The sequence below is a fragment of the Brachionichthys hirsutus genome, chromosome 4, assembly GCF_040956055.1.
Source record: "Brachionichthys hirsutus isolate HB-005 chromosome 4, CSIRO-AGI_Bhir_v1, whole genome shotgun sequence".
Lineage (NCBI taxonomy): Eukaryota > Metazoa > Chordata > Actinopteri > Lophiiformes > Brachionichthyidae > Brachionichthys > Brachionichthys hirsutus.
The window spans coordinates 15,493,249-15,629,171 of NC_090900.1; the positions used below are offsets into that span (position 1 = coordinate 15,493,249).

The following is a 135,923-nucleotide window of genomic DNA, read 5'->3' on the forward strand; positions in this document are numbered from 1 at the left end:
ATCCCGATGAGAGGAGGAGGAGGACGAAGAAAGCATCTGTTGTTCTGGTAATCTGTTTTCCTGCTCTGTCACTCACACCTCCTCCTCCTCCTCCTCCTCCTCCTCCCCCTCCTCCTCCTCCCCCTCCTCCTCCTCCTCCTCCTCCTCCTCCTCCCCCTTCTCCTCCGCTCACATTCCACTGCTGAACATTTGACTTTAGATCGCTTTAATACAAAATAAATAACATTTATTATGTTTAACTTTATCCAATCAGATTCCAGATCAGCCTTTTAGGATGCTGAAGGTTCATTTGAGCAGAACCACGAACAGGTTCTGGATCAGGCTGTTTGGTTCTGGTGCTGCAGGTTCGGTATTTTCAGGTCCAGGTACGGTTGATGATGTCACTCAGTTAAATGTTCTCGTCAGAAAAATGTACTATTGATCAGCTATTGATAGATCAGTGCAAGTCGTCAGTGTTCCCCCCAAATAGAACCCAAACAGGTCGAACCAGATTACTTCAACAGCTGACCCAGTACCGGTTCTGTCTGATTTACGTTTACTTACTTGTGTATTTCTACTGCAGCGCAGAATTGAGACGCAACAGAAAGACGAGTTTCTGAGAAGTGACCCCGAAAATGGATGCAAATCAGTGATCGTGTCTCTAACTGCTGATCCGAGGTCTGTTGTCTCATTTAGTCCTAATTGAGTGTCTCTGCTGTAAACGGAGCCAACAGCGCGTGCAGGACGCGCGCACGCACGCACGCACGCACGCACACACACACACACACACACACACACACACACACGCACACACCCCTTCCCACAGAGATGTTGGAGGAGGTGATAAATAGAGCCACTCCGACCAGAAGACAGTTCCCCATATTCGCTGTCAAGACCTCAAACCTTTATTTAAATCGTCGCAGACAGAACCCGCGGCCACATTTAACGTGTCTTTAACTTCCTTATTTATTGGACACCCCAGCCGGTGAAGTTTTCATTCCGGGTTTCGTCTCACCTGGTGACCCGCTGCAGCTCCGTCCCCCCCCCCGCTATGGGCTCCGTCCTGCCCGGCTCCTCTCTGGGCCTGAAGCCGGGCTTCAAGCCGCAGCAGCCGCTCTCCCTGGCGGACATCATCACGTCGGACATCCTGCACAGCTTCCTGTACGGCCGCTGGAGGCACGTGCTGGGCGAGCAGCACCACCTGCACGCGCATCAGCATCACCTGCAGCACGAGGACCGCGCCGCGCCGAGCGCGAGCCCGAAGACGGCGTTCACCGCCGAGGTGCTCGCGCAGTCCTTCTCCGGAGGTTCGTGACGACATTTTCATTCAGCAATTACACTGATAAAAACGGATTCTTAAATCTGATCAATAATCAATAATAAAGCACTTTTACTGAGCTACTACTACACTGTAGTATTTTAAGTGCGCTTAAAACTTCTACACATTTAACAGACATGTGTCCCCTATACTTTTACAGATTTTACTGCCTAAACATAAGTGTTTTTACGTAAATTAACATTATTGATCAAATTGAGCCGATGAAATATTACATATTATAATTGGCTTATTGTATTCATTGTCGGATGACTACACACTAAAGTTCTGAAGAAAGAACACGCGGTTACTTTTAAATCCTACGATCGCGTTTTATTGACAATACTTCTCATTTAAATGCCATATTTTGACGTGAAGTGTCGTTAAAATATGTATTTGTTTATTTAAACATCACTGAAGGAGAATTCATCTTTAATTTTGCCCTTTAAAATCTTATATTCACTCCATTCCTTTACTCATGTTCCAACAATGAATTTTAATTAATAGATTAATTGATCCTGCTCATCTCCAGACTATCAATGCATTGAGGTAATATTTAGGAATAACATTTATTTAGAAAAACTCATTCTGTCCGTCATAAAATAAAACTGATTTTATTTAGCAATGTGAAGATAAAATGTGTTTAATTATTGTCATCAATTATCCTAATAATTAGGTTTATGCTTTGGGTAACTGATCAAAGTGAACTCGTAAACGCAAAATAAATCGGGACGTGATTGGAGTCCACCTGAGCGCCGACGGGAAAAGCAGATTTAAAATAAATCAATAATCAATTTATTATCCAGTTACATTTTGATCGTTATTAATCTTTGACAATATATCAGCGTGTTTTAATCGTAATTGTAATCGATAAATTATAGCTTTCAAAGATCACATTTTCACAGAAAATAAAACGAAGCCTTATCGCTCCAGGCCGTTTTTTTAATTGCTTACTTTAATTCTAATTCAATTTTGTCGTGTGATTCGTTTCCGTTCTCGATGGAATTCGTTAGAAACAGATCGAGAGAATCGGAGAGAGCTCGAAACGACTCTTCTCACCCCAATTCTTAACGGATTATTTCGGTTTTATTTCGCTCTGCGGGATTTGAAATCCGTTTTTCCGTCGTGTGAACTGAATCCGCTGAACTTCTTCTGATGAGGTTTTTCTTTTCTTCTGTTCAGGGGTTTAATTCCGGTAATCTTCCAGCACTTTTATCGCCATTTAAATCTCTTTTCTCCTTTACGTCGCAACGCGTTTCACGCTCCGTCCTGAGCGTGAAACGCGTTGCGACATTTCACTTTCACTTTATTTGTCGTCTTTCTATTCTCCTCTTTTCTACTCCCGTTGTCCACAAAATCTCTGTTTGAATTAAAAAAGTTGTCATGAATTGGATTTCTCCTTCTCATGCTGGTTTTGAAGAAGTAAAAGGATTATTTCACCTTTTAAAGTCTCAACTCTTGCTCTTTTCACTGTTCTTGGTAAATCCGATCTTTAAAGCACCAATAAAACTCGGATCATAACCAAGATTCTACCGGATTAAACCGGTATGATAAACTGTTTATAATCTAAACGTTCATCTTGAATGCTTCTGAATTGCATTTAAAAACGGAATAATAATTTTTTCCACTGTTTTATTTGTGTTCAGAAGTGCAGAAATTGTCCAGTCTGGTTTTACCCAGTGAGGTAATCATCGCGCAGAGTTCAGTCCCAGGTAAATATTGCTGTTTTATTGCTAACAATTGTTTTAACCCTTTAACAATCAAATTATGAATTAGTTAAAGGGTCAATAATTTCCCTTTGGTGTTTGTATACAATAAATATTAACAATAAATAATACTTGTTGGCGGTTCCAGCCGACATTACAAATATATCCGTAGATGGAACTAAATAGAAAACATTTGAACCTGACTGTGACGTTACGCGTGTTTTAGTGTCTGCTGTGAAGCTGAGGCGTTTCCCTCTTATTTCAGGTGAAGGTTTGGGGATCTTCTCTAAAACGTGGATTAAAGCAGGCACGGAGATGGGCCCGTTCACCGGACGCCTCATCTCACCGGAACACATCGACCTGTACAAGAACAACAACCTGATGTGGGAGGTAAACAAACACGTTTTATTGAACTTCGGGTCAACAAGCGAGGTCACGACTTCTTCTGTGGTTTACCTCGAGCTTGCTGTAGTTTTAACAGCAGTAGCTACTACTAGCCAGGTAGCTGACCAAGCTAACTTCCCGATTAAACAACTTGCTTCCACACTAAGTGACAATCTTGTCGCAGAGTAGTAGCATATTAGCAAATTACCTAGCAATTGCTAACTCAGTTAACATTTTAATTAACTACCAAACATGCCATCCAGCTAAGAGCGCAACTAGCACAGTGACTATCGCGCCATCTCAGTAGCTAACCTAGCAACTTGCTGATTTATAGCTAGCATCACTGAGGACTAATTGGCTAAATAGCTAGCTTAATGTTTAATAGTCACCAAATTACAAAAAGTAACCAATTGCCAGTCAGTTACCAACCCATAAACTTTTCCCCCATAGCTAACTATTACTGATTGTTAGCCATCTAATTAAATAACCAAGCTACATGATGAATTATAGCCATCTGACTCACTGATGCTAACTAGCAACAGTAGCATCAACTGGATTTGTCCCTTCTCTCCTCCCCTACAGGTGTTTAACGAGGATGGCAGCGTTCGATATTTCATTGACGCCAGCCAGGAGGATCAGAGGAGCTGGATGACGTACATTAAGTGCGCACGGAACGAGCAGGAGCAAAACTTGGAGGTGGTGCAAATCGGCAGCAGCATCTTCTACAAGGCCGTGGAGGTCAGTGAACGCACCACGCCGTCCAACACCTGGGTGTCACCAAACGCATCATGACGTCCTAAAATACAGCGGTACAGAAGAACCAACAGCTTCTTGACTTTGCAACTAGAATACTTTTATACTCTTAAACTTCTCAGAAGGTGAAAATTCTGTTCAGAATTTATTATTTCATACAAAGTCACAGTAGCAAAAAACAAAATATCGTCCACTTTAAAAGCTCGTCAAATGTGCAAAGTTTAGATAAAAAAGAAAAAAGAACATCACCCAAAGCAAAGAAAACGAGTTAACATTGATTTATTGTCAGAAGTTAATTAAAGACACAGTTCAAGTAACCCTCAGAAAAATATTTGAATGGTCGGATCAACCAAATCTAACCTCTCCAGACTGAAGTGCGGATCCATCAAGGTGAAAGAAAACAATACGAGCCGTAAAAGAAAAGATTTATCTGTTTGTTCTGCAGCGGGTTTGGGTCGCCCTCTGGTGGCTGTCCTGCGTTTCTGCACCTAACCCGAACTCCCTATTTCTGCCTCTGGCGCTCGGAACGTTTAACCATCCATCCTCGCTCTGCTTTTTTGCACTTTGCGGGTCACTTTTGATTTTGTATAATTGAGAATAACATTTCTGTTTTCCCCCCCAGACCATCCCTCCTGACCAGGAGCTTTTGGTCTGGTATGGAAACTCCCACAACACATTTCTGGGAATTCCTGGAATTCCTGGAGGAGATGAAGAACAGAGCAAGAACAAGAAGAATGGTAATTATAATAATAATAATTATTATTATTAATTATTTATCCAAACATATACAAATCAACAGAAATTCTGTGCTTCAGACGACAACGAGGGAAGCTCAGGCTTCTGCTGCTCTCTGCTCTGATTGGCCAACGCAGAATCATATAGTTTTGGCAGCTAAGACTTTATGACGAGTACTACTACTAACACCACTATTACTACTACTAGTAGTACCACTGCTATGTAGACCATGGACCTCAATTATACTGCTATTAGTAGTATGGTATTAGTAATAGTACTGAGATACATCAAAGGCCTCAGACTTTCTCAAAACTCAATTTGACTTCAAAGTTTCTCGCTTTCCTTCCAGATGACTTCCACAGCTGTGAAGGCTCCTCCTCTTCTTCCTCCTCTTCCTCCTCCTCCTGTTCCTCTTCCTCCTCAGCCTCAGCCAGTCTGAGTCGAATGCGCTGCGTCATCTGCCACCGCGGCTTCAACTCCCGCAGCAACCTGCGCTCCCACATGCGCATCCACACGCTGGACAAGCCGTTCGTCTGCCGCTTCTGCAACCGCCGCTTCAGCCAGTCGTCCACGCTGAGGAACCACGTCCGGCTGCACACCGGCGAGCGCCCCTACAAGTGTCACGTCTGCCAGTCGGCGTATTCGCAGCTGGCCGGCCTGCGGGCGCACCAGAAGAGCGCCAGGCACCGGCCCAACGGAAACAAAGGCGCTGCGGGTGGAAACCTGGCGGCGCACGCCGCTCGCTCACCACCCCCGCCACATCCACCGCAGCTGGCCGCCATGCCTCACCCGGCGTCACTGGTTCACCATATAACCACCATGGTGCTGTGATGGGGGGGGGGGGGGGCGGGGTCAAACACACATCAGAACACGCAGGTCATCTCCGGGTGAAACGCTGCCGCATCCGATGCTTCCTGACCGCCGGCGTGCGTCTCGCATCTCCAATCCTCTCAACAAATCAAACAGACGATGGTTTGAAAGATGTTGACGGAGAAATCTTTGGGCCAAAAAAGCAGAACCTCAAATCGTTTTTACTGATTTAAATAAATCCGTTTTTTCCAGATCCGAGCGGTTCGTGTTGAAGCTTCATGGTTCGCACTGAGTAAAGTTTGTTGAAGTTCGATTAGTCGATACTCGGACCTGGGACTTTTGCCAAACCCTTAATTTCGCCACGTCTGAGGAGTGTGATATTTCTTGTCATTCAGCCACGCCTGCCCGCTGACAATAACCTCTAGCTTCATTAACCCTCAGCTTTGCATTTCCCATCTTTGGTGCTCTTTTGGACTTGAATCAGAGCTTCTTGGGTAATAATTAACGGAGATCTTCTCCTAGGACTAGTGCGCTGCTGCCTGTAGTTCGCTGGGTGACATTTATAAATGTCAAATCAATCAGACTGATCAGAAATGAACAGGATGTGTTTGTTTTTACATCATATGCATGCACATATATTAGAAAACACAGGCACACAAAGATTGGATTGCTAACTCTCATAATGTTTGAATGATGGAACCGCGTTAGCAGCTAAGCTTATAGTGTCAGTATGTAACGTGTATCTTTGAGTCGATGACGTTGTGCTTCGGTCTGCATGCTAATGGTGCTCTGTTGTAATGGTGTGTTTGAGCGCAGTGAGTTTCTGGTAGGCCATCCTGTTGGCTAAGAGCTCACAGATTAGCATAGAGGATGCCGAGTCATAGTAGACCTCCTGCTAAAGAGGTTAGCATACAGAATGCTGGATCACTGTTAAATCATAGTAGATCATATCAACAGATTTGTATACAAGATGCTGGGCTAGGCCCTTTGCTAACAGGTTAGCTTGCATGATAAACCATGTGTGGAGTAATACGTAGAAATTATTCAAGGCCCTAGCTTAAGCGTATTTCATGCTTATCAAAGCACAGAAGTCATGAAAGATATTTTGAAATCGTTTTGTGAATGTAATTGATAGTATTTATTAGGCCTAAAAGTGCCTTGCTTAATGTTAGCTACATGCTAGCATGTTAGCAGGAGTGAACAGTGATTCGGTAACTCTAGTAAAACCTCAAAATTTAAAAATAAAATAAATAAAAAGTTGATAAGTTGAAATATATAATAATTGAAATGTCTGTTCTATGAATCGAGACTCAAGTTGGGTCTCAGGCAAGTTCAACTAAAATCTTTTAGACATTATTAGAATCTCATCGTGTAATCTTCGTAAATGTTTCTGTGATTTTCCCCCTGATCTGTATAAATATGATGTAAAAATAATCAAAATGAGAAGAGCGACACAGAAGCTGACATCTGTCGGTCGTTTCGTGTAACGTAAGATTTAGACTGTCAAAGAATGAGCGTGAGATCTGCTTTAATGTCCAGATATAACTGTCACTTTATCTCTATAGTTCTATGTACAGTGTCATACATCACATATGTATTGGTATAAGAAGTATTGATATTGGTATGCTATTCTATTATGGACATTGTATTTGTTCTATATACGCCTAATAAAGTATTACTTAACGTTTAACCTCTCCTCTGCTTTTTGCCAGTGTCACACTTAAATTTACTTTTATGATTTACACCACAAAAATGCCTTAAAGAAAATCTCATATATTTCTTTTCATGATAACTCTAAGTTTTAATGAGCTTCTGTTCCATGTTTTGTTGTTGTTGTTGTTTTTTTTGGGGGGGGGGGGGTTCACCTGCATTCACATGAGGAGGTCAGTGTTGTTAAAAATGTAGCTGTCATGGCCAATGCAGCCTCTAGGGGACGCTAACACAGCTCTACACTCTGGTTTCAAAGGGCTGTGCTGATTGTGACCCAAAAATGTTCCTGGATGTGAAGCAGGACTGATGAAACCTCAGAGTCAACACGGTTTGGTAAGATCAGAAAGCACACTGAGTAAACTCACCTTTTGGACACGAACACACACACACACACACACACGCACACACACCTCCACACACCCCCACACGAGTCAGTCCAGACATTCGTCAACAGTTGAGTTGATCAATAACTAATCAATCTAAAAGTCTTTGCTCCTCAGTTTTGTTGGTCAGTTGTGTGTTTTCTCCCCACCATCATGACGAAGGCCCTCCTGATGTGTGTGTTTTTCATCAGTTGGAGGGCAGAGGCCGATCCCAGATCGTAAGTCAACTTTTTTATGTCGTCGATTATTAGCTGCTCGATTCTCTTCTGACATTTGTAGAGGTTGGGTATCCACGACGACATTAAACTCAATGTGACGGCTTCAGGACTGTGATTGGCTGTTGGATTTCCTTTTGTCATAACAAAGATGATTCAAATGTCCGCGGTCTTGCTACCCATTCACCCCGTCCCTCAGTCGAGTGCGCAGGAAACACAAGGCAGAGTTCAGCTGGTGAAAACCGTCAGGACTTTGAGTTGTGTTTGTGTCCTACATACGTCCAACTGTGTCGGCCAGGTACAAGAAATGTACCAGAAAGGTACAAGAAAGGTACAAGAAAGTCCGTCAAAAGAGTAAAAAGGCTGAGGAGCCCAGAGTCCAACGCTATCTTTGTATATATATATATATATATGTTTGTTGGTGTGTTTGCCGACCCCTGAGGCCTCTTTAGTCAGCAGCCGTTAGCAGTTAGCTTTCAGTAAAGTCAGATGCTCAACAGGAAGCTAAGTCAGAGCTAATTTGCTCATCTTTTCCACCACTTCCTGTTTCATCTCCTCCTGCCTCAGGTATCTGATCACAGCGCCTCTGTCTCTACGCCTGGACGCCGAGGAGAACGTGGTGGTGCAGCTTTTCGGTTTCACGGATCAGGTGGACGTCTACGTGTTCTTAAGAACCTCCATGGCGCCGAATCATGTGGTTCTGGCTAAGAAGATGGTGACCCTCAACCCCCAGAACCACTACCAGGCCGCCGCCAAAGTCCGGGTCAGATCCAACTCGGAAGGAGATTGATCGGGAGCTGCCACAGGCTGAACTTTGGATCATTCATTCTCCGTTTCTCTCTGTAGCTGTACACAGGTCAGCTGCATCAGAGTGTGGATCATGTGATCCTCCACGTTCAATCACGGGAGATCAACCAGCACCTGTCTGTCCCCGTCAGCCGCGCCAACGGTTACCTGTTCATCCAAACCGACAAGCCACTGTACACGCCACATCAGAGCGGTGAGAGCGCGCCATTCCTAAACACGCATCCTCAATGACCCACGACACAAACCAATGGTGTTCAGGTGATCGTCAGTGATTTATCAATCCATAATCTCAGGTTGGAATGGAGCATATCTTTGTGGGAGATGATCAAGGCTTTTAAAAACTGAAACTTTGATACCTAAATTTACAATAATTACACACACTCATTCACCCTTTAATTTGGATCCACTTCCCAAATGTACTCGAGGCCTTTGTGGCTTCAACCAAGTTTCATGGCTACCTAATCCAGGTCATCCTGTTGATGAAGGTCGAAACATGACCTTCATCATGGCTGTAATGACCAGAAAAGGAGGAAGTGAACCTGAAGGCATCATTAGTTCTGGTTTATATGAAATCTGCAATATATAGACAAATACTTTGTCTTCTTAACATGTGCATTTACTCGTGTGTGTGTGTGTGCATGTGTGTGTGTGTGTGTGTGTGTGTGTGTGTGTGTGTGTGCGTGTGTCCAGTCAAAGTGAGGGCATTTTCTCTCAACCAGGAGCTGAGGCCGGCTAATCGCAGCGTCTTCCTGACCTTCAAGGTAAGTGTAAAGACCAGTGCCACCAGCAGAGGGCCAAAACTGGTTCCACCATGTCTCAGCTGTTGAATTCTCTGACGTCACAGAGATCTTAGATCAGTGATTTTGTCACTGACAGGACCCGGATCATACGACGGTGGACAGTGTTGAGATGATCGACGTCAACAATGGAATTCCTTCAATGCAGAATCCCTTCAGGATTCCCCTTAATCCAAAGTAAGATATTAAAGAAGCTCCTGGATTAATCTGTGTTTACGCAGTCTGCTTCCAGCCTGTCATCAATGTGATCCCAGGCTGTGTAATGTGATTCCAGGCTGTGTGTAATGTGATTCCAGGCTTTGCAATGTGATTCCAGGCTGTGTGTAATGTAATTACAGGCTGTGTAATGTGATTCCAGGCTGTGTAATGTGATTCCAGGCTGTGTAATGTGATTCCAGGCTGTGTAATGTAATTCCAGGCTGTGTGTAATGTGATTCCAGGCTGTGTAATGTGATTCTAGGCTGTGTAATGTGATTCCAGGCTGTGTAATGTGATTCCAGGCTGTGTAATATGATCCCAGGCTGTGTAATGTGATTCCAGGCTGTGTAATGTGATTCCAGGCTGTGTAATATGATTCCAGGCTGTGTAATGTAATTCCAGGCTGTGTAATGTGATTCCAGGCTGTGTAATGTGATTCCAGGCTGTGTGTAATGTGATTCCAGGCTGTGTAATATGATTCCAGGCTGTGTAATGTGATTCCAGGTTGTGTAATGTGATTCCAGGCTGTGTAATGTGATTCCAGGCTGTGTAATGTGATTCCAGGTTGTGTAATGTGATTCCAGGCTGTGTAATATGATCCCAGGCTGTGTAATGTGATTCCAGGTTGTGTAATGTGATTCCAGGCTGTGTAATGTGATTCCAGGCTGTGTGTAATCTGATTCCAGGCTGTGTAATGTAATTCCAGGTTGGGTATTTGGTTCATTGAAGCCTCCTACTCTGATGAGTTCACCACAACAGCGAGAACAGACTTTGAAGTTAGAGAATATGGTAACAATATTCACATCGACTATCTGATAACATTTCAACTATAATGGTGGTTTTAGCCGGACTTCGTGTTAAATAAATGAATTGCTTCGTGTCAGTTCTTCCCAGCTTTTCCATTCAAGTGGAACCGCAGGCGTCCTTCATCGCCGACAGCAGCTTCACCGGTTTCAACTTTAAGGTTTCTGCAAGGTGAGCGACCGCCGGCGAGGACTCCGCCGTTGCTCAGCTGTGAATGAGACTCGCTGTGTTCCTGTCAGGTACCTTCACGGAGCTCCGCTGGCTAATGGCGTGGTGTTCCTGCGCTACGGCTATGTTAGCGGGACGGACCCTCCAGTCCTCATCACCAGTTCTGTTGTCAGAGATCGAGTAAGAGAACAAAGAAATACAAGCAACACACAGTGAAAAAAGCAATGCTGACACTATCAGATCATTAGTGAGTCTTTACTAACCCGGTCATGATGGCGGCTGGACGAGGACTCACAACAACATGTTCTGATGTAAACACCTGAGCGCTTGTGGCCCCTCCCGTTCATGTGTCCACACACGTGGTTTTGCTTGCTGTTAGTATCTTGTGTAACTTCCAGTTGTCACCGGACGGTAAAATTGCCGTGACTGTTGACATGCGGAGCGTCCTGTCTCGACACAACGGACCCAGAGACTTGAGCAGTCTGGTGGGGAAGTACCTGGTCATCGCTGTCCTTGTACAGGAGGATACAGGTACGTGCTACGTAACCCTTCGTCCAACATGACCCCCCCCCCAGGTATCCTCACCCCCCCTCTCTGTCTCTCAGGGGGTATCACTCAAGAGCTGGTGTTTGACTCTGTGAAGTTTGTTAAATCACCGTACAGGCTGAGCCTGGTTTCAACGCCCCCCTTCATTAAACCTGGACTTCCTTTTAACATCCAGGTGAGCATAAGAGCCGTCGTATTTTACAACAGTTGTGTAAAAAAACAACAACAACGTGACTGAGGAAAGGTCACGATCCCACTGCAGGTGTTGGTGAAGGATCACCTGGACAAACCTGTGCAAGGTGTTCAAGTTCGTCTGGTGGAGCGACAAGTGTCCAAGAAGGGGAGAGACGATGAGGTACTTCCATGTCCTGGGAGCTCAACCAGCCAATCAGATGGCCTCGCCGTGTTCATCTGCAACACGCCGAAGGAGGCAGTCAAGGCGGTGCTGAAGGTGAGAAGTGGGAGGAGCTTGTAAAGCTCATGATGTTTACCTGTGAATCATCTCACCTGGAACGTTTTCTTGATCCCACCCAGTTTGTGACGGCGGACCCCGCCCTGCCACCAACCAGTCAGGCCAGTCTAAATCTGAACGCGGTGGCCTATTACTCTCCAAACCAGCGTTACCTTTACATTGACCCTCCAATGCCTGGAAATAGTCTGGTGGTGGGGAGCCACTCCCAAGTCAGCGTGTACTCGGCCACTCCCTCCTACGTGCCCGTCAGAGCCCTCAGCTACCTGGTGAGGAAAACACAGTTCTGTAATGTGCGGCGTCCTCGCCGTTTCCATGGTTACTGATGACACCTCTGCTGCCCCAGGTGCTGTCTAAAGGGAAGTTGGTGCACTTTGGCAGTCAGACGTTTGTTTCCCGTGCTGATAACAGACAGGTAGTGAGGTTCCAGGTGTTGCCCTCCATGGTCCCGTCCGTCAGGCTGCTGGTCTACTACATCCTGTTTGGAGAGGGGACGTCTGAGCTGGTCGCTGACTCCGTCTGGCTGGACGTCAGACACAAGTGTGTCAATGGACTCCTGGTAGGACGGCCGGCGGTTCACTTATTCATTCGCTGATGACTCTAACGGGACCCGACGCCGACACAGTAGAGGGGATTCTGCCACGCTCCCATGCCGGTGGATGACGGGATGAGTGGAAGCTGAAGTCAGCTGCAGCTTCTTCTAAAATATCATTGCTGTTTGAGCGTTTTTCAAGTTAAGGAGCTTTTGTTTACAGAAAAGTAGGGAAAAAACAACATTTAAAGAAGAGATATGGTGAGAAGCGCAAAAGCTGCATGACCAAAATTGTTATATTCAACCATGTAGCGGAGGATGTTTATTATTTTGATAATATCTTGATACATAGTTTCCCTAAAAACTGGTTTAATCTAGTGTGCAATGTGTGTGTGTGTGTGTGCGTCTGTGCGTGTGTGCGTGTGTCAGACTCATCTGTCACGTCAGAGGCGAGATTACAAACCGAAGGAGAACCTCCGTCTGGACGTCCGGACCAATCACGCGGGCCTGGTGGCTCTGTCTGCTGTGGACTCCACCATCTTTGCTCTACGACCCAACTACGTGGATCCCGTTTCCACGGTAACACTCCCCAAACATCACATCTGTTGGTGTGAATGAGTTTCGTTTAAAGAGTTTCGTTAATCATTTGATATGTAAAGCCAATCAAATTGTCTGTATTATAGGATAGGCTTCAAAAAGCTTTGCTTCTGCCTATTCCTTTTTTGGTTGTAATGTATGTTTAGTTTTGTTAAAGTTGTATTTATTAATTTTTTTGTCTCAATCTGACAACCAAAATAAAAATCACCATCATCATCATCAAAAGTGCTGTTAAATGGCGGTAACAGGGTAACTACGGTGGCCTGCAGGTTCTGCGCCACATTGAGAAGAGCGACCAGGGCTGCGGTGGGGGCGGGGGCAAAGACGCCGCTGATGTTTTCCACCTGGCCGGCCTGACTTTCATCACCAACGCCAACGCCCGGCCGTCAAGCGGCAGTGCGTCAATCAGGCGATCAACCGGATCCATCAGCTAATCAATCAGTTCCTCAAACTGTTGTCTGTGCAGGTAAAGCCTGCTCGGCGGCGGTTCGCGCGAAGCGAGCGCTGTCTGACGATGACATCGAAAAGAAAGGTGAGACTCACCTCCCATGATGCAACGCGTCTGCTGCGTTGTCCACCGCGAATATAAAACGACTGCTTCATATTCCTACGTGTTATTTCAGTATAAAGCAGATAACAGTTGGCGTTTCTGTCCAGCGGCGAGTTACCGTGGTTACCTGAGGCCGTGCTGTGAAGAGGGCATGGACTTCATCCCGAGGGGGTTGACCTGTCTTCAGTTAGCCACGCAGAGAAAGAGAAACTTTCACTGCAGACGGGCCTTCAGAGAATGCTGCGAGTTCCTCCAGGAGCAACTGGATCAGAACCACAAGCTGGCCCGCCAGGGTCAGTCTGGACTCCTCGCATGACGTCAGAACAAATCAACATGGAACACAATGCGGATAAACCGGTTTAACTGTGTGTCTGGACAGCGATGGGCGCCAACTATGAACTGATGCCGTCTCTGGTGCGGAGCTACTTTCCAGAGAGCTGGATGTGGGAGGTGCAGCGGACCAGGTGACACACATCAAACGCACCCAACAGTTTCTATCTGTTTCGTTTGGACACAAACAGGAAGGTGTCTCAGGACCCGCCTTGAAGGCGCGGGTCTCAACCTTCCTCTCTGTGGCCCGACACCACAGAACGTTTTACCGATGGTTGTCCTTCGTCCTCAGTGGCGGCCTGATGCCGATCCATCGGACCCTCCCAGACTCTCTCACCACCTGGGAGTTCAAAGCTGTCGGGATGTTCGGGGATGGTGAGATTTTGTAACTTTCTTTTTCTGATTTGTTTGTTTTCATCCATTGTCTTTTCTTTACATCTTTCCCTTGATCTGAACACCTCTCAGTTCTCTTTTCCTGCCTCTCAGATCCTTCAATTAAAGCTTGTTTGGCTCAATTTCTCCCAGATGTAGAGATTTTAAATCCGTCAAATCTTTTGAATTTGTTAAATATGGATGCGATCAAAAGATTTATTTTGAAGATACTCAGTGAACGCTTTCCCTTTCGCTCAGGTCTTCTTTTATTCATGGCAAAGCTCTGATGCTAATGTGTGATGCAAGCTATCAACACTATTGCATTCAATTTGCATTGGCATCTGGTTTGTCAACATCTCATCTTGTATATATGAGCTATGAATATTAAAATCATGACCAATCATGACCGATTAAGGTAAAGATGATCACAAGCGTCAGATGTCGCACACTTCCTGTGCAGACAGGAAGTCGCCGTGTGCTCTTTCACGCAGCGCGGATGACTCTCGAGCCGTCTTCTCTCCTCCAGGTATTTGTGTCTCAGACCCGGTTCGGGTGTTTGTCGGCCTGCCGCTGAGTTTGGACGTCCCACTGCCGTATCAGGCGGTCAGGGGAGAGCAGCTGGTGCTGAATGGCTCGGTGTACAACCAGCAGCACCACGACATCACGGTGCCAGCCACAACTACATATCCCATGATCCTTTGTCCGCACCAACGCTACATGTCAACGCCTGTCTCCGTTTCCTCCCCAGTATTGTGTGACGCTGGAGGTCGGCCCGGGGGTGTGTCTGCTGCAGTCGCAGCCGTCCAATGCCGGGGCGGGGCTGCGCTCCACTGCCTGCACCTGGAAGCACCTCCCTGCAGGTGAGGTGGGGAAGGTGGACCTCACTATCCTGGGCCTGGAGCCTGGAGAGCACAAGCTGATCTTTACTCTGAAGACACGAAGGGGACAAAAAGACATCCTGGAGAAGAAGCTACGAGTGGTGGTGCGTTCACGGACGCCGGAATATTGATAGTCCTACCTGACAAGGGGGTTGAACTGATTATAGTAACAGGAAATCACCTGTTCCTCATTTCTCTCTCTCTGGAACCTGCGATCGCTTTTGACTGCTCAGCCCGAAGGCATAAGGAAGGAGCAGTTTTCTGGAGGGAGGCTCGACCCACAGGGACTCCATGGTACATGAACCGATGATGAGGAGGGCCGTGTGTCTGAGGAAGCTCAGCTGAAGCCTCTGTTCTGTGTTTCTGTGCTGCCGTAGGTTCAGAAGAGAGAATTGTGGAGCTGAAGAATAAAATGCCAGCGAACGTCGTTCCCAACACAATCGTAGAGAGGATGCTGACCATCCAGGGTGAGACCTGCTGGTGCTAAGCTAAAAGCTAGCCCTGGTGAACATGCGGCAGTTTAAGTTTGTCTCCGTACAAGTAAACGCCTCGACGGGTGACCATATTTGGGCATTACAGAGCAGACGCATCTTATGAATCCCACTGAGAAAAGAACTGCCTGGAAATAAACATGACAACAATATTGCAGAATGGTGGACAACCGGCAAACACAAAAACACACACCGGACTGTCCCCCCGGTGGTTATTCAGTGCAACTACACGTGGTGTCTGTTTGATGTCCCAGGTGAGGTTCTCGGTGACTTCCTGTCAGTGACAAGCAACCCTGAAGTTCTCCGACAGCTCGTCAATCTGCCAGGCGGGTCAGCAGAGTCAGAGCTCAGTGGACTCCTCCCCCTGGTCCAGGTGTATCACTACCTGGAAACGATGAGCCGCTGGGACATCCTGGGAGAGGACATAGAGAAGACCTCAGCAAATATGAAGCAGACGATCAGGGAGGGTAAAAGGCCGTTGTTGAGACCCTGACGGAAGCCCGGGGAGGATTACTGACGGTGTGTGTGTGTGTGTGTGTGTGTGTGTGTGCGCGTGTGCGTGCGCGTCTAGGCCTGATCGGGATCAGTTCCTTCAGACATGGAGACTGCAGCTACAGCATGTGGATGAAGAGAGAATCCAGCACCTGGTCAGAACTCACACAGAACTTTAAATGAATAGTCGAGTGAAGCACCGCCGGAGCTGCCGCTGATCTAGAGGGACCTCTGACCCCCCCCCCCCCCCCCGGCCTCCCGTCTCTCTGGCAGGATAACGGCTCTGGTGGTGAAGACCCTGTCCATGACGGACCCGGTTGTCTCCGTGAACCGCCAGCAGCTGTCGGAGTCTGTGGCCTGGTTGATCCGTAGTGCTCAGCAGCAGGACGGGTCCTTCATGGAGAAGTCCTCCTTCAGACCCAACAGAGCCATGGTCGGCGTCTCCGTCCATCAGCCGTCCTCTCCTCTCTGCAGTCCGACGCTGACACTTCTCTGATTGGCTGCAGGTTGCAGGGATGGATACCCTCGACCAATCTGTGTATCTGACGTCGTTCACGTTGATCGCGTTGCACAAAGCGACGAGAATCAACGATCCAATCCTGCAGCTGAGAGTGAGTCGTCCTCCTCTTTCTCTTCCTCTTCCTCTTCGTCCTGCCATCCTATGAGTCCTGATCAATTTGAAATGGCTTTCCTTTAAATCTTCTCCCTCACAGTCCCAATATGACAGCATGCGGTCGGCAGCAAACTACATTTCCCAGCATGCCTCAAGTTTGAAGAGCGTGTATGTGCGTGCAGTGGCGGCCTACGCGCTGACCCTTCATGACCCCGACAGCTTCGCGGCGTTCTCGCTGATTGACACCCTGGAGCGTCAGGCTCGACAGAAAGGTGTTTGTCCTCCTGTCCTCAGTTTTGTCCTTGGGGACAAACTGTCCCCAAGGAAGTAATGTTTACAAGACCAGAGGTCGAACCCGCCCCACTTTGGGGCCATGTAGCTTCGCAGTAACTTGGCATACTTGATTTCAAGTTTAAACAATGTGTGTGTGTGTGTGTGTGTGTGTGTGTGTCTTTTATGTAGGAAACCCTGCCAAGCTTAGGTACTGGCAGGAGACATTTGTTACAGCTGATTGGCTGAAACCCGACCAATCCAGTAGTCTGACGGTGGAGACGACGGCCTATGTGCTGCTGTCCGTGCTGATCAAGGTTTGTTTTGCCACATTCACTCGTCTTTTGTCTTTCAGCCCAAAGAATTGTGACAAGATAATGAGGAAATAGTTCATTCACATCTTTTTAATCTTATTGTTTTCAATCAATCTATAGGCTAATGATAACAGATTTTATATGTTAATTATTCCATTTGATGCAAATAAAATTAACAATGAAATACATTTTCATTGGCGGTAAGTCTCTGATGAACCGTTTGTTCTGGGAACTATTTCCTGGTTGGTCTGGTTGTCATGACGACAGGGTTGGCGGAGGAATACCATTTTCAACTTTTGATAAAGTATTGAAACTGCCGCATGTGTTTTATTGCAACTTTCCTCTAAGCCTCATTGAAAGCTGTGTGGTTTGTTTTTGTTTATTCCATAAACTAATATATTGACTATTGATGACATGAGATGTGTTGTTTTGTCTGAAAGGGGAGAATTCCTTATGCTAACCCCATCCTGACCTGGCTGACCCAGGATCAGCACTACGGCGAGGGCTTCTTCTCTCTACAGGTAAACACACCCTGAAAAACGCGCTGCACTGGCCGTGATTGTCAGAGAGCATCACGAACCGGAACCGTTACCGTTACCGGAATCAAACGGTTAGTGGAACGGAAGAAGATGATTGGTCCAGATTTTGTGGGGCTGTCCTAAGGCCTGTTGTGGGTCGAGGTGATGAACCTTAGGGCCTCTGTGTTCTCCCGTTAACCGTCTGTTGATATTATGTGTCATCTAATACAAGAATGTATCGACCCGGCTGTCTCTCTACCCGGCTGTCTCTCTACCTGTCTCTCTCTCTACCTGTCTCTCTCTCTACCCGTCTCTATCCAAGGAGACAGTATTGACTCTGGAGGCGGTGACTGAGTACAGCAAAATTGCCCCTCAAGCCGTCCTCAATCAGGACATCAACATCATCTACAGAAAATTGGGGCTGCTGGGACGCGTGGAGCTCCGCCGGAACCGACCTGTGGCCACGCCCATCCAGGTGAGCGTGAGACAAGTCGCCGCTCTGCTCTGTTGTTATCTACCTCTGCTGCCACGTGTCTTTCTCTTTGCAGGTGACAAAGAATGACGACATCATTGTGTCGACAGGTTATGGAAGGGGCGTGTCCACCGTGAAGGTGGGTCTGCGTTTTAAATTGCTTTCTTGAATGTTTTTGTGCATTTCCCAGAATGCTCCTTGATTTTAGCGATGTTGCATTTCAGATGAAAACGGTTTACTATGAGACGGTGGCGTCCGCGGAGACGTGTCACTTTGACCTCACCATAGATGTGAACAGCGGCGATAACCCCAACAGTCAGTATGCATTCTACCTGTCTGTCTACCTGTCTGTCTACCTGTTGTCTACCTGTCTGTCTACCACAGAATCTTTTCTTCTTGTCCTCAGATGCGAACATAAAGCCTCCTTATCTGGTCGCTTGTGCAAAGTAAGAAAACTGAAATCTGTTTTATCTTAGATATAAAATATTATTATTATTATTATTATGATGATGATGATTATTATTATTGTTATCACTATTATCCAAGACATTTAAGCCCAGCTCACTCCTCGGCTGCCTCTCCTCATCAGAGACGAGTCAAATGCAGAGAATAAATTTGATGACATTGTACGATATGATTGTTTTGACAACACGACTTCTTATCTAAGTTTAAATATGTTCACGGAAGACCGTTAATAATCTAAATAACACAAACAATGCGCGCTCCAGGTTTAAACCTCCTCCCAACGAGGGGCTGACAGAGTCCGCTCGGACAGTGATGAATATCCAGCTGGCCACAGGTGTAGAGGCTTACCTGGAGGACCTGAGACAGGTGAACTTGTTTCCTTTAGGTTTGTAGTAGTATTCTTTAGTAGATGGATATTTTTGTCCTATCTTTTTTCACCACGTTGATTTGATCTGTTCATGTGTAATAGCGTCATCATGGAAAAAGGTCATAAACGAAACGTTTTTCATCTCACAGTTGTTTTTGCTAACGAGAGGTTTGTTGTGAGGATTGCAGCATTAATCTAATTACATTAAATCAGTACAAGCATTAATGTCACATCCAAATGTTTGTATATGCACGTCTTGCTCATAAAGTAAACCTGAGTGGAAACAGTTTATCTGACTTGTTGTTTTGCAGTTCAAAGACGGAGACGAGCCGATTGTCTCCCACTATTCGATCCAGGGAAACACTGTGGTCATTCAGATGGACGCTGTGAGTGATGCCATTCTGGACCTGGACTGACATCATACTTACTTATATGTGATCACAAAAATCAGCTAAAAACTAATTGCATAGTTTGGAAAATAGAATATTAGAAATGTGTTGAAGTCTGATTTGTGATATCATAATTAGAAAATTATTTTTGAAACCTCGCTTTAATGATTCATAAATTCCCATTTAGTTACAAGGTTCTTCATGATAACTTCCTGTTTGTTTGCTGTGTTCTTTGTGATAACTTCCTGTTTGGTTGCTCGGTTGTTTGCGACAACTTCCTGTTTGGTTGCTGTGTTCCTTATGATGACTTCCTGTCTGGTTGCTGGGTTTCTTATGATAACTTCCTGTCTGGTTGCTGGGTTCTTTGTGATAACTTCCTGTTTTGTTGCTGCGTTGTTTGTGATAACTTCCTGTTTTGTTGCTGGTTGTTTGCGAAGACCTCCTGTTTTGTTGCTGGGTTCCTTATGATGACTTCCTGTCTGTTTGCTGGGTTCTTTGTGATAACTTCCTGTTTGGTTGGTTGTTTGTGATAACTTCCTGTTTGGTTGCTGGGTTGTTATTGATGACTTCCTGTCTGTTTGCTGGGTTCTTTATAATAACTGCCTGTTTGGTTGCTGGGTTCTTTGTGATAACTTCCTGTCTGTTTGCTGGGTTCCTTATGATGACTTCCTGTCTGGTTGCTGGGTTCTTTGTGATAACTTCCTGTTTTGTTGCTGCGTTGTTTGTGATAACTTCCTGTTTTGTTGCTGGGTTCCTTATGATGACTTCCTGTCTAGTTGCTGGGTTCTTTGTGATAACTTCCTGTTTGGTTGGTGGGTTGTTTGTGATAACTTCTTGTTTGGTTGCTGTGTTCCTTATGATGACTTCCTGTCTGTTTGCTGGGTTTTTTGTGATAACTTCCTGTTTTGTTGCTGCGTTGTTTGTGATAACTTCCTGTTTTGTTGCTGGGTTCCTTATGATGACTTCCTGTCTGGTTGCTGGGTTCTTTGTGATAACTTCCTGTTTGGTTGGTGGGTTGTTTGTGATGACTTCCTGTCTGTTTGCTGGGTTCTTTGTGATAACTTCCTGTTTTGTTGCTGCGTTGTTTGTGATAACTTCCTGTTTTGTTGCTGGGTTCCTTATGATGACTTCCTGTCTGGTTGCTGGGTTCTTTGTGATAACTTCCTGTTTTGTTGCTGCGTTGTTTGTGATAACTTCCTGTTTTGTTGCTGGGTTCCTTATGATGACTTCCTGTCTAGTTGCTGGGTTCTTTGTGATAACTTCCTGTTTGGTTGGTGGGTTGTTTGTGATAACTTCTTGTTTGGTTGCTGTGTTCCTTATGATGACTTCCTGTCTGTTTGCTGGGTTTTTTGTGATAACTTCCTGTTTTGTTGCTGCGTTGTTTGTGATAACTTCCTGTTTTGTTGCTGGGTTCCTTATGATGACTTCCTGTCTGGTTGCTGGGTTCTTTGTGATAACTTCCTGTTTGGTTGGTGGGTTGTTTGTGATGACTTCCTGTCTGTTTGCTGGGTTCTTTGTGATAACTTCCTGTTTTGTTGCTGCGTTGTTTGTGATAACTTCCTGTTTTGTTGCTGGGTTCCTTATGATGACTTCCTGTCTGGTTGCTGGGTTCTTTGTGATAACTTCCTGTTTGGTTGGTGGGTTGTTTGTGATAACTTCCTGTCTGTTTGCTGGGTTCTTTGTGATTACTTCCTGTTTGGTTGCTGTGTTCCTTATGATGACTTCCTGTCTGTTTGCTGGGTTCTTTGTGATTACTTCCTGTTTGGTTGCTGTGTTCCTTATGATGACTTCCTGTCTGTTTGCTGGGTTCTTTGTGATGATTTCCTGTCTCATTGATAGATTCCCTCAGATTACTTCCTATGTGTTGATTTTCGGATCAGGACCAGATTCAGTGTGACAGGATCCAGCAAGTCGCTGTTTACTGTCTATGAGCCACAGGATAGAGGTGAGTCATGACCTGCTGTGCATCCTGGGATTTGTAGTCTTTTGTATGTTTGGTGAAATTCAGGCAAAAATCTGCATCTGTAAACAGTGATGAAATGTTTGCAATGCTTGTTTTAAAATAATACGAAAACGCTTATTTGATATGGATGCTAAAATGTTGACTTTTTAGACCTGGTAGGTCTAGTTTTTTATTTATTTATTTATTTATTGTCATCAATAAATGTCAGTAAATCCCATCAGGCTTTTAGCTGTTCTTATATTTTTTATTTCCAGCATTTCTTTGTCTTTCCCTACAGAGTGAGAGTAGACGTGTCAAATACAAAGTAATTCATCCACACTGCTAAATGTTGAAGGGGTCCTTTAAATCTTTCAGGCAGTATGTGCACCAAACAGTTCTCTTACCAGGAGCAGGTTCTGCAGCGCCTCTGTGTGGCTGAACAGTGCCAGTGCATGACAGGTAACGCCTGAAGCCAGACGTTGCATGCTGGCGTGTGTGCTTCCCGTGCTGTATTTGACGTTTTAGCTGACACATGTGACACGTTGTTGTTTAGCTGCGTGCGCCACCTACAGAGGAAACGACACGACTCTGACGGCATCAACACGCACAGATGAAGCCTGCAAGCCGCACATCAAATACGGTCAGAGTTGCTTTTGATGACAATTTTACCTTCAGGCTCAAAAATGACAGTGTCTGAGTTTTCTGTCTGCGCCACGTGATACAAACTTGACATCAGGTCACGCAGGACGTTGTCCTTGTTTGTCCCCCTCAGCCTATCAAGTGTCGGTGAAGTCTTCAGCAGCAGAAGGAGACTTTATGATCTACACGGCCACCATAGATAAAGTCCTGAAAAACTCAGATAAAGGTGAGTCTCTCATTTTTCACATCGTGGTGAGTTCACTGGAAAAGAAAAAAAACACACAAATCTTCCAAAAAAATCCACTCTCACTGTGTTCAAGGTTTCCTTAAAAGGAACAGTTCCAAGAGAGATCAATATTCGTTCATTCTGCTAGCTAGACATCGCGGGGCCTCGTTTCTCTGTGACATCGCTCTGTTGTTGGTTTTTTTCTTGAAGACTTCGAAGCGGTGCGTTCAGGTACAGAAGTGGAGCTGGTAAAAAAGGCCACCTGCAGCGCTGTCGATATCCAGAACAAAAACCAGTACATGGTGATGGGAGCCAGTGGGTCGGCGGTCACACTCGACCACGGCTTCAAGTCAGTGTCTCTCCGCTTCTCTCTCACCTGTGGCTCTTTGCATGGCGTGATGTCCCTCTGACCCGCTGGGTTGTCTTTTCTCGTAGGTATCGTCTCCCTCTGGACTCGGAGGCTGTGGTGGAGCTCTGGCCTTCTGGCTGTCGTCCTCCGGGGTGTTTGAAACACGGTGAAGAGCTGGAGATCTTTGCTCTGGACATGCAGTTAGACGGCTGCCCCGATCCGTTACCAACAACCGTCACACGGCAGAACTGAAAAGTACTATGAAATTTAGTAGTAAGGGGAGATTAAGAAGTGCTACTGGGTGTTTTATTTCTCTATATCCAAATTGTGTCATCATTTTGTAATAATAATCATAAGATAAAATAAAGTCACTGCCTTGTCTCTGCGTGTAACTGATATATTGATCTTGTTCGTTACATCCTGGAATATAGAACAAAAGTTGTCACGGTTTTAACAAGTCACCTGATCTCCATCGGCATACAATTGAATTTACCGCGAGTCAAAGCGCTTCCTGGGTTACCATGGTGACGCTCACAAAGCTAAAGGTAAACGCGGTGGTTCATTAACGCGAGCTGAAACCAGCTCACAACCAGGACAGCGGAGCTTTCTCCTCCTTTCCTTTACTGGTCCAGCGATGGAGGCGCGGGGGGAGCCAGGAGGAGGCGCAGACCCTCAGGAGGAGAACAGTGCAGGTAAGAGAAGCTACGCGTGTCGTCGAGGCCTTGATTCTTCATCAATAGTGCTCTGATTCCTCCTCCTCCTCCTCCCAGGCATCACACGCATCACAGAGGAGCTGCTGCTGAAGCTGACCGGATGTCCGTCTCTGGTTCTGATCCGATCCCTCAATCTGTCTTCTGTAACCGGAGACAAGCGAATCAAGGTCGGAGCAGGTCCAGAGCGCTTCGGCTGCTGCTGCTGCTGCTAGTAATACTACTCTAGTGGTAGTAATACTACCGGTACTCTATTGTGTTCCGGCTCATAGAGAACCTCCACGGCTGCCGGCGTCTGGAGGTTCTAAAGCTCGACCACAACGCGATCGGGAGGACGGAGGGGCTGAACGCGCTGACGCAGCTCAGAGAGCTGCAGCTGGCCCGCAACAGCATCCAGTGAGACTCGCCTCGCACGCCAAACACAGACGCGCGCATTTAGCCCCCGGTAGCTTCCGCTGCGATGTCTCTGCGTGCGTGTGTCCGCAGGCAGATCGAGGGGCTGGAGCTCATGTCCCGCCTCCAGCATCTGGACTTGTCCCACAACAGGATTGAACGCGTCCCCTCGTGGTTCGGGAACAAACTGCAGTCGCTGCACACGCTGCACCTGCAGCACAACCTCGTCGCGTCTGTGAGTGTGTGTGTGTGTGTGTGTGTGTGTGCGTGCGTGCGTGTGGCGAGGACAAAGCGTGCACGTTTCAGCTCAGCTCATAAAGGAGCGGCGCTTCTCTGTCGATTGTTTTGTTCCGTTTGTGAAATGTCTCAAACTTATCCTATTAATTTGGTTTAAAACAAAGAATGTTAGTTTTTGACGACTCAATCCGTGAACCAATCAGGTAACGGGGCGTGTCTGTGTGCAGCTATATGAAGTGTCCGGACTCAGGTCTCTCAGCAGCCTATCAGAGCTCACTGTGTCAGGAAACCCCGCCTGCTTACTCCAGCACGCCCGCCTCTTCCTGCTGTACCGCCTGAGAACTCTGGATAGGCTGGACGACCTGCCAGTCACACAGCAGGAGCGAAGCCACGCCCACCACCGCTTCGACGGCCTGACATCCTTTCGTGTGATTCGAAAGCGCGAGGCGACGTCTGACGACAGGAAGGTGGACAGCAGCCAATCAGAGCCGAGCGGGCTGCAGGTCGCGGTGACTCGACCCGCCCAGCAGGGGGAGGCAAACCGAGCGCCGTCGGAGGCTCTGGAGCATCAGCTGCACAAAAAGAGTCGCCTGGTAGGACAGCTAGCTGGAGTTTCACGATTGTGAGCGCGCTCGTCTTTAACGATACGTAACCCGTAATATTTCCGTGTGTTCGTGCCGCTCGGGCAGGCCGCACACTTCCTGTGGCCCTTTCACAATAATAGACTTGGTCTGTGCGGTCTGTGTCTCCAGTTGAAGATGACGGCTGCCTTTCATTGGCTGAAGGATCTGGAGAAGGAGTGGCTTGTCTGTAAGGTCGACGCAAAGCTCCCCCCTCTGACCGCCCCAAGTGTCCGGGTAACCGTGAAGAATCATAATCACGAAAAGTTCCCAAACACGAAGCTGAAATATCACGTTTTACATCCAGGAGGTCGACGCTGAGGCGGAGAGTTTGCACAGCAGCGAGGCTCTACACGCCATCGCCTCCATTCGAAGCTCCTCCTCCTCCTCCTCGTCCTCCTCCTCGTCCCCACGGAGCCAGATGTCCCCAGATGTTCAGGCTGACACGCAGACACAACGCACCCTGCTGGAGGACGACGCTACAGAGAGTAAAGCTTTGCTCCCTGTTGACATAAACTATCTTAAAGTCTGACGGCGTAGTGAACTGTGATTCAAGATTTCCGTATTGTCCCTGAAAGCAGCACGTCCAAAATGGTTCAGAAGAGTCACCCCGTGCGAGGCTCGAGCTCACGACCTTCAGATTATGAGACTGACGCGCCGCCCACTGCGCCAACGAGGCTCGGCGCGGCTTAGAGCGCGAGTGAGAGAAAAAGAATGTCTTAAAATAATCAATGTTGTGTTTTTGTGTGTGTGTGTGTGTGTGTGTGTAGCTCGCTGTCAGCCGCTGGATCATCAGGAACCCGATGCAAACACCGCATGCAAATACTGTGTACCGGTAGGTCAAATACTGTGTACCGGTAGGTCAAATACTGTATACCGGTAGGTCAAGTAGTAGAACAAGCACAAGTAGAAACCCGCTGGTGAACGTCCGATCGGACCGCAGACGACCGACGCCCGTGTTGTTCTCAGTAAGACGAGGACTCTCTCCATGTTGTTGACGCAGCAGGTATCTGTGGAGCGTCTCCTCAGCAAGCTGTCCTTCCTGGAGCAGCTGGAGGAGGAGGCCGAGGAGACGCAGCAGCAGATGCGACTCCTGACCCCGGAGCCCACAGACCCACAACACGTGAGCTATCGCGTTCTCTCGGAGCTGGAGGAAGCCGGGTCTCTCCCCGGGATCGTCCATTTGATTCACATGCAAAATGACTCCGTGGAGAACGCGGGTATCGATCCCGCTACCTCTCGTATGCTAAGCGAGCGCGCTACCGCTTGCTAACTCCCCTTGATGATGATAATAGAGCTTTTTATTAAGCAGCTAATACTCAATAAAAGTAGTATTGAATCTGTTGTTTTGTTTTTTTTACAAATTAGTACTGAAGCCATAAATAAATAGAACACATTACAAAGTGTTCTGGGAGTTGTTGTTCCAATGACAATATAATATAAATACATCATATTTTAAAGGATAGTAAAAAAGAACAAATATATTATAAGAGTTATGAGGCTCTTCTCAAGCAACATGTTGGCGTGTCGTCTCTTTAAGAACCCGTGACCCCTCCCCCTGGTCTTATTAGGGGGCGGGACCTTGTGTTTCTCCTGCATTCCCATTGGTGTGTCACTTTGCTGCTGTCGCTCTGATTGGCTGATGGCAGGGATTTCCTGTGTTGATTCAAAGAAAGGGGAGAGAGAGAAGGAGAAGTTTGTAACGGAAAGAAGGGAAGATTATAACGAAGATTCGAATTTGATTTAGAAGGAGAGGAGGAGGAGGAGGAGGAGGAGGCGCCATGATGTTTAAGGAGCTCCAGATTAAGAGGAGGAGGAGGAGGAGATGAACGTTGCGTAATCTCCATGTGGAGGGCGGTTAGTCTGTGAGTACAGAAACGTTTCAGATGAGGCGCCTTCATTTACAGATTTAACGCTCAACTCTTCTCGTGTTTGTTTTTCTGCAGGATGTCGAAAAGTAAAGATTCTGATGAATGTTATTGTTGGGCTGATGACGAGGAAGTCATTACGTATGTGGAACCTGTTTGATGATGATGAATATATTTATTAGATAGAATGTTAGAGTACAAGTACAGTCAAACAGTAGCATGTATTACAGTACAAGTACAGTCAAACATCCTGTCTAAGAGGAGCATTTCACAAAAGCCCTTGCGGTCTTGTTTCCGTTGAAAGTCCTTCGTACATAAATCATCGACATTTAACAATACAAATAAAATTACTATTAAATTACTCAATTGACGCAAAAAAAAAAAAAAAAAAAAAAAATTACACCACAGATGCAAAATGACAATAAATTAAAAAGACACTTAATATCTTAATACTAGAACATAGAATAAAATAAACTACTAAGAAACAAAATCTAGGTTTTTAAATGTGAATCTCAAAGTAGTTGATGAATAAATGAACGGATCAATCGCCTGTATCTCGGAGTGTCAATCGGAGGCTGAACATTTCATGCTCCCCTCAGAATGAATTTTGGGTAGGCCCAAACTTCCATATCCTGGACGCCTCCCTGGGGAGGTGTTCTGGGCATGTCCTGCCCCGAGGAGGAGACCCCGGGATAAGGTGGACGATTGATTGATTGATTGATCGATGGATGAATGGCCGCTTGTGTCAGAAACTTTCTGGGGAAAAGGGGAGATGCCGGTACTGGGTCCAGATGCCGGACCCAGTACCAGCAGACCGGTCCAGATGCTGGAGGGGGAATTAGCTCAAGTGGGAGAGCGCTTGCTTAGCGTGCCGGAGGCAGTGGGATCAATGCCCACGTTCCCCGCTGGGGGCTGTTTTGTCTCACAACCTGATGAGAGACAAGATTGACTCGACTATAAATACCCCCCCCCCCCACACACACACACATCGGGCGGTGATGAATGGAAACCATCGTGCTTTTGCTCTGATTGGCTGATGTCTCTCTCTCTCTCAGGCCCATGTGACCTCCCGGTCGTCCAGTCGCAGACAGCTGTTTGGAAAGATGAGCGGGAAGAAGAGCGCGCTGGAGGATCGTCTCGGCGACATGCTGTCACGCATCGCCGTGGAGACGCAGGAGATCAAAGAGCTGGAGCAGCAGCTAACCGATGGTGGGGCGACCACTGACCAATCACAGGCTTCCCTGTCAAGCTGTCCTTTGATTGGGTGTTTTCCTTCATCTACTGTCTTGTCCTCTCCTCCTCGTTCTCCTCTTCTTCCTTCTCGTCTTTCTCTACTCCTGTTTGCTCCTTTTTTTCCATTTTTATTTTACCCCTCCTCCTCTTCTCCTCCTCCCATTCTGTCCTTCGACTCTTCCTTTTCCCTTCTTTTTTCTCCTCTTTTCTCCTTCTCCAGGTCAGATTTTGGCTAATGAAGCTCTTCAGAGGGATCTGGAGGGAATCATCTCTGGACTGCAGAAGTATCTCAGAGCGCTGAGAGAGAAGGTACGCACTGGTGTTACTGGTGTTACTGGTGAGACTGGGCACAAGTGTGTGTGGGATATCTGTGACCTGCGTTTTGTCTTTCAGGCTCATCGAGCTGAGCAGAAGGTCCTCAGTCTGCAGGCTGAAAACCAGAATCTACAGCTCCACCTGGTGGACACCCAGAGGCACTGCAGACAGCTGGAGGAGAGTGCCAGCACCTACAGACAGGTGTGTGTGTGTGCGTGTGTGTGTGTGTGTGTGTGTGTCGAGTTAATCAGGTGTCTTCATGTCTGTCCAGCAGGAGGAGCTGTCTGTGTTGTGGACAGAGAGGGAACAACGGGTGGGGCTAGAGGCGGAGCTCCTGCAGCTGAAGGAGGGGCTAAAGAGGAAGGCCACAGAAGCACAGGTAACACTGTTCAGATATTTATTAGGCTACGTTCAGACAGCAGCGGTTAATGCTCAATTCAGATTTTTCTGCAAGTTTATTCACATTTCCAATTAAATGCGACCCAAAAGTGTCCCGCGTGCGCAGAAGAGGACGCGACGGACGTCCTTCAGGACATCAGAATCACAACACAAGCATGGCTCTGATCCCTGTCCTCACGTCTGGGTCTGTCCTCCTTCAGGATGAGAAATCGTCTCTTCAGCGGGTGATCCGGACTCTCCAGGACCAGCTGGCTCAGACCAAGTCCCAGTTTCACCAGGACAGGGGCCGGGACGAAGACACCAGAACCCACCTGGACCGGAGCATGCTGGAGCCGAGGGGGGTTCGGACCGGAGAGGGAGACCGGCACAGGTACCAGAACCGACGGGAGGAACACAGAGTGGGAGACGAAAAGGCACCTGGGAATGGGATTGATTTACAGTTCAGGAATTGTTATTGATCGGCAGTAAAGAGAGGCTGTCGACGAGGATGGGACTCGAACCCACGCGTGCAGAGCACAATGGATTAGCAGTCCATCGCCTTAACCACTCGGCCACCCCGCCCACCTGTTGGCTAGCACCTGGATGCCAGGCTGGATGGTTCTAGCGGTTCTGCTCTATTGATTAGTCCGGCGTTGGTTCGATTCCCTGCAGGGCCGCATAAAAGCTTTGTGAACGTCCGCCTGAGAACCTTCTGTGTGAGGAACTGTTGACCAATGTTTGGGGGTCATCTTGATCACATGATGTCGAGATGTGAACGGTTTAAACACCAATTCTGATTGAACCAGGGAACGTATTGGTTTAGAGGTCATATCAAGGTCACCTCGAAAGGTGGATCCAGGACCTTCTTGCGTCGCAGAGGTTTTAACGGTTGGCTCCATCTCATGTCACAAAAAACATGCGACGAGGATGGGATTCGAACCCACGCGTGCAGAGCACAATGGATTAGCAATCCATCGCCTTAACCACTCGGCCACCTCGTCCTCTGTCTCTGGACCGACTTTCAGTTTCATCACAGAGACCAGACTCCTGATCGACCCGGGTCTCATGGACCGACTTCAGAACCTCGTGCTGTGTGTTTCCTGTTGTCCAGCAGTTCGGCCCAGCAGACCAGAACCAGCAGGGAGCAGCTCCAGCCAGACCCCAACCGCAGCACGGAACAGATAGCCGAACTCCAGGCCCAGCTAGCCCACGGTCAAAACCACATCACAGAGCTGGAAGCTCAGGCGGTCCAGAGTCTCGACCGGATTGTCCAGCTGGAAACACGGGCGATCCAGGATCAGGACCGGCTGACCCAGCTGGAGGCCCAAGTGGGCCCGGACCAGGAGGCGGAGCTGCAGAGACTGAGACTCAGCCTGCAGACATCTCAGAGCAGGGGCAGACGCGTGCAGCAGAAACTGGTGAGACCAGAGCGTTCTGTGACTGTCGCCGTGGCGACGTAAAGTCAGGTGAGTCCACAGAGAGCTCTGGAGCTTAACGCCAGTGTACGGATCTACGTGTGGTTCAGGAGGCGGCGTTGGAACAGAGTCGGACGCAACTGCAGGACGTCCAGCAAGAGAGAGACGCGCTGCTGCAGCAGGTCAGAGACGCGGAGTAGAAACGTCCCTTCTGGCGTGGAGTGGAGGCTCCTCCCCTGCAGCGGGGAGTCTAAGCAGCACAAATAGGGACGCTTGCGATGACGCTGCGGGGAAGCAGTGCATGCTGGGACTGACCGCCTCCGTCGTGCGGTTCAGCTGCGTTCACAGAGCGACGGTTACCGGCGGCGCCTCGGCCAGCTGAACAGGAAGCTACGGAAGCTCAGCAGGTCCGTGTGCGACACCGATCAGCTGACGACGGAGCAGCTGAAGTCCACGACGGAGCAGCTGAGAGGCCTGAAGGACACGGTGGAGCTGCTGCACTCGCAGACACAGCAGGTGGTGGAGGACGCGTCCCACGGGTGTCCCACTCGCGTCCCACGGGCGTCCCAATCCCAGTTAACCATAACTCTCTCTCTCAGGCTCCCAGTCTGGCCTCTCAGGGGACTCAGGACTCTGGCCTGGGCCTGCCGTACCTCGGGTCTCCCGAGCGGGGGCGACCGCAGGACGGGCCGCCTGCCCCCGTTAGTGCCGGAGGGCGCTGGGTTTACGTCCCAGACGCAGGTACCGACTCACACGTGAGACACACACGCCCCGATGAGGCTGCAGACGTCTGCTGAGCTGTGAACTGTCTCCAGCAGCAGACGGCTCGGCCGGACCGGCGTGGCTGCTCTGTGGTTCTCCTGCAGCCGTCGTCTACAGTCCTCCACCAGGAGGCGCTGCACTGCTCTGCAACGTGCCAGAACACCAGCAGCAGGTCCGTGTCCCGGCGGCAGTCACATATTTAATATTTAAAATAGAATAAATGTATGAAAGGACATTTTGTGATTTTGTTTCACTAAACTATGTTTCATGGATAAATCAATTCACTAAATCAGAAGCAGCAGCGCTGTGCTACATGCTAACGGCTAAAGGCGTCGTTAGGTGTCCGGTTGGTTGGCTGTTTTTATGTCACCGAAAGGGCAGTATGCATTTGAGCGCAGGGGGAATTAGCTCAAGTGGTAGAGCGCTTGCTTTGCATGCGAGAGGTAGCGGGATCGATGCCCGCGTTCTCCATGGGTTTCTGTCTCACGGCTCCTTTTGATCTTCACAGGAAAACGGCGTTTTTTTTTGTCTCGGTGTCATCGTCTCCTCTGGGTTTATAATTTCCTTTTTATTTTCATTCGGGGTTTTACATTCTTCATGGCTCTCCATTATGACAAGTAGGCGTCGGGTGTGTGGGTGTGTGTGGGTGTGTGTGTGTGTGTGTGTGTGTGTCAGGTTGGCAGGTGTGTGTGTGAAGAAACGGAGAGACTGGAGGAAGAGAAGAAGAAAAAACTACAACTGGAAATTAAACAACTACGACGCACACTTAGAAGACGCAGGTAAGACACACACACACATTTATAATTTATAATTTATAACGTCTGTGAGTAAATGTTGTTGATGTTGCGTTAACATCGAACCGGAAGTCGACTGGTCGTGTGTCTGTGTGCGTCCAGGGGGGCGATGCAGGTGTGTGAGGAGGTGGAGTGTGTGTCTGTGTGTGTCCAGGGGGGCGATGCAGGTGTGTGAGGAGGTGGAGTGTGTGTCTGTGTGTGTCCAGGGGGGCGATGCAGGTGTGTGAGGAGGTGGAGTGTGTGTCTGTGTGTGTCCAGGGGGGCGATGCAGGTGTGTGAGGAGGTGGAGTGTGTGTCTGTGTGTGTCCAGGGGGGCGATGCAGGTGTGTGAGGAGGTGGAGTGTGTGTCTGTGTGTGTCCAGGGGGGCGATGCAGGTGTGTGAGGAGGTGGAGTGTGTGTCTGTGTGTGTCCAGGGGGGCGATGCAGGTGTGTGAGGAGGTGGAGTGTGTGTCTGTGTGTGTCCAGGGGGGCGATACAGGTGTGTGAGGAGGTGGAGTGTGTGTCTGTGTGTGTCCAGGGGGGCGATGCAGGTGTGTGAGGAGGTGGAGTGTGTGTCTGTGTGTGTCCAGGGGGGCGATGCAGGTGTGTGAGGAGGTGGAGTGTGTGTCTGTGTGTGTCCAGGGGGGCGATGCAGGTGTGTGAGGAGGTGGAGTGTGTGGAGACGACGCTCCTGAAGAGGCGAGCTGAACTCCGTCAGGCTGACAGGCTGCTGCTGGAGGCCCAGAGCTGCATCGACACCACCAGAGACCAGGTACACCCCGCACCAGTCACCTTGTCCTGCACTGGGAACACTGGGAACACTGGAAGCACTGGGAACACTGGAAGCACTGGGAACACTGGGAACACTGGAAGCACTGGGAACACTGGGAACACTGGTTCTGTCCCTCCTTCAGGCCAGTTCGGCTCGGCAGGAGGCCGACGTGCTGCAGCGTACGGCGGAGGACGGCGCCACCTGCCTGCTGGAGGCCTTCAGGTAAAATCGACTCGCGTCTCCTTCTTCATCACCATCCTCATCCTCACGCGAGCTCATCTCCAGAGAGCTGCAGGAGGAGGTGGAGGAGCTGTTCAGGAACAGACAGGAGGAGGAGCAGACTCTGAGGGAGGTGGAGGAGGAGCTGAGGAGCAGCGGTCAGGAGCTACAACGAGTCAAAAGACACACACACTCTGCTGCAGACAGGTAGACACACCTGTGAATGGTCTCTCTCTCCCTCCCTCTCTCTCTCAATTCATTCAAATTCACACAAAAACACCGAATCATAAAGTAGCAAAGTAACTGATTACTTTCAAATGACAGTAACTACTGCTAATCAAAACCAGAAACTGATGTGTGTTTGTGTAGATTATCTGAAGCTGATGTGTGTTTGTGTATCTGAAGCTGATGTGTGTTTGTGTATCTGAAGCTGATGTGTGTTTGTGTAGATTATCTGAAGCTGACGTGTGTTTGTGTATCTGAAGCTGATGTGTGTTTGTGTAGATTATCTGAAGCTGACGTGTGTTTGTGTAGATTATCTGAAGCTGACGTGTGTTTGTGTAGATTATCTGAAGCTGACGTGTGTTTGTGTACATTATCTGAAGCTGATGTGTGTTTGTGTAGATTATCTGAAGCTGACGTGTGTTTGTGTAGATTATCTGAAGCTGATGTGTGTTTGTGTAGATTATCTGAAGCTGATGTGTGTTTGTGTAGATTATCTGAAGCTGACGTGTGTTTGTGTAGATTATCTGAAGCTGATGTGTGTTTGTGTAGATTATCTGAAGCTGATGTGTGTTTGTGTAGATTAGCTGAAGCTGATGCGTGTTTGTGTAGATTATCTGAAGCTGATGTGTGTTTGTGTAGATTATCTGAAGCTGATGTGTGTTTGTGTAGATTATCTGAAGCTGATGTGTGTTTGTGTAGATTATCTGAAGCTGATGTGTGTTTGTGTACATTATCTGAAGCTGATGTGTGTTTGTGTAGATTATCTGAAGCTGACGTGTGTTTGTGTACATTATCTGAAGCTGATGTGTGTTTGTGTACATTATCTGAAGCTGATGTGTGTTTGTGTACATTATCTGAAGCTGATGTGTGTTTGTGTAGATTATCTGAAGCTGATGCGTGTTTGTGTAGATTATCTGAAGCTGATGTGTGTTTGTGTAGATTATCTGAAGCTGATGCGTGTTTGTGTAGATTATCTGAAGCTGATGTGTGTTTGTGTAGATTATCTGAAGCTGACGTGTGTTTGTGTAGATTATCTGAAGCTGACGTGTGTTTGTGTAGATTATCTGAAGCTGACGTGTGTTTGTGTAGATTATCTGAAGCTGATGCGTGTTTGTGTAGATTATCTGAAGCTGATGCGTGTTTGTGTAGATTATCTGAAGCTGATGTGTGTTTGTGTAGATTATCTGAAGCTGATGTGTGTTTGTGTAGATTATCTGAAGCTGATGTGTGTTTGTGTAGATTATCTGAAGCTGATGCGTGTTTGTGTAGATTATCTGAAGCTGATGTGTGTTTGTGTAGATTATCTGAAGCTGATGTGTGTTTGTGTAGATTATCTGAAGCTGATGTGTGTTTGTGTAGATTAGCTGCTGTGCTCTCAGACTGTGAGGACTCCCAGAAGCGTCTCGACTCTCTCGTCGTTCAGGTAAACGTCCACGGCGTGCAGAAGCAGAAATAAACCGACGCATGAAACTGAAGCCTCCTGAAACGTACACACAAACAAAGAGCAGAAAAGAGACGCGCCGAGCGTAACAGACGTCCGGCGGTACTCCCTGCAGGAGCAGCAGCAGGAGCAGAGCGTCGCCCAGAGGAGGGGAGAGCTTCAAACCGTAGCGGGCAGAGTGGAGGAGGTCAGAGAGGAGGAGCGGCGGCTGCATGTCAGAGTCAAGGTGAGGAGGAGGAGGAGGAGTTAAAGATGGAGGAGCGTGTTAATCACTGATGATGTTTAAGACGTCACCGTCATGAACGAGGCTTGTAGACGATCGTTCTGTAGGTGATCAATCACAGATTCATCCGATCAGTCTGTGTCGGTGCAGGAGCTGCTGGAGCAGCAGGAGGCGCTGCTGAGAGAGAAGAGTTCCACGGCCTCCGATCTGAGAGGCGATGAGCAGAAGCTGATCCTGGTTCAGTCTGAACTCCACACACACAGAGCAGGTAAGACCTCACCCTGTCGTCCAATCAGCTGCTCCGCTGCTCACTGCAGGGAAATCAGAGGCTAAAGAGGCGTGGCTTAGCGGCGGAGGATAAAGCAGTGTCTCTCAGGAAAAGACAGGAGGCGGAGCTGGACGTGGGCGGAGATGAAGATGCTGAGGTTCTCCTTGGGAGGGACCAGGTTGGACAGGATTAGAAATGAGACAATAAGAGGGACGGTGAAGGTTAGACGTTTTGGAGAGAGACCAGACTTGGATGGTTTGGACATGTCCAGAGGAGAGACAGAGACGTAGTGAGGGAGGACATGAGAGTGGCTGATGTTGGGGAGGACGATGCAAAGGACAGGGTGAAGTAGAGGAGGTTGATCCAATTTAAGGACGACCCCTCAGGGGACAAGCTGAAAGTACAGCAGTAGATTAGTGGAAGACGGCCTCTCATATTAGTCTCGTCAGAGAAAGGACGAGATGCAGAACGTGTCCTCAAGCTGTCTGACGCAGGCGTTGATGACGAGCCTACGGCTCAACATGTGTCTGTGTCCAGACCTAAAACAGCTCCTTCAGGACGTGCTGCTGGAGCAGGAGACATTGGACGACGTGAAAAGCAAACAGTCCCACAGTCTCCAGCAGCTCCACAGCAAACAAGACCAGCTGGACAGAAGGCTGGAAGACCTGGACAGGACGAAGGATGAGCTGGACAGGACGAGGGATGAGCTGGACGGAATGACAGACCAGCTGGACAGGACGAAGGAGGAACTGGACGGGACGAAGGCCGAAATGGACAGAATGAAGGGCGAGCTGGACGGAGAGCGGGACGAACTGGAGAAGACAAAGCGTGAACTGAGCGGAACCAAAGACAAACTGGAAGCAACAACCTTTGAAGTCGATGGGATGAAGGGTGAACTAGATCAAATGCAGGAGGACATGGACGGGAAAAGGGCGGAGCTGGCTGAGCTACAGCGAGACGTCGTGTCTCACAGGAAGGAGGCGCAACGGCGACAGGCGGAGCTACAGGTCGATGGAAAATCAGAGTTTAAAGGATCATAATAATGTCGTGTAATCGACCTGTCGGACATATTGATACATATTCAACCAGTCAAAAGGGGTGGATGTTCACGGTGTACAGCAGGAGGAGGAGGAGGAGGAGGAGGAGCTGGGAAGGAGGAGGGAAGAGAAGAGCAGCCTGCAAGAGCAGTGCAAACACCTGGAGGCAAGACGCAGGCATGCTAACAGGTACATCCCTGCTACATATTGATCATTGATAAGAAAGACCGGTCAATGTCGACTGAGAGAAATACGTGTGTGTGTGTGTGTGTGTGTGATGGTTTGTGTGTCTCAGGTGTTTGTCAGCGGGAGACGAGGAGCTTGTAAAACAGAGGGAGGAGCTCAGGCGCGTCCAACGTCTCAAACAGGAAGTGCTGGGAGACGTAAACGCCGCTCAGGAGCAGCTTAACGGTGCGACATCGTTGTTTACGTCACACACAAAGTAAACTACGAGCAATAAAAAAAAATACTTCACATTCAAATCCAGATGTGTCTCAGCTGGAGCTTCATTAGACTTCATTGAGGGGCAGGTAACGTCCAACAAACACATTCTTTGGACACTGCGGGCATCGATCCCACCACCTCTTGAGCTAATCTGTGGTTTGAGCTCACGCCCCCCGACACAACAGAGGTTTGTTGTTTCTGTTCCAGAGAACGCAGAGCTGCTGTTTCTGCTCGGTGAACGAGTAGAGGAGAGGAAAAAACAGCTCCGGACTCTGGAACAGGTGAAAAGATCCAAACACACGTTCATCTGTGTGAAGCGGTTTCATTGATGCTCAGTGTGTTTGTGACCCGAAGGAGCCGAGAGCGTCCGGTCAGCAGCAGCAGCAGCGAACGCAGCACCTGAATGAGGTACACAGACAGGTACACAGACAGGTACACAGACAGGTGAAACACAGACAGGTGCTACACAGACAGGTGCTACACAGACAGGTACACAGACAGGTACACAGACAGGTACACAGACAAGTACACAGACAAGTACACAGACAGGTACACAGACAGGTACACAGACAGGTGCTACACAGACAGGTGCTACACAGACAGGTACACAGACAGGTACACAGACAGGTGAAACACAGACAGGTGCAACACAGACAGGTACGCCATTTTTGATGAGACGCTTATCACTTCACTTGTAATTGTCTCTCTCAGAACATTAATACTGCAGGACAGCAGCTGGACGACAGGGGGCGCTGTTTGACCCAACAGGAGCTCCAGCTGAACCAGATCAGTACGTCACTCGTCCACCGACACGCTCACTCGTGTTATTTTAAATGCATTTTTTTATTGAACCTTAAAAACAAACATTTCTGTTCAGTAAACTCAGAGGAGGAGCAGCTGAGGGAGAGAGAGAAAGACCTTCACAAGGAGGAGGCCCTTAGCCAAAAGAGGGAGGAGCTGCAGCTGAAAGAAGCTTAAACAGCAGGAGAAGAAGCTACACATGGAATGGGAGGAGCAAGATAAGAAAGAGGAGGAGCTTAAACAGCAGGAGAAGAAGCTACACATGAAATGGGAGGAGCAAGATAAGAAAGAGGAGGAGCTTAAACAGCAGGAGAAGAAGCTACACATGAAATGGGAGGAGCTTCCTGAGAAAGGAGAAAATCCACCCCAGACTGAAGAGGTGAATAATCAATAAATACATGTGTAGCAGGACAGATGAGAAGTACAGCTCGGACGTACGGACATCACAGCAGAGGTTTAAGCTCTGATCCAATGAAAGCAGAGAAGAAGCGCGTTTGCTTTGATGCTTTGATCCTTTTCTACCGACGGTCTCATCTGTGTGTCCTTCAGGAGAGGTGGGAGGTGGAGATGCAGAGAGAGGAACTCAGACAAAAGGAGGACAGATTAAAGGTAAACGACCCCCCCCCCCCCCCCCCCAAATCACCCCCCCCAAATCACCCCCCCCCCCGAAAGAGTAAAAGCTGCTGTTCTTCCTCGAGGCTCGTCTGCGCTGCAGTTTGTGGAATCAGCAGGAGAGGCTGGAGGTGAGACGGGCGGAGACTGAGGACGGTTTGCTGGGACTGAAACACAGACTGGACCGGATGGACGCGACCTCAGAGACCCGGACGCTCAGGTGTGACCGCGTCAGTTTGGAGCAGGCGGAGGCGGGGCAGCCTTCGACCGCCATTTCCTGCTCATCGCGGAGGTGAGCAGGAAATGGCGCTTCAGCTGTGGCGGACCGTTCCTTTAATGGCTCCTAACGTCGGGTTCCTGATCCGGTGTCTGAAACCCGAAGGACCGTCTGCAGAGTTCAGTGCGTGACGCACGACAATCACGTTAATCCTGAGTACCGAGCATTCCTCAGGTCTGTGAAGGCAGCATTCGTACACTTCAAAGTCGCGGTGCCTTTAATTACACACGTAAAAAACAGTTTTACAGATCTCCTCCGTAAACGTGGGAAATAAAGTCTGTGTATTTAAACTCATGTCAGCGCCGACTTCGCCCTCAGTTCCGTCTCACAGGCTCCGGGCCTCTTACGGTCTTGACGTGGAGACGTTGCACGTCGCCCGTCTGTCCCCGCCTCTGCTGTCGCTAGGCAACGGAGCACCTCAGGGCTACAACAGCTGCCGTCGACCTGCCGGAGGAGAGGCTGAAAGACAGAGAAGTTGATGCGCTTGATTTAGTCTCGGTGTCAGGATGTCTCCGCCCGGTGTTTGTGGAGTCATACAAACACACCTGGAGGTAACCACGGCAACAGCCGTCCAGCAGCTTCAGGCAGACGACAGTCTGATCCATCAGCTCCCGCTTGACCGGGTCGCCGAGGCCGGAGTCCGAAGACACGTCGAGCAGCAACTTCAGGAGGCAACGCAGCAACACGTCGACGCGCCGCGCCATCCTGAGGGAGACGACACGACGGTGAGCAAAGGACGGCGCGAGGACGGCGCGAGGACGGCGCGCGGACGGCGGCGCCCGGCGTCTCTCTGACCGTGGCCAGGCCGCGCTGATGGCTTTCTGCAACGCCTCCAGGATCTTCAGGCGACTCGTCTCTTCGGGGGGGTCTCTGATCTCCAGGTAGCCCAGCGCCACCCGCTCCAGCCGCCGCAGGTGTCTGCACACGGCCACGCCCATCCTGACGCCGCGTGCGCCACAAACACGACTTCAGTCACCCGCCGCAGGTCGCAACGGGCCGCGCGTCAAGCGCTCCTACCTGTCTATGTACGGAGGCAGAGCAGAGGCATAGGCGCGCCGCAGCGCCACCTTGTGCTCCGCCTCCATGTGCGTCAGCACCAGACGCAGCACGTCGTCGTGGCGACCGGGCTTCCTGCGGGAGGAGGACGGGGCAAGCGAGGAGGCGGGCTTCTCAAAGACCAGCAGCAGGTCCAACAGACAGGACAGAACCGGCTGCGCAGAGGAAGAGATCAATTCAGATCCCGGCCCCGCCCACGTCTGACCTGGGGTCAGTCGTACCTGTATGACAGCCGCCTCCGTGGTGTACAGGTGTCTGAACAAGGCCTGGTAGAGAACCTCGGATCGGTTGAACTGACGAAGGTCAGCGGCAGCCTGCACGCATCATCATCATCGTCATCATCATCATCGTCATCATTGTCGTCATCATCGTCGTCATCATCATCGTCGTCATCATCATCATCATCATCATCATCATCGTCATCATCATCGTCGTCATCATCATCGTCGTCATCATCGTCATCATCATCATCATCATCATCATCATCATCGTCATCATCATCATCATCATCATCATCATCGTCGTCATCAGGTCTTCATTCTGTGCGTGGCTCACCGTGTTGAGCACGATGTGGTGAAGGCATCGAACTCCCAGGATGCAGTTCTCCGGTCGGTAGTGATCATTGAGGAGGAGGGAGGGGGGGAGGACGCGGGGCAGGTGGGGGTAAAGGGAGGGGCGAGTAACCTGTAAAAGAACACACCTGCACTCAGTAAGCTGACGCCCGAGTGTGGCTCACGCTTGTGTAGGACCGTTACCATGGAGATGGTCTGTAGCATTTTAAATGATGACATCATCACAGGACCAAACTGACCTGCAGGAGAGTCCAAGCAAACACCGACTTCACCGCTTCACACCGGTGCCACGAGGCCCTGCCACGCGCACGCACGCACACGCACACGCACACGCACACGCACACACACGCACGCACGCACACACACACACACACGCATACGCTTCATTTCATCATCTCCTTTTTGAGGACCCCCCCCCCCCAATATGACATTCACTGATTCTCACTTGGTCATCTGAGGCAGAAGGACATCAAAGACTCCTCTAAGAACTCCTCCGTTGTCTCCTTCCTGCCCCGACTCCCGACTCCCATCCCCTATCAGGAGGTGGGCGGAGCCTCTCCAGCCCCCCGCCCTCAGCAGTGCCTCCTGCAGCCTCTGAGCCGCTGCCTTGGAGGCGGAGTTGGTCCACGCCTGATCCTGAACACAGACGGCAAAACACAAGTTATGTTTTTATTTACCGAATGTTCATGTTTGTCTGTCTTTAAAAAATAAATTATTTGTCTGAGACTGAGACTCAACATCAGCGTTTGATTCTTCCTCTTGACCCACCTGGAAGTGTGTGACGGCGAATACACAGATGGGTGGAGCTACAGTCAACAGCAGATGAGTTTGACCGCCTCCATTACCCAACATGCCCAGCAGAACTGTGAGGGCGGAGCATACTGATATCGCTCGGCTCGGGATGCTCTGATAGGCTACGGTGGGTAGAGAGCCGCAGTCATCCTCGCAGAGCGGCAGAGCGGCACAGCCAATCAGAGCATCAACGACAGAGACGTACTCTGCCTTAAGCTCCGCCCAGCCATCACCCTGATTGGTGGAGACAGGGGAGAACAGCCAATCCGGATCTGCTGTTTGTAAGAAGCACTCCACGTAACCAATCAGAGAAATAGCTTCGGCGTCAGAGGAAGCACCAATCAGCTTCTTCTGCAGGCGAGGCAGAACCTCTGTGATTGGAGGAAGACTAGACGAGGGGAGGGGCTTCTCTGAGGATGATGAAGAGGAGAGATGAAGATCTTGAAGAAAAGATGAAAGCTCCATGCTAAAGTGGAGGGGCGGGGGAGGAGTCAGAAAAAAAGACAATGTTAATGATCGGTGATTGATTCTGGTTATTCAAACATCAGTCTGAGTTTTTCTGTTCAAAGGAGACAATAAAATATCAGTAATCACTGTTATCTGATCAGATGGTCAGAATGAAAATTATACTTCATTACTTTACAGTATAATAACAGTGAATGGTCCTGTTTACATCAGAAATAAGAAAACAACCCAAAGTTGATTCAAACCAAACTTAATCAGTGATCAATAAACTGAAGATTCTTGATTAGTTTCTGATCACATATATATAAATAAATGTATCCTTTCAGATATCATCATCATTTTACCAAATGTATTTTTTAAGTATATCTACGTTTCTCAAATACTGCTCTTCTAGGACTGTCAGAGATAATCAAACATTTGATCCTGGAAAACACAAGCTTGGTTTACTTTATAGACCAAACAAATAATCAATAGCATCCAAAACCCGGAAGCAGAATCTAATTCATATTAGAATTCATATTAAAACATTTCCTCGAACGAAGATCTTTGTACAGCAGCAAAGCCGTAGAACCAGCGCCAGGACTGCAGCTAGGCTAGGCTTGGGCCTACAGACGGAAGCTAACTGTTGTTAGCCTAGCCGCTAGGCTAACAACAGTTAGCTTCCATCTGTGCCTAACAGGAGACTGGAGGCTTCGTGTTTTTCTTCACCGACCTCAAAACAGCCGCTTCGTTCGCATCATCATCAGCTACTCGTGTTCTTATTCTTCCATCGACGCGAAAAAAAGAGGTTTTCTTGACTGCAAGAGTTTATTTCACGCACGGCGAAAGCTACGGACGATTTAGAGAGACGGGCGCGTGTTCGGGAAAAATGCCTCCGGTTGGAAACAAAGGTTCGAACTATACTGTTCCAGGAAGAACAACGATTTTAAGAAACACGTAACTAAATAGTTGTATTAAATATACAGACACATACAGAGAGTTAGTAGAATAAGTACTCGGTTACTGTTTTACTTAAAACTGGAAAACCACTCCGAGAGCGCAGACTTCCGGTAATTAGCTTATTGTTTCAACTTATGAAAAGTCAAAGTGAATCAGAGTTGTGTGTTTTAACTAATCTTTGAATCCATGAATGGATCTGCTTCAGCTTTACCTGCCCTTCATGGAACCCCAGCAGTGTTCTTTATTCAGGTGTTTAACGATAATCACACTTATTATTGGAGCAGAAGCAGGTGAGCTGCGACAAAACAGAAATATCAAACGGAGCTTGTTTTTCAGCAACAAGATAGTCTGAAAGGGAAAATATAATTATGAACACAAAAGAGTGGTGAGCGCAAAAAAAAAAAAAACCTTCAATAATAAGTTTGGAAATACAATCCAGAGCTAAGATGTGTGATGTGGTTCAAGCCTTCATCGTTTGTTGGCTCAAAGCAAATTCTGTGGTTCTTCAAGTCTTCTAGAGACAAAAGAAGCAGCTCACACTATTTATTTAAACCAGGATTTAAAATGCAACAACGTAGAATAATTGTGAAGAACACAACTGCTTCATCAAAACTATGGAAAATAAAAAAACACGATGGCCTCAGGGCTACGGGGCGGCCTGCTCGCACATGTTGAACAGATCAGAGAGCTCAATCAAAAGGGCAAATGTGACCGACAAACATCAGACAGACTGTCGCGGTGGCTGCGGTGAGATTAGCGGCAGATTAAACGTTGATATTCACATTTTAAAATGTTCCATAAAACTCCATCAGAGTGAAAGAGCGATCCGTTTCCAACCTGTTTACACGGATATGACCACATCAGAGCAGCGACCTGAAGGGTTAAACACCTGCAGTGGCGCGCGCGCACACACACGTGCACAATGAGAAGTGTTTATTCATATTTCAAAGAAAGAGGAAATGTTTTGAAGCAGTTGGTGTGTGTGGGCTAAAGCCGCTGTCAGAGGATATAATTAACACCCAGTTATGTTAAGCACACACACACGCACACGCACACACACACGCACACACGCACACACAGACATCTCAATAATTTTCCGACAAGATTTAAGTCGATTAACTTTAGTTTTCTTTTATTTATTATCCTAATTTCTCTGGTTTCTGTTATTAGCATCAATACAGATGGTAGCTGCAGGCTAACGTGCATTTTTGGAGTTCTGTATGGAAGTCTTGATTCGTAGGTTAGGTTAGCACACAGCTTTTATGTGTTTAGCAATGACACTTAGGTTAGCTTATGTCTTGGTACTTTGAACATTCAGGCTAACTTGCTAGCATTCATGATCATATAGCTCAGACCATATGTATGTTTCGTGTTTTAGTTGAGCTAAGGGCTAAGGTTAGCTCGGCCTTTTTGATAGCCTGGAGCTACAAAGCCTGATGCTAAGATATATTTTTACTTTCAACAGAACTCATTACGACGCATGTTGTCACGTTGAGCCTCCTCCTGCCCCGAAGAATGTTGTCATGACTCATTTGTTTTGTGTTCTGAATGTTCTATCTGAGCTAATGCTAATGATAATGACAACCGTGTTTGTGGTTACAGTGAAACGATGCTTTAATAAAGAAAAGTGAGCTATTCAGCCACTTCCTGTTTACTTTTCCATCTGGCAGAGCTTCGGCTTCTCCTGTCGTCATTTTCTCTGATGAAGAAACGAGACATGGCAGGAAATTAAAGAGTAGATAAGAAGCATGTGAACACGCGCGCAAACACGCACGCACACGCACGTATGCTGATTTCCATCTGTCAGTCTCTCACTCCTTCGTTTAACGTGAGAGTCCTGGTTACAACAAACACACAGGTAAACAGGCGTTGCCCGGGTTACAGCAGGTTTTAATGGCGACACAGGTCAGATACAGATGACAACATCTCAACACAACAGTCAAACGAAGCTTCACGTGAGTGAAGTGTTCTTTAAAATTAAAGGTAAAGTTGACTTTATAACAAACCGTCCCTTTAAGCTGGACTAACCGTCGCCCCAAAGGCTGTCGTTTAACATTTTTCACAGAGGCATAACTCTAACTTTATAAACGGAAATAAACTGTACTATTTTACAGATAGATAATCAATCGCCTTTATCAATGTGACCCTTTAAGGAGGAATTTAATTGAATTTGTTCTGACCGTGTGAAAACAGGAAGTCGTGTGATGAAGCTAAAGCGTGTTTGGGGGCGACGTCACGGCCCACGGGGGCATCTTCATCTTCAGGTGGGCGGCGGCGTCACTCCTCCTCCTCCTCCTCCTCTTCTTCACTGTAGTCGCTCAGAGGAAACTCACGACTCTCCTTCTGTGTGTTGTAGCTCTTCCTGTGCATCACACACTCCTGGTCGATGATCGCCTGCACACACACACACACACACGCACGCACACACACACACGCGGTGAATCAATAAACCGACCTGTAGGTCTGTGTAATCGGTGTGTAATTGAGCGTTTATTAAGTAGAAACGTTTCCTCAGCAACTTTGAAGCAGGCAGCTTCTGATCTGTGATCAGTCTAATCACGGTGTAATGACCTCACGCACACTCACACACACACACACACTCACACACACACACACTTTGGCTTCGACATCACACGGTTCCTGTGGATCTGCCCCGGCCTGCCGCCACGCTGCGTGTGTGATTTTAATAACCAGTGAACATGACAGATTATGTTCTGCCGAGTGTTTTTGGGATTTGTTCAGGAAGCAGCGATGTTAACCCTCGCAGGTCCGAGGAGGGGCCCCGTTTCACCCCATCATGTGGTCCGAACCCTGATTGGTTTGAACCCATATTTTTATGTTTATTTCGTCTGACTGGTCACCGGGGAGTTTAAACTGGTGAGCTCGGGTGTCTCATTTACCATCTTCTCTTCTCTGACTGCAGGGTTGCGTAGCAGGATGCAGAGCGGAGCGTACAGGATGTTGATCACACCAATAAACACCATGAGACACGGGAAACCCACCGCCTGGACCAGAGCGCCCCCTGTGGACGGTCCTGGAACAACAGACAGGTTTTAACGCGTTATTACCCATCCATTCGTCTTCTTGTAAAAAAGACGACCGTCTGCAGCCGGTTATCCGCCTTGCGGGTCGCTGTGGGCAAGAGGGCGGTGGGGCACACCCCGGACGCGTCGCCAGCTCTTCGTGGCGTCACACAAAAGACAAACAAAAACCTTCTTGAAACAGCACCACCCACTGCGCCACCCACATATTATTATTATTATCACAAAACACAGACTTCCTAATGGTTCATTTTTAAACGTGTCTCATTCTGGATAACCTTTCTGCTTCATACGTGTGTGTGTGTGTGTGTGTGTGTGTGCGCGTTACCGATAGCGAACCCCAGACACAGCGCTACGTCAGCGATGGCATAGACGCTTCCGTAGACGGAGGCGTGGCGGATGTCGACCAGGTAACCCATGATGGCCATCATGGAGGAGTCGACCATACCTGAAGGGAAACCACAGGCGTGTCACCGCGGCTCAGAGCGGCTCAGAGCGGCACAAACCGCCGCGGCGTTCAGTCCACAGGCCGATAGTCACCTATAGCAAAACCAAGACCTCCGTTTGGGCCAATCAGACCGTAGATGCTGGTGGCGAAGGGAACCTGACACACACACACACACACATCTGACATCACTTCCTGTAACACCGATCACCACAGTAATGGAGGGACGATATTTGGATGGAGGGATGATGCACTTACACACAGCAGGCTGACGCCGACAATAAACATCCCTAGCATGGAGCAAAGCCACCTAAAACACAGAAATACCAACCAATCAATCAACCAATCGATCAATCAGCTCCTATGAACTGTGCACCGCTACACACACACACATAAACTCACCGTCCCATCTTATTGGCCAGAATACCAAACAGGTTTGTTCCTATCAGGTAGGAGACACTGGCAGGAAGGAAGGCCACACCTGTAACCAACAAAAACACCTGTTAGAGAGGAAGAGGAGGGACAGCAGGAAGGAGGGAGGGACCCAGTACCAGAAGGAGGAAGGAGAGAATGCTTGATGTCGGCTCGCTGCTCTTTGGTCATGTGTTGTTGGACGTCTCCTTTCTGGTCGGGGGGACTTGCTAAGGAGTCTCTATCTGAGACCGTCTCTGGGTCTTAATCACAAGCTGAGAGGAGTACCGGTACTCTGCTCTAAACACAAGTAAGTTGTTTTTTCTGTGTACCCGTATTTGTACGAGTCCACAATAATGACTTACATTCTTTAAACAGCCAGATAATCAATGAGGGAAGCAGAACATACCAAGCTGCCATCGGGGCGAACACATGGTCTGCAACATCCAGATAGGGAGCGTGGGTTCCAGGATGGCAACACCCATGTTTGCAAAACAGAGAGAACCTGTAGGTAGATAGATAGATAGATAGATAGATTATAGATGGGTAGATAGATAGATAGAGATTATAGATGGGTAGATAGATAGATAGATAGAGATTATAAATGAGTAGATAGATAGATAGATAGATAGATAGATAGATCGAGAGAGAGAGATTATAGATGGGTAGATAGATAGATAGAGAGATTATAAATGGGTAGATAGATAGATAGATAGATAGATAGATAGATAGATAGATAGATAGATCGAGAGAGAGAGAGATTATAGATGGGTAGATAGATAGATAGAGAGATTATAAATGGGTAGATAGATAGATAGATAGATAGATAGATAGAGAGAGAGATTATAAATGGGTAGATAGATAGATTATAGATAGATGGGTAGATAGATAGATAGATAGATAGAGAGAGAGAGAGAGAGATTATAGATAGATAGATAGATAGATAGATAGATAGATAGATAGATTCTCATGTTCTTTTTGGACAGGTGAGTCCGACTCTTCTTACCTGCGCTGATGAGGATGTACGGATCTTTTAGCAGCGTCAGTAATGGCGTCCCCTCCACACTCTGAAACACGAACACACAACCTGAAGCCGGTCATGCTGGTCTAGAACAAACTGGCTCCAACCAGACTGGGTCACACCAGACCAGTCGTGGTCCTGAAATGGACTCACCCCAGGAGAGATCTTTGAAGGCTGCAGGATGCAAAGCTGCAAAGCTGCAACACACAAACAAACACACAACAGCCTGAAGACAGGTGGTCACAGGTTCAAGCCCGTCGGCAGGAACATCGGGGAACGGTTTTGATTTCACCTCCATCAAACAGAGCCAGGAGCGCCAGGATCAGGAATGGAGCGCTCTTCCCCACAAACTCGTACATCACACTGCCGAACGGCGCTCCGACTGGGACATCGGATTCAAACAAAGAACATTTAAATGAGATAAAACGTAGAAACAAAACCCGCTACGCGCTACTCTTCAGCTTACGAGGCAGTTGGTTGGACGCCTCCCCGAGTCACCGGGGACCAGTTTAAACTTGTGATTCTGTTTATCAGTTAAGGTAAAGTGAAGCAACAAGACATGAAAGAAGTGTGGAACAAAGTACAAGTACCTGTACTGGAGTAAATGTACTTCATGCTTTGTCATAGAAGTGTGTGTTTGTGTGTCTCACTCAGGACTCCCATAGCCAGTCCTCCCAGAGCGATTCCCATGGCGACGCCTCTCTCCTCATCATCAGTGTACACACTGGCCAACATACCCAGACCTGCACACACACACACACACACACACACACACACACACACACACAACCATTGCTCACAAGTCTTCTTCTGTGGTGTTGAACAACCTCAGACGACCGAAAACAGGAATGTTTCCTGAATGAAGCGCCGACCTGCGACCGAGGAGAAGGAAGAACCGATTCCCTGCAGAGAACGAGCGAAGAACAGCAGAGCGTAGGTCCCTGAGAACGCAAACACTGACACACACACACACACACACACACACACATTAGACATGTAGTCATGAAAACACATTATTACTGTGCGTGTGAGACTTACTGATGGTTGACACAAACATGATGATGAAGCCAGCAAACATGGGGATGTGATACCCGATCCTGCAGACGGGGGAACGATCGTCAGTGGACAGTAACGGTTTCAGGTGATTATGAATAATGTCTTTTAGTCTTCAGGGCACCAAAAGCGGCACACAACACAGTGAAACAGCTTCAAGCCTGTTCCCCTTGGTGTCCCACAAGGCTCTATTCTTAGTCCCCACGAATTCACATTGTACATAAATTATACAAATTAGAACAACTTCTTTCCCAAAATGTTTACCGTGGTATTTGTGTTTGACAAAACAACATCAGACAAAGACGCAGGACGGTGTCGGCGCCCTGAAATCGGTCACTGGGATACCTGTTGGTGAGCGGGCCGACGAAAGGGTTGATGAGCAGCTGGACAAGAGCTTTAGAAGCAAACAACAAGCCAACGAGGACATTTTCCTCTCCCAGAAACAAACTGTCCTGGAGACAGGAGGAGTTCTGCCGGAGGAGAAAGAGGAATAAATCACCTGCAAGCGCTCGTCTTGTCGTGTCGGCGTCCTCCTCCACCTACCGTGTCAGTAGTCGCGTTCGCCAGCAGGTCTGGGATCAGGCTGGTCTGCCCGCTCAGCTTGCCGTTGGGGCTCGATTCGGTCTGGCTCTCCTGCAGACTGAAGGTCGTGTTGTCGAACAGGGACAGCAGAGGAGGGTAGGTGGGGACGGGGGACGGTGCGTCCTGGGCCGGTGCACCGGCCTGGAGGTTGGAGCTTTCAGAGGGGGACTGCGTGGACACTGTGGGTGGGCGTGGTGCGCCGAGGCCGAGCCGAGGGGGCGGGGACGGCCGGGCCGTCGGGGGCTCTGGACTCGGATGGTTCATGGCGTAGAGGAACGTTGGGATGATCGGCACTGATGGAGGAAGACCGATTTAAAGACTTTTCTCAAACCATAAACGTACTGCAGCAAAGTGCTCAGTGCTGCCACCGGTGGCTGTGGCATATATTACAGCGATAATACTGAGGCCACTTTTCTTGACGGCTTCGACATACTTTCAGCATTAAGAAACGGGAGTGTAAAATGTCTGTCTGTTATGCGTGACCTCTTCTGGAGTTTTGTTTTAATGCTATTAATCAGTTCATTCCTCTTATTATTTCCTCCGTGACTTTACATGACAGACATGATTTTGTACAATTGGCTTCCAAATCTGCTTTTGCAGAGTCGGCTGCACAGCCACAAATCTCAGCCTACATTTAGACATGGTTTTTGCACATTTACTGATAAGGCCTAGAGTCAGACACATTTGAGAAGCAGATACGAAAATCTACAGAACGATCTGCAGGTAAAACTTATTTTTAGCAACAGTGACCTTGTACACTTTAAACCGGTCGGAGGAGAAGCGAGCGAAGGCGACAACTGTGAACTGTGACTGCGTGATTTAAAGTTCAGGGTCAGGGGGGGGGTCGCGCGCGCGTCCTCTGCAGCCTTTGCATCCAGCTCTGAGCCTAACTGCTGACGACAACTTTGATCTGTGGATTTTGCGTTTGCAGCAGCTGCAACTTCCTCGAGGAACCGTTATTACACAATCTGGTTCCTGAACACATCACACGACTCCACACCATAACAAACAATGAAGCAACAACTGTGGTGAACCACACATCTGACATCACAGTAAATATTCAGTGTGTGTGTGTGTGTGTGTGCGTGCGTGCGTGCGTGTGTGCGTGTGTGCGTGTGTGCGTGTGTGCGTGCGTGCGTGTTCTTACCGACCACAGTCAGCAGCATGTTGTCGAGCAGCAGAGCGACACACACCACAACCAGGACGAGCCTTGGAGAACCTCGACTCTGATGGAACCACGCCATGTCTACACACACAGACACACACACACGCACACACACACACATGCACACAAAAAGATAATTAATATTACTATTACAATACTATAATTTCATGCAATTTAAGCATTTAATTATCCGATATCAAATCATGTATTCATTACTAATTAAAGGTACACTGTAAAACATTTTAAGATCTTGAAGGTTTCAAAATGTTTCATGGAGAAACGAACATGAAAACAGATTCAGACATTTCTACAATAAACACCTCCTCTCTGTGCGACATGTTAGTTTTCCGTGTTTTAATAAAGAAACAGTGAAGACAACGGATCTTTATTAAAACAACCTGCTATCAGACGCTCCAGATATTAGACGGAGCCGACAGTGCTTTCGAGAGCCGAGGTCCAATCTGGAGTCTGTTGAGAGGAACTGGGGAGTTTCTGGACTGAGGCGGGAGCCACGTTGGCCACTCCCCCCCTGTTTCAAGTCTTTATAATAAGATAAGCATAATTCATAAGACATAAAGCCAGTATAAAATTAACATAGCATCAAAATATTCCGTTTATACCTCTCCCTCTAAGATTAGTTTAGAGGCTCTCTCATCCATCACTAACAGGGTTACCGCTCACACACACACCTATTAGTCTCTCTCTCTCTCTCTCTCTCTCTCTCTCTCTCTCTCTCTCTCTCTCTCTCAAAAATTGATCTGAAATGTGATTTTAGTTTGATCCTGCAGAGAAACAAACCTGTAAAAATCTATGTACTAAGGACTTTCAACGGAAACACGACCGCAAGGACTTTTTTGAATTGCTCCTCTTAGACAGGATGTTTGACTGTACTTGTACTGTAACATTCTATCTAATAAATATATTCATCATCATCAAACACGCTGCTCGATCCAGTCAAGAGTGGAAACATGACACAGCAACATGTGATCATCAATAACCGAACAAATACACTCGTCATCCACGAAAGTGTATGAAAACCTGAGACCGAACAAATAAAGGTTTCAACAATATATATACCGTATATGAGATACAAACTGAGCTCAGCATATTATTATTATTATTATATATACCCATAAAATAAAATCTAATGGGAAAGAATTATCACGGCTGAACTTAAACTTTAAATAAAAAAGATATATAATTTTCAAAACAAAAGCTCATGAATGTGGTCGATGAAATTTGAAGGACTGGATTGTTTTAAGATGACAATGTGAAATAAAAGGTCCGATGGACAGACATCTGGCGTGCAGACGAGACAGGCGGGTCCTACCTGGACGACTGGACGCTCGTCTTCTTCTCTGAGCTGCTGATGGACCGACCGCAGCCTCTATCCGACCCGAGGAGGGAGGGATGGACAGAGGAAGGAGGAGAGGAAGGAGGAGAGGAGGAGGTGAACGTTTCCTCGCTGCTCTTCTGATAAAACCAGACAATATGGACACACACTCATCTACACACCAGCAAACAACACATCCTCTGACCTGTGTGTGTGTGTGTGTGTGTGTGTGTGTGTGATAAGGTCTCCAGCCTGGAGGTTGTTCCAGGACTTCAATAAAAGGATAGCAGATGCTCACGATTACTGAACACACACACACACACACACACGCACACACACACACACACACACACACACACACACACACACACACACGCACACACACACACGCACACACACACACACACACACACACACACACACACACACGCACACACACACACGCACACACCCAGGTCTGTTTGCAGTGCTGTTTTCTCTTTGTGACATGTTTCCTGTCAGCTCATACGTGTGAGCAGCAATGGATGAAGCAGCTTCCACTAAAAGTGATGAAGTAGTAAAACCAACGTTTGCAAACTCGCTCTCTCTCTCTCTCTCTATATATATATAATATATATATATACACACACATATATAGTGGAACCTCGGTTATCGAACATAAGTCTTTCAATAATACTGTTTGAAAACCGATTTGTTTGAACACCGAAACTGTTCCTACTCTCCAGATAAATGGCCCAAAGGTAGCGGCCATTTATCTGGAGAGTAGGAACAGTTTCGGGTTGGGTTTCTGTTGGGTTCATGCTCCACTTTCAAACTCGACCCCGAGGGACCAGATCCCAGCAAGGTGGAAGGGGCCATGTGATCGCTCAGTTTGTTTGTTTGTTTGTTTGTAAGCAGGATATGGATTTCAGTGAAAGGTGGTCGTTTGGGCCCTGGGGGGGGGGGGTTCAGGCTCCTCACATGTCACCTCTCTTTACCTAAAATCGATTGTGCCGTGTCCAGAGAGCTGAGATCAGCGTTCACCTGCCGGTGTCGTCATCAAACGGGTTCCCTTCTGTCTCGTAATCGCCTTTAATCAGCCGTAAACATCCGCCCGCTTCACAGAGACGGCTTCAACTCTAATGAGTCTTTATCGCCACATTTCAGACCACATGAAGCGAAGCCACAGACACACACACGCCGCTGCCCCTGCGCCTGTCTCCAGGTGTGTTTTAATCTCTCTGCGGTGTCACGTATCAAACGTCCCCTCTCACCTGAGGCTGCCAGGCTTCCAGGAAGGAAGCAGAGGCGGCGCTCTCGCATGTCGACTGATGCGGTCGAGCATCAAACGCCACATGAAGACTTCTGAAGGCAAAGGCAGCTGAAAGAGGACGGATCAGAGGGGAGGGAGAGCTATAAAAACCAAGCGCACCTGAAGGCAGCACAAACAGAGCGCAGAGGAGCGCTCAAGAGAAATACCTGGAGAAGTTATTCACCTTTTCGGGGCTGAAACACTGAAACCTTCTAGAAAACAAATTGATTCTTCTTTTTCCACTTAAAAAAAAAAAAAGATTTTGGAAAGATTTCAATAACGAGAGAAATCATTTTGAGCCAGAATTAAAGTTGTGGCTCTGCAGCAGGATTTCCTCCGAGTGAAAGAAGGACGTGATTGATCGTTGATCGGAGGATGTGGATGTGGCGGAGCTTCCTGTGCGTGTCCTTGGTTTGTGGTCTGGCTCTGGACTCCAACACCATCAGATCCTCGAAGGAGTCGGAGCTCAGCTCCGAGCAGACGGTAAGAGGAGCTCGACTTGTTTTTGTACTTTTACTTGTACTTTTACTTTCTGGAGATTCTCTTCACCGATGCCTCTGAGGTCCGTCTGCCGGTCAGTCTGTGTGTCAACCTCAGGGAATGGATCCGGTTCTGTGGGGAGCAGATCCGGCTCAGGGCGGAGATCCGGGAATATTCTTCTAAAGACACAGATTTAGTTGATTAGTAAACATTTCAAACAACACAATCGATACATTTACTTCAGTTGAACTCAAGTGTTTAATAAAAACAGACATTAATATCATCTCCCAGTCAGGAGGTTGTGGGTTCAGATCCCACCTGTTCACCTGCAGGGAGATGTTAGCCTGTTGCTACCTATTCGTCTAATGCTAGCCTCTTCTCTGCGTCTCATTTGTCCATCAGGATCGCTCTAACGGCGAGCAGGCGGAGCGTCCAACGCGACCCCGCGTGGGGAAGGATTTCAACGCCCGTCGCGACCCCACGCCTTCGTGTTCCACGCCCGACTGTGAGGCGCCTCAGGTTAGTCTCAGAGAGCGCACAGCGAGCGTGAGCCTGAGGAATATAAAGTGCTACTCGAGCTAACGCTCCAAGGCGGCGAGGAGAAAGTCCATCAGCGGCAAGAGTCACATTTGAAGAAACTGTTCAAACAGTATCGGTTGTCATGGAGATGGTGACGGTGACGCAGGTGATAGATTCTCACCTGCCTGTCCGTCTGTCACTCAGAAGGGAAGCTGCACCAACAGAGCTCAGAGGAGACCGTCCTCCCAGGACCGACGGCGAGAACCAGAGGCGGAGCCGCAGAGCGGCGTGGACGGCTTCAACAGGACCAAAGGTGAGTCAGACACAAAGGTCGGAGGTCGCCGCATTGGGAAAAGACCGGCGATAACGTCCACCTGTCCTCCAGCTCCAGAGATGGCGAGCTGCGTCCGGTCAGGCGACTGCGCGGCCGGCCTCTGCTGCGTCCGGTACCTGACCGGTAAACGGTGCCAGAGGATCCCGGTGGAGGGCGAGGCCTGCCTGCTGCAGGGCTCCACCAAGATGAGGAGGAAGCTGGGCCGCTGCGAGTGCGCCGCGGGGCTGGCGTGCACCGCCGTCGGCCGGCCGGCCTCAGGGAAGAGCAAGGGCCAAGGCGTGTGCCGGCGGCGCCAGAGACAGGGCAAGAGGAAAACGAGGCATTCTGGGAAGAAGAGGACGGCAGCAGAGAGAGGCTGCTAAAGGACGCGTCACAAACTCTGTAGTATTTGTACACATTTAATTTAAACCTTTTGTTCTGTTGGTAGAAAAGTGTTTTCAGAGCGCGATCGTGGTGGGGGGTTCAGCGCTGGCGGCCATGTTGGAGGTCAAAGGGCGGGTGCCACCAAACGCAGAGTGAAAACGACGGCATCCGTGTGAGAAACAGTTTGGGAAAATTCACTTTGTGTCGGGTGTGAAACGGAACTGGCTTCCCTCCGATGGGATGCTGGTTGCCTTGGCGATGCCGACACCACGCTGTCTCAGCATTAAGCGGCATTAGCGTTCTTAATTTTGAAGAGAAATGTTGCGTGGACGTGGACGCAGTATCGGTACAAACTCAATAGTTGGATACGACGTCCCGGCTGTTTTACTTTACTTTACTTTACTTTAAACTGTAGATAAACTAATGACAACTACAGAGATGTAATAAAGTTGAACATTTTTCAATAGCTTGTGAGTGTGCCTGATTCATGGTGGGAACTGAAACCCGATGCTGGAGACCCGGAGCCGTCGGTACCTGTTGAGGCTCTCGGCTGCTATGAAGGGATAGACCAATCAGAGCAGGACAGTGAGATTAGATTAGCCAATCAGCATCAGCTGTCTGTAACTGCATCTGATTGGATATTTAATCATCAATTAGCATCAGCTGTGACTGAAAACGCCTCACTCACCTGAAGGCTCGGGGTTCCGTGTATGTAGTGACATCTAGTGGTGACCACTACAGACTGCATGGCGCTCGTCTCAACCTACGTAGCACATGCTGATGAAAAAAAATCGTTTTAGGCTGGACTACCGCACGCGCACGCGCACACACACGGTTTGCTCATTAAATATGTTTAAAGAAATCTACTTCCGGTACCGGTGTAATCCCGCAGAGGTTTCCTATTGTTGGATTATTTCGTTCCATTTCCAGCAATTTTAAGCATAAACAAAGATAACTTAAAAAAGGATCCGCATCTGTCTGTCTGCTCACCTTTTTACCTAGTCAAGAGTAAGCCACGCCTACAAACCACCTCAGCCCATCAGGGCTCAGATCGTGTGATCAGCATAATTCACATAGAATGATTCAATATAAGTTTAAATGTAAAGTAATTAAGTGAAAACGTTGTCTTTCCATCATGTTTATTAATTTACAAAGGTTATCGGTTTATTAGCGTCACTACATGTGATCAGCTTCTCCCATTCACTTTACAACATACAGGATGAAGAGGAGGAGGAGGATGAAGACAGACCCTCTGCCGGTCGGACGGGACAGCCGCAGCTTTCTGAGCAACCGATTTATCTTTTTCTTTCACAGTTTGTGACGAAGCGCTGAAAAACCGTCCGTCCAACGCGCTTCTACGTCGGATAAAATGCTTGAATTATTAAACGCTTGTTTACACTCAGCCACGGCACCAAAAGTAAACCCAGCATGTTGCCATGGAGACACATCCGCGCTAAAAAAAGGTTTTGGTTTTTGAAAGAACCGTCTTAAAGCACAAACTAGTGTTCATCAAACAAACGGTCCATGTTAACCCATCCGACTGTTCGGTTGTTCGATCCGTTTGCCGAACAGGAAACTGACTTCAGTTAGCGGCGTGCTCGCAGCGGATTGGCCGAAGCGCTCAACGTCTTATTTTAGGTGAGATTAAAACGGTCTTTTTCCAGCCTCCAGAAGTTCTCTGGCCTCTTTTTGGATCATCCATCCGGCGTCATTTTGGACGAGGTCACGCGCGTCTTCGACCCGCAGAGCGGCCCGGACCGGTTCAGAACCAGTTGGGTTGGTCTGGATTCTAATGGCTTCAGGGAACACTCTGGTCTGGGACCAAATCACATTTTAATAAAATCCTTGAAACAACATGGTCACATTCAAACATTGAGCTATAAAATAAGACCCCCCCCCCCCAGGGTCCCCACATTAAAGGCAGAATGGACACCCAAACGAGGGACCGGGGCCGTCTGGAGACGCTTGTTGGACATCAGACCGTGGCGTTTGTTTCAAAGTCGCTTTTAAGGGCAATTATTGATCGACTAGAACATGAATCCCCAGAGATTAGAACGATAAACGGGAATAGTGGAACGATCAGGAGACAGCGGCTGAGTGCAAGCAACAAGCGTCGGCTTATCTAGAGCGGGCTGCCCCTTTAAAGCTCCTCTTTTCACCCCCCCCCCCCCGGCTGAAGGACGGAGCTTCAGTTTAGAGAATAAAAAAAACAAACACTAAAAGTTACGACGGAGTTCATCGCCGCACGTAAAAGACTCGTTGAGAAGCCGAGCGCCGTCCCGGCCAAGCCGCCCGCCCGACGGGTTCGTGGACGAGGAGACGACGTTCGTATTTTACAGTAAAATCGGTTCTGGTTCTGGTCCAGGTCCAGGTCCAGGTCCGGAGGAGTTCAGTTGTTCTCAAACAGGGACAGCAGGTCGTCGTTGTTGTTGTTGGGCAGGTCCGGAGGTCCGAGGTAGGACAGCAGCTCGTCCGGGTTCGTCAACTCGGGAAGCAGCTGAGGAAACACAACGGAGCGAAACCGTCACAGTCCGGAAAAGGACCGCCGCCGCATCGTTGTCATGACGACGACGGAACTGTCCCGACGGCCGGTTCAAGGAGGGACCGACGCCCCTGCTGTTCCGTACAGAGGCTACGAAGGCGCGACGGTCGGGGGGGTAGTAACCGTGGAAACAGGGAGGCAGGACAGGAAGTGGTGAAACACACAACCAGAAGATTTACAGCGAGCCGGTGGTGAAAACCCGCCTCTAATGACATCACCGCGTTCTGATTGGTTCTCACTCACATCCAAAGTCGGCTCCGGAACGTCCGCCGACGCCCCAAGCCCAAAGGAGCCGTCGCCTTGGAGACGAGGATTCTGGTTGCTACGCTGCATCATCTGATTCCCAATCGGTGAACCGGCGTGGAGGCCCTGCGACTGATGCTGGGAAAGAGGGGCACCATGGGAAGTGGAGTCCAGTCGGCCCGACATCTGAGAGAGGGAGCGGAGGAGGTGAGAACTTTGGGGGAAAAGCAACACGACGGAGGAAACCGACACGACGACACGTTACCTGTCCAGCCAGCGGGTGGGGGGGGGGCTTGTCGGGGGCGAGGAGGGCACTGGAGAGCTCCGACTGGTAGGAGAGGGGGGGGGGGCCGGGGGAAGAGAAGTCCCCCCCGACGCCCGGAGTCCCAGGACCGGTGAATTCTGAGAAACCAGCAGACTGGCTGGGATAGGACGGCGCTGAGGAGGAGCCACAGAACCCGATCAATAACTTCATCGATCTCCGATCCGATCAGAGCGAAAAGACGAGTCCCTCTTACCCGGACCCGGGTAGTCGGGCGTGTGGGAGGTGTAGGGCATCGGCGAGGAGGCGGCTGCAGAGGAAGGGGCGGGGCCTAGCGACACGATCATCTCCATGACGCTGGGGAGGACCATGTGACTCGGGCTGATTGTCCGGCAGCGCTTCAGCATCGGACCGTCGGACTCCTCCTTCACGTGCACGTCCGGCTTCACCGGAACCGGTTTCCAGCTGCACACGGGGTCGATGGTGATCTCCTCGTACTCCGAACTGAGGGGGAGGAAGGGGAGGAGCTTCTCTCGGTGACTGATGCTTTGACCCGGACTAATGGCGGGACTTCGGAGGTCGGCCGACTCACTTCTGGACGTAGATGAGGATTCCCAGCATGTACTGGTCCACCTCCAGTCCCTCCAGCAGAGCCGTTTTACTGGCCACACGATGAAATACAATCAGAACCGTTCTCAGATCAACCTCTAATCATCATCATCATCATCATCATCATCGAACGCGGCGGCGGAGGGGTCGGTCTCGGGTTACCGCGGAAACCTGGAGCCGGTCTGGACAGAGACCCGGGTCCAGGACTCGGCCCACATTATCATTGGACTTTCATTACAGGTCTGTCTCTTCACTTCTTCTTTGGATGCTGCAGAGGCGCTCTGCTGCCCCCTGCTGGTTTTAAACAATCCTCCCGACCTAGTTTTATTTTAACAACACTCAGGAAACGCTGATCCCAGATCTGTGAACAGATCGGAGACTAAACTCCTGCGACTATAAACTGTTCGTGTTTGATGATGTCATCGCATCGAGAACAGAAGCTTTTAACTCTAGCCCATCAGCGCGTTTCCTCGGCGACAGTCTGACATCATGACAACAGTAACCGGTTCTTGTCCCAACGAGCTGGAATCTTATCAGTCAGTGGGCACATCCCATAATATGCGATGGGGACCTACTTGCACACGGGGCATCGCCACGTCCCTCTCTCACAGTTGAGCTGCAGGTACGACTCCAGATCAAAGCACTGCACACAGACGAGAGAACCGATGAGCCAATCGCTTTCAGTTTGCGTTGCCGCGGCGTCGCAGGGCGGCCTGAACCGGTTCTGACCTGTATGTGTCTGCAGTCGTGACCTCTGGCGGGGAGTTGGATGCGGCGGAAAGTGATGGGACATTTTAACGAGACCCTGATGGCGGTCTGCTCCACGCCGTCCTCGCCGTTGAGCCCGGGCGTCCCGGGAATCGACCCGCTGCTGAAGTTCCTCTTTACTGAGACACACAGATCAGCTCAGATCAAGAGGCAGCGCGGGCGAGCCCGTCGCCGTCGGTAACGGGGGACGACCTACTCTTGGTGACGCAGTGCTCTGCGGGCAGCAGCCTCTTCTTCATCAGACCCTGCAGCACGGAGCGGACCGACGGACGGTGAACCAGCTGGAGGACGAACAGGTGCGACTGTGAGGAGAAACGCACTCGGGTTACGCCCCGCCCGGCTCCGTGTGCGTGCGTGTGTGTGTGTGTGTGCGTGTGCGTGGGCGCGCTCGTACGCAGCAGCAGGCGGTGACGGTGATCTGGATGGTGTTCCTGCCTTGCTGACAGACTTGCTTCAGGTACAAAGGCTTGTGGGAAGTCTTGTTGTCACCTCGCTCGATGGTGAGAGGAGTCGCATTCACGCTCACCTGAGGAGGAAGAGGAGGAGGAGGAAGAGGGAGGATAAGATAAACAGAACAGAGCCTCTGTGACCAGTGGGTAACTACTGAGCCCAGTAGGGGGCAGCAGCAGACAGGAGAGCAACCCTTCCAAAGAATCTGATCCATTGTCTGATGTAAGCTCCGCCCACCAACACTCAAATAACGCTGGTCCTCTGTCGTTAGCATATTAGCATGACGCTAAGCGTTACGTTTAAGATTCCCGCCCAGATCAAAGGAGGAAGACGAAGGTCTGACCTGGACGGAGGCCGGCCAGTTGGTGTTCATCTGCCGATCCTCGTGGTGGTAACATTTAAACTGGAGCTCCAGATCCGGCCTGACACACACACGCAAACATTAGCCACCTTTGCTCACTCACTCGGGGCGTGTGTGTGCGTGTGCGTGTGTGCGTGCGCCCCCCCCCCACCTCAGAATGAGCGTTTTGTAGACGGAGTCTCTCAGCTGGAAGACGTGGTTACTGACGGCCAGGTTGTGCTCTAGTCTGAAGGGCTCCAGGACAACGCCGTCACGCACCGGGAAGGTCAGCCGCAGGTCGTCGCTAGGGTTACCTGGAGACACCGAGGGCACACAGTCCCATCTGTGACATCACAATCTGGACGCCGTTGCTGTTTTACTTCAAATTCAATTACGTTGCCTCGAGGATTCGTTTACATTAAATGTTAAAGCATTAACCTTTGAAAAATATTCTGAGACACTTTCATGTATTTTTAATACGTTTACGCAATTAATCAAAAAATTAAATAGTCTGATCACGTAAAGTTTAAACTTGAATGAAACTAATTAAATCATTGATATTTAGAAGATACGCACATTCTTATTTAAATGATAAGGTGATTATCAAAGTCTATCTGTGTGTGTGTGCGTGCGTGTGTGCGTGTGTGCGTGCGTGCGTGCATGTGTGCGTGTGCGCGCGTGTACCCGTAGCGGGAGGGGGCGGGAGGCCGGCCATGTTCGGTTTAATGTCAGGCAGGAAGGACGAGGGCGGCGGTTTGACGTCGCTGTTGCCAGGTGACATGTAGGGCGGAGCCATTGAGCTGCTTGGGGTGATGGGAGGGGTGGGGTTCCCAGGAACTGGGGAGGAGGGGTAACCCGGCAACCCTCGCCCAGGCTGAGAGAGAGGGAGAGAGAGAGGGATGAGTGACAGCGGTACAGAACGGTTCTCCAACTACAGAGTAACTGGACCTCCAGGGAACGTTCTAATAAACGTTCTGCGATGTCCGTCAAAGAACAAGAACCGTATCGGGGTAGAAACGTACCCCCGACGGCTGGTTGAAGGAGTTGTAGACCCCAGCAGCGCCCCCAGTGGTCAGACCCCCTCCCTGACCGTTGAACTGTTCCTGCTGCAAACACAGAAACAGAACCATGATCCACTCAGTGTTGCTTCTACCCCCCCCCCCCCCCCCCCCCGCGTTAACTGTCCTCACCTTGTAGTACTGCGAGTTGGGCGGTCCAGAGGGGCTGTACTGTGGAAGGGGCATCTTATGGCTCTGATAGGCGGGGGAGGAGCCAGAGCGCTGAGGGGTGGGGCCTGGACCACCAGGAGCTGCAGGCACAGCAAAGACATCATGCATCACAGAGAACACGATCTTCGTGCTAAGCTAGGCTAACCGCGTGGACGTTCAGAGAAGACCCCCCCCAGCCTCACCTGGATGGTACAGCATGCTGGGGCCGGAGTAGTGCCCGGGTCCGGCATGGCCGCCTGCACCTGAACCCGGAATTGCACCGGCGGCACCGCCAGGCCCGGACATGACGTTCACATTGGAGCCGGCCGGGACGCCGTACTGCTGAGACATCCCGGGAAACGACTGAGGATGACGAAGAGAGAGGAAGAGGAAGAACACATGAAACGTCACAGCTTTGGTTCATGATGCTGGTTTTAAACATGAACAGATTATCCAGAACCAAACCCAGACCCGGACCAAACCCAGACCGGATCAACCCAGACCCGGACCAACCCAGACCGGACCATTCATTAGTGAAGAGCTTCATACGGACTCACTTCGGAGCTGTAGGGCCGTTTCAGGCTCTGTGGGGGCCTCAGGTGGCCCTGCTGTGGTCCAGAACTGTAGTTTGGGTGCTGAGGGACCCTCTGGGGGCCACCTCCAGAAACGTACATTGGACCCATTGAGGGCGGTCCCCTGTTAGGCCCTGGACCAAGACCTCCAGGAGCCATGCTAGGGGGGCCGCGGGGGCCCGAGTGGGCCATGAACTGGTTGTTATAGGCTGGACCTCCCATCTGAAGAACAGAGCAGATCAATTATTGATATTTATTTATACACACGACCAGGAAGTGGCACAAAGAGACTTTTGTTTTGGTGCCGTCACACCAAAGGTTTCAGGTTTAACTAGTTTAACTAGTTTAACTAGCTTAACTCATCCTGACCGACATCAACCATAAACAGACTTTAACGTCTCCAAACATCAGGAATAAATCATGAGCCTGAATGAACTACAATAACCCCGAGGGATGCCTCTCGTCTCCAGTAGAGGGCGCACCAACTGCTCTACCTGGCCGTAGCTCATTTCCTGGTTCTGCTTCTCCTGAATGGCGGCGACGGTCGCCGTGGCGGTGGCTGTGGCCGTGGCGGCGGCGGCGGCGGCGACGGCAGCAGCAGCGGCTGCCTGAGTGAACTCAGCTGACCCTCTGGAGCCCCCGGCGTTCGACGGGTAACTGAGGACGGACGGGGTCAAAGGTCAAACTGAGACAAAGGCTTCCAGGAATAAAACAAGGCGTTGAAAAGCGAAACAATTCCATCGTCTCCGTCAGTGGCGAGGACACACCCACCTCCCCCCGTAGCCCCCCGGTCCTCCGGGGTAGCCCCCCGTGGTCCGGCCGTACATGCCCTGGCTCATGTAGCCTTTGCTCGGCTCTCCGTAGCCCTGCTGTCCCATGTAGCCTCCGGGGCCGCCGGCCATGCTCGGCCCCCCGGGCCCCTGCATCATGGGCCCGGCTCCCGGGTTAGTCCCGGGCCCCATCACGCCCCCACCCAGACCCTGGTTGACAGAGACACACATCCTCTTCCTCAGTTGCTAGATACACTCGACGGGGCTTCCGTAAACGTGGCGTCGTACCTGGCTGGCCGAGGGATTGGTCACGCCCCACACGGTCGTTACCACGGAGAGCGATCCTGTGGGCTGATTGGTGGGCTGCTGCCAGCTGGAGGGGTCGTAGGGGTACGAGCCTTCACTGCACACAGCGAATCACGTTAAAGTTCGTCTTCGGCTGCACCCGACTCGACCGGACGAGTTTAAATGCATTTGAAGGATTTACGTCTTTAACCAACAACCTTTCAGAGAAATGAGAAATAACTGAGGGGGATTAAAACACAGCTCGTTTGGATCTGATCTCAGATCTGTGGACAGCGACGCCCCGATTGACCTTTCCGTAAAACACACCCACATGACTTTGTAGTCCAATCATAACGCGACCTCGTCTAAAAAGCATAAAGAGGGATTGGGATGAGATTTCGTTGAAATATTCGAACCCCAATCAAAGTTTGTCTGAGTCCGCCGTCTGCGGTAGGAAGGGGGCGTGTCACAGAAAGGTTAATCACCCCCCCCCCCCAACAGCCACTGTACACCTGGTTTCCGTGGTTTCCACATTCCTGTACTGTCTCGTCACAGGTGGGCGTGGCCACAGGTGCATCACCTCTGACTGAGTCAAAAAGACGTACCTGTGCGGGTTGTTGGCCAGTCCAGCCTTCATCTGGTTTAAAGGGTTCATGGTGGGCGGAGTCAGCTCTGCGGCATCCAATCAGATGAACTCCTGGAGATACAGAGAGTGATATAATTACCAGCAGACAAGCAGAACTACATTACCCAGCGGCCTCGTCAGGTAACGAACTGAAGCTCTGCACCCGATGTTCAACCCGACGAGACAAACGGCCAGAAATCCGACGGAACCAAAATGTTCTGTGCTCGGTCCCGACGGGCTCAACGAATGAACAGGAAATGGTTTTCCACAATCAAAACACTCGAGCACAGATTGTGGCGTTTATTTTCATCCGTGACTAAACGATCCAATGACGAGCGACGTGGTCGGGTGCACCGTCGCCAGGACGACGAGGCGACACGCTGCAGTGACTCACGAGTGAACTTTCCAGGATCGCACCGAGTCAGTAAACGCAGCATCACTCTCACCGTCATCTGGATTTCCTCAGAAGGAAATCTACAAATGAACACGAGCAGTTTGATAAAACCCGATTAACGAGGATTCAGACATTTGTGATTGATTAATTAATCCTGGAATTATTATATTTTCACATACATGATTAAAAAATTAATTTAACATCTGATCTAAATTGTTTAATGTTTAACTCATCCGTCCTCTAATAAATCACCTTTGGCTGAAGTGACATTAACCACAAATTAACAAAATTGATTAGAAACATCTGATCAACTGAATGAAGTCACTAAGGATGAAAAGATGGAGTGACTTTTACTGGGTGATAAAGTTCACTTTTCATTGGCTGGTGGACTTTGATCCGAGACATTAAGACAGGTAACACGAACCATCCAGGGAGCTTCTTAGTAGGATCCGACTGACTAGCAGAATACTGAAGTCCCGCCTACTAAGATATTAACAGGGTTGTGTCATATGACATCCCTGACCCCAGAATTACGCTAGCTAACCCGGCAGGATGCATGTAGGACGCTAGCTAACCCGGTAGAATGCATGTAGGACGCTAGCTAACCCAGTAGGATGCATGTAGGACGCTAGCTAACCCGGCAGGATGCACGTAGGACGCTAGCTAACCCGGTAGGATGCATGTAGGACGCTAGCCAAACCGGTAGGATGCATGTAGGACGCTAGCTAACCCGGTAGGATGCATGTAGGACGCTAGCTAACCCGGTAGGATGCATGTAGGACGCTAGCTAACCCGGTAGGATGCATGTAGGACGCTAGCTAACCCGGCAGGATGCACGTAGGACGCTAGGTAACCTGGTAGGATGCATGTAGGACGCTAGGCAACCTGGTAGGATGCATGTAGGACGCTAGGTAACCCGGTAGGATGCATGTAGGACGCTAGGTAACCTGGTAGGATGCATGTAGGACGCTAGGTAACCCGGTAGGATGCATGTAGGACGCTAGGTAACCCGGTAGGATGCATGTAGGACGCTAGGTAACCCGGTAGGATGCATGTAGGACGCTAGGTAACCCGGTAGGATGCATGTAGGACGCTAGGTAACCCGGTAGGATGCATGTAGGACGCTAGGTAGCCCGGTTAAGCATTGAACAACTGCAAAACCAAAAACCCGGAGAAGGTAAATCTCATTCGTGCGGAGAACTCTCAGAACAATCAAACAGGTAAAACAACTAAATCAAGCCAGTAAGGCGCTCCCGAACCAGCAGCCACGCCCAGCTGATCACACCTGAGTCACACGACTCACCTGAGCTGCACCTGCCAGCGTCAGAGAGACGCCGCAGTCTAAACTCTAGAAACATTCTGAACCGCCAAGAGATCAACCGATAAATACTTGAAATAGATCCAAACGAATGATCCCAAATAGCCAGAGAAGCTGACAAAATACAAAATACTAATATTATGTAAAACATTTAGCCAGTCGTTTCATGGAAGAGTAAATTCTGGTTCCATTCTAACAGCGTTGCTAACTCACCGGCTCGAGGGACGAAACGGGACAAAGCGCCGTCAGTCCGATGGGCTGCACCCGTCAAAGGTGACTTTTATGACGTCCCACTGATCCTGCATGCAAAGCTTCATAATAGCAGCCGGCTAATGAGACGAAAACCTCGGGGCGACCGGTCTGACAACATATTTCTGTTTGCCTTTAACACTGGAGTTCCTTCACACGTACCGCTGGAAGCACGTGCGACTACAGGTAGAGCAGGCGCGTGACCGGCACCTTTTAATAATGGTATTCACCCCGAGTGAAGGCGTGCACGACATGCAGCACTGCCGTTTCCTTCTATTTGTAAAAGCAAAATACTGCTGTGCACTAAACAGGTGCATAAAACAGGTCTGCAGGGTAACCTTTTGCACAAGTTATCTGATAAAATAAGATTGGAAATTTGAAAGCTGCAGTAAAGAAGTCTGACAGTGTCAACAATTACATTACAGAAACATCAGCCACTAGTTTTTCAGGATTTTATTAAAATGTCAGTCGTTTTCTCACGCAACACGCCGCGACTGAGAGTGTCGTCGTTTAGCCGCCTGCTTATGAAATATATGGCAGATAACAAAGCTGGTAAATTTAGCCGCTTGGGCCGCCTCGGGTTGGAGGCATGCGTTCTCCCGTTTCAGGTTGCCCTGAGCTCACATAGCGCAGATTCCTAAAAGCAGTTGGGATTTGTCAGATGAGCACTAAATAACAAGAGACAGTCCGTGTTGGAAATAGAAATAGTTCGATCCAGATCAACAGCTAGTCTCATCTTCACACTCACAGCTGGAAACGAAGCGATTAGCATCCACTTAGCAGACGTGACCTCCTGAGCATCATCATCATCATCATCATCATCACCATCACCAGCTCAGGTGTAGTTACTGCCGCTGACCCAGAAAAGGCTCCATCAGACCCGGAATGTTTGTGGTGCCGTTCTGAGGAACCACCATTAATGATGTGGGATTTAACGCTTTGTGTTTTAACTGAATTCGCAGCGCACGAAAACGTCCCCTTTGATCGTCTCACGCTTGTGGGCGTTGTCAAAGACTTCCACGCAAATATGAATGAATAACAGCTCAATCAACCGCCGTGAAAAATAACGAAAAACTGGTTTCGAACTCTGAAGGGCTGCTTCCTCCAGCCGCGTGCACGTCAGACGTGAACGCGCCTAATATTATCAATTGCGGATATTGTCGTTAAATAAACGAGCTGCACCGGCCGGTGTTGCGTCGTTAAACGGTCGTAACGTCTCAGACGAGCAGTGAAAGCACAAAATGACAGTTAGCGGAGACATTTTGAGATTCCTTGCAGTGTTGCAATCAGGTAGAAGCTAACGCTAACACGCTAACAGAGAGAGCTCCCGGCGCTTACAAGCTAAATTTAGAAGCGTACTATAGTGAAGGTATGTCCCGCCCTTCAATGCCACTGATTGGCTAAACCGTGTTAACCGGAAGTTAATGTTCGACTTTGTCGAATGACGATTGGTTGGAATATGTGCAAAAATAAATAACTATGAACCAATCAGAGGCGGAGAACGGCAGGTCACGGCATCGTCATAGTAGAATTCGCCACACTCGCGCTGATCCTAGCATTATCATGCTAAAGAGACGGTTACTTTCGAGCGGCGTTTTATGGTTTTTTCCCCCTCTCCAACACCGTTTAGCGTTTATAATGTCACGAAAGAAGGTTTGAAACCTCCGTTGATCTGTCAAATGCACAAGTTTTATTACAATTCTATTATACATTTACAGAAGATACAAAGCTAGTTTAGCTAACCCATCGGTTTTGACAATGGAATGCTACAAAGCTAACCGTTAGCTACCAGATAGCTTCTTCCTCAAACACAAAACACTCACCTTATTTTAGCTAACATGTGGATTCATAGTAAACAGCCCACTTTGTATTTTAACGACCGACAGCCCGCGTTAACTCAGACACACACGCCGATTATCTCCGCTGGACAGAAAGGGCAGAAATATGTCTCTCAATGCAGCGTTACCTCCTCGACTTAGCCGGTGTCCAAGCGCTGCTCCGGGTCTCCGCGGTCCGAGCTCAACGGGCCTCCGGGGCATCTAGAACCGAACGCACCCAAAGCCACAGAGAGTCCGGGAATACCGGGTCAAACACGGGCCCCGAATCCAGAAGAACGGCCGGGAAAACGCTGCACAGGCACCGCGATTCACCCAAGCGCTCCGGCGTTAACTGTCCCCGCTGGCCGGCTCTGTGTCTGATTATCCGGCTTCAAGGGGGCGGCAGCATCGCCCCAGCCGGACGGGAGGAAATACAAAAAAATGTGGCTTCGACCTACGGAGAGTCTGACGTGAGAGCCGCTTCAGCGTGGTCGTGAAAGGCAGCGGTTTGAAGACAAGACAGCAGGGGAGAGAGAGAGAGAGAGGGAGAGAGAGAGAGAGAGAGAGAGAGCGAGAGAGAGAGAGAGAGAGAGAGCGAGAGAGAGAGAGAGAGAGAGAGAGAGAGAGAGAGAGAGAGAGAGCGAGCGAGCATCCTCCACGGTCCCTGGTGTAACTGTAGTCATTTCCGCTCGGCCGCCTCCGTCAGACTTCTGAGGACACCAGTTACAAACAAACCCCCATTCCTGCCATGGGACAGGGTTTATGAAGAAGAGGGTCCGACTGGCTGAACCGGACCCTGTTCGTTGGTTCGTTTAAATAAAGCTTTTAATAAGTTATAATTATTTATTAGCACCACAAACTCTGTTCTCATACTTGGTTATATAATACTTAATGATTTATTAACCACCGACATTAACTCCCTACATGTTTATCAATCTGTAGTTGAGACGTTCAACTGGAGTCCTACATTTCCCATGGTGCACCTGGTCAAACTTGCCTTTCATTCCTGCTTCTCTGCCAGAGAGAAATTCTTCTTCTTCTACCAACTCCGATTTGTGACCGTGTGAAACAGCCCGGTGACATCTGAAATATTTTCTAGGGATCCGATGAAGTGATCGGCAGCCAGTCTCCATGGCAACGGATGCCCCTTCTCACATCTGTGACAGCGATTTGATTTGACGTCTGACAGACCGTGGGAACGTGAGGTCAGAGGGAAGATGAGTGAAGAGCCACGAGGGAGAAGAGGAGGAACGTAATGCTAGAAGAATGAGAACAAAGGAACACAATAGACCAGAAGAAAGGGACGACGTCTGAAGTTTCAGCCTGACGGTTCAGATCGTGTGATTTAAACTGTTTTATAAAAGCAAAAAGTTCAGAAGCACACGCAGACAGTGAATTCCTCAGTGAATACGGGATTCTTTATTGAATGAAGCAAAAATAATGAAGAGAACCTCCATCCCCGATTATGAAAATAAATAAATCATCCTCTTTGTTTCACCGAAGCCCCAAAACGCCTGCAGCCGATTTCATCTTCTGCTGTCGTTTTGTTTTTCCTGCCGACAAGAGTTCACTCAGCTGCTCGACGCACGCAGAAAGAACGAAACAAACGGCGATCCATTTTGGCACGGGTTGAGAGAGAGCGAGCGAGCGAGAGAGAGAGAGATCAGATTATGATCAGCATGACATTTGGTTCTGGTCGGGATGCCTGGGCGAGAGCGTCATCCATTGTATTCCCCAAAATCCCTTCAGAGTAAAGACCGATTGAATGTCCCAGTAAAGCGTTGCCATGGTGACCGACTACAAACTTTCTTTAAAGAGCTACGACACCCCGAGGGGTGTAAAAAAAAACAACCTCCACCCACCTCTGCGACGCTCAAATATTACACTCAGCCCAGCGAGTTGAACTCGCATTACGTTTTGATGGGGTGCGCTAACGAAGCTAATGTTGCTAAGGAAACACACACACAAAAAATGACGAGCCGAGGTGAGACTGATGGATAGTGGCGATGATGTCATAAGCGCTGCGTGCGGACGGAGAAAGACGCGCGTTTCTGACCGTTAGCGTCAGGCTTCCCTCCGACAGATCGAGCGACTCCTCTTTCACGGAGGGGGTCTCGCCGCCCGCGGGGGTCTCGCCGCCTGCGGGGGTCTCGCCGCCTGCGGGGGTCTCGCCACTAAAAACCTTTCAGCGGTCGGCCCACCAGGACCTGCCCCCGCGTCAGGGACAAAAAACGAGACAAAGTATTTGATAAAACTTCACAGGTTTCTGCGGCGGAGCTCAGCCTGATGCCGACGACAGTAAACACATACTGAGGGTTCTGTACTGCGGGAAGTACCACTTCTAGTAATACTACATACGCCAGTAAGCACACAGTTCCGCACACATGAATGAAGTATTTGGACAGCTTTTCAGAGGACTCCTCACATGTTGATTTTTACTTTTTTTTTATTGATCATATTGGAGGCTTTGATGCCGTTCAGGTTTTAGAACCCAAAGAACTTTCATCGAGAAAGAGAAATTCCAAATCCAAGTTTCACGTTTTTTAATCTGAAGCTGATGATACTGGAGTATGCAGTATTTTGTACTACTTATTCAGACAGTACAGACTTCAGTGTGTAGTATTACTGTATGTGTGCGCGTTAAGGATGTCACGACTGAATCTGGGCGGGGTCAAAGGTCAGGCAGGTGAGGGTTTATTCCAGATCTACTGTTGATCTTTGAAAGCGTCCAGGTCGAAGCTCGTGTCGATGAAACGCTGCAGCTCCATCAGGTGAGTGTTTTTGTTGCCAGTTGCCGGAGCCGCTGCCGGATCTCGACCAGCGTACCTGGAACGCGCGCGCACACGCACACGCACGCACACACACACACACACACACACACACACACACACACACACACAGCAAAGGTCAAATCACCGAACAGCGACGGAGGCGCGATACGCAGACGGTGGAGGCGGTTACCAGACGGGCTTGGCTCTCTGGATGGTGGTCCTGATGCGAGGCTTCACGTAGTCATAGTAACCCTGGTTCTTGTGCTCCTCCTGACACCAAACCAGGTCGGCGTTGGGGAAACGGTCCGACTCCGCCTTCACCTGGTCGAACGGGAACGGCGACAGCTGGAGGAGAGGAGGGAGGAGGCCATTGTTTCAGTGTTCGGGTGCATCACCCAGGTGGGTTCGGTGCAGAGTTCGGTTCTCGCCCGTTCACCTGCTCTATGCGAGCGATGGCCACGGCTCCCTCCATCTCTCTGTTCTTCCTCTCCTTGGTGAGCTCATAGTAAACCTTCCCCGTGCAGAAGATGATCCTCTTCACCTCGTCAGGACGCTGCGACGCCAAACCGGCTTCTGGGATCAGCCTCTGGAAGTGAGTTCCTGTGAGGAGGAGGAGGAGGAGGAAGAGTGATGCTGATGCTCCCCAGATCAATACTACTGATTATACTCTATTATAGTACCAGGCAGCATCTCGTCGAAGTTGGCTCTGGCCTCTGGGTGACGCAGCAGAGATTTGGGAGTGAAGACAATCAGCTGGAGGGACAAAGAGGAAGTTCATGGATTATAACTTTAAACGACACTGTGTGTGTGTGTGTGTGTGTGTGCGTGCGTGTGCGCGTGCGCGTGCGCTTCTCACAGGCTTCCTGAATGGGAGGAGGATCTGTCGTCGCAGAACGTGGAAGTAGTTTCCAGGACAGGAACAGTTGACAACGATCCAGTTACAGTCATAGAGCTGTCGCACCGCAAAGTCCTCCGTGATTCTCTTAGAAGTGGACAGGAGGACGAAGAGGAGGAAGAGGAGGAGAGGAGAGAACGTTTCAAGCTGACATTGTGTCCCTTCAAGGTAAAAGTCGTAGATCTTTTCCAACCAGCAGATGGAGACAGAGAGCAGAACCCCCGAAAACAGCTGTTCAGAATTCATGTGGCGTGTGTGTGTGTGTGTGTGTGTGTGTGTGTGTGTCAGTGTGTGTGTGTTACCGGCATGACGTCAGGGTCATCGTTGCACATCTGGAGGAATCTCTCTGGCCGAGCTGAGGAGTGTTCTGGACCCTGCAGAGACAGGTTGGAGCTAATGCAGTGCTTTTAAATGTCCACCAGGAGGAGCTGTGGAAACTTCACCTGACGTGACCCGTCAAACGAGACCAAATCGGACACGAAGAATCGATTGAACCAAATGAAGTTGGTATTAATCTTTCATCCGTTGGCACTAAAACTAAAGCTAAACTCAAATGATTTTGTTTTATTCCATCCCATAATACGCATAACGCAGCACGATGGCCGCCGCCTCCTCACCATGCCCTCCATGCCGTGCGGCAGCAGCAGCACGATGCCGTTCTGCCGGACCCACTTGGCCTGACCCGGACAGATGAACTGGTCGATGATGCACTGGGCCGTGTTGTGGAAATCCCCGAACTGCGCCTCCCACAGGATCAGGGCGTTCGGGCTCGCCATGGCGAAGCCCAGCTCGAACCCTGCAGACGGGAGGTCGGCCGTTTAGCGGGCGGACCGGGTCGGTTCGGACGAACGGCCCGACCGGGACTGACCCAGGACTCCGTACTCGGACAGGGAGCTGTTGCAGACGGTGTACGGCGCCTGGTCGGCAGACAGGTGGTTCATGGGAATGCAGATCCTCTTGTCCACGTTCTGGTCGTGGAGGACGTGATGACGGTGGCTGAAAGGGGACAAACGTCACCCGTCTGCGGAACCTTCCAAGCAGTTCTGCGAGCGGTCCGTTTACCTGAACGTCCCCCGCTCCACATCCTGTCCCGACAGCCGGATGTGGGTTCCTTCCTGCAGCAGGGACCCGAAGGCCATGTATTCTCCCAGAGCCCAGTCCACCGTCCGGTTCCGAACCATCTCGGCCCGCCCCTTCAGGACCCGACTCAGACCTGAAACGACAAAACCAACGACCCAGAACCAATCAGCTCCTTTCACACGCTCCAATGAACGACAGCAGGCTCACTGCTTTAGCATCGGGCTAACGGATGACGTCGCCGACGTTCCCGACGCCAGAGTTTACTTCCGGCGTGTCCGGACTACCGGGCCGCCGAGCCGCACGCGTTCGGTTTTGGTTTGCTTCGGGTGCATGTCGGACCTCCGTGGATGGTGAAGTCCTCCACGGGGACGGAGGACGCCACCGTCCCGATGTGGTTCAGGTTCTCCTCAGTCAGGCCGGTCGAGGGGCAGCTCATCGACTTCGGTTGTCCATCCAGAGTAAAAAAACCTGCAGACGACGACAACAAACACGTCAACAGGGTCAGGGGGAACGGGCCCAGAACCCAGCGCCTCCTCACCGGGCCAGGGCGAGTCCAGCCAGTGCTTGATGTGTTGGATCTTCTCGTCTTTGGAGCGGGCGTGCGCCTCCTCGCAGATCTTATCGTATTTGGCGATTTCCTCCTGCGAACCGGAAGAACACAAACAGTCAGTGCAGCGGGGCATCCTGGGAAGCGTAGTCACCGACCGGGCCCCCGTACCTCGTACTCCTGCCTGCTGACGGCGCCCTCCGTGATCAGCTTCTCTGCGTATTTCTGCAGAACCGGCTTCTGCTTCTTGATCTGTTTGTACATCAGCGGCTGCGTGAACATCGGCTCGTCCATCTCGTTGTGGCCCATCCGCCTGTAACACACCTGCGCACGCGCGCACGCACGCACACGCACGCACACGTCAGCGCAGCAGGACACCCCCCCCCCCCCCCGTCTCGTAGCATGTGAACGTCGGAGGATTCGCTGACCAGGTCGACGACCACGTCTTTGTGGAAGGTGGCCCTCCACTCGGCGGCGACCTTGCAGACGTAGGTCACGGCCTCGGGGTCGTCGGCGTTGACGTGGAAGATCGGAGCGTTGACGACCCGGGCGACGTCGGTCGGATACGGAGACGAGCGAGCCACGCGAGGATCCGTGGTGAACCCGATCTGGAGACAGGGCAGCACGCCGTCACGCCGGCCGTCGCAGCGCGCTTTATGTTCCGCCCCCCCGTTTAATTACCTGGTTGTTGACGACCACGTGCACGGTGCCGTGCGTGGTGTAAGACGGCAGGTCGGCCAGATGGAAGGTCTCGTAGACGATGCCCTGTCCGGCAAACGCCGCGTCTCCGTGGAGCAGGATGGACATCACCTGGAAACGGACGGAGAAGCCTGGGCGGGTCAAAAAAACGGCGCCGGACCGGACGCGGGTGTTCTGACAGATCCCAGCCGTAGGCGGCGAGGAGACGGCGAGGACACGCCCACCCACCCTGTTCCCATCGTTGTCCCCGCAGTAGAACTGCTCCGCCTTGGTCTTCCCCTGCACCACGGGGTCCACGGCCTCCAGGTGAGACGGGTTCGCCATGAGGGACAGGGTGATGTTTCGCTCCGTCACCCGGTTGATTCTACGATGGTACATTCCCAGATGGTACTTCACGTCGCCAGAACCCTGAGGGGGGGAGGGGGGGGGGGAAGTCACCGGCTGCGGCTGGCCGGCGCCGGCGCCGCTGCGAGCAGGCGACGTACCTCGTCGGCCGCTTCCAGCTTGGAGTCGAACTGACAGAAGATCTGCTCCAGCTCTTTGCGGATCACGTTGGCCAGAACGTTCAGACGACCCCTGGGAGGACGGAGACGTTCAGAGCGCGCGCTGGCGCCGCACGCAGCGGGCAAACGGCGTGCTACCTGTGAGGCATGCCCATGATGACGTTCTCCACGCCCTTTTCAGAAGACACGTCGATGAGGGTCTTCAGAGCCGGGATCAGCGACTCGCACCCCTCCAGGCCGAAGCGCTTCTCTGCGGACCACTTCTTCTGCAGGAACTCCTCAAACCTGCACGCACGCCGCCGGTTAGACACGCCCCAACGCCGCAGGCGGGCTCCAGAGGGGGCGTGACCTGTACCTGGTGGAGCGGACCATGCGGGCCAGCAGCGTCCGCTTCTCCTCCAGGTCGAACTGCATCACGCCGGGAGTCTCGAACTTCTGTCGGATCCACTGGCACTGCTCCAGGTCGTTGATGAACATGAACTCCACGCCGATGTGCTGGCAGTACGACATCTGAACGACAGAGGGCGCCGGTGAGCCTCGCGTCGCACGTTCGCCCGCGGCTTTCATCCAATCGCACGACAGAGAAGAGCGTTGGTCTCTCGGCGGCTCGTTTAGCGAGCGGCCGGATCAAACCCGACCGAACGCCTCGCTTTCCGTCGTCATAAACATGATCAATGATGGATTCGCTTTTCACCGCCGTAGCAAACTAATCGCTCGTCCATCGAAACACTCGCGTGTGCGTTCATTGACCTCCAGCCGGCGAATGATCTCCTTCAGCGGCAGGGCGCTCTCCGAGGCGCCGATGAAGGTGGTGGTGGGAAGCCGGAACACCTTGTCCAGGTCGGACTCGTCCAGTCCGTAGAAGCCTGCGTGTCCCACGATGCACCACGGGACGGGACGGGAAGGGCGTTCAAGGAGAAATAAACACGGAGGTGAGAAACGTTGACGAGCAGAGGAAGCGGACCGACTCACGGACGGGACAGGGGAGGACATGCACGGAGGACGAGGAGGACAGAGGAAGAGAGGACAGCAGCATCGTCATCGTCATTCATCTCAGCCAATCAGGCGGCGGCGCTCAGACCAGTCTGGTGACGTTTGTCACGAAAGCGTCACCGCCTGGAACGCAATGAGGGGCGGGGCTGGAAATGACATCTAAATATTTAAAGCGGTTGGGATGAATATCGTTTCCCCGAGAAGAAGACGTCTCTTCACTCGCCGCACAATTATTCATACGACTAAAAACGAGCCAGGTTGATTCACGCCGTCCCGTTAGACGCCGCTCTGACATCACGCCGTCCCGTTAGACGCCGCTCTGACATCACGCCGTCTGACACCACGCCGTCCTGTTAGACGCCGCTCTGACATCACGCCGTCCCGTTAGACGCCGCTCTGACATCACGCCGTCCTGTTAGACGCCGCTCTGACATCACGCAACGGCCAAGCATTTGCGTTCAATCAAGAAATTTAAGGCGTTTATGTCAAAAATGCTAAACATAAATGAATCAAAGTGATGTCATCCGGTTATGACATCATCGATCTACATTTAGGAGCCACGTTGCGACCGCTCGACCTCCGAGGACCCAATTATATCAGCTCCTGGAAGACGAGACGGAGGGCAAAGAGCCCACAAGCCGGGAGTTAAAATGAGAGCAGAGTTTGAGATCAAACCGAAATAAAATCACTTCAACGCAGACGGAACACAGGAACACGAATGTCGGAGGCGGGGTTAAGGGCATGGCACCACTCCACTGTGGTTATGGGACGTTAGAGGAGGTTGTGTTACGGAGGAGAGAGGAAAGATGGAGAGAGAGAAAGAAGGAGTGTCGGGTCTTTTACAGCAGAAATGGTCGTCTGAGCCGAGTCAGCGTGACGTCCAATCAGAAAACCGGTACGGGTCAAACAATCAATCACATGACTGACAGCCAGACTGGCCAATCATGAAGTCTCTGCAGACGGCAGACCGATGAATCACGACTCAGCCGCTCCCTTTCCTCTTCGTTGCCATGGTTACCGTCCCTTTAAATAAACAGGCCGATGTTTACAAATGCGTGTCGCCACCGAACACGAGCACACACATCTCCCGTCCTCTCATTATAAAAAGAGAGAAAGAGAGAGAGAGAGAGAGAGAGAGACCATGGCAAGAGAACAAAGAAAGAAATTCACAAAAACATTCTGCTTGAAGCTAACAAAGCCTAGCGCCACCTGAAAGAAGCTAGCTAGCCGCCGCCGCTAAACAGCGCAGGCTGAACGGTTGCTCGTCAAAAAAAACACCAAAGAAAACCCAAATGGCGTCTTCTAAAACACACAAAACTGCAAAGACAGCCGGTCTTAAGTTGAAACTTTTTGGAAAACCTTTTCTTTCCTTCTCTTTGAGTCACTTTGGGATCACGGAGGTTCGTCACTGAGACGCTAACGGGGACGTTTCAGCTCCTGTTGCAGGTCAAACTCTCAGCGGGACATTATTTATTCTACACGCTGGCTTGGATGTGAGCATTTCCTGGAAATACCGGTAAGCACCTTTTTTTTGTTGTCTCTGATAGAATGCAAATATTAAATGATTATCTCTTGCTGCAGAGAGGGAGGAATCTAATCCCAGATCTGGGATCAGATGGACTTTCAATCAAACAGTCTTCTGAAAACGGCTACACTAATAAGGTTCGTGTTAAAAGTTCTTAAAACCTCCTGATGTGAACCGAGAGAAAACAACTATGACAGCTCTGCCAACAGTTCACCAAACAGAGCAGGGTGCTAGCAGGAGCTAGAAGCTAACGGAGCTAACCGTGGCGACCAGAACACTCAGGAGACGATCAGAACCGGCAGCTCCACCAAAGTGCCTCCGGGGTTCATCAGAACGTCTCCTGTGTGCCGAGGTCCTCCAGGCGGACGTCCTCTGGTTCAGTGTCTCGCTCCACTTCATAAAACTAAATCTTTCGAGTCAGGAAAACCTTCAGCCGCCGACCACGACAGGAAGGAAGCAGCAAAGAGCTTTTCTTCCTGAGAAAAAGAAAGGACGAGCGCGTTGGCGTGAGACCAGGGCGACTTTAATGGCCGCTCCAGGTTTCTGTTGACTCGATTTATATTTAGCGATTAGATTTGCAACCAACAAACCCAAGTCCGGCTGCCGCGTTTACGGGACGCCATCACCAACGCAGGCGTCGTTCCGAAGCCCCGATTCACACGGATCTTCTCTCCGCCTGTAGAAAACGGTGCCGATCGTCCAAAACCAGACTTGCATTGACAGGATATTTCAAATTCCCATCATCTCCCAGGTGAATCAGGAGGAGTAAGACCAGATCTGGAAACGCCCCACAATGCCAGAGCCAACATCAGGACTACAAACAGACCCAGATCAAACGTCTCCTCTGAATGAGTCTGGCTTCAGGCGATCAGATGGGAGTTAACGTAGAAAGGAGCGCGTCAACGAAGAACACTCGTATCCTCGAGCGTCGCTTTAGCGTCTAGCTTAGCTTTAATAAATGCTAAAACTAGCTTCTTGCTGGCGACTGAACGTTCGTGAACTCCTGTGGAAACATTTCGATGGGAGCAAAGACACTGAACCAAAAGGAGAGAATCCTCCCTGCCCCGCCCCCGACAGCAGGGGGCGCTACAGCACTCGGAGAAACACACAACAGCAACTACTGGCTTTACAGCGCAGCGACACACCAGCATGGCGTTTGTCGTACCTCCAACCGACAGGGTTCTCAGTCTTCCCTCGCACACCGCCACGTCTGGAAGGGTCGTCACCAGGGGGGGGGGGGGGGGGGAGAGACACCCGGATACCATTAGTGACCTACAATCCCGTTAAACCCAACACCCGAGACAGCCACAACCGTCCACAGCCAACACAGAGCACAACAACATGTGACTGTCCTCCACCGAGAGATCGATGGAGGACAGTCACGCCACAACCGACCCGCAGGCCAGGGACGGAACCGGCGCCCGAGCAGCCAGGCAACACTCCAACTCCGTCGTTGTCGCGACAACAGTCTCGCAAGGCATCGTCACGCGGCCGGGCGTGAGGGACTGGAAGAAGATGAACCGGGACTTTCACTTCAGTAAAAGCAGAACCCACCGATGCAAAGCAGAAGCTATTTAGCAGCTAGCAGCTAGCAGAGACAGGCCAGGTCCTGATGCGTGGACTTACACTCCAGGTCACTCAGCCCTCAAAGTCTTAGAAGCAATCAGCCAACAGAAATACACCCGGAGCTAAAGTAGCCACAGCTGGAAGCTAACACGTTAGCGCTGAAGCCAAACCACGCCTACAGACACACGTCGCTGCCGGCCGACCAAACGGCGCTGCGGAGTCCAGGCGTGGAGCTCGTCCACAGCGCTTCAGGTTTTCAGCACATTTTATTGGGCTAAAAGAGAAGCTTTTGTGTCATTAAATATTAAAAAAAATGATTTTAGTTCAATAAAGTTTTCTTCATATAAGAGAAAGCTAAAAGGAAAGTTTCAGGAGTGTTTTTTTGGGCTTCTTTTCTGAAACATTCTCCACACACTAGAATGTTCAACAAGTTCCCAGTTCAGTACTGGATTACGGAAACACGAGGAGGAACTGAGACAGAAACACTCCCAGGACAGAGACGAGAGGTGTATCGAGGAGACGGTCGGACGACCAGGACAGGAAGTAAAGACGTTCCAAGGGGTCAGCTCCTCACCCAGCTTGTCCGAGGAGGTGATAATGTCAGTGGGGACACACGAGTCCAGATCGGCGTCCATGATGCCGAGGGGGTCCAACTGGGCCACATGGTGCCCTCGAATCTACAGGGAGGGACAACAAGACAGAGCCCACCCGGGACAGGAGGGACAGAGGAGAGACAGCGAAATGAAGGAGACGAAAGATAAAGATGAGGAGCGGAGTGGACGAGAAGCAGGACGGGGAGAGCGACAGACATTTAGAGGAGGAATGATGAAAAGTAAGAATTCAAAAACAAAAGAGCAGGGTGAGAGTGTTAGAGAAACCCAAAGGGAGGAGGGGGGGGAGGGGAGGGGTGGGGGGGGGGGGAGAGCAACATTAACACCACAGGCTGGAGGCAGTTTGCTTTTAGCTCAGGCGTTCTCACCGACGTCCTGGAAGCCGGTACTGACCGGAGCATCATCAAAATTCACACAGCTGATTCCCAGAGGATCCAACCGGGCATTATGATGCCCGATCACCTACACACACACACACAGCCGTTATCACAGCAGCAGCAGCACGGACAGGCGGCTGATTACCGCGAGAACGACCTTCATTTTCCTCCCGCTGCGGCCTCAGAGCGAGCCGGTACGCGTTAGCTTAGCACCGGAAGCCTCCTTAAACGTCAGCTTCGCATCCATCCGGAGGAAGAGGCAACCTAAATGTAACAAACCCGAGTCCAGTCGTCTCCTCACCGGGTCGGTTCTGGTTTCCACTCGGCCGGTGAAGACCGATCAGTAATCACGGTTTCTCAACCTTTTCTCAGCGGATTCCTGATTTATTTATTTTACAAAGATTCCTCACATTTGTGAGGCCACGAGTCCAAGGTTGAGAACCCGAACTCCTTCGTACTCGATAATACAGAATATTAACAACCAATACACGATTTATGTAAAACATTACAACTTGTAACGCGTTCCTTTAATATCCACCTTGACTAATAACGGTTAATGTCATTTAAAGAACAATAAAGTGATTAAAAACAGTCATTAATGACTGTTTGCCCCGCTGATCTGGCATTCAGAGATTCTGTGGGAGGAAAATGTAAAATAAAGATCCCAACAGAGCAGCGCGGACGGTCCGAGAGGGTCCGAGAGGAAACGGCGTGCTTTCATTCAACCCGTCAGCGCTCGCAGCTAGCTCAGCACACTTTTAAAATTACATTTAAAGACAATTTCAATCAAAGGAAAGACACAAAGTGGAAAAAATTAGGCTCCAGTTGTAGCCCAGAGCCACAGACGCCATGGCAACAGTACACTTCCTGTTTACCGCCCACACATTGCTCTATTTTAACCCTCAGATCAATATTTACGAAGCCCACCTCCGTGTGTGTGTGCGTGTGTGTGCGTGTGTGTGCGCGTACCTGATAGGCCCTGATGAGCGATTGGACGGCCAGGTGATCCTCCACCAGCTTCTCCACGTTGGGCTGAGCTCCGACCAGCGAGGACAGAGGAGCAGCGGCGAGGCTTGATGCTGCCGATAACCCCAGAGGAGACCGGTAGGCGGCCCCCGGAGGAGCGCCGGCATTAGCGTTCCGGAAAAATACATCCCACGACTGGAGGAGACCGGGAAGAAGGGAAGAGACGGAATAAAATGAGTAAAATGACAGCAGTATATTATTTCTGTCTTAATGGGTAAAAAAGAAAATCACATCAAACTCGTATCATGACATCTTCAAGGTAGTCTGCAAATATTTACGATGTGATACGAATGTATTTACAGATAGCACCGCCCCCCGTTACATTTTATTGGTCACGTCAAATGCTTATATTTTCCTCCACATCTTGCCGAGGGAAAATAAAATTGTGACCATTTCATTGCAAGAGAAAGTCTGAATCTGCCTGCGATCCTCAAACCTTCCAGTGAAACAGACTTAGAATGGTAAAAGTGCTAAGCTAACATGCCACAATTCATTCAAGTTGGAAAAGCTCAACGTAGGCTCAAACTCTGTGGCGCCTGAAGCTGTTCTCATGTACGATAGCGTAGAAGCAGACAGTAGGATGAGAAAACAACACAAACGCTAAATGAGGACCCGAGTAGAGGAAATGTTCCGGCTGCATCCCAGCCGCCCGTTTCACGAGTCACAACGTGTTCACGAAGCAACTTCATGCAGACTCATCACTTCCTGCAGCCGTTTGTGTGTCACATGACCAGAAACTAGGAGGTGGTGTCCTGAACATTCTGCATAACGTTTACCAGTTTGCATTTTGGACAAATCCTCCACGGCCGCCCTGCGAGGAGGAAACCTCCGTCCGCCGCCCGACCTCTCTCACCTTCACGCCGGACGTCCAAACAGCGGCGTCACGTGACCGAGCTCCCGGAAGCTATTATTAGCCTGCTTGTCCTTTAAGAACCTTATATGCTGTCAAAATGTCATACCCCCATTCCGTCGTCCCGCCTCATCGGCTCGCTCTCTAACTTACATTCAATCATTGATCCCAGGTCAGAAACGTGGTGCCGATCAGTCGAGCATAAATCAATACGCGGCGCGAGGCGCAGCGCCGTACCTTATGAACACTCTTGGGATTCTCCAACCAAGCGTAGTACATCTCCTCCACGTAATTGGAGCTCGTCCCATTCAGGAAGGGCTCCGATGCCACAGGTGCGGTGTAGCACCTGATTGGCTGAAACGTCCTCGCGCCTCCTGTGGAGGCGACTGTGATTGGCCGCTGCTGGCCGGCAGTCTGAGCCGCCTGCGAGGCGGTCAGCGGACGCAATCTCGCCGCACATGTCCTTAAACGATGCATGAGGAGTCCTTAAAGTGTCTCTCACACGCCGGGTGGCGTTCAATCCAACAAGAGGGATGTCCTCGACCTCGGGACAAGAACGGAATCCAAGCTCCACGAGAGGTCGGCCTCAGAACAGAGAGGGGTGAATGAGATGTCCACTGTCCACCGGTGTCTCCGTCCACTGAGGGAGACGGGGAAAGAGTGTCACTGTTAGGCAGGGAGAGAACAGCAACAATCCTCAACATAAAGCCCATTTAAATCCTGCAGGGGGGGGGGGTTACAGCTGGAATCAACTCGGATGGTGGAAACACGACTTACTAACGCTGTATGATGGGTTTGTTCTTGAACGTAAACATGCCTTCATTGAAGTAGCTTAAGCTGTTAGATAAATATATTTAAAGTAAAAGTGAAACTTTTCTCGCAGTAATGGAGAAGACTCGTTTCACGGAAACAAAATTTAGCTCCTGCTCCGTGTCGCTTCCTCTGTTTTGACCTTGTTGGGCCGACTCCCTGTCTTTCTCCTTCCACCGCCCGGGCCACCGCCTGGACACGCCCATTGTACTCCAAGATTTTGTGATTGGCTGATTGTAAGACGGAAATACGAGTAAGAAACCTTGCTATTGGCTAGATCAATTGTCCGTCATTTTGTCCTTTCCCGAGTGTTGAGCTCCCGGAAATTTCCGAGCGCTTTAGCAAAACAAGGCAAAAAAAGAAAAAAAAGAGGCTCCAATCAGAATGGTACTAACATTCAAATGACTAAACACACACAGCTGCAGCTATCCCTCTACACAGACTACGTCATTAAATTGTTAGCCAGCGTGCTAAGGCTTTGTAATTAGCAAGTTAACTTCCGTTAACGCTTGTATTAGTCAGAACCAAAGCTAGTAATTAAAAGAACGTAATTACGTTTAGTTGAATTTGAGTTACGAGGCTTCTGTCCAGGTTAATACCAATATATTTTTTCAACTAACATATATATATCGACAGTTTTAATAAACAGACGACCTAAAAGTCGGGGTGAGGTTTCCCTGAACGGGCTCTGCGTTAGCTAGCATGCTAGCATGCTAAAAAGGTTTCGTCTTTTTGAAATTCCTCGAGACGGATCTTCTCTCCTGAGGAAACTGGTCTGTGAAAAGATCACATCAAAGAGTCGCCCGAGACAGGCTGACGTACATACGAGCTTCTCTCCACGTCACGAACCTCCAGGGAAGATTTTCAGCGGCTACTTCGCCGCCGGTATGCCCGATGTCCTTCGACTCTCCCGGTGACAGCTCGGCGCGCCTCGGAGGGAGGAAGTGGGGCCTGCTAGGAAATTACGTACGGAAATATGACGTCATGACGTTACAGGGATTTATCCGCGCCTACATTTTAATCTGAATTTAACCTGCCTAATAATATTAATTTTAACTAAATCAATATTAACATCAATGCTAAACAGATATTAAATAATTTAATATTTTTGTGGATTTAAAAAACTGAATAAAAATCCCAATCATGCAAATTTAAATCTGTTTTTATATGGAGAAATCATTCTTTGGCGGTTGTATGATAACTAATATTATATAATCATTAATTTGGACGGGTTTCAACAGTGTGGCTTAATTTAAGAAAAACATTCTGCATTTGGTTGAAGTAAGTGGTTTACTCGAGTTTGATCTTTTATCTAATTTTCAAGAATGTTTTTTTCGGGCATATTGTAAAGCACTTTCAAGAGATTTTTTGTACGTTTGAAAGTTGTTACACAAATGCAAATGATTATAATTATAATTATATTATTGTTATATGTATAGACGTAAAGAAGGTAGAGAACTTCAGGTATCTCGGATCAACAGAGCAGAGTGATGGAGAGAATGTGGAAAGGAGGTGAAGAATCGTGTGCAGGCAGGCTGGAACGGGGGGGGGGAAAGTATCAGGTGTGCTCTGTGATAGGAGAGAGTCCGCGAGGATGAAGGGAAAGGACTACAAGACAGTGGCGAGGACAGCCACGATGGACGGCTCAGAGACAGTGGCTCTGAGGAAAAGACAGGAGGCGGAGCTAGAAGTGGAGGAGATGAAGATGCTGAGGTTCTCCTTGGGAGGGACCAGGTTGGAGAGGATTAGAAATAAGGCAATAAGAGGGACAGTGAAGGTTCGACATTTTGGAGACAAGGTCAGAGAGGCCAGACTTCGATGGTTTGGACATGTCCAGAGGAGACAGAGGGACTATATCGGTAGAAGGATGCTGAGGGTGGAACTGCCAGGGAACAGGGCTAGAGGACGACCCAGGAGGAGATACATGGACGTAGTGAGGGAGGACATGAGAGTGGCTGCTGGGGAGGACGATGCAAAGGACAGGGTGAAGTGGAGAAGGTTGGGTTGCTGTGGCGACAGCAGTACTTCAGTAACTTCAGACGCTCTGTCCGAGCGAGGTGAGATGCATCGATATCTTATCTTATGTAGTATATATTATAATATGAAGATATCAGCCACTTTACATGAAACATTGTAAATAAATACCAGCCATGAATCACAAAGACCAAAAAAACAAAGAATCAATGATTTGTTCAAGTGTGATTGAAGACGTCTTCAACCAACCCCAAGAAAGTCCATTTGTTCCTTTCCTTTTTTTATTTGATTCGACCTGGATGATTGAGAAACGACACAGACGTTGGGCGGGGTCAGGTTCCTCATTAAACCGGAGGCCTCGTTTTTCCGATTATTCTCCCGCCCGTGAACGCACCACTTCCCCCCGTGACGTCAGGCGGAGGGTACCGCGTTAGCTTTAGCCTTACGCTCATGAACGTACGGAGGCCGGAAGCCGCCGCGCGTCTTTCTTTGTCGTACCGGAGCCTAAACAGCGATGTCTTCGGTCGAGTTCACGAGAGAGTTCGTCAACCAGCGGCTAACTGCCGCCGCCGACGAGATATTCAGAGCTTTTCACGGGACCGTCGTGCGTTATGAAGAAGAGATCGAGCGTCAACGCAGACTGCTGGAGATCTGCTGGAAGCCCGAGCTCAGGTTAAAGAGAATAGGTGAGGAGAGCCGGGCTAGCGCGAATCTACGGAGTCCCGGAGGGCCCAGAAACAAACACGGAACAATATAGTTTAAAACCTGGCAGCGGAAACACGAACGGGAGCCGCGTGGAGATGACGTCACACACCCCACGTGCTTATCGACCAGCGTGAGACGTGTCCTCCGATAATGTAGGATGTATGTTGGGGACAAGATGAGGAACCTTCAGGCACCTTAAAATCATCTCTACATGGAAAGCTTAAAAAAAACTTTATTAAAAGATGCTGAATATTTAATAAATGTGTGACGAGTTATTGAATATTGGTTTTATTTGTATTGTTAATTGTATTGTTAATTGTGGATGATTTATGTACGAAGGACTTTCAACGGAAACAAGACCGCAAGGGCTTTTTTGAAATGCTCCTCTTAGACAGGATGTTTGACTTTATTTGTACTGTAATACATGCTACTGTTTGACTGTACTTGTACTCTAACATTCTATCTAATAAATATATTCATTCATTCATTCAAGTCACAAAACTTGATGCACGTATTTCCCATGAAGTGTCTGTTGACAGTTTGGGAAGTGTAGCTGTTGTATTTAAATGTTGAAATCTTAACTTTTATCTCTATAAGTATTATTTCATTGACTTTTATGTAAGAAGTGAGTCAGTTTAAAGTCAACCTGCGAACATGTAGAGGTTTCGCACTGGAGAGCAAAACATTTATCCATTACGGGTCACGTAATGTCATGTCTTGCTGTGGACAAGAGGCGGGGTACACCCCGAACGCGTCGCCAGCGTGGGGCCGCACAGACACAAACAACCACACACACTACGGACAATTTGGATGTTTAAAACCCACACAAACACAGCGCCGATAGGACTTGAACCCGGTACCTCCTTGCTGCGAGCTCACAGCACTAACCACTACACCACCGTGCCACCCAGGAGCAAAACAGGTCTTAGACAAAGATGGAGAATGAAGGCGGGTGAGAGCAATCCTCCACTAAACCAGTTCAGTTTCCTTTTCTTCCATTTTTCCAGAACTCTCAACGCAACATGGCTGTAGGGAGGAGGAGGAGGAGGAGGAGGAGGAAGAGGAGGTTCAGGCTGACCAGGAGATGCAATCCAGCCTCGATCCAGAGCCTCCACAGATCAAAGACGAGGAGGAATTCTGCGCTAGTCCAGACGGACCTCTTGTTCTGAAGGTCGAGACGGACGCCTTTGTTTTATCTTCAGTTCACAATGGTAGTGAGTGCAGTCTGGACCAACAGGACCCAGAACCTCTGCAGATCAAAGAGGAGGAGGAGGAGCCCTGCACCAGTCAGGAGGCGGAGCAGCTGGAACCGAGGCAGGGGACCGACTCCTTTATTTTATCATCGATCCACGACGACAGCGAGACCGAAGCCGACCCCCAGCTCCTCCTCGACGCCTCTGATGTCACGGCGGACGAAGAACCGAGAGCGCAGGAAGGACATCGGGAGAGTGCTTCTGAATCCGTCATCGGAGAAAAGTCCGTCCGGTGCGAGATATGCGGCAAGGCTTTTAGGTACAAGTCCAAACTGAAGACGCACCTGAGGACCCACACGGGGGAGCGTCTGTTCACCTGCAAAACCTGCGACGAAGACTTCAGGTTCTGTGAAGCCCACACAGGTGAGCGTCCGTACCTCTGCAAGGTCTGCGGGAAAACCTACTTTGATTGGTCTCATTTGGCGCGGCACACGAGGACACACGCAGACAAGTAGCCTTTACTATCCGAGGCGTCTTGGAAGCGAAACAGACCAGACTGATATGAAGGTCGTCTGAAACGTTCAGGTCTCCAGTTCGGTGGCCGGGAGGTGCGAAACAAACGGCGCTCCAAATTTACACTTCAGAAAACGGTCTTACGGAGATAGTCAGGCTTTGCCCATTTTGTGGCAAACAAATGGGCCTACTAAAGCGTTTTTGTTTGTGTGTGTGTGTGGTCGGTTTCTGCAGTGTTTAAGACGCGTAGACGCACAACGCTAAACAAAGGAAGTGCCGCACAACGCTATCCATCTTCAGCCTGAAAGACGATGAATACAGTGATCCCTCCTACTTCCTGGCTTCAGCTCTATCGCGGGTTTTCATAAATGTTCAATCTAAATATTGAATATTTTGCAGCCGCTCAAAAAAAGTTATTTTCGTAAAAAATTATGATTTCTGTAAAAAAAATATATATAAAAGAATTCTGGCTTACAAATGAATAAAATAAAGATTCAGGATCAAAGTACAGTAGAGTAGTGTACCTTATAAATGTAATTAACAACCCTACATCGTCGGTCGTAGAAGCTTTGATGAAAACGCTGTTCGGTGGGTGAGCTTATTCTCCTCGGATGCCGTCCGAGCCGCTTCCTGATTGTGTTGTGTGACTTCTGTAGTGTTTTTTTTTTTTTGTGAACTTTATTAGACTTTTGTGAAAGCCCTACGATGCTGCAAAAGCGCGCCGCAGCGTCTTCGCCTTCTGCCGCTGCGCCGAAGCGCCGGAGGAAAATGCTTACGATAGATGAAAAGATTCGACTGCTGGATATGCTGAAAGAAGGAAAGAGCAACGCGGCCGTTGGCCGACATTACGACCTCAACGAGTCGAGTGTGCGTTCCATTAAGAGGGAAGAACGCAAGATAAGAGCCACGGCTGACATTACGGTCAGTAAGACAGTGAAGAGAGTGTTAACGCCACGCTTCAAAGCAATAGTAAGGATGGAGAGTGCCCTTGCTTCTTGGATTGGGGATTGCCGGAAAAAGAACATTCCGCTCGACACGGGAACTATTCGTGAGAAAGCGAGGCAGCTCTACGTGGCTGAGGAGAACACCATCAACGACCCGCCACCAGGAACATCGACGGCATTGAATTCTCCAGCAGTAGAATTCACAGCTAACAAGGGGTGGTTCGAGAAATTTCAGAAACGATTTAACCTGAAAAGCGGGCCCTTATATGGCGAGGCTTTTTTTGCCGATCACAACGCTGCCGGACTCTACGTCAACGAAACCTTCAAGACCGTAATCCGGGAGGGGGGCTACTGTCCTGAACAAGTGTTTAACATGGACTCAACTGGACTCTTCTGGAAGAGGATGCCGTCGCGAACATTCATCATGCAGGAGGAGGCCAGGGCTCCGGGCTTTGAGGCGTACAAGGACCGAGTGACGCTTATCTTGTGTGGAAATGCAGCTGGATTCTTACTGAAGCCCGGCCTTATCTACAAAACCAAGACTCCACGGGCATTGAAAAATAAGACCAAGAGTCTCCTACCGGTACACTGGCTGCACAACCCAACAGCGACCATCACGAAGCAGTCGACTGCGGAGTGGTTCCGCGACTGCTTTGTGCCCCAGGCGAAGCTCTACCTCGCGGAAAAGGGCCTTGAATTCAAGGTGGTCCTTTTCACGAACGGCGCGGGAGGACACGATCAAAACTTGAACCTCGATGGCGTTCAGATTGAACACTTGCCCGTTCATACCGCTGCCCTAATCCAGCCAATGGACCAAGGCATAAGCAGAGCCTTCAAAGCGTTGTACACCCGCAACGCCTTGCAGAACCTCGTGGAAGCCATGGATACCGACGAAGACTTCAGCGTCAAGGAATGCTGGGAGAAGTACACAATAGCATCTTGTCTGCAAAATATACAAAGGAGCCTGTCTGAGGTGAAGTCGGAGACAGTGAGCGCTTCGTGGAAGAAGCTATGGCCAGAAGCCGTCCACGGCGGCAAAGGATTTACGGCAGATGAAATTCAACGCAACGCCATTGACAAGGCTGTGAAGCTCGCTACGCTCCTTGGGGGCGATGGCTTCTCCGACATGACAGCGGAAGACATCGACAGCCTCATCAACGCCCACGCCGAACCTCTGACCAACGACGACCTTACTGAGATGACCAAGTCCGCAAGCGAGGAGGAGGAAGACCCTGAAGTTGCCGAAGAAGGCGGCCTGACTGCGGAACGTCTCGCGGACCTGGTTCGGAGTGCCAAAGACCTCCAGAGCAAGGCTGAAGAATGGGACGAGCAGATGGGCCGCTGCGCAGAGTTCCACAATGCCATTGATGGAGCCATCAAGGTGTACCGAAATCTGAAACGGCACCAGAAACTGCCCACCGCGGTGTTTCAGGTCAAAAAGAAACCTGAAGAAGAACCTGAGGAAGAACCTGAGGAAGGGCCTGCTGAAGTGGTGCCCTCAGAAGAACTATAACAAAGCTCTTCTTTGCTGTGCAGGACACCACCCTCCTCCTCGTCATTGTTCCGTACTGCACAGCTCATAATCATCATCATCATCATCATCAAACAAACTCTTCTGCAGTTTCTTAAAAGGTTAGTGTTCACGAATATGCTTTAATTCCTTTTTTTCTACATGTGTGTTTAGTGTTTAAAATGCTTTAATAAAATATATTACAATAGACATTTCCGTACTGTATATTTCGCGGGTGGGTCAGGAACGTAGCCCCCGCAAAAGTAGGAGGGATCACTGTAGTGCTATTGATTAGCCACTGCTAACTTCGTACTTCTAAACGCAACTTTGTTTATTTCAGCAGAAGATTCTTGCTCATCATACAAACCGGTTCTGGGGTACAGAAGCTCAAAGTCTGAAGAGCGTCAGTCTTTTAACTTTGAGCCGAAAGGAAGGATGAAGGACAAAAGCAAAACACGTCCAGGTAAGATTATCTTTGACGGACGCGTCCGAGTGTCTCGACATACTCGGTTCACTGCGGTGACACAAATCATTCTACATGATTTATGGGAAACACTGACGTATGTATGGTCTCTTATCGTACCCGAACACATGCCATTAATCTTATCTTTGTTATTTTACTAGATAAACATTGGAGTGATGGTGCCTGTTGGAACTGCTCTAAAGCCTCTAAGAGGGAAAACATTCCAGTTGTCTGTAGACCCAAAGGTAGCAGCGTCCGATGTACTGAAACAAGCCTTCCGGAAAATGAGAACATTGTTCAAGGACACCCCAGAAGGACCGTACGTCCTTTTGTATCCGGACCGCTCGGAGGTGGTCCGCGTGCCCGGGTCGGAAAAGCCATTCAAATTGGCAGAGTATAAAAAGGAAGTCGGAAAGCCATATTCCAGGATCGCCTTTTTCATTTGCCTAGAAGCACACTTTAAAGGAGGTTAGTGGATTTTAAGATTCAGATACTCTATTGTAGGATGCAGGTACAGCATCGACATAAATGTGTTGAATGTTTGGTTTTTACAGCAAAGGATGAAGGAGAAGAGCGGAATTAAATCGAGCTGATTATGTATTTATTTTTAAATATTACTGGCAATCACCAGTGATATGTATTATGTATGATAAGGGAACAATTAAGGCATGCCATTTTCAAGAAAGGGGAGGTAAGGCGAAATGCTTGGATCAAACACAGACACGATGTCAGCAGTCAGGTTTTTTTTTGTGTCACTCCACCTTTTCGGTGTGTCGGGGAACTTTTTGCAACACTCGGATCTTTGCGAGGTGTGTGTGTCGTTCCCAAATGTGCGTTGTTGGCGTTCTTACCGGTCTGGATTCAGTGCAAGGGAAATGTTTCCGATCAGGACTCGATGCTTCTGCTGATGCAGCATCTCTGTTCTGACGCTAACGCCGTCCGTCTTTCACAGGTTGAACTGCTGTGGGGCGACGCCCTCTTCCTGTTCCAGTATAGTTTTCTTTTGATAATTTAGTATTTGTTCCTTTTGTAGATTTAAAGATGATGATGATGTTTTAACGGTTGCTACTGGGCAGACGCCACTTTCCCCGTCTGGCTTGGAACCATTGCCACAGACGGAGCTCCTGGATGACTCCCCATTTCCAATAGCAAATAAATGTTCAAACAAATGACCACTTCTTGACTCGTACAGTGTGTTTAAGTCACAAATGGTGACTTGGGAATTCAAAGCGGTGCAGGATTTGGTTGTTTCTAAATTACATCACTAAAATTACCCCCCCAAAAAAAGATTTAAAATGTTGTACTTTGTTGTTAAAGAGGTTTTTATGATTATTAGTGAAAACAATTAATCAGATTCCTACTTGTAACTAACGGGACATGCTATAATGTCTGAACGCACCGCAAGAGGCTGCTTTGTAGCTGCATCAGGAGCCAGAGGTGACTAAATTGTTTCCTCCAACAGATATTGCTACTATTAATATTAATTATAAATTCGAAGCCTATACTTGTGTTTGAAGAGTTAAATGACTTCATGAAGGCCCTTACCTTCCCATTCTGAAGATGGACCACCAGGGCGTGGCCATCCGCGTGACGGGATGTCCAGAGGAGTAGTCGTGCTGCTGGCGGGGGGGCGGAAGGTACACTGGTCCCGTTCTCCGTGCCACAATCGGCGCTCAGTCTCACGGAGGCGTCGCACGCCCGACACGAAATAGCGAGCGATCACTGATGGGTCTTTTGGCCCACGTGACAATCCGAACCGAATGGCTGGAGTTGATCATAACCGTCCGTGTCCTTCTGAGACAACTTCTCTGGGATTAAGGACCCGAAGCAAATCCGCCACTTGATCCCTCTTCACTCGCAGATTGTACTTTTGTTGCGTAAATTACTACATTTATTCCAGATGTAAGGGATTTCTAAACCCCTCTTCTGGTTCTTGTTCTCCATCGTGGGTGCGTAGTCAATGAGGAGAATGTGGGTTAAGATTAAAACATTCATATAATTAACAAATCAGTACACGTTGGTTCAGATATCAGCGCTGAGATTCGACCACGTTCCTCGTGGCTGCCTCATGGTGGAAAGAAGATACTTCCTGCTTCGTCATCAGTCCTTCCCCTGAAGGTGGGGTTTTGCCCCGACCAATCTTAAGCCCCTGTTTATCTGTAGTATGTGACGTCACTAATGAGACGTTCAATGGAAATCAGTCATAGCAATACCAAAATAAATGTTGTGCGTTCCTGGTGCAGTGTCGGCACCAGGAGCTTACCTGCAGATGATATTATCTTGCTCTTCCAAATTATCATTCTCTATTTGCTTACTGCCACCAATAATTGGTCATATGTTTACTTACCCTAGTCTGGAAGCAAGTCTGAGGCAAGACCTGCTTTTCTGAATTTGTTAAACTTGTTTTTTTTTTCTTTCTTTCTTGCCTCACCTGCGGCCTCTGCATCATCGCCACCAGCTGGATCTGGGTCAGCGATCTCGTCCTCTTCTGTTGCAGCTTCCACGCCTGCGCCATCCTCTTCATAGTCGCATAACACTGCAGTTCAATACCAGCCATCAAATTATATTGTTGTTTTGTCATTGAAAAAGACAGAGTGAAACTTAAAAAGAGGAAAGAAAGGGATATTTATGTCCGAAGTGAAACACAAGAGGTGAGATAATGAAGCCTTTTTATTCTACAGAGAAATTAGGAAATGGATTAAAACTGAATCTGCACTGAAGCAGAATAACCCCCATGCTGTAAGTCATATAGAAACTCAAGACTTCAGTGAACATGATTTCAAGTCATTGTTACAAAATGCAAACTCTTGCAAAATTCCTCTATAAAATAAAAATAAATCAAGTTCATTTTATTTCAAACAAATCTGGCAGCGTTTCCAAGTTCTTAATTCACTTTGTTTTTAAAGCCTAAAATATATACAAGTGAAAAGTATTCTGCAGCAGACGCACAAATCACTCCATCAGGAAATGACCAGCTGGCCCGTCTGGTGCAGGGTGGCATGTGGCATATTTTACACATTTGAAAAGCAAACCACACACACACACACACACACACACACACACAGCTGCTCTCTGCAGATTGGAAAAAGAAATACATTGACAAGCATAAGACCGTGCCGACTAAGTCGATCAAAGGATTTGCTGATCGGCAGGTTTAAGTCAGTAGTCCTGCAGGAAGTGGAAGGAAACCGCGTGTTGTAGTTTAGCAGGTTAATCAGTTCATTAGCAGCCATGGCGCGTCAAAAATGTTGACTTATCAAAATACAATGCCTTAATTTATGAGGTCGAGTACGAATGTGCTTCAGGTCAGGAGGAAACTGCGTTGTCATTTTATAAAATAATATTTTTTCCACTTTCAGAAACCCCAGTGGAATAAAAACTAACGGTTATCTTGAGATTCATGTAAATATTTACACCATCAATATAATAGACAAGACAAATATAGACATTTTCAAATTTTTATTATTCATTTTTATGTTTGTGAATTTTATCACTCTAAATTGTCAATACAGTATGTGTAGGGCCGTGAATGGCTATGGGCGAGCGGCGGGGTGCACCCTGAACATGTCGCCAGCGGATCGCGGGGCCACACAGGCAACCATTCACAGCCCCGCATCCTGTACCCCCCACCCGGCCCCCCCACGCCTTGCAGGTCATAGGTGTTGCAGCACCTATCACAGCTGGCTACGGGCGAGCGGCGGGGTGTACCCTGAACATGTCGCCAGCGGATCGCGGGGCCACACAGGCAACCATTCACAGCCCCGCATCCTGTACCCCCCACCCGGCCCCCCCACGCCTTGCAGGTCATAGGTGTTGCAGCACCTATCACAGCTGGCTACGGGCGAGCGGCGGGGTGTACCCTGAACATGTCGCCAGCGGATCGCGGGGCCACACAGGCAACCATTCACAGCCCCGCATCCTGTACCCCCCCCCCTGAACACGAACGACGTGTCATCAAATACACTTGATCGTCTTCTGATTTCTTTGACTTGTGGAAGACGCCACGCGCGACAGATCTGATGACCCGAACAAACTTGCTCTTCGGTTTCTTTGTCTTTTCCAGACGCCTCACCAGCGTCTTGATGACCGTTGTGTAAAATGGCATCTCCCCCTCCATCAGGTTCATGCCAACTGTGTTGCCCATCCGCTTGCAGAGCTTCTTATGGACAGCTTTGGCGATCTTTTCGATCCTTTGTGCGTCCATCTCCAGAGTGATGGTCGACTCCTGGATCCGGAAGACAAGCAGACTTGTCATCACCTCGGTCATGTCCGTCATGTCCGTTTCAGCAATGCTCTTTCCCTGGAAGATTCTTGAGAGAAGAGCTGTAATAATCCAGCGACACTGATTCTCCAAGTGTTCCGGCGACGCTGCCGTTTGGACATCACTCCTGTCTTGCCAACAGACCCTTGCTGTGGGGAAATCTTCCTCTTCCATGGGTACCCCTTCCAAGATGACAGGGGCCACTGGTAGCTCTGGAAAAAAATCTTTTATATCTTCTGTGGATTCACAAAAGACACTTTCTCTGTTAAAATGGGTCCCGTCTGAAGGAATAAGATCAAGATCTACTACCCGGATGTCGTCCTTGCTCTCTGACCCTTTCTTCTGAGAGGCAAGGATCTTCTCTACAGACACTTCTTTTGCTTTTTTCCTGCAAAGAAATGTGCGGACCTTGGGTGCAAATCTCCGCAGGAGCGCCTTGAAGTGCTGCATTATCCACAACAGACTGCTGCTGGGACTTTTGACGTCATGCAGCCCACTTTCTCTGGGGCTGCTGCTGGAGTGTAAGTGCTTCATTACCTCCTTGGACAAAAGCCGTGCTATTTCATATGGTGTTCCTACCTCAACGACCTCTGGAACACCCATTGAAAAGGCAAGGATTGGTGGAAGGACGTCTTCCAGTGCTTTGTGGATTTGCTGATGTCCAACAGGAAGGGTTCTCCCTGATATGTTTGGCGTCAGGGGAGAATTGGAAATTTCATGCACACCGTCAGTTACGGCTTGAATTAAATCTCTGCACATAGTCCCAACCTGTGCGTCCGTGTTCTTATGAACGGTCCCTGATTGCAGACCTTTCCAATCTAGGTTGTTGAGTTTCCCCAGGAACCCTTGGTAAACATTACCAAGCATTAAAGTAGTTCTTGGAGGGAAGACCACACCCATCTGTACATCCCCATATAACTTAAAGCACATGCTATAGGAGCTCTTTCCTTGCATCTCCGTACAGGGTTCCAAGGACACGTCCTCGGAGCTCTGTGCAAATTCTTGCATATCCTTCATCTCCGTAACTTTCATCAACCTAATTTTGGTTGTAAATACGTGAGAGTGTTGTGCTTATATAAACAGGTTCCCTCTAAATGACTTCAAAAGCACATTAAAGTTCAATATCATCATGCACATCAAAGGGTTACCCTTTGATGATTCCCCCCCCCGGCCCCCAACTAACATCAAAGACAATAGTATGACACGTTACATCAAAGACACAGTAACACAGTATGGCGGCAATTTCATCACAAACATGGTCCCATGAAAATTATGATCTTGATTCCCATTTACAAACAAACAATCTCATTCTAAATGCTGAAGTCTCAAAAAAACCCAAATAACAACAACAACGAGAACACACTCCAGAGGGTTTCATGGTTAAATATGAATGAATGCTATAATAATAAATTAACTTAACATGCTGATCAAAATATCTGTATCAATTCTAATGAGTGTGTGAATATATGCAAATACATCTTTTTCTTCACATGTCGCTTGCCTGTGACCTGCAGGTGTCCTCCAGTGCTGCAGATGGCACTGTTCATTCTGACATCATCCTGACGTATTATCTATCAGTGTAGTGGATTTTTATTCAGCACTTTCTTCATTCGTAGGAAGTGATGAGAAAAGATAAATATTATTAAAATGAGACATCTCAGGGATTTTGGTTTAAGCAAAGAGATTCAAGCCAGTACTGGAGAAGTTCTACTCATTCACGTCACAAGAATGAAAAGGTTCCGAACTGATGGAAAAGTGAGTTGAAGGAGGAATGAGAAAAAGAAAAAGAGTTATATCACCCCCTAGTGGACAGCACATCAAACTGAATGCGAGTAGGAATGTAAGGACAACCTGTGTCATTTGTCCAGACAAATTACTTAAATAAGCATCCTCGTGGACTTCCACAGAGGAGGAGGAGGAGAGAAACACACTGAGCAACATTCTCTCTAATAAATATACTCATCATCATCATCATCATCATCAGCATCACTGCTTCAGCTGAAAGAGAAGAACCCTCCACAGCATTTTTTGGAAATCTACCGTACCTCCTCGGAGGAGAAGCGCTGCACGGCCATGAGGACCTTTAACCTGCGCTCTCTTCTCCTACACCTAAAGGATTGAAGTGAAAATATATTGAGCAAGTATAATTAAGAACATGCAATCTCGATTATGTGACATTAACTAGAGATAAATAGCTACTGTAACTGAGCCAGATGCCCCTAAACATAAAAACTAATCATACCGATGTACAAACATATAAGGAGGAAGGTAAAGTTGAGCTCATGAAACATCAAAAGCCTACATCAAACTCAACTGAGCGATAGTCACAATAACTTTCCATGCAAAACTGTAAACACCAAAGCCAAAATCAATACCCCAGGTCATCCAACCCAAACCGCTCATGATCAGTGTCGAGGCCGGAGTTAATCAGCCATCTTGAGACCGATGCAACGACAGCAGCGTTCGGTTTGTGACAGAGCAGAATGCTCAAAGTTGAAACAGACAGATTTATTGATTAAATCCGTGCAAAAGGGTCCGCACAGCCGCCTGTTGTGAGATCAGGAAGTAAACTTCCCTCGTTTCTATCCCGTTGTCAGCGAGCTCATTTTAGAAGATGGCTGAAAGAAAAAAAGACGAGGAGAATCGTACTTTTCACTTTGTAGTCACAAAGACATCAGCAAAACTACGCAGCACCAGAAGTCACAGTAATGCAAAGAAATATCCATCATTGGTTAGAAACAGCATAACAACGTTATTAAAAAGACGTATTTTACTTTAAAAGTGTTATTACATAAAATGCACACATTTACTTTTAAACAGATTTTAGGGCACTCACGGAATTACATTTAAAAATATGTGGTGTTCATGGCTCTCTTAGCCAAAAAGCTTCCCGACCCCTGACCTATGGCATCGTTTTTCCGATTATTCTCCCGCCAGTGAACGCACCACTTCCCCCCGTGACGTCAGGCGGAGGGTACCGCGTTAGCTTTAGCCTTACGCTCATGAACGTACGGAGGCCGGAAGCCGTCGCGCGTCTTTCTTTGTCGTACCGGAGCCTAAACAGCGATGTCTTCGGTCGAGTTCACGAGAGAGTTCGTCAACCAGCGGCTAAATGCCGCCGCCGACGAGATATTCAGAGCTTTTCACGGGACCGTCGTGCGTTATGAAGAAGAGATCGAGCGTCAACGCAGACTGCTGGAGATCTGCTGGAAGCCCGAGCTCAGGTTAAAGAGAATAGGTGAGGAGAGCCGGGCTAGCGCGAATCTACGGAGTCCCGGAGGGCCCAGAAACAAACACGGAACAATATAGTTTAAAACCTGGCAGCGGAAACACAAACGGGAGCCAGGAGGGGATGACGTCACCCGGGCGTCCTCTTAGGGATAAGACGAGTAACCTTCAGGCACCTTAAAATCATCTCTACATGGAAAGCTAATTTTTTTTTATTAAAATATGCTGAATATTTAATAAATGTGTGATGAAGTCACAAAACTTGACATATTTCCCATGACTTCATGACGTGTCTTCCATTTTTCCAGGGCTCTCACCACAACATGGCTGGGACGAAGAGGAGGAGGAGGTTCAGGCTGACCAGGAGATGCAATCCAGCCTCGATCCAGAGCCTCCACAGATCAAAGAGGAGGAGGAGGAATTCTGCGCTAGTCCAGACGGACCTCTTGTTCTGAAGGTCGAGACGGACGCCTTTGTTTTATCTTCAGTTTACAATGGTAGTGAGTGCAGTCTGGACCAACAGGACCCAGAACCTCTGCAGATCAAAGAGGAGGAGGAGCCCTGCACCAGTCAGGAGGCGGAGCAGCTGGAACCGAGGCAGGGGACCGACTCCTTTATTTTATCATCGATCCACGACGACAGCGAGACCGAAGCCGACCCCCAGCTCCTCCTCGACGCCTCTGATGTCACAGCGGACGAAGAACCGAGAGCACAGGAAGGACATCGGGAAAGTGCTTCTGAATCCGTCATCGGAGAAAAGTCCGTCCAGTGCGAGATATGCGGCAAGGCTTTTAGGTACAAGTCCAAACTGAAGACGCACCTGAGGACCCACACGGGGGAGCGGCCGTATTCGTGCGGCACATGCGGAAAGCGATTCAGCCAGGCCTCGATACTGAACGCCCACACGAGAATCCACACGGGCGAGAAGCCGTACTCGTGCCAAATATGTGGTGAGGATTTCAGGTTCAGCAGCGGGCTGACCGTCCACATGAGGGCGCACACGGGAGAGAAGCCGTACCCCTGCAGCGTCTGTGGGAAGAGATTCAGCCAGGCGTCGGACCTCAAGAACCACGCCAACGTCCACGCGGACGAGAGGCGGTTCTCCTGCGACATCTGCGGGAAAACCTTCGGCCACTCCAAGGTGCTCAACGCCCACGTTCGGATCCACACGGGGGAGAAGCCGTACTCCTGCCAGACCTGCGGCGAGGAGTTCACGTTTAGCAGCGCCCTGAAAGTCCACGTGAGGAGATCCCACACGGGGGAGAAACCGTACGCCTGCAACGCGTGCGAGAAAAGGTTCGTGGACATGTCGAAGCTGAAGGTCCACATCAGAACCCACACGGGCGAGAAGCCGTACGCGTGCACGATCTGCGGGAAGACCTTCATCGAAATGTCGAGACTGAAAACCCACAGCAAGACCCACACGGGGGAGAAACCGTTCCTGTGCAAGGTCTGCGGGAAAAGCTTCATCGAGATGTCCAAGCTGAGAGTCCACATGAGAATCCACACGGGCGAGCGGCCGTTCACCTGCAGCACCTGCCACAAAGACTTCCGCTTCAGCGGCGACCTGACGGTCCACGTGAGGAGAGCGCACACGGGCGAGCGGCCGTACCTCTGCAAGGTCTGCGGGAAAACCTACTTTGATTCGTCTCATTTGGCGCGGCACACGAGGACGCACGCGGACAAGGAGCCCGCGGTTAGCTAACGCGGCTTACTATCGATCCGCTCTCTCGGGTCCACACTGGGTCGGTCTGAACCAATCAGGTTCATTGCCCCTCAGGAGGGCATCAAGTTACACGTCGATGTTGTGGTAGAATCAAATAGTCAGTCTCTTCGCGTATTTGTACTTCGTCATGTAAAGAAAGCTTCGCACGTTTGCGTGTTGCTGCCGTGATGTCGCGTTAAACGCAGTGAATGTGTTTTGTGAATATTTGTGTCGCAAATAAACGTAAACATTCAATGAAAAAGATTCGCGTGATTTACTGGTTGTTTGGCGCCGACGGGCCTTCGTCATCATCATCATCATCTCTAAGTGAACGTAAACTGCATCCGGAATCCAGAACATTTAGATTTAGTAGAGGCAGAATTAAATAAAAATACTCAAAGTACCTCATTTGTCCTTAAATCCAAATAAAGTAATTCATAAAATCATTTAACGTTTCCACATCACAGCAGTATTTAATAATAGAAAAAAAAATCAGCTAAAATGTTTTTATTACCACAGATATAACATGTTTGCGTTTGCAAAAACATCAACCTACAAAATCACTGATTAGAAAAAAAAAGGGTGATGAGACTCTCTGCGTTGCCATGGTGACAGTCTTCATAGGAAAACCAGACACCTATTGATCAAATCACAACAGCATAATCAGCGGATTTGTTCGAATGATTTGCCCCGATGCCGACCTCTCTACCTTAAAGTCTAAACTCGGGACTATAAAATCCCACAAATGTGTTTCCTGTCATACAAACGGCTGGTTGGACACCGATGAGACATTCAAACCCTGACCAAGAATCAGCCGGGTGTGTCTGTTAAAGTATGACCCAGTTAGAAGGTCAGCTGATTGCAGAAGCAAAGGAAGTCAACGTTTTGTGGCGTACCGTGAAATCGGCAGCAGAAGCCCGTTTTCATTTTTCCTGATTTCCCAGTTTGGGATGAGTAAAGTAAATACGGTATAGTTTCAGGAATTAAATTCTCTAAGAGGCATTGGTTAACTTTTTGGCATAAAAAAAAAAAAAGATTACATTGCACAGAACTAGCCTTGCGAGTTACTTATATTACTTATAAATCAGTGTTCACAAAAGTTCCTGTGCAAAAAACACCCCGCAAATTAAAAATCCCCTCAAGCAGTTTAAAAAACAAAACCATCGTTACACAGCTCAAGTTCATGAACGAAGCTAATCATCGGTTAGCAGCAGGTGAAGCCAATCAGACGGAGACACAAACCAAACGGTCCTGGTTTCAACGACTGGGCCTGGGGGGACACCAGGGAACCCCCGTCCCGTGCTGACTGGGCCTGGGGGGGGGGCACCAGGGAACCCCGTGCATCACGAGGCCCGTTCCGCACACAGCCGACCTCGCTCATACGCAGTCAAGAGGAGTTGCTGATGTGCCAGAGGACTGGTGGACAGTGGAGGCGGAGCGACCGCCAGGTGAGAACCACACACCGGCCAATGAGTGAAGACCGGTGACTGATCAATGCTCCGGCTGAGACACGCCTGATTGGTTTCACCCACGTTTAAACCGGATGCAGCCTCAATGAACCCGATCGGACCCTTAGTTTTCCACAGGAGATATTTAAAGTCACAGGTACCCATTTTAGGGTGTGTCTAAGGGGGGGCGGGGCTTCTGTGAGGTGAAACTAAAAATGGCGTGATCTTCAATTCCCTGCAGAAACATCAGTGAGTGCAAACATTGACGTACCGACACAGAGCCAGAGGAACTCCGCACTCACGCCGTTGCATAAAGTGATTTTACAATTTCTGGAGAGGACGGCAGGCTAACAGGCGATTGAAACCAAGCGCACCCGCAGCGGCAGGCAGGCAGGGGTGCGTTGCATTCCTATGACGGTGCTGATCGGCGGGGATCAGAAAGAACAGAGCTGTCTGCAAACCAGCCAATCAGAGCGAAGCGCCGATAAATATATGTGGACCGATCAATAACTAAAAAGTAACAGAACAGACACTCAGCAGTTATGAATGATCAGTTTCGCATCATCACTATTGGAAATTGAACAGTTCAAGCTAATTAGCTCGATGCTAACAACCATCATTTCAGAAAAAAAAATTGGTTTCATCTGAAATGAAACATTTAGCAAGAGGAACTTTTATCTAATTTGGCACCGCAGTGGAATCCGTCATTCAGAAGGTCCGACAAGATGGCGGCAACGTCTCCAAAGTGCTTGAAGGTTTCCAGAAGCACACCAAGTTTGGTTCTGCTTTAGACCTCCGAAAACCTGTTTGTTAAAAATGTAATCTAATTATTACTAACCACTAATCTGATTGGCTGGTTTGCTAACAGACCAGACAGGGAGGAAGGAAGTGGAGAAGCATTTCTGTTCATTAACCATACGTCCCTGTTTGTTCTGGTAAATTCCCAGTCCAGCCAGTCTGGGTCCGGTTTGTAGTCCAGCTCGGGCAGATTTTCAGGGTCTGTCCGACATTTTAGGCTCCAGAAACGTTCGCTGTTGCTAGGTAACCAGCCACTCGTGGAGGAGGAGAAAAGGCGTAGAATCCTCTGATAGGTTAAACGGGTGGTGCGGGGGCGGGTCTTTGAGGCATGAGAGGCTGTGACGAAGTCCAAGGCTTTGGCTTCCTGTGGGAGACATAAAGAAGTTTTATTTTTCTACTTATGAGAAATAAAGAAAATGCAGCTACTTTTGACAGATTTAATATTTATTTTTGTTCGTTTACAAATTCTACAATCAGCTGATTAAGGATTAGCTTCAACCTCCGGAGGTCAGGTCAATTTAAGATCATTAACGTCGGTTCTGTTGGGTTCTGCCAGCTTCCAGATCTAGTTTGTTTATGTTGAGCTTTTAATTTAGCATCTCTGGCCAGTTAGCTTAGCGTTAGCCTCTGCTTGTGCTTGCGACAGCTCAGGCGTGAACTCCTCCTGAGCTAGATTCAGCAGAGGTCGCCGGACAGAGACGACCTCGTGCCGCGTGTCGGTGTCGCCGGAGGCTGCGCCGCGAACAGCGAGTGGTTCTTACAGAGGAGGAGGAGGAGGCCGCGCAGCGTAGGAGGAAGCCGTCCTGCTGGTCTCCACCACCTGCTCACACACAAACAGAGAAGACGGGTGGGCTGGACAGGGTTTTACCTCCCGGGGGGGCAGGAGCTGGGCGTGGCGCTTCGCAGGGAGACAGAGGGGAGGATGTTAGGGCACCGACTAACCGACATTAATCAATCACCAATCACTTTGATCGGTTAACCATGCGTGCAGGGAGCCAACTCCCCGAAGAAATTGTCGCTTGCTCTGTGAATTCACGCTAAATATGCAGTACGCACTTTCCGCCACTAGGGGGGGGGGGGTCTTACAAACACGACAACAGATGGGATGACTGAGTGAAGCGGCAGGAGACGCAGCGCAGGGAGACCTTCTGCCAACCAACGGGAGTGAAACCACCTTTAACGGTTACTGGACGTTCGGCTCGTCGCCATAGCAACCCAACCTCCTCCACGTCACCCTGTCCTCTCATGTCCTCCCTCACTACGTCCATGTCTCTTCTCCTGGCTCGTCCTCTAGCCCTGTCCTTTGCATCGTTTTGGTTTTGTGAGTTTAATCCGAAACACGCTCGCGTTCCGCGGACTCACCCCGTCTCTGACGATGTTCTTGGCGTTGCCCCGGACAACAGATGGCGGCTCCTCCCTGGGAGGCGGTCCCCTGCTGGGTTTGGCTGCGGCTGCCCCGTCAGCCCTGAAGACAGAAAGGGACGACGGCTCAGCGCGTGGGCCGGCGCGGTCCGAGGCGAGGCCGCACGCCGACGCTCACCGGTACCCCCGCGACCTCGTCCCGCCGCTCAGCCCAAGTCGCCGCAGCAGCTCGTCCCGACGCAGGAAGACGAACGCCCCGGCAGCGAGCAGGGGAAGTACGAAGAAGAAGAAGACCAGCAGGCCGTCTCTGACGGACGTGTCTTTATCTGAGGGGGGGACAGACAGTGGACGTTACACCTCAGCTTCAGCCCGGTCGCACTCCGGATGGCGGCCGATGGATGTACCGTTCCACGTGGGTCCGCTGTCCACGCTGCCGCCGTAGCCTTGGGCCTCACAGAGCGGCGCCGCCCAGCCGTCGTCACAGTGACAGTTCCTGTTGCTGTTACACACCTGAGAGACAGACAGATGGACAGGTTAGCGTGAGGGGAGGGGCTACACCTGAGAGACAGACAGATGGACAGGTTAGTGTGAGGGGAGGGGCTACACCAGACAGACAGGCAGATGGACAGGTTAGTGAGGGGAGGGGCTACACCAGACAGACAGGCAGATGGGCAGGTTAGTGAGGGGAGGGGCTACACCTGAGAGACAGACAGATGGGCAGGTTAGTGTGAGGGGAGGGGCTACACCCGACAGACAGACAGGCAGATGGACAGGTTAGTGAGGGGAGGGGCTACACCTGACAGACGGGCGCTGCGTCTCACCCCGTGTCCGTGACATTTCTTCTCCACGTCACAGTCGTAGTTCAGGATGTCAGCGCTGCGACATTCGAAGTTCATACAGACCTGGAAAGCACAGAAGAAGAGACATCGTCTCCATACTCTTCGTCCTGTCCTCCTCTTCTCCCCTCTCATTCACGTCCTCACCTTGTCGTCTCCACATTTGGTCCCTTCGTTCACCATTCCGGGATCGGGGACGTCGGATCCCAGCAGGAAGTCGACTCCGTAACATTTCGCTCCGGCGAGCGGCGTGCTGATGATGGACGGTTCGATGCCGAACACCGTCACCGCCTGGACGTTGGAGCACTGCAGCTTCCCACACATAGCGTTTCTATGGCGATGGAGAGACAGGGTCATGTGACCTCATGAAATTTGGAATCGGAAGAGACTGAGACACAAAAACAAGTCTGGAGGACAAAGTCCGTCCAGAAAGAAATCATCTTAACACCAAAAGACAATAGCGCCACCAGTCTGTAGCGATCACACCCTGGTTGACGTCCCCACAGCCGTGTGGACAGGCCTGCAGAGAGGCTTCACGTGACTGGTGTTCCTCAGGGAGCAGTATTGGGTCCCGTGTTGTTTCACTAGTAAGTAAATCTCTGCTGGTGACACACTCAAGTGTGCGTTTTACCTGCTCTCACACTTCCTGTAGCCGTAGTTGTGGTAACCACAGTTGCCGAAGCGATCGCCTTTACTGTTCACGTCTTTAAAACAGATATCAGGAGCCGCTTTCGCCTCTGAGGAGGAGGAGGAGGAGGAGGAAGAGGAGGAGAGGTGGGGCAGAGCACAGAGTCGCTTTAACGACAATGGGACATAAATTCACCAAATATTTGTTCAACAGTTTGTTCAGAGTATCGGTTAAATCAGCCTGGTTCGTGTCGCGTTAATGAACTATCCGGTATTTGCTCTCCTGTATTTATGGAAGTACGTACTGGACCCAAATATGGCCCGACACTGCCCGTCGTAGTACCGACACTTCCCGTTGTAACAGTAGGCCCGTCGGCTCCTGCAGGGCTGCCCGTTCTGAAACACACGAAGAAGAGTTGAAGGAGAAGATCACCGTGAGACGCCACCTGCTGGCGTCTCACTCTACCTGCAGACGGACAGGTAAACGTCTCACCTGGACGAAGACGTCGCTCTGACAGAAGGACGAGGAGCCGTTACAGTACTCGGGTAGATCGCACTCATCTGTACTGGAGCGACACACCGTTCCGCCCGGCAGGTACTACACACGCACACACACACATGCGCACGCACACACACACACACACACACAGTTTCTAAAGGCACAAACATTTCTGGAGCTTCACAATAAACACCTGAAGACGACGGAGAACAGCTGAGGCTTGCAGTATATTTCCTTTAAATTCGAAAAAGAGACACAGAACACTAACAAAGAACACCAAAGAAGTGCTTTTACTTTGAAAATATCCACATAGAACTGACTTCCTGCTCAATGTCAATGCATTCAACTTCCATTGGCCAGAGTTTCAGTGTCAGAAAGGAGAAGGCTAACGTATTAGCTGTGGCTGTCAGCATGTCGCCTTACACTGAAGGTAAACCCCAGTGGGGGGGGGGGGGGGGGGGGGTCACCTGACAGCGGGAGCAGCACTCTCCATAAGCACACTGAGCGCCGGGCTTCAGTCTGCACGTCTTATATTCGCAGCAGGGGTCGCCGTCGCACTCCTGAAACGCAGACGCTGCCGTTTAACACAGCCAGGGGGCTACAATGCTAACGGGAGCTAACGGCTAATTCAGCAGCGAACAATCAAATAAAACCTTCTGCGATCCGCAGTCACACTCCTCGCCCACGTCCACCAGTCTGTTCCCACAGTAGGGGGCGCTGTAGGCCTCATCGGGCCGCGGGACGTTCAGGAGACACGTCCCCCCGGTCGACAGGATCATCTTCTCAAAGTCGTCGGCGCTACAGCTGCTGAAGTTTCTGGAGCCTCTGCGAGGAGGAGAAACGAGACGAAGAGGAGGCGTTGGGCTCTTTGCGTGCGCGCGTGTGCGTGCGTGTGCGTGTGCGTGCGTGTGCGTGCGTGTGCGTGCGTGCGTGCGCGTCGTACGTGGCTCCAGAGTTCATGACGCAGGCGTCGCAGTTGCAGGAACGCCCGTCGTCGTGGTTCATCCCGAGATTGTGACCGAGTTCGTGAGCCACGATGGAGGCGACGGCGGGAACGTTGCTGCTGGTGAACTGGAGGGAGACACACAAGCGCGTCGTCACTCCGGCGCAGACCAACACCAGAACGCGGGCTCAGTCCGGCCCAACCGGGGCCGCGGTTCTGGTCGTTTACGGCGAACAAGCAGGGGCTCAGTCCGGCCCAACCGGGGCCGCGGTTCTGGTCGTTTACGGTTCTGGTCGTTTACGGCGAACAAGCAGGTTTTCTCGTCGTCGGAGGAGGAAGGTGCAGATAAAACGTGAACCACACGGGGAGAAGGGATGGAACTTTACAAATCAGGCTTTCAGCTCTAAAAGCGCTTCATTAAGGACACAGTCCAGGTGCATCATGGGAAACGTAGGATCCAGTCTGATCCAGAAAAGGTCTGTTCAATAAGTGGGTCAAGAAGCAGCGGGGGCTGAATTATTGCCCTTTTAAACTGTACTTGAACGCAGCAGGAGTTTGTAAACAGACGGCCGAGCCAGCCAATGAGGAGAGAGAGTGAAGCTTCGTACCGCATTGATCCCGGCGCCGTGGCTTCTGGAGCACACGGTGGAGACGAAGGCCATCCCTGCTGTCGCCCCGAAACCCTTCTTCCTGAAACGACATCGTCATCATCGTCATCGTCTTATAATATTACTCCTGACATTACTGCGGTACTTCTACTGACAGAATGAGTTGTGCTGAGTCATGTCTTCGTCGGGAGACCAGCTCTCTCTCTCTCCACTGGGTGAAGCGACTCAGCACCTCTCCGGCTCCTCCTTCGGTGCTGATCAGGTTCTGCTGGGTCCAGATCTCCAGCCCAACCAGGACCACCCGAATGTTCAGCTGCAGGTAGATCTGAACGCAGGGCGCCCGGCGTTAACACTTGTACCTCAGCGGTGCCGGTACTTCGTGTACACGTTTGTGTACTTACGCTGTCGACGAAGTTGGCCAAGTGGACCATCTCGTCCCGCACGGCCGTCTCATTCCTGTTCAAGTAATTATACTGAAGCAAAACAAAAAGTCAGTTTGAGACATGAATGACAGAAATGTGTGTGTGTGTGTGTGTGTGTGTGTGTGTGTGTGTTACCCGTTCGTTGTCGACCACCAGCAGCAGCTCCACGTAGTGAGTCTGATGAAGAATCGCACGTTTCATCTGAAACACAGAAGCAGTCAGGCCATGTTGGGTGACTGCGTGTGTGTGTGTGTGTGTGCGTGTGTGTGCGTGCGCGTGTGTGTGTGTGGACCCACTCTGTTGTGCTGTCTGCGATGGATTTCCTCAGGCTTGTGCTGAGCGCGCTCCGTGGCGTTGTTGCGGTGACGCTCTTCGTCGTGAGGCGTTCCACATCCCAGGGGCTGTGATGTCACATCCTGGAGGCGGTACACCAGGTGCTGGTCGGGGACAGAGTCCGACGGCTCGATACCGTAGCTGTTGTCAGTGAGATGTAGAACTCCTCTGAGGAGAGTCAGAGTGTGACATCACAGGTCACATGGTTTGACCTGCAAGGTCCAAGGGCGCAAACTGCAGCGCTAGTTTCAGTGTCTAACTGATTGTTTCACTGTGTGAACCTGGACTTGTGTGTGGGACCTTCAGGATGTGTACGAGAGCAGAATTTTCAGACACACCTGGCCCTTAAAGTGATGCGCTGCCATAAAAGGGGGTGACATTGAGGTGCTACACACTGAGGAGCGAAGGAACAGACATTTACAGGCGTGTGTGTGTGTGTGCGTGTGTGTGTGTGTGTGCGTGCGTGCGCATGTGTGTGCGTGCGTGTGTGAGACATTCATCTCAGTAATTAGTGAGAAATCACACTGAGTGAAACAGCAGGGCTGACACACACACACACACACACACACACACACACACACACAGCCATCTGTAAGGGAACATAAATAGTAATTTTGTCCTTCAGAGAGGTGAGTGTGCATAAAGCGTGTATAAAGCGTGCATAAAGCGTGTATAACCCGTGTATAACTCGTGTATAAAGCGTGTATAAAGCGTGTATAAAGCGTGCATAAAGCGTGCATAAAGCGTGCATAAAGCGTGCATAAAGCGTACATAAAGCGTGCATAAAGCGTGTATAAAGCATGTATAAAGCGTGCATAAAGCGTGTATAAAGCGTGCATAAAGCGTGTATAAAGCGTGCATAAAGCGTGTATAAAGCGTGCATAAAGCGTGCATAAAGCGTGCATAAAGCGTGTATAAAGCGTGCATAAAGCGTGTATAAAGCGTGTATAAAGCATGTATAAAGCGTGCATAAAGCGTGCATAAAGCGTGCATAAAGCGTACATAAAGCGTGCATAAAGCGTGCATAAAGCGTGCATAAAGCGTGCATAAAGCGTGCATAAAGCATGTATAAAGCGTGCATAAAGCGTGTATAAAGCGTGCATAAAGCGTGTATAAAGCGTGCATAAAGCGTGTATAAAGCGTGCATAAAGCGTGCATAAAGCGTGCATAAAGCGTGCATAAAGCGTGCATAAAGCGTGCATAAAGCGTGCATAAAGCGTGCATAAAGCGTGCATAAAGCGTGTATAAAGCATGTATAAAGCGTGCATAAAGCGTGCATAAAGCGTGCATAAAGCGTGTATAAAGCGTGTATAAAGCGTGCATAAAGCGTGCATAAAGCGTGTATAAAGCGTGTATAAAGCGTGTATAAAGCGTGTATAAAGCGTGCATAAAGCGTGCATAAAGCGTGTATAACGCGTGTATAACGCGTGTATAAAGCGTGTATAAAGCGTGTATAACGTGTGTATAAAGCGTGTATAAAGCGGCTGTGCCTCCTGGTTTGGCTCCAGTGTGAAGAAACCTTCATGCTGCAGCCTGCAGCCACATTTTAAACGTTTTAAACGGCGTGTTTTTCAGCTTTAGTTACCGTTTTTCCACCGGGATTCGAACGTGTGTGTGTGTGTGTCAGTGCGTGTGTGTGTGTGTGTGTGTCAGTGTGTGTGTGTGTGCGCGTGTGAGTGTGTGTGTGTGCGTCAGTGTGTGTGTTACCTGAGGCCGTTGCAGATGCTCATTGCGACGGAGGAACCCTTCATGTCCTGAACGAAGCCCTGATAGTGACAGTGGTTCTACGACAGAGTGAATTCAGGCTGTTCAGTGATTGATTGATGATTGATCTGATTGATCTGATTGGCTAGTGCTGCTTGCAATCATTAGTTGGATGTTCAGGTTGAGGCAGGAAGAACTGATGAGGATCTGAGTGAGGGTCTGAAGCCTGTAACGCCTTTGAGTGTAGTTCCATCCGCCCACCAGCAGGCGGCAGCATCGAGTAGTAAAATGATCTAAACCTCTAACAGTTGATCAAAAGTCAAATACCGGTTAAATGTTTGCTCTAATCAATAAAGCTAATACACGGTGGTGTCGAATGATTTTATCACAGTCTACCATTTATATAAAACACAAGACAAAGAACAAAACGCTGGAACTATCGGGAGTAACTCTGCTACACAGCCAGTAATCAGATGACATCACTTCCTGTCTGACTGCCAGGGATAATAAACACTTCCTGTGTCTGTCAGATAACACTGTTACGGCGTTAAAAGGCTCCTAAACTATCTTAATGCTAACGTTAGCATTTAGCCCCAAGTACGTCTCCATACTGCGTGACGGAGGAGAGTCCGGACGAAGAGCTCTGCTCCTCCTTCCTCTTCATCTTTGTCGTTCAGACATTTGAGGCTCCGATTGGTCAGTTTTACACGAGGACCCGCCTCTTACCTGTACAGGTGGCCTGGACGTGATGCGTGATCCGTCGTGACCGTAGGAGAACACGGTGAAGTCTGCGGGAAGCAGCAGCCTGAAAACACGACAGTGGACAAATAGTTCCTCGATCATCATCGTGTGAGATTAAAACTCTCTGAGCAGGAATAAATCCACACCTGGAACGCTCACCTGAGGGAAACGGAACGCAGCGCACGCTTCCGTTTCATTAAAGCCATTTTAAACCTCCTATTTTAATTGCTGTATTTGAGTTTTGGGGACAGAACCCTCGTCCTGTGGACACCAACAGGCTCAAAGAAAGAACCGGGCAGATTCTACGGTGTTTGCGTCGCGTCCATCAGGGACATCCTGGGACATCCTGGGACACCTGGTGCTGGAGACACGTCCAAAGCTCCTTTTGTTTCATCTGAGACGCAAATAATATCGATTCATTTCCAGAAGTGGATCTTTAATCTCTTTCCTGATTGGTCCATGCTGGTCCGTCCCGCGTCTTCTAGTCGTCCTCCCTTGTCCTTCCTCCCCGTGACGAACCCGCCGCTGTGGCTGGTCGTCCTCCGAGTTATTGATATGGAAACATCTAATCTAATTTAACTTTTACAAACTGTTTTTTTGTTTGTTTTGTGCGTCTACGTTTTTTACCAAAAACACGACCTTAAAAAATAAATATCCTTCATATATGTATGATGTTTGAGGTAAGGCATCAACCTGATCAACATGTTCGTCGCCGTACCATTTGTGGAGCTTCGCAGCAAAACAGACGAGAATATACACAGAATATACACATACTATAACATAAACCGCTTCTACGGAGTATTTACACCCTGTACATTCTGCAGCCTCTGAATACTTTGGCGCCCACGCCCTCTGAGGATGACGATGCTTGACGCTAACTCGCTACTCGCTACCTGGAAGTTACGTCCACACAGACGCTGGAATTGTTCACACGTGTCCTCACTTGTCCCCCCCCTCAGACAGGTTGGACGTTCACGCGGCAGAATCAGAGGCTGTAAGTAATATTGGGTTGAAGCGTACCGCCGCTTCCTTCAGCTTCCGCTGGTCAGTCCGACATCGGAGCGAATAAATTAAATATAGAATCAGCATTTTATGATGCAGATTAAAACAATTCGGACACACGACACCGCAAAAACACGGGACGCATCACAACTTACTCATTTCTCTGCAGATGGACGACGAGATCATTTCCATCCACGCTGATGATGTAAGAGACCTGGAGAGAGAGAGAGAGAGCGAGAGACACACAGAGAGAGAGAGAGTGAGAGACAGCGAGTCAGAGAGAGACACACACAGAGAGAGAGAGAGAGTGAGAGACACAGCGAGTCAGAGAGAGACACACACACAGAGAGAGACAGAGACAGAGAGAGAGATGGAAATATTTGTGGCTGATTTTGCGCCTCCTAACTGGCCGTTGGCAGTTTTTTTTATCATAGTTTTAATTATATCCAACGAGCCAATCAGCTACAAGATGATGTCATAAAGTTTGCATTTAAATTTCCATGGAGGACTCCGCTCTACACGAACGCCTGCTGGCCGCACACACGCTAGCGTTAGCTGCAGGCGTCCCCCAGGCGAACAGGCGGTTCTGGTCCAGCTGCGATCTGGACTTCTGCTGCGGGTGTGAACAGGAACTATAAGAGGCAGAGCATCAGAGAGCTCTGCCAACGAGAAACGAAATTCCAAGGTCACCTGAGCCCCTGACTCACCTGGCAGACACCTACCCTGTGTGTGTGTGTGTGTGTGTGTGCGTGCTACCAGCAGGAATGTGATTACTGTGACACACACACACACACACACACACACACACACACACACACACACAGTTTGAAGCGAATCAGAACAGGAAGTCAGCGAACTACAGCGCCTCTGTCCTCCCAAACTAAAGAGATGCTGACACAGCGGGGGGCGGAGCCAGGTCACACGGAGAGGAAGTGGACCTGATTGGTCAGCTCTTCCCACCATGAGCTGACTTTCCTGAAGGTCAAAGGTCACACAGAGAATAATTTAAACCAGAGGCAAGGCTACCTCCTACCTGATTGGCGAGTCTTCCGCCCGCGTCCCGCCTCAGCCTGCCTCCTATTGGTCGAGGGACGGTCAGCTGATAGGCCGAGAGATGCTGCGTTTGCTGCGACTCTGTAAGAAGAAGCGCCGGAACGAATGAGCCAAACTGACCGGCAGCTTCAAACAGAAGTACTCGAGTAAAAGTACACAGTTACGTTCCACCATTAGAACTACGTTGTCTTCACACACCCGTCATCGTAACCATGACGACAGCACACACTGATGGTGCGTTCAAAGCCATGTGCCCACTTCAGGTGAGCCAATCAGGAGCCAGGTGTGTGGTCGAGTCGCTTCCTAGTTCACTAACAACCTCCTCGTGACGGGGACGCCGCCGCCGTGTGTGTGCTGCTGGGCGACGGACACGCCGAAAGCCCCCGTCATCATGACGACGGCCACGCCGAAAGCCCCCGTCGTCATGACGAGCCAGATCATAGATCATCAGTTTCCTCGACGCAGAATCACGAGAAGAACGCCGGCCTGGACTTCTCTCAGCGAGAATCCGAGCAGAGTGAGTCATCATTCAGGGAAAGCTGCTGCCAACTGTGTGTGTGCATGTGTGTGTGTGCGTGTGTGTGTGTGTGCGTGTGTGTGCGTGTGCACACCCGTCTACAGTGCTGGTTCCTGTAAATGTGATCCCTCAGATTCATAAAAACTCTGGATGTTTGTGTCTCAACCCACTGCTAAAAGTTAACACACACACACACACACTCTCTCTCTCTCACGCACACACGCACACACACACACACTCTCTCTCTCACGCTCATGCACACTCTCACACACACACACACTCTCTCTCTCTCTCTCTCTCCCGCATTCAGGACTAGAACCGGGTTTGTGCTGCGTTCAGGACTAGAACCGGGTTTGTGCTGCGTTCAGGACTAGAACCGGGTTTGTGCTGCGTTCAGGACTAGAACCGGGTTTGTGCTGCGTTCAGGACTAGAACCGGGTTTGTGCTGCGTTCAGGACTAGAACCGGGTTTGTGCTGCGTTCAGGACTCATCCAGGTTAAAGTTAAATGAATGCACGGTTGGGTTGGATCATTTTTGGGGGATTCTGACATTTTATAAACACATTTTGCAGGTTTAATGTTTTCACGACGACGACGGTAAACAAAATCGATCTAGAGGGAAACACTGTTCCATCAGAAATACACAAATACACTCAGAACTATCGGCACAGAAATAGTTATTAACCTAAATGTTCTGTAAAATTAAAGCATTTTGAACCGAAACAAACCGGAAGCAACAGAAATCATTATCGTTAAATGAAAGAGGATCAGATCTCATCCACCTTGTCCTCAGGTAACTGCCCTGCGTCTTGACTGTCAGGCGTTCTTACCTCATCGCATTATGCCCCGACTCTTGACTGACAGGGGAACATTTCTTATTCCAAATGACCATCAGGAAAAAACAACAACAGGTTAAATATTTCAGTGTTTTACAGAGGCGAGAAAATCAGAAAGGAAACGGAGTGAAATCAATTTCACAGTTCAATACTCAGTAGTAGGATGTCTTGGATGCAGTACTATCCAGCGCTGTCACTTCTTACAGTGCAGTATTACACGCGTAGAAGTTTGCAGTACTGTGTATTGGAGTACTTCACCTCTGCAGTGCGAGTTTCCACCGAGCAGCAGCAGCAGGCAGCAGATCTCCAGCAGCTCGGCTCGTCCGCCCATCTCTTTCTTCTTCTTCTCTTTCTTCTTCCTCCTCTTCTTCTTCTTCTTCGGAAACTCACGTTAAACACCCCGCCCCGCCCTCCTCCGCTGCCTCCTCGGGTTCTCCGGCCGTTTCCCCCCGCAGAGCCTCATACTAAACGGCGGCGGCGGCGGGGGTCCTCCCCGTCCCAGCTGATGATCCGGTCACCGCGTCGGGCTCCGGTTAGCCGTTAGCTAGATTAGCTAAAGACAAACCGCGTCCTCCTCGCCGTTCAACCCGCGGATTCGACCCCGAACGGCCGCCCGGATGTTTCCTTTGACCGTCAACTCCGATCGAATCTGGGTAGAAGTGAGCGTCCTCTCCGTGAGGAGCGAACATGAACTGGCTGGAACGTAAACGAGGCGTAAGCGAGCGTGACTGTTCACTACTTCCGGTGCGGCTCTTCAGAATAAGAGTCATCGTGTGACGAGCCACTCCCTTTGCTGATTTGTAAAGTGGATATTTTTCTAGATGAATATTTTGTCGATGATGAGCGACCTTCAAAAGACCTTTGAATCGTCCTAACAAACTCAAATGTACGCAAAGATATATAAAATAAATACAAGCGCCAGTCATCAAAAACTTTAACCTCCATATTAACCATCGTACAAAATAAAACGAATTTAAAATCCATAGCATCAAATGGCACAAGTAGATAATGTTAGGGCATATACTCCATAGTAATATAGTGTGTCTGCATATAGTTGTGTGCTGGTGATGAGGATCAGAGCTTGACTTTGAGTTGTGATGAGTATTTTTATATAAAGTGATTTTGCTTCAAAGTTTATTCATGCCTCGTTGTTTCCTTTCCTGTTGTCTTATTTGTATCTTTTTATTTTTCATCTTAATTATATTTCTTGAATAGTTCCATCCATTGCATCTCTTACTATTGTTTTTTTTTACTAGTAACATCCTGTGTTCTGTTAACATCTCATTTTAGTATTCTAAAGTGCGGTTTAACGCCTCAACGTTTTGCTGTTTGCAGCGCTTTGAAGCGTGAAGATTTTCACACCTGTGAAACTTTTTATCTGCTAACAGACAGGAAACGTGACTTAAGAAAATACTTTTTTTAATGCGCTCAGAGATTAGACTATTATTAAATTATGTCTGATCCCTTTTAGTTGTCTTTAGTCTTTTTATTATTACATTTCTGCCTTTTTTAGTATCCTTCCATTCGCCTGTTACGGCACATACCTTTATTTTGAAATCAAACTAATGACACAGGAAGTCCTTGTATTTCATCTTATTTGACGTCATAAACTGACCAGCGAGAATAAAGACTGGACACCGCAGGCGCGTGTTCGTGAGGATTTTATTCAAACACGCGTTTCAATGCTCGACCCACAGCCGGAAATAGAAGTAAATATTTGAAACACTGAAAGCTGATTGGCTGAGATTTAATCCCATTAAAGAAGATTGTGATTAACATTAACATTAATAAATGTTCCCCACAATGTGAGATTTAAAATCAATTTAAACTCAAATAATACTTGAAACAAGATGTTTTAATTCACATTAGGACTGAACTATCGATTACTATCCAATTAGATTTTTATGACCATTAAGCTGACATTATAAATGCTCCTTAGATTCTAAAATCATTGCTACAAACTGAACCAATTTTGATTCCTTCAGGCGCCTCCTCCTCCTCCTCCTCCTCTCCACACAGGCTGATGGAGGCTGCCTAACAACCCGAAGGCGACGCATGTCTGAACAGGAAGTGCTTCTGTTGGAGTCGCCCGCGGCTTCAAACGTTACAGCTAACGATGACTAAGAACAGGACACGATGCGTCGCCACCTCTTCTGGCGAACGGACTGTCGGTTCTGCCGAGCAAGCTTGTGAAAGAAAACGAGATTAGAAATAGCTAAACAGTCTCATTTGACCATGTTTGGATCTCTGCAGATCCATCGGCCACGTGGATCGAGCATCCGGTCTGCTGAGCTTGGCTGAGCCGTGACCCGCTCCGCCGTTACGCTCGGAGATCGGATCAAGTATTTTACATTTAGCTCAGAAGACTAAAAGCATCAATTTATCTACTTTAGGGAACAGAATTACTTTTTCTAATTTTTAAAGTTTCCCAGAAATACATGACGGGTTCTGAGTAATCCATCAGTCATCGAATGACAGCGGTTAAAACATGAAGTAATGAATCCCGTAAATTAGGAAACTTCTGCAATCGTCTTACTATAGACGGAAAACTAAATCAGTCATTAAGGAACGAACTTCCAACGACCGTCTGTAAAAACACGCAGCAAGATGGACACGCGAGTCATAAAGGAGACATTTATTTTGAAACATTATTTAATGTAAAGATTCATCTACTGTAACCGTAGAACTTAGACATGCTTGTTACTGAGTTAAAGACTGAACTTTTATTCTGAAAAACCGTGATGTCATAACCAGATCACTTTAGTTTAACCCAGTGAACTCTCATTTAAACTTTTAATTATGTATTCTATTATCTATTTTTTTTATTACGTAATAGACTGAACAGATTTCTTTTCTTATAAAAACGAAAGAATCTTTGGGGACCAGTCGACCTCTAGCATCGATCGATTACAGTGGAATTACTTTTAGCGAGGTGTAATTTGCAGCTTCGGTACATTTTAACCATAACATAAATGTAATAAAATGATGTCCGATAAAGAGGTGAGGATATGAAACTGGGGAATTTGACAGCAGTAAAGATAAAAACATATTTAACAAACGGCTGCCTCACAGGAGGCGAGAGACACACTTTTTTTTTAAGTTACTCCTGCCCTTCGTCGATGCCAAACATCTTTGACGCCCCCCCCCCCTTTTAACCCCGTTTGTCCGCCCGTTTCAGGCTGTCCCGTCTTTCTTGTGGACGGCTGCTAACGTCTTTGACTCAGCTTGCGGTACAGTTGGATGGTCAGGAGCTGGATTTCCGGATCTCCGGGCTTGATGTCAATGGCTCTCAGGAAGTAGCCGAGGGCGTCGTCCAGCTTCCCTTTGCTGTAGAACTCCCTCCCTTTGCCGACCAGACAGTCGTAGCTCTCGGGCTCGATCCCGTCCTTGGCGCGGTTCGTCTTCGCTTCTACGTCGACCGTGCACTGATCCATTCGTTCGGAGGAGGCTAGCTCGGGGTCGCTGGTCGATTCTTCCAGGTCACTCATTAGCTCGTCTGCCGACTCCTCCTCCTCCTCCTCCTCGTCATCGTCCTCCTCCTCCTCCTCCTCCTCCTCCGTGTTTAACGTCTCTCCAACCGTCTCTTCCAGCTGGAGCTCGTCCGGCGTTGCACCAACGACGTCCTCCTCTTCAGTGTCATCAGAAGACGTCGCTGATATCTCTTCATCGTCATCTTCATCATCGTTCTCCACGTCATCGATGACGGATTGGACAAAGGACCGGCGTGAGGCCACAGAGCCGTTTCCTCCAATGCTCTTTCTTGACTGGATGAGGGCGGAGCCAGAAGGGACGCATTTAGGCGTGGAGGCACCGAGAACCTGGAAGGAGTTCTCAAGCTGACCATCATCATCACTATCATAAATAACTGCCGTCCTCTTCTTCTTGGCGGTTACAATGGATTCGTCCACCGAGTCATCCATTTCCGGCGTATGGACACCATTGATGCTTGTGCCGTTTTGAGACACTTTAAGCCGTCTCTCACAGAGGGACTTATTGACATCAAAAGAACCGTCCATCTGCAGCTGTGAGAGAAACTTCCTCTCCTCTGCCTCGGTCCCCTGATGATCCAGGACGTCCTTTTCCGACATGTCACTGTCCTCGAGCTGCAAGTCGAAGTTGCCTTCCAAGGATTCAAACCCGGTACCGATTCTGGACGGCGTGTCGGCTTTGAAACTTAAGCTGGATGCTTGCAAGACAGAAAGCCTTTTGTTTTGCAACGGAGGGGTGTGAGGATGTCCCACGTCCATGGCGGAGTAGTATTTTTCATCGTCATCATTGGCTGTGAGGCATGACTGGCTGCCGTCACCTCCGGCCTCTGACGCGGCTTCCAACACGTCTAAAGAATCCTGAAGCACCTCCTGCGGAGACGCCTCCGCTGCCTCCCCGTAGCTTCTCTCCTGGTCGGCCGACTGGTGGTTCATGTCCTCCCCGTCCTCTACAGCAGGTTGTCTTTCTGTCACACTGCCATCTGTAGTTAGATCAATAACTTGGTCACCGAGATCATCTTGGTTGTCCTCTTTTCCAGAATCAGATTGGGTCAAGTCCACCGCTATTGGGGATCCGCTGAAGTTCTCATCGTGTTGTACACTTGAAGGTTCTGGATTTCTTGCTCTTTTCTCATGAGATCTGTTCTGTCGGTTCTCTGTTGGCCGCCTGAGCCAAGCGGGTTCTGTGCTCGATGCCATGCTCTCTGCTAACTGCATGTGCAACACTGACTCTGCCTTCATCAGCTCCTGGGCCTTCTGGACCCTCCCTTCAACGTACTGGTCCTCCTGTTGCTCCTCTGGGTCATGGTTGGCGTCGAGGGAAAACATGAGGTCGTGGTCAGAGATTCCAAACATTTCCATTCCATGGAGGTGGGCGATGTGCTCGTCCAGTTCCGGGTCTGTCTGCCGGCTTCTGGAGTGCATTGACTGGAGCTGCAGCTGAGTGGACGAGGACCGTGTGTCCTCCAGAGTGAAGAGTTCCCTCAGCTCCTGTTTGCTGAAGTACCGGAAAGGGTTCTTTTTGTCCCCGGTATTCTGTCTGATGAGGGAGTCCTTGAAGACCTGCCGCCTGTAGATCTTTTCCTCCACTGTGCCACAGGTGATCAGCCTATAGATTACAACGTTCTCAGTCTGGCCAATGCGGTACGCCCTGTCCACAGCCTGGGCGTCTGTTGCTGGGTTCCAGCTTGGATCGTAAATCACCACCCTGTTCGCCGCCGTCAAGGTGATGCCAACTCCTCCGACCTGGGTGGTAAGCAGGAAGACGGAGTAACGGTTGTCCGTCTGGAACAAAGAGATTCGCCTCTCTCTTTCTGCGATCTGTGTTATTGTGCCATCCAGTCTCATGACCTTGAAGCCTCTGTTTCCCAGGATGCGTTCAATTATGTCAAGAACTTTTCGGTAATGAGCAAAGACGAGGGTCCGGTGGCCTTCCTGCCTGAGCCTTTCAAGAAGCGCGAAGAGAAAGACTAGTTTCCCAGACTCGGATATCAAGGAGTCATCGGGAACGTTAGCAATGCTGTGACCTGTATCCATCTCCAAGTCGTCACTCTGCTGACTCTCAGATGAAGTTTCTTCCAAGCCCAACTTGGCTATGGCTGCAGCAGACAGCAGCCTTGGGTGGTCGCAGAGCTTTTTCAGAATGTTCAACTGGGCCAGTGGGGATCTGGAGGTCATGAGCAGCTCCTGGATCTGATCTAGTGAAAGAAACTGCCTGTATATGTCTTCTTGTACAGAACTCAGGTAAGTCCAGACAATCAGATCATTCTTTCTTGTCATTTTGGGCATGACTGCACCAGACCCGTTTGGACGATTAGGAGCGTGGCTATTGTTGTGGTCCGAATCGTCCTCTTTGCATGGATACGTGTTGCATCTTTGGTTTTTCTGCACTTCTGATTTTGTTCTGCGGAAGAAGTGGGGCTTTATCATGGCCATGAGGTTTTCAGACATCCGTGACCCAAGAACTCTTTCCCCTGGGGTGGCATCCTTCTCTCTGGCACGGGTGATGGGGTTCTCATACTCTGATTTGAATGTTTTAGCTGTGCCAAGGAGAGTCCCTTGGCAAGCAAAGTCAAAGAGGGCCCACATTTCTCTCAGGTTGTTCTGAACTGGCGTACCCGTGAGGAGAACGCGGTTTTTCGAAGGTATGGCATAGGCACTTTTGGCCGTTTTGGTTGTTGTGGATTTGATCTTATGCGCCTCATCCAGGATCATGTAGTCCCACGTGAACTCTTTGTCTCGGAATGATGACAACTGCTGCCAGTTATTCATAAGCATTGTGTAGGTGGTGATTATTACACCGCCTCTATGCTGAACCTTTTCCAAATTCGTCGTCCTCTCCCTTTTATTGATTCCGTGAAACTCCTTGACCCTCATGCCAGGTGTCCACTTGGAAAACTCCTTCGTCCAGGTTGTGATGAGCGATGTTGGCATGACCAGGAGCGTGTGTTTAACCAGCTCATTATCGTACATCCCAGACAGAAACGAAATCACTTGGATGGTTTTGCCCAGGCCCATGTCGTCAGCCAAGATGCCACCTTTAAGGCCGTCTCTGTAGAGACTGTATAAGAAGGCCACTCCATTTCTCTGGTAGTCATACAGCTTGTCATATAAATCTTTGAAAAGCATCAAACCACTGCCGCTTACGTCAACAAAGTCTTCACTGTCCTCTGAGTCAACCTGAGAAATGAGTTCTTCTATTTTCTTAATCCTACTTTCAAGTTTTTGACTCTGCTGGATGTTGTACGCCAGCTTGAAGAGCTTCAACGCTTTTACCAAGTCCCCTTGTCTGGCAACATCTTTAGCAACTTGAATGTGCCTGCAAGGAGAAAAACGCTTGGAGATAAACGTCATCATGGCAGCTCAGATTATGTCACCACACCTACACTCAATGGTCCCTTGTCAGTCTGACCATCATAATGTGACTCTTGGACCACGGAAACCTGCCTCATAAATCTAGAATCATAGTCAGTAGTATGATTACAATTATTGAACTTTTACCTGAACATGATTCTGTACAGGTAGTCCGCTAATATTCCCCAATAAGATGCATTAGCTAAGCAATACCGCTAACCAATGTGAGCACGGTGACAAACTAGAAAGCAAAGAACAGCAAAATATTTTCCTCAGTATTAAAGGAACGACTGCCTGAAGGGGACACGAGCCGTGCAAGTGGACAGGCAGGACATGCGTCCTCCGTTAGCAGCCACGATTCTTACAAACTGGGTTTCATCCTCAAAGGCTAATCCTTGTTGATCCCAAGTCGCCCCGTGTTAGTGGCGTTGCAATCACTTCTGTGTTTGGCTTCTCTTTGCCCCTCGCCGAGTCCGACAGGCAGCCGAGGAGGAGCGACGACGCACACATGAGACTCGCTCTTTGTTTTACTGAATGATCACCATCATATTATAAACTGCAGGATCTTGCGAAACAGGTAATTAATTCAATCCCGCACCCCCCCCCCTCGAAAGAATTTCTGATGATTAATTTACCTGTGGTACTCTTCCGCCTTGCCATCTGTTTCCATGGACAACGACCTGCAGAGACAGTCAGGCGATCAATTTGTCTCACAGCTGCAGTCATTCAACACACAAGACGCATCAAACACACTGAAACAGGGACTCTCCTTAAATCTCTCAACAGAAGAGCAGCAGAACTGAAATGTGAGATTTAAAGACCGAATCTTTAGACACTAAATATTTTTGATAACATTTCATCCTCATCTCCGTCAGAGACGTCCGATCCACACTGAGCAGTGCGAACACTAACGTCACAACAAAGCAACACCTAAACAACAACCAACAGAAGGGGACCCACATCGATTCAGGGTTGGGTCAGAGGAACGCAAATGTTCAAGTCCCGGTAACAATCAATCATAATTTTTCAAAGAACAATATAGGGTCTGTTTTTTGTCACAATACAGACAAAAACACTTTCTGTGAAATGTTATGAAACACATTAAGATTGTTTTCTGAATTTATTTATTATACAGAATTAATACCAGGAACGCTTTTCCTCCAAAAGTCTGAGAACTAAATGAGAAACCGATAAAGAACGGCGGATGTATTACCTACAAACAGCCACCAGGGGGATTAGCTTTGTTTTTATCATTAGTTTGACTGACGATAGATGCTACATGCTAAGAACTTTGTGTTCTCAACATCGGTATTTTCTCATTGTCATAACGTTGTGAGGATGGTGGGATGATGGTGGGATTATAATCCCAACCTCACAACGTAAACCGGAAGCAGAAAGTCTGTCTTTTAGTGGATGTTAGCATTGATGATAACTGTTATCAACCGCGTCATTCAACGCTGATTTTACTTACTTTTCCAGCCTCTTGGAAACTTCCACTACGTCACCGTTGTGTTCAGGGACATCCATTTTGTTACACCAGTGTGGAGAACAGAACCCAAACTGGTCAAAGGCAGACACACCGGAAGCTGCTGCAGGATCCCGAACGAGAAGAAACACTTAACGCTGTATCGGTGTTTGAACCCATACACTTCCGACCCGCCATTTCCCCAGCCTATCAGAGAGGCCGTTGAAATGACGCTTGGAAGAGTTTCGTCCAATCGTAAACAGGGTTCTTACAGTAGGGCGGGATCTTAGAAACGCACAACCAATGAACGGCGTTGAGGAAGAACGAGTATCGTCGAGGAAATTACCGTAAATCAACGTGAAATAAATTTGACGGACAGTCAGTAGGTTCCCATAGTTACGTACTTTAGTTACAGACACAGTACCCGCCAGGATGAAAAAAAGTACGTTTCTTTAAGTATAAGTGTCCCCACCCTCGTATTAAGGTATAAAGTTTTTTTTTTTAAGTATAAGTTTTCGCCACCTTCGTCTCATTAAGGTATAAAGTAAAAAATAATTATAACTACTTTAGAATTGTATCTCTGTGATGCAATTAACAAATAAGCGATTGACTTAAAAGTGGTTTTCTACTTAAAGATAGAGTTTTGCCATTTTAAATTTAAAAAAAGCACAGCTCCTCACCTATTAACAAAATAATCCCTCGGCTCAGTCGGCCGGTATTGCCAAGAAAAATGAAAGGTAATGGAATTATTATTAGTCGATACACATTCGGACATAAAGCACTGCATAAGGCGTGCTTTTATATTAGAACTAACAAGTTCAGAGCATCTCAGCACAAAGACCAGCAGAATGGGGCAGTTTGAGCTTTAATGATGACGAGTCACAGACACACATTCAAGGAAACAACACATAGAAGAACAAAGGACGTTTACAGAACAGCTGGGTTAAAGGTACTTGGAAAAATTCAGATTTAGATTGAACGTTGTTTAAATTTCATTTTACACTTTCAAGCTGATGAGTTTTATTTTGGTTGTCAGATTAAGACAAAAAAATACAACTTAAACAAAACTAAATATATATTACAACCAAAAAAGGAATAGGCAGAAGCAATGCTTATTTTATATCGTAAGCTATAAAAGATATCAAATGTTGAGGTTATTACATCTTCAACACATTTCAAAACGCGAAGCCGTCGGCTCAGATTATTGGAGACGTTTCCATGGCCTTGACTCGGGCGGCGAAGATCAGAACCCTTTTCTCCACTTCTGCGTTGATAACGGCCTGAGAGGCGCGTGGGTTCTCCCGGAGGAACTGCGAGATGCCCAGGATGCATTCTCTCTAAGGACAGGGGGGCAAAAAACGGCCAAAATAAACTACAGTGTGGGGGGGAAAGGTTAGTTCTATTTGCATACATGTATTTACCTTGTAAGCATCCACCTCGTCCTGGCCAGTGATCCGGTTCAGCAGCTCTCTGCCCACCTGGAAGGCCGTTAGTGCTGTCAAACCCATTCTGTCCTCCTCCGTCTGAGAAACCAGCCAGCGCAGCAACGCCACCTGCAGTGATTAATAGCGATTTACGGTCTCGGTTTCATACGTGGAATTTGGATTAAGGTGCAACTTCGGCGCTTCTTATTGAGGATAGGAAATATTGACAGATTTGATTCAATTAAAATCTCACTGTGGACACAATAGAATAGAGCGATAGTTCAATACAAATGATTTTGAACCTTCGAAATGCACTTAGACTGATATTGAATATTATTAATGAAAAATAAATATACAATAAAACCCTTTGAAATACCTCCGCTTTTGAAATGTTCCGGATTATAGATTTTAAACACGATTTACGTTTGTAACCTGCTTAAATATACGTATGGATTTGATTTATTAAAATACGAGTAAATAACGAACGCCTATCTCAGGCGATTTCATAAATATTAAACGTTAAACAGAGATCTGAGCTCGTTCGTGATGAAGATTTCTTTCTTACCTGTTGGGACAGCTGAGCGTTGGACATTTCTCCTCCCGAGTTCAATGAACTCGACATGATTTAAACACCCAAAAGCCACAAATTAAGGAAGAAAACACAAAACAAGAGACAGTTACGGTGAAAACAGACCATTAAAGGTTCATATGCAGCCAAAGGTTACACCTAAATGAGCTCTTTTCACAGATATAACTGCACAACGAAGAGTAAGATTTGCGACGATGGAAAAGTCGCACTTCCTGTTTACATCCACCCTTCTTCGTTGGTATTTTCTCTTAAATTGTGGCTTTCAATCTTTATCAGTCCCGTGCTGCCCCCCAGCGGTAACATGAGTTAATCTTATAATTTATAATATAGAAATTTTATTTCCGCAGAAATGTCACTTAAGCTTAAATATTACAAGAAGCAGTTCTATTATAAATATAATTGTTACTGTTATTTAAACAGAACAAAATCTCCTGGAAATTTACAATCCATTGTCCATTGATATACTTAATTTGTAGATGTAAATGTTGGATTCTAATTAGAAAAATGTGACTTCACAGACTTTATCTCCTAATACTGCTGTAGATGCTGATATTAATTGATTCGGTTATATGGTGAAATAGATTGATTACAAAGATAACGCAGATAAGAAATGATCAGATCTTTATTAAACCCAAAAATGTAGTAATCACATATTTTCTCCACGCTAAAATCTCAGGTGGATATTTTTGGTACGAGTCTTTGACAGCTGAATGAGGTCAGAGGTCAGCTCTTCTCTGCAGGTTTGGAGAAAAAGCCCAGCTGTTTGGTGTTGACGTCCTTCAGCTGCTCCAGCTGTCTCTGCCCTCGTCGGTACAGATACTCAATGTACATCATCTCCGTCTTCTTGATACGAGCGTTGCTTCTGAACTCATCGCGGATTCGGGGGATGAAGCCTGGTTTGTCCCGTCCCGCTCGAAGGAACTGGCGGTACAGAGCCAGGACCTGCGTCTGCAGTTTACTGTGCCGTGCCATCACGGAAAATCAAACTCAGCGGACTGGCAAACAAAACAGGTCACAGCATTTTTTAAATGAAGGCGAGAACTTCCCGTCGGGAACACAGCTCTGAACGGATGAAATGACCTTCTCCTCATGGCAGGCTGAGGACGAAGACACGACTCTGAAGGCGAGCCCGAACTCTGAACGTGTCGGGAGTCTTGAAAACCATTCCACAACTCATTTGTGTTGAACTCAGAGGTTCCAGCCCATCAGAAAGCTTCTTCGCCTCATTCTACAGGCGATGGAAGTCTTAAACTGATGATGTTTGACTGTAGGAGGGGGAAAAACCCAGAAATGATTTAATGTGGGAGCAACATGACAACAAGAGCACACAGGAATTATCCACCCAACATTCAGATTACATCTATTAACTATTAACTTCACAAAAAACAGAAGAACAGGATAAAAACGGAAGCTTCCACCAGCACAAACAAAATCAGCACATGGATGTTGGTGCGCGTAATAAGCTAGCCCTAGCCAAAACAAAACAAGAAGCTAACACTAGCCAAAACACAACAAGAAGCTAACACTAGCCAAAACACAACAAGAAGCTAACACTAGCCAAAACACAACAAGAAGCTAGCACTAGCCAAAACACAACAAGAAGCTAGCCGTTGTCGCTGGTTAAACCATTTCTGCCAATAACGAATTAATCAGTTCAATAATCGTACATACCGACCTTGTGCCTGTATTTATTAGCTGTCGCCAACCGGCTCCGAGAGTGACCTTAGCACTCGTTACGTCACCGTGGCGCACTTCCTCTTGGACGCCACAATAATAAAATACTAATTTGGTAAAACGAAACCTCAGAAGGACATAAAATGAATATCTCGTTGGTCCCTTTTAAGATGAACTCTACGGTGTGTTATCATCACATGAACGTGTAGCTGGTGGGCGTGTTTATGTAATTTCACCTCCTCAGACAACATTTTGCTTTCAGAAGCTGCAAACCGGAAGCACTATTTCACTTCCTGTTTGATTCGTTCCGCGTCTGACGTCATAAGCGCCCTGAAGCGGTCGCCGGATGGATAGTTAAAACGGGCTTTACGTCGTAAAGGAAGGTTGCTGCTTTTATTTCTTTCGTCGTGTTTTAGATATTGTTAAACTTTGGAAGGGTTATCATTATTTTCTATATTATCTAACGTTAGCTTGTGCTCTGTGAGTTAGCTAATTAGCAATCCGTTGAATTAACCTGGTGTTTCCAGCTTTGACAGCAGGTTAGCTTCTCATATACATAAACATTGTTTTGAAAGTTTAATATCTCAGGTGTGGTACTATTAATGTATAGTAGTAACATTTATATGTACAGTATGTCCGTGTACAGTTTATAGGACAGTCATGCTCCAGAGACAAATGTAAAAAATAGTTCAACAAGTAACTCTGAAAATGAAAATACTAAAAAGTGACTTGAGTACTTGATATTTGTGTGGAGAAGGAATCAAAAGATTTGCTCTGAAGTTAAGGGGGGGGGGGGGGGGGTCATAATAAACTGTAGAATCTCATTTCTGCTCAAACCTGTGACTCTGGCTTCATTTTCATGTGTGTAGACATGGAGGTGGAGGAGCAAGTGGAGGTGCTGCTGGGTGGCCAGGGGTCAGAGGTCACAACATGCGACACCGGCCTGGAGCAGAGTAAACCGGCGACGCTGAGGAAGAGCGTCACCTACATCGTCTGCGGCGTCATCTTCAACGAAAAGGTCGCCCGTCGGGAGTTAGTTCTCATGAAGCACGGCGTGCTCGTCGTTCACGGTTCCTCTGTTCGATGCGCTTCACCAGGAGGAGGTGCTGATGGTGCAGGAGGCCAAACAGGACTGTTATAAGCAGTGGTACCTGCCTGCAGGGCGGGTGGAGGTGGGGGAGAACCTGGAGGAGGCGTTGAAGAGGGAGGTGAGATGCAGTCAAGGACGGAGGCGCAGTTTAACCTCCTCAGGTGTGAGTTAAGAGGAACTGTCTACAGGTGAGGGAGGAGGCGGGGTTTGACTGCGAGCCAATCAGCTTGCTGTTGATCCAGGAACAGGGCCCACAGTGGATCCGCTTCGTCTTCCTGTCCAAAGTCACAGGTCAGAGGTCACAAGCAGATTGTTGTTTTAAGCGTAGCTGTCCTTTTCCCTTCTATTTGATTCACTGCTTCTGTCACCGGACGTTAAACCCTTTTAAAAACCAAGTCTATTGTTGAAGCCCTCCTTTCTTTATTGTTTCTACTTTCCTTCTGTCAGGTGGGAGCATAAAGACTCCATCAGCAGCAGATCAGGAGTCTCTGCAGGCGTCCTGGTGGGACAGGCAGTCCCCCCTCCCTCTGAGAGGACGAGACATTCTCCGTCTCATCGACTGCGGCCTGAAGTAAGACTCCAGACCTTTCACAAAGTGCAGACAGACGATATGAAACCGGATCCCAACGTTGGCCGCTGTGCTGCGTTCAGGTACCGTCAGGATCCCTGGCATCCCGTCACGTTGCCTTTGGACCTGAGCTGTCGCCATGTTGTGCAGAGACTTGTCCTGGTCTTCACCAACGCCGCTCAGCACATGTGGCTTCTGCTCGTCAAAGGTGAACTTCTCAATGTCCAAGTAAAATCAGAGGCCTCTTCTGTGCACCTTCTAAGCCCCTCCCCTTTCTGTTCTGCAGCCCCGCAGCTCCGCCTCCCCACGGCGGCGGCGGTGAAGACCCACGCGGTGACCTGGGCGGCCAACATGGTGGTGCAGGACGCCATGCCCTCGGCGTACTACGAGCAGTACGTCAACACGCTGGGCGTCTTCAGCCTGCAGCACAACGGCCGACAGCACGGCAAGACGGACGGCGTGTGCTTCAACACGCTGGTGACTCTGGTGCCCGACCGCGTCCAGCGGGACGAGGACGGGGAGACGGTGGCGTGCGTGGAGGCGTGTCAGCCGCCCCCCGTAGAGAACCCACGATACGTCTGGCACGAAATCCAGAAACCGAGTCTGAGGGAGAAACTGCTGGAGAAGATGAAGAACACGTCGCTCTTACCGATCCACAGCCTGTACTGACCGATGATGTCACCGCGACAGGACTCTTATTGTGGAACCAACACACTGACTGTTGGCTTTAGGAAGGAAGCTTTTATTCTGAAAGAGTCTGGTTTAATTTGTCAATCAGACTATTATTATTTATTTATTTATTTTCAGAAATATTTGGCTTTAAATTAATAATCATGTTGGGATTTACGTCTTTAGGGGTTAAGCTGCTGTGCATTGTGGGTAAATGTCCCACTGAGGGAACGTCACGGCGACTAAAACGTGTTTATGCAGGAATATTCACAGTTCTGTGCAAATAAAACAATAAATGATGAAATCGGCGCCGCCGGACGTCACGTTACTGCTGGTCGGCGCACGGCGCCGCCCGGCCCGTCTTCACGCCGCCGTCGTTGAGGTTCTTCAGGTGTTTGTTTCGTTCTTCCAGACGGACCAGCCACCCCCCCCTCAGCCTGAAACACAAACACAAAGAGGGTTAGATCAACGCTTCCAAAACATGCCGGCACTGACTTACAATGCTCAACAAAGCGTTGAGTCAGTGGATGCTGTCGTAGTTGTCATAGCAACGGTACGGTACGGTATTGAATTAGCGCTTCCTCCACATGCGTGTCGCCGGCGTCTTTACGGACCTGTTTACCCGTCCATCTGGGTTCTGATCTGCTTCTGAGGTCAGAAGGATTATCAGCAGCTGAAAGGACAAATGGAATAATCCAGAACAGGAGGGTGGCGAGGAGACGGCGAGGACAGCTGACTGGGAGTGTCGGGTTACCAGCACACACACACACCTACACACGCGTTTGTTCTCCATCTTTGACCAAAAACATGTTTGAACCATCTCGTCCATTAGATCATGGGGCCACTGACTTCACAATGCAAGCACACCACCTCTGGGGGGGGGGGGGGGCTCGCAGCCTCTCCATATATGGCGCTACCAATAATAGCACAGACAAATCAATATTTTGCAAGTGGTCTACTCAGCCTGCCAATATGAAAACCAGTCTTGTGACCTTTGACCCAGCTTAGAGATGGGATTTAGGACTGGCTGGTATTTAATAACCGGAGTCATAAAGGCTTGCTTACACACACCGCATCGTGTGTGTGTGTGTGTGTGTGCGTGTGTGTGTGTGTGTGTGTGCGTGTGTGCGTGTGATGGAGGAGATGCTGTGAAATGCTGATGGGACTGGGATCACCCTGAGCAGAAACAGAATGCTTGGACCGAACCATTGCATGGATCGAACCACTGCATGGATCAATATTTAGTTGTACTTTTTATTTTTTTTAACCAGTGGTTCAAAGATCTTCTATCTGCAGAGTCCTCTTATGTGACGGTGGAAACATTTTAATGAAAATAAAAAAGGAGCCCTTTCATCGGTTGTTCGATCGAAGCTGCTGCTGATTAGTTCCGTTACACTCTAACTGTATTTTAGGTCCTTAAACCGAGGATTGATGACCTGTAAAGAACTGAGATATTATTACATAGAATATCTTCTAATTTCAGCCTCTATGCCTTCTCTCCGTCCGTCCGTCCGTCCGTCCGTCTGCCTGCCTCCGTCAGTCATCGCTCTGTCCTCATCACCTCGACCCTGCTCGGCGGCGTTCCAGCCGCTGGCTGAGACACAATTAGAGGGACTAGAATTGGGGTTAGAGACGACGGGGCAGATAGTTGTGGAGCGCCGGGCACTAGACAGCTGGAGGATTATGGGAGCTCCAGTATTGATAAGCACAGGATTAGGGGCTACAGGGAAACTGATAGGAGGAGGATTAGGAGGACGGGCTGAAGAGGTGGTTTGAGGATAAGAGGGATAGAGGAGGAGAGGAAAAAAGTTAGGAGGGATAGTAGGTGCAAAGACGGGGGGGCTTAATGCCACATGCTAGTTCTGAAGCAGTGGAGGACAACATGTCTGTTTTGTGGACGGGAGCAAAAAGCTGTTCAGAGAGCAGGAAGATGTTTTATGGCCCCGAAAGAAAGAAGAACTGGGCCCTCAAAAGATGAAAGAAAACGTTCTACACGCAGCAACCAAGTACTGAAGTCTAACAGACTTTTACTGCCTGCATTTCTGGTTTCCATGGTTACAAGTTGAATTTACACTTTATTCTGAGTGGGATTTGGGACAAAAGAAAACTGTTCACCAAAATGAACGTGCACAAATAACCAAGGCGCCGTTTTTATATTTATATTTTAGTTACATTTTAAAATACTTTTTCTCTCATGTCTGTAATTAATAAGCATCAACAGAGACTACTTTGATCACTTCCTGAGGATTTCACGCTTCTTATTCAGCTAAAAATGTAATTCTAACCCCAACAACAACAACAACAACAATCTTGGAGCCGCTTCCTGACCCGTCCCACGAAAAGAAACGGTGGCCCGTTAGCGCCTCTTAAACAAGCCGATAGGTGCGATCAGACAGGGGCGATTATCTAACGGAGGCCCATCGGTGATCGGCTAATATTCCTGTCGACGGGGCGTGGTGCGCTCAAAGACCTTTCACACCCAGGCGGTCTGCGAGGACGGAGCGCGGCCGCTTGTCCCGATATGTCCTCGGTGACAGACGAGAGGCCGTTTAATGAGCCGTCTGTTTTTAGAGGTGTTTTACATTCGCCACCGGCTGCGTCAGGAGGAGAGCGGCTACGATGCGGTCTCCCCCTGGGACCTCCGGTGGCGCCGCGCTCCCAACAAACCTCGACGTGTTGTCAGAACGCGACGGGAAGGGTTGGCAGTCCTTCCAGAGGAACCGTTTTTTTTTTTATGGTTGGCACTTTCTTCAAAATAGGCAAATGTGCTTGAAGGAGCGTCCTATCCGGACGGTGCGTTACTTTTGGAGAGCGCTCCTCTTCATCCTCTGCTCCTCGGTCTCTTTATGCCGACACTGATTGTTGATCCTCTTCTCCCAAAACGACTTGATGTGCAGCCTGTCGTGGATCAGAGCCGCGTTCATCTGAAAGGACACGACACTGATGACGACGCTGCCCCAGTGGCTGACCTCTGACCTCTGGAGGAAGGGTCACGCCTGTCCATCGGCGATGTCACAGTGAACCGAGCACCATCAACAGCAGGACGTGCAAAATCTATTTGAAACAGGAGGATCTGAGCACATTTCATAAAGTGATCTCATCCTAATTTTATTAACGATTTAAGACGTGCAGAAAGGAAATGTTTACAACTGGAATAAATACTCAGTTAAATGTTTCCATCTAGAAACAAATATCCTCATCAGACTTTGTTTTCTTTACCAAAAGGAAATAAATGAGGTGAAATATTTCTGGAGCGTCGCAGCAGCGCAGAGTTCTCCTGATCCTGACCCAACTAGTGGCGGAACATCAGAGTCCATGTCAGTATTAGCATTACTATTCACAATATATTAAATCTTTTTTGTTTTTTTAAAGATTCAGAATCCACCTCAAAACGGAGTCAATTCTTGTTTTTCCTGCGATGCACCCCGACACAGAAAGTAAACCTTTGAGGTATTTTACAGACAAACAAATAAACAGACAGGTGATTGGTTCTCGCCGTCCGACTGTGGTGGAGGCAACAATCTGTAAAGCACGAACGCGTAGAGAAACACAGACCTTTGTCCAGAGCGCCGGCTGATCGCCTTGCAGCCTCCCCGACTGGATGGCTTGTGAACTGCCCTCCCTTGCTCTGGTGATGTCCCCCCCCCCCCCCCCGCCCCCCTGCCCACCCAGTCAAGTCTCTGAACTGGGAACAGGGAAAGAGCGCGTGAAGGAGCGATGGTGTGAGAGGCAGACGGAGGGCGAGCTCGGAGGTGTGGATTCCCTTATTTATAGACCGAATTAAGGGATCACAAATCTGAAATGCAACAATCTGAAGATCAGCCATTTCTTCCACGATTGTCCGTTTTTCTGGTGACAGACCTGGCCCATGTGTGCCCAGAGAGACAGTCCAGAGAGACAGTCCAGAGAGACCGTCCAGAGAGACCGTCCAGAGACAGTCCAGAGAAACCGTCCAGAGAGACCGCCCAGAGAAACCGTCCAGAGACAGCCCAGAGAGACCGTCCAGAGAGACCGCCCAGAGAAACCGTCCAGAGAGACCGTCCAGAGAGACCGTCCAGAGAGACCGTCCAGAGAGACAGTCCAGAGAGACAGTCCAGAGAAACAGTCCAGAGAAACCGTCCAGAGAAACCGTCCAGAGAAACCGTCCAGAGAGACCGTCCAGAGACCGCCCAGAGAGACCGTCCAGAGAGACCGCCCAGAGAAACCGTCCAGAGAGACCGCCCAGAGACCGTCCAGAGACCATCCAGAGACCGCCCAGAGAAACCGTCCAGAGAGACAGTCCCGATGGAGATTCTCCATCAGGTCTCTCTGGACGGTCTCCATCAGGTCACAGCAATCCCTGAAGGTTGAACGAAGCAACTGGACTTCTATTTCGGGTTGGAAGACTTCGCAGCCTTCACTGAGGCGTCTTCCGTTCTAACTGACAGTCGACTCAACACGTGACTCAACCGTAAACGGGTGACCTGAGAGCCTGTCAATGTGTTAACGGCCTCGGAAGAGTTCAAGTGTCGTCGTCCCCCCCCCCCCCCCACCGGTCAGGACTGAAGAAGCCCCTGGGACGAGACGTCTTCGGACTCTAAATAGAAGTCCTCCGTGAAGGAGTTTGACTAACTCTGAAGGGTTCAAAGGTTTATCCTACTCTCTGAAGGTGTCAACAACAACAACAACATCCCATTGCTGACAAAATGATGAGGATGATGAAGAACGATTGGATTTACATTATGCTCTATTGGACGATGAAGATGTTGCGGGATTATCAGGCCTCTAAACAGATGCTACAGGAGCCGAAACGCGGTGAAATCAGGAACGATTAATAAGAGGCGTGGCTAAGATCAAAGAGCTCCACCTGAAACACAGACCTGGAAGAGACAAAAGATTCCACAGGACTCCGGAGGGAAGGTGAACGTGTGAAATAGTTGCTAGAAGCCACCAGCAGAGGTCGCTGTCCCAGCTCCAGAGTCACCGCTTTCTTATCGCAGCCCTGGCGGCCTCCTTATCTGAAGCGTGTCAGTAAATACTTTGTACAGTCTTGTGAAATCCGTAGGTGTGTGTGCGTGAGTTTGTTATCTGTATTTGTGCGGCCCCGCGATGTGCTGGCGACGCATTCGGGGTGTAGCCCACCTCTCGCGTGCTGCGATAGGCCGAATTTCCAATGAGACCTGCTACTCTTCTGTTTTCTCTTAACATTTCTGTACAGCAAAAGGGAAAATGAAGAGGACATATTCAACTACAAACAAACAAGGATGGGCTTGTTGTGTGATGTAATGTTGTCATGGTTACACAGAATCTGCACAATAGATCTTCCTGAAGCCTGAAGGAAAACTGAGCCAGACAAGTGATCTGCGTGTGCGGCGCCGCAGACACACATAAGATGCCGAAGGAAGGCAGCGTGGAGAAACAGAAGGCGCTTCTACGATGATGTCATGAACTCCAGAACGCATTTTACAAGTGTGTGTGACGTTTCACTCCATGTGGGAAGTGATATGGTGCGGGCACACACACACACACACACACACACGCACACACAGCGTTCAGCATTAACATACATTTTAATCTTTGTGTTTTGGTGGAAGAAGCAATTATCTTCAAGTCAAAGGGCTCAAGTCCAAGTCAAGTCACGAGTCATTGTTGTTAAAGTCCAAGTCGACTTGCAAGTCTTTGAACATTTTGTCAAGTCGAGTCTAAAGTCATCAAATTGATGATTCAAGCCTGACCTGAGTCCTCACTTCTGCTTTCGTGTGTATTTAAACTGGACTCAGCTCCGTGATATTTACATCAGATTCTACAGTTAGAGTTGTAACAACAACAGTCACATCAAATCCTTCAAAAAGAATTATTCCTCCTGGAAGAATCACCGATCCACAGAGGAGAAGGCAGAGGACGAGCACACAGAGCACAGTTGTCTGAGCCCCGGAGGTCCCTGTGAAGATGTTAGACATTCAGGAGGTGGAAGGGGAACGTCGACAGATTCCAGCGACATTCAAGCCACAGCCCGACGCCGTTTCATCACAGAGAGGTTAATAGAAACGTGACGACAGCAGACCAAGCAGAAGCAACAAGGGAATGTCATTTAGTCTCTGCACACCTGAATAAACACCTTCAAACAGCCACAATACTAGAGGAAGCACAAACAACAACCGAGGAGGGAAAGGATCGCTTCAGTCCGTGACGGGCTGGGCTGCCCTTTCTGGGTTGCAAGACAGAACAAGCTCGAAGTGATGTTTGATAAGATCAATCGGACGAGAACCATGAGAAATGCAGCCAACGCAGAGGAATCACAGAGGAAGCAGAATAGTTCCTCTAAATGTGAAACGGCGACAGCCCTGGCAGGGTTAGCGCCTCCAGACAGTCGAAACTTCAGTTTGCTTTCCTCCTCCACTCTCAGGTCAAAGGTTAAACGGGCAGTTTGTTGAACTTCCTGTTGGCTTCCACATTCAGATCGCTGGAACCAGCACAGATCCTTCCTACAAATTCATGTCGACTTCATGGATGTGAAGTAAAAACGGAGGAGTGCAATTCAAAAGGAGATTTCAGACGATTGTCCAGCTTCACTTCACCGATGATGTAATCACTGTCAACATTCCTACACCCCCCCCCCCCCCCACTACAAAATGTGAAACCCCCATACATTTGCCAAAGAGTACATAATATATAGATACAGAATTAAAATGAGAAAATGATTTAAAAGAAACAAACAAACACCTTTCTGGTGTCCACATCGCATTTTGGGATATATTACCATAATAGATCGTTCTTAGTTCAACTTAGTTCTTATAATTTTCAAGTTCCAATAAGGCCAAAAAGTAAAGAGAACTAAAAAAAGAAATAATGCATCTCAAAGAAGAGCTCGGATGTTGAGGTTAATAAGTGGAGAACAGGTTAGGACCGTTTGCTGATTGGGTTTTGATATTACCAGGAATTTTGGGAGGAGGGCTCATTTGGATGAAAAAAATAAAAAGGAGGAAGAAGTCTGGTTACTGCGGCGCGTGAAGCAGACAGAAGTCCGTGCTGCAGCTCATCTCCTGGCCCCGGGTCAACAGGCAGGTGTTTAAAGTAAGTTTTTAATCCGTTACTGACAATAACTTACCAGAAAACAAATATCAGTTCATTATCCTTAGATTCTGAGTAAAAGTTTTATCCTCACAGAACTTTTACTTTCTGTTAACCAAGGCACGGAGGCTTGCCTTCAACTTGAGCTTCTGTGTCTGTTGACAGTTTGTGCTTTCATCCATGATAATCCTCAATCCGATGAAACTCCACTTCCATCCGGGAAGCATCTTCAGTTCTGCTCCAAGACATTTCTCCCGCAGGAGACCCAAAGTAAACGGAACTAAGTTATTACCAGTGTTGGGCAAGTTACTCAAGATCAGTAATATATTACTTATTACTAGTTACTTGCTCCTTCAACATTTGGTAACACTTAAACTCAGCGTCTAGTTTATGCCTTTTTATTCCAGGTTGTGGTTTCAGTGCTAAATTAATACGGTACCGATTTAAACGTTGTGGTTTCCTGGTTTCTTCACGTCCCTCGTCCAGGACACGTGATTCAAAGGATCATCATGAGTCCCTGCAGAAGCCTGCTGGCGACTAAACCAATGGTTTAATGGTTATATTATATTAACCGTATGTGAATACGTTTTCGGCGTTCGGTATTAACATACATTTTAATCTTTGTGTTTTGGTGGAAGAAGCAATTATCTTCAAGTCAAAGGGCTCAAGTCCAAGTCAAGTCACGAGTCATTGTTGTTAAAGTCCAAGTCGACTTGCAAGTCTTTGAACATTTTGTCAAGTCGAGTCTAAAGTCATCAAATTGATGATTCAAGCCTGACCTGAGTCCTCACTTCTGCTTTCGTGTGTATTTAAACTGGACTCAGCTCCGTGATATTTACACCAGATTCTACAGTTAGAGTTGTAACAACAACAGTCACATCAAATCCTTCAAAAAGAATTATTCCTCCTGGAAGAATCACCGATCCACAGAGGAGAAGGCAGAGGATGAGCACAGAGCACAGTTGTCTGAGCCCCGGAGGTCCCTGTGAAGATGTTAGACATTCAGGAGGTGGAAGGGGAACGTCGACAGATTCCAGCGACATTCAAGCCACAGCCCGACGCCGTTTCATCACAGAGAGGTTAATAGAAACGTGACGACAGCAGACCAAGCAGAAGCAACATGGGAATCTCATTTAGTCTCACGCGCTTCAGACACGTCTCCCGTTAACGTCTCATTAATTCCACGTCTCTAATCTTTTGCAGCATGATGCCAGGTCGGATGAAGATCTGGAAGATATCCAGATTTCTTCTCCTGCTCAGCCTCCTTGGTTTCACGGAACAATTTAGTAAGGAACATTTTACATTCTTACAGGTTCCATCTTTATTCTACCTCTTTGAAGCTGTACGAGTCACTCCTTTGAACTGTAACGCCCTGTGATTACCATGGTAACGTTACACCTGGGAACATCTGTGTCGTGTCTCCAGCAGTCTGTTATTGAATGGCAAGGTGCGCCCCCTGCAGGCCATTTACCAGAACATTTTTAATGGATTTAAATATTGACTGATTTTATTTGTGAGGTGGAGTTAAGTTTATTTTTAAACTGTTCAATGACAATTTTTTTCAGCAGTCTGAAACAATTAACTCTATAAAACCCATAGCAGTACTATTATTAAGGTTTAACACTGTGTACAAACAGAAGAGCAGCTAAAATGCCTGAAAACACAAATGAGCAAAACCATGAAGACCACCTACATCTGACCTGAGATCAGTCAATCCTAAATGTCTTCCACAGAGGTGAAAGAGGAGGACTGGGAGGAGCTCAGGCCTGATATCGCTGCACTGCATCGCCTCAGGGGACTGTCTGAACACATGTTTCATCGAAAGCTTGACAACCCTTCAAACCAAAGGTATTTCCTTGAAATAATTATAGACACAACTATTTCAAACCGATTTCAACACCCCGTTTAAGATAAAGTGCCACAGAGCCAGAGCCCAGAAACCCCGGGACCTCTGGGACGGCTCCTGGCTGTCTGGAGTCGACAACAAACAATGAGTCGGCATGTTGTTAACTGGAATATTCTCTTTTTCGTGTATTCTCTTTGTGTCGGTTCTCCCGGTTCTCCAGCTTCTTCCACCACCTCCAAAAACATACAACTAAGGTGAACTGGACTCTCTAAATTGTCCGTAGGTTTGAATGTGAGTGTCAATGTTTGTCTACGTGTGACCCTGCAATGAGCTGGCGACTTGTCCAGGGTGTACCGGTACTCCGCCTCTTGCCCATAGCCAGCTGAGGTAGTGTCCATTAACACACATTTTCAGGCTCTCAAATGCTGTTGTCGCGTGAATGAAAGGAAAACCGCCACAAAAGATTCATGTTGCAACAACAACAACCAAACAGGCTTTAAAAGGAGCCGGCAGTAGTTACGTGTCCGTTTTTGTGTTTGTCTTAAATCCAGACAAAAGAAATGGGCAATAAAAAATAACAAGGACTGTGCTTGATTTTAGGGACACGTCCATCCACAAGGCCAGAGTTGAAAGATCCAGCACAAGGTAAGCAGATATTTATGTTGAGCTTTTAGGAGGACCTCATCAGTACATCTAAGATTTGATGAACTTTATTAATCCCCAGTGGGGAAATTCATAAAATTCATATTGTATGACTTTTAAACAGTACTTTACGATGTAACCTCGGTCCCAGCTCTCTTCAGGTCATTACGTTACTTCCTGGGGAGGGGGGGGGGGGTGTACACACACACACACACACACACACACACTGTTTGGAGCACGGCCTGCACAGGATATGTATGATTTGTAATTACACATACACTCAATTTTCCCCATCTCGACTGGAGCAAAATTATCCTGAATTTCTTGGACATTTTAGAATGCTCCCTCGTTTGACTGAATCTGGGTAATTGTTATCATCTAAACATCTTAATCCTCTTTAGGGTGGACTTGGACCAAAACCCAATGAGTTTGCATCATGATCTTCAGGATTGTGAGGCCTTCCCAACCTGCGTCATTGAAAAGGAACAGGTAGGCTGTTGAACAGAAGACGGGGGAGAACTGAATTCAGTTTGACGGGAATATAAAAAGCTCAGAGTCTGGTTACCTGGTTCACACAGGTGTGCCGGCCAGAGCACAATTTAGGGACATTCAGAGTGTGCAAGAATAAAATACTCTCTTCCTCTTTACTCTCCTGTGAAGCATCACAAACCGGGTACAACCATTTGGGATGTCTGTTTGTTTGGTTTTCTACAAGACTAACAAATACAACTTAGTTAACGGGAGACAAACATATCAATGAATTAACTCAGCAATAACATATCACCAGTCTAATACAAGCAGATAATAATCAAATGAGGAAGGAAAGCAAGACTTACAACCTTAAACCTTTCACTCAGTCCACTGGTAAACAAAGACTTTTAAACACTGAGCACACAACTCTTCATGATTTGTCGCACTCTGTCAAGTCATCATCGTTCTCCACTTCACCCTGTCCTTTGCAACCACATCAACACACATTACTGGCCATACAATGGTTGCACTCACTTGTCATTCACACACACACAAATTAAATTGAAGTAGCCCCCGAGCCCGACCCCTAACCCTTCCTTCACTACGTTGAATTTGATTTACGCTCAACAAACCAATATATAAGGCCTCCTGTCGACCTACAAAGAAGCAGGTGACCAGCTCATCGAGCTCTTTTCTCTCCATTCTACATGAAGATTTGAAACAGCATGATCTCGCCGGATTAAAGATCATGAAGAAGACAATGATATGCACACATAAAATATATCTGTGTGTCTGCACACCTCCGATTACCTTCGCCAGCGTTGGTTTGTCTTCTAACACAATAACTCAAAAAGTTATCGACAGATCTTGACATTTTCAAGAAATATTGGGAATCTTACCAGGAACAGTTGATTAAATTTTGGTAATGATCCAGAAGAGATCCTGGATTATGGCGTGCTGCCGAAGCGGATTTCCAACTCAAGGCTATCAGTCCCGCAGCAGAACATGGGAATCGAGCAGCGGCGAGAGAATCCAACATTAATGAATCAACGGAGGAAGAAGAGGAAGCAAGATCTGCGACTCTTTGCGCCACGATCTCACCGATACTGTCTAAACCCAAGTGAATCAAATTAACCCGGAGCTTGTCATCATCCCGGGTGGATTAACCAAAGAACTCCAACTGGTCAACGTTAAAC

General features: G+C 48.7%; 16 protein-coding genes and 2 non-coding genes across 22 annotated transcripts; 8 read left to right on the top strand and 10 right to left on the bottom strand.

The window, feature by feature from the left end:
- Positions 1–1,030: 1,030 nt before the first annotated feature.
- Positions 1,031–5,703, top strand: prdm12b (PR domain containing 12b). The gene is made up of 6 exons (XM_068738533.1): positions 1,031–1,286; positions 2,941–3,006; positions 3,266–3,390; positions 3,967–4,122; positions 4,760–4,874; positions 5,222–5,703. Exons 1-6 carry the CDS (start codon positions 1,031–1,033, stop codon positions 5,701–5,703), a joined length of 1,200 nt encoding a protein of 399 aa, XP_068594634.1.
- Positions 5,704–7,928: 2,225 nt separating this feature from the next.
- Positions 7,929–22,837, top strand: c5 (complement component 5). Its single transcript, XM_068760955.1, has 42 exons — positions 7,929–7,993; positions 8,558–8,753; positions 8,837–8,990; positions 9,488–9,558; positions 9,674–9,771; positions 10,499–10,581; positions 10,677–10,767; positions 10,836–10,944; positions 11,163–11,295; positions 11,370–11,485; positions 11,573–11,761; positions 11,845–12,048; positions 12,126–12,338; positions 12,741–12,890; positions 13,178–13,304; positions 13,375–13,440; positions 13,566–13,751; positions 13,838–13,922; positions 14,081–14,163; positions 14,687–14,826; positions 14,909–15,142; positions 15,272–15,332; positions 15,416–15,505; positions 15,784–15,996; positions 16,101–16,176; positions 16,295–16,454; positions 16,528–16,632; positions 16,735–16,906; positions 17,097–17,221; positions 17,659–17,739; positions 18,059–18,211; positions 18,285–18,347; positions 18,433–18,523; positions 18,615–18,654; positions 18,937–19,039; positions 19,352–19,426; positions 21,269–21,374; positions 21,747–21,830; positions 21,925–22,011; positions 22,144–22,236; positions 22,447–22,585; positions 22,672–22,837. Exons 1-42 carry the CDS (start codon positions 7,929–7,931, stop codon positions 22,835–22,837), a joined length of 5,076 nt encoding a protein of 1,691 aa, XP_068617056.1.
- A 382-nt stretch (positions 22,838–23,219) lies between these two features.
- cntrl (centriolin) lies at positions 23,220–37,818 on the top strand. The gene is made up of 36 exons (XM_068760956.1): positions 23,220–23,277; positions 23,356–23,475; positions 23,568–23,691; positions 23,782–23,923; positions 24,153–24,518; positions 24,678–24,782; positions 24,853–25,033; positions 25,127–25,380; positions 25,549–25,668; positions 27,469–27,622; positions 27,867–27,955; positions 28,040–28,162; positions 28,233–28,340; positions 28,561–28,758; positions 29,464–29,757; positions 29,865–29,936; positions 30,091–30,270; positions 30,354–30,495; positions 30,570–30,688; positions 31,192–31,295; positions 31,933–32,062; positions 32,205–32,284; positions 32,348–32,488; positions 33,866–33,929; positions 34,063–34,173; positions 34,321–34,438; positions 34,976–35,445; positions 35,567–35,664; positions 35,771–35,886; positions 36,127–36,200; positions 36,274–36,339; positions 36,631–36,709; positions 36,797–36,891; positions 36,950–37,099; positions 37,270–37,329; positions 37,419–37,818. Exons 1-36 carry the CDS (start codon positions 23,220–23,222, stop codon positions 37,626–37,628), a joined length of 5,115 nt encoding a protein of 1,704 aa, XP_068617057.1. The 3' UTR covers positions 37,629–37,818.
- Positions 28,840–28,921, bottom strand: trnas-gcu (transfer RNA serine (anticodon GCU)). Its single transcript has one exon. It is a non-coding gene; the product is annotated as a tRNA-Ser (tRNA).
- On the bottom strand, positions 29,259–29,340 carry trnas-gcu (transfer RNA serine (anticodon GCU)). Its single transcript has one exon. It is a non-coding gene; the product is annotated as a tRNA-Ser (tRNA).
- A 134-nt stretch (positions 37,819–37,952) lies between the features above and the next one.
- tti2 (TELO2 interacting protein 2) lies at positions 37,953–41,324 on the bottom strand. The gene is given in 11 exon segments (XM_068738529.1): positions 37,953–37,994; positions 37,997–38,068; positions 38,155–38,314; positions 38,405–38,548; positions 38,627–38,820; positions 38,887–38,979; positions 39,221–39,349; positions 39,477–39,534; positions 39,683–39,873; positions 40,006–40,495; positions 41,207–41,324. Coding segments are annotated over 10 exon segments (1,572 nt in total). The 5' UTR covers position 40,495; positions 41,207–41,324.
- A 2,081-nt stretch (positions 41,325–43,405) lies between these two features.
- Positions 43,406–49,230, bottom strand: LOC137893094 (chromaffin granule amine transporter). Its single transcript, XM_068738530.1, has 16 exons — positions 49,134–49,230; positions 47,948–48,279; positions 47,750–47,874; positions 47,390–47,448; positions 47,224–47,307; positions 47,002–47,094; positions 46,644–46,733; positions 46,505–46,548; positions 46,337–46,397; positions 45,740–45,835; positions 45,322–45,400; positions 45,178–45,229; positions 45,015–45,078; positions 44,803–44,922; positions 44,334–44,467; positions 43,406–43,827 (listed from the first exon to the last, which is right to left on the bottom strand). The coding sequence occupies exons 1-16, from the start codon at positions 49,228–49,230 to the stop codon at positions 43,711–43,713; spliced, it is 1,647 nt and encodes a 548-aa protein (XP_068594631.1). The 3' UTR covers positions 43,406–43,710.
- Positions 49,231–52,150: 2,920 nt separating this feature from the next.
- On the top strand, positions 52,151–53,470 carry LOC137893097 (dickkopf-related protein 4). Its single transcript, XM_068738534.1, has 4 exons — positions 52,151–52,258; positions 52,658–52,774; positions 52,979–53,087; positions 53,160–53,470. The coding sequence occupies exons 1-4, from the start codon at positions 52,151–52,153 to the stop codon at positions 53,468–53,470; spliced, it is 645 nt and encodes a 214-aa protein (XP_068594635.1).
- A 1,135-nt stretch (positions 53,471–54,605) lies between these two features.
- LOC137893092 (zinc finger MIZ domain-containing protein 2-like) lies at positions 54,606–66,180 on the bottom strand. Its single transcript, XM_068738527.1, has 21 exons — positions 66,073–66,180; positions 62,126–62,217; positions 61,524–61,638; positions 61,237–61,445; positions 60,960–61,122; positions 60,451–60,687; positions 60,097–60,256; positions 59,876–59,994; positions 59,708–59,791; positions 59,370–59,559; positions 58,858–58,999; positions 58,689–58,767; positions 58,290–58,421; positions 58,092–58,197; positions 57,857–58,014; positions 57,703–57,770; positions 57,111–57,179; positions 56,775–57,022; positions 56,522–56,694; positions 56,257–56,442; positions 54,606–55,968 (listed from the first exon to the last, which is right to left on the bottom strand). Exons 2-21 carry the CDS (start codon positions 62,173–62,175, stop codon positions 55,861–55,863), a joined length of 2,796 nt encoding a protein of 931 aa, XP_068594628.1. The 5' UTR covers positions 62,176–62,217; positions 66,073–66,180; the 3' UTR covers positions 54,606–55,860.
- Positions 66,181–67,314: 1,134 nt separating this feature from the next.
- ogdha (oxoglutarate dehydrogenase a) lies at positions 67,315–81,090 on the bottom strand. Of its 2 annotated transcripts, none has more exons than XM_068738526.1 (23): positions 80,999–81,090; positions 79,604–80,006; positions 78,460–78,651; positions 77,077–77,179; positions 73,169–73,284; positions 72,774–72,928; positions 72,557–72,703; positions 72,401–72,491; positions 72,144–72,323; positions 71,898–72,026; positions 71,645–71,824; positions 71,388–71,540; positions 71,208–71,310; positions 71,009–71,137; positions 70,652–70,802; positions 70,458–70,585; positions 70,207–70,385; positions 69,892–69,963; positions 69,551–69,676; positions 69,375–69,447; positions 69,131–69,294; positions 68,885–69,039; positions 67,315–68,749 (listed from the first exon to the last, which is right to left on the bottom strand). In XM_068738526.1, the coding sequence occupies exons 2-23, from the start codon at positions 79,841–79,843 to the stop codon at positions 68,629–68,631; spliced, it is 3,087 nt and encodes a 1,028-aa protein (XP_068594627.1). In that variant the 5' UTR covers positions 79,844–80,006; positions 80,999–81,090; the 3' UTR covers positions 67,315–68,628. The 2 variants fall into 2 exon arrangements, with proteins under 2 accessions (XP_068594627.1, XP_068594626.1); XM_068738525.1 differs by lacking the exon at positions 77,077–77,179 and adding an exon at positions 77,482–77,575.
- Positions 81,091–82,664: 1,574 nt separating this feature from the next.
- LOC137918204 (zinc finger and SCAN domain-containing protein 31-like) lies at positions 82,665–84,563 on the top strand. The gene is made up of 2 exons (XM_068760963.1): positions 82,665–82,836; positions 83,863–84,563. The coding sequence occupies exons 1-2, from the start codon at positions 82,665–82,667 to the stop codon at positions 84,561–84,563; spliced, it is 873 nt and encodes a 290-aa protein (XP_068617064.1).
- Positions 84,564–85,266: 703 nt separating this feature from the next.
- On the top strand, positions 85,267–87,018 carry LOC137918206 (tigger transposable element-derived protein 1-like). The gene has a single exon (XM_068760966.1). The coding sequence runs from the start codon at positions 85,267–85,269 to the stop codon at positions 87,016–87,018; it is 1,752 nt and encodes a 583-aa protein (XP_068617067.1).
- A 7,906-nt stretch (positions 87,019–94,924) lies between these two features.
- LOC137893095 (zinc finger protein 235-like) lies at positions 94,925–96,901 on the top strand. 2 transcript variants are annotated; one of them, XM_068738532.1, is made up of 3 exons: positions 94,925–94,977; positions 95,276–95,424; positions 95,491–96,901. In XM_068738532.1, the coding sequence occupies exons 2-3, from the start codon at positions 95,335–95,337 to the stop codon at positions 96,670–96,672; spliced, it is 1,272 nt and encodes a 423-aa protein (XP_068594633.1). In that variant the 5' UTR covers positions 94,925–94,977; positions 95,276–95,334; the 3' UTR covers positions 96,673–96,901. The 2 variants fall into 2 exon arrangements, with proteins under 2 accessions (XP_068594633.1, XP_068594632.1); XM_068738531.1 differs by having other exon boundaries at positions 95,276–96,901.
- Positions 96,902–97,164: 263 nt separating this feature from the next.
- Positions 97,165–111,043, bottom strand: adam9a (ADAM metallopeptidase domain 9a). The gene is made up of 24 exons (XM_068760901.1): positions 110,659–111,043; positions 109,029–109,129; positions 108,151–108,209; positions 106,979–107,057; positions 106,256–106,332; positions 104,512–104,716; positions 104,351–104,416; positions 104,195–104,266; positions 103,949–104,118; positions 103,794–103,875; positions 103,186–103,313; positions 102,896–103,067; positions 102,710–102,802; positions 102,237–102,341; positions 102,049–102,139; positions 101,748–101,853; positions 101,264–101,447; positions 101,102–101,182; positions 100,685–100,790; positions 100,459–100,606; positions 100,281–100,383; positions 99,787–99,816; positions 99,680–99,738; positions 97,165–99,282 (listed from the first exon to the last, which is right to left on the bottom strand). Exons 1-24 carry the CDS (start codon positions 110,729–110,731, stop codon positions 99,213–99,215), a joined length of 2,460 nt encoding a protein of 819 aa, XP_068617002.1. The 5' UTR covers positions 110,732–111,043; the 3' UTR covers positions 97,165–99,212.
- A 2,563-nt stretch (positions 111,044–113,606) lies between these two features.
- ercc6l (excision repair cross-complementation group 6-like) lies at positions 113,607–118,766 on the bottom strand. Its single transcript, XM_068738457.1, has 3 exons — positions 118,711–118,766; positions 117,875–117,919; positions 113,607–117,204 (listed from the first exon to the last, which is right to left on the bottom strand). Exons 1-3 carry the CDS (start codon positions 118,764–118,766, stop codon positions 113,607–113,609), a joined length of 3,699 nt encoding a protein of 1,232 aa, XP_068594558.1.
- A 2,555-nt stretch (positions 118,767–121,321) lies between these two features.
- sdhaf1 (succinate dehydrogenase complex assembly factor 1) lies at positions 121,322–122,536 on the bottom strand. Of its 2 annotated transcripts, none has more exons than XM_068738640.1 (2): positions 122,389–122,536; positions 121,322–121,982 (listed from the first exon to the last, which is right to left on the bottom strand). In XM_068738640.1, exon 2 carries the CDS (start codon positions 121,687–121,689, stop codon positions 121,441–121,443), a length of 249 nt encoding a protein of 82 aa, XP_068594741.1. In that variant the 5' UTR covers positions 121,690–121,982; positions 122,389–122,536; the 3' UTR covers positions 121,322–121,440. The 2 variants fall into 2 exon arrangements, with proteins under 2 accessions (XP_068594741.1, XP_068594740.1); XM_068738639.1 differs by having other exon boundaries at positions 122,393–122,531.
- A 170-nt stretch (positions 122,537–122,706) lies between these two features.
- On the top strand, positions 122,707–124,727 carry nudt18 (nudix (nucleoside diphosphate linked moiety X)-type motif 18). 2 transcript variants are annotated; one of them, XM_068738450.1, is made up of 7 exons: positions 122,707–122,774; positions 123,261–123,409; positions 123,489–123,599; positions 123,670–123,772; positions 123,929–124,052; positions 124,133–124,257; positions 124,336–124,727. In XM_068738450.1, exons 2-7 carry the CDS (start codon positions 123,263–123,265, stop codon positions 124,716–124,718), a joined length of 993 nt encoding a protein of 330 aa, XP_068594551.1. In that variant the 5' UTR covers positions 122,707–122,774; positions 123,261–123,262; the 3' UTR covers positions 124,719–124,727. The 2 variants fall into 2 exon arrangements, with proteins under 2 accessions (XP_068594551.1, XP_068594552.1); XM_068738451.1 differs by having other exon boundaries at positions 122,730–122,930.
- A 301-nt stretch (positions 124,728–125,028) lies between these two features.
- Positions 125,029–128,363, bottom strand: LOC137893024 (protein FAM240C). Its single transcript, XM_068738453.1, has 3 exons — positions 128,274–128,363; positions 127,521–127,642; positions 125,029–125,155 (listed from the first exon to the last, which is right to left on the bottom strand). Exons 2-3 carry the CDS (start codon positions 127,640–127,642, stop codon positions 125,044–125,046), a joined length of 234 nt encoding a protein of 77 aa, XP_068594554.1. The 5' UTR covers positions 128,274–128,363; the 3' UTR covers positions 125,029–125,043.
- Positions 128,364–135,923: the final 7,560 nt, after the last annotated feature.

Coding starts and splice junctions, on each gene's coding strand:
- cntrl (XM_068760956.1), top strand. CDS start 23,220: ATGGAGGCGCGGGGGGAGCCAGGAGGAGGCGCAGACCCTCAGGAGGAG. Junction 23,278..23,355: donor TCAGGAGGAGAACAGTGCAG/GTAAGAGAAGCT, acceptor TCCTCCTCCCAG/GCATCACACGCATCACAGAG. Junction 30,689..31,191: donor TGCCAGAACACCAGCAGCAG/GTCCGTGTCCCG, acceptor TGTGTGTGTCAG/GTTGGCAGGTGTGTGTGTGA.
- LOC137893097 (XM_068738534.1), top strand. CDS start 52,151: ATGTGGATGTGGCGGAGCTTCCTGTGCGTGTCCTTGGTTTGTGGTCTG. Junction 52,775..52,978: donor CCGACTGTGAGGCGCCTCAG/GTTAGTCTCAGA, acceptor TCTGTCACTCAG/AAGGGAAGCTGCACCAACAG. Junction 53,088..53,159: donor CGGCTTCAACAGGACCAAAG/GTGAGTCAGACA, acceptor CCTGTCCTCCAG/CTCCAGAGATGGCGAGCTGC.
- nudt18 (XM_068738450.1), top strand. CDS start 123,263: ATGGAGGTGGAGGAGCAAGTGGAGGTGCTGCTGGGTGGCCAGGGGTCA. Junction 123,600..123,669: donor AGGAGGCGTTGAAGAGGGAG/GTGAGATGCAGT, acceptor AACTGTCTACAG/GTGAGGGAGGAGGCGGGGTT. Junction 124,053..124,132: donor CTCATCGACTGCGGCCTGAA/GTAAGACTCCAG, acceptor TGCTGCGTTCAG/GTACCGTCAGGATCCCTGGC.
- LOC137893092 (XM_068738527.1), bottom strand. CDS start 62,175: ATGAACCCTTTAAACCAGATGAAGGCTGGACTGGCCAACAACCCGCAC. Junction 58,768..58,857: donor TACAAAACGCTCATTCTGAG/GTGGGGGGGGGG, acceptor TGTGTGTGTCAG/GCCGGATCTGGAGCTCCAGT. Junction 57,180..57,702: donor TGGCGATGCCCCGTGTGCAA/GTAGGTCCCCAT, acceptor TCGTGTGGCCAG/TAAAACGGCTCTGCTGGAGG.
- adam9a (XM_068760901.1), bottom strand. CDS start 110,731: ATGGGCGGACGAGCCGAGCTGCTGGAGATCTGCTGCCTGCTGCTGCTG. Junction 106,333..106,978: donor CGTCCAGGCCACCTGTACAG/GTAAGAGGCGGG, acceptor ACTCTGTCGTAG/AACCACTGTCACTATCAGGG. Junction 103,876..103,948: donor GACTCAGCACAACTCATTCT/GTCAGTAGAAGT, acceptor ATGTCGTTTCAG/GAAGAAGGGTTTCGGGGCGA.
- LOC137893024 (XM_068738453.1), bottom strand. CDS start 127,642: ATGAACGCGGCTCTGATCCACGACAGGCTGCACATCAAGTCGTTTTGG. Junction 125,156..127,520: donor AAGAGGAGCGCTCTCCAAAA/GTAACGCACCGT, acceptor TTTGTGTTTCAG/GCTGAGGGGGGGGTGGCTGG.
- c5 (XM_068760955.1), top strand. CDS start 7,929: ATGACGAAGGCCCTCCTGATGTGTGTGTTTTTCATCAGTTGGAGGGCA. Junction 15,997..16,100: donor GAAGCAGACGATCAGGGAGG/GTAAAAGGCCGT, acceptor GTGCGCGTCTAG/GCCTGATCGGGATCAGTTCC. Junction 21,831..21,924: donor ACAGTGCCAGTGCATGACAG/GTAACGCCTGAA, acceptor GTTGTTGTTTAG/CTGCGTGCGCCACCTACAGA.
- ercc6l (XM_068738457.1), bottom strand. CDS start 118,766: ATGGATGTCCCTGAACACAACGGTGACGTAGTGGAAGTTTCCAAGAGG. Junction 117,920..118,710: donor GTTTCCAAGAGGCTGGAAAA/GTAAGTAAAATC, acceptor CTGTCTCTGCAG/GTCGTTGTCCATGGAAACAG. Junction 117,205..117,874: donor AAGGCGGAAGAGTACCACAG/GTAAATTAATCA, acceptor TTCTCCTTGCAG/GCACATTCAAGTTGCTAAAG.
- sdhaf1 (XM_068738640.1), bottom strand. CDS start 121,689: ATGGCACGGCACAGTAAACTGCAGACGCAGGTCCTGGCTCTGTACCGC.
- LOC137893095 (XM_068738531.1), top strand. CDS start 95,335: ATGCAATCCAGCCTCGATCCAGAGCCTCCACAGATCAAAGAGGAGGAG.
- prdm12b (XM_068738533.1), top strand. CDS start 1,031: ATGGGCTCCGTCCTGCCCGGCTCCTCTCTGGGCCTGAAGCCGGGCTTC. Junction 3,007..3,265: donor CGCGCAGAGTTCAGTCCCAG/GTAAATATTGCT, acceptor CTCTTATTTCAG/GTGAAGGTTTGGGGATCTTC. Junction 4,875..5,221: donor GAGCAAGAACAAGAAGAATG/GTAATTATAATA, acceptor CTTTCCTTCCAG/ATGACTTCCACAGCTGTGAA.
- ogdha (XM_068738526.1), bottom strand. CDS start 79,843: ATGCATCGTTTAAGGACATGTGCGGCGAGATTGCGTCCGCTGACCGCC. Junction 72,027..72,143: donor GGGACAACGATGGGAACAGG/GTGGGTGGGCGT, acceptor GTCCGTTTCCAG/GTGATGTCCATCCTGCTCCA. Junction 71,825..71,897: donor ACGTGGTCGTCAACAACCAG/GTAATTAAACGG, acceptor CCCTGTCTCCAG/ATCGGGTTCACCACGGATCC.
- LOC137918206 (XM_068760966.1), top strand. CDS start 85,267: ATGCTGCAAAAGCGCGCCGCAGCGTCTTCGCCTTCTGCCGCTGCGCCG.
- LOC137893094 (XM_068738530.1), bottom strand. CDS start 49,230: ATGGCGTGGTTCCATCAGAGTCGAGGTTCTCCAAGGCTCGTCCTGGTT. Junction 47,308..47,389: donor CATGTTTGTGTCAACCATCA/GTAAGTCTCACA, acceptor TGTGTGTGTCAG/TGTTTGCGTTCTCAGGGACC. Junction 45,401..45,739: donor TTCGCCCCGATGGCAGCTTG/GTATGTTCTGCT, acceptor TGTTGGTTACAG/GTGTGGCCTTCCTTCCTGCC.
- LOC137918204 (XM_068760963.1), top strand. CDS start 82,665: ATGTCTTCGGTCGAGTTCACGAGAGAGTTCGTCAACCAGCGGCTAACT. Junction 82,837..83,862: donor GCTCAGGTTAAAGAGAATAG/GTGAGGAGAGCC, acceptor CCATTTTTCCAG/AACTCTCAACGCAACATGGC.